The sequence below is a fragment of the Brassica napus genome, chromosome A7 (assembly GCF_020379485.1).
Source record: "Brassica napus cultivar Da-Ae chromosome A7, Da-Ae, whole genome shotgun sequence".
Classification (NCBI taxonomy): Eukaryota; Viridiplantae; Streptophyta; class Magnoliopsida; order Brassicales; family Brassicaceae; genus Brassica; species Brassica napus.
In genome coordinates, this window is record NC_063440.1 from 16,150,736 (window position 1) to 16,262,425 (window position 111,690).

At 33.7% G+C, this 111,690-nt stretch overlaps 22 protein-coding genes and 1 pseudogene across 28 annotated transcripts; 12 read left to right on the forward strand and 11 right to left on the reverse strand.

Annotated features, from left to right (window-relative positions):
- Positions 1-14,714: 14,714 nt before the first annotated feature.
- LOC106352701 (lysine histidine transporter 1-like) lies at positions 14,715-19,206 on the forward strand. The gene is made up of 8 exons (XM_013792338.3): positions 14,715-14,969; positions 16,840-16,997; positions 17,080-17,463; positions 17,833-18,226; positions 18,321-18,426; positions 18,539-18,630; positions 18,723-18,791; positions 18,905-19,206. Exons 1-8 carry the CDS (start codon positions 14,940-14,942, stop codon positions 19,001-19,003), a joined length of 1,332 nt encoding a protein of 443 aa, XP_013647792.2. The 5' UTR covers positions 14,715-14,939; the 3' UTR covers positions 19,004-19,206.
- Positions 19,207-20,078: 872 nt separating this feature from the next.
- LOC106355465 (GLABROUS1 enhancer-binding protein-like 3) lies at positions 20,079-20,925 on the reverse strand. Its single transcript, XM_013795409.2, has 3 exons — positions 20,854-20,925; positions 20,461-20,751; positions 20,079-20,387 (listed from the first exon to the last, which is right to left on the reverse strand). Exons 1-3 carry the CDS (start codon positions 20,923-20,925, stop codon positions 20,079-20,081), a joined length of 672 nt encoding a protein of 223 aa, XP_013650863.2.
- A 567-nt stretch (positions 20,926-21,492) lies between these two features.
- LOC106356673 (GLABROUS1 enhancer-binding protein-like) lies at positions 21,493-22,615 on the reverse strand. Its single transcript, XM_013796410.3, has 3 exons — positions 22,558-22,615; positions 21,983-22,463; positions 21,493-21,910 (listed from the first exon to the last, which is right to left on the reverse strand). Exons 2-3 carry the CDS (start codon positions 22,442-22,444, stop codon positions 21,629-21,631), a joined length of 744 nt encoding a protein of 247 aa, XP_013651864.1. The 5' UTR covers positions 22,445-22,463; positions 22,558-22,615; the 3' UTR covers positions 21,493-21,628.
- A 734-nt stretch (positions 22,616-23,349) lies between these two features.
- On the forward strand, positions 23,350-24,586 carry LOC106356674. Its single transcript, XM_013796411.3, has 3 exons — positions 23,350-23,583; positions 23,684-23,903; positions 24,227-24,586. The coding sequence occupies exons 1-3, from the start codon at positions 23,498-23,500 to the stop codon at positions 24,257-24,259; spliced, it is 339 nt and encodes a 112-aa protein (XP_013651865.1). The 5' UTR covers positions 23,350-23,497; the 3' UTR covers positions 24,260-24,586.
- A 2,891-nt stretch (positions 24,587-27,477) lies between these two features.
- LOC106352702 (chloride channel protein CLC-a) lies at positions 27,478-31,192 on the reverse strand. Its single transcript, XM_013792339.3, has 6 exons — positions 30,642-31,192; positions 30,021-30,221; positions 29,746-29,923; positions 29,123-29,655; positions 27,927-29,046; positions 27,478-27,840 (listed from the first exon to the last, which is right to left on the reverse strand). Exons 1-6 carry the CDS (start codon positions 30,815-30,817, stop codon positions 27,736-27,738), a joined length of 2,313 nt encoding a protein of 770 aa, XP_013647793.2. The 5' UTR covers positions 30,818-31,192; the 3' UTR covers positions 27,478-27,735.
- Positions 31,193-37,626: 6,434 nt separating this feature from the next.
- LOC106356675 (uncharacterized protein At4g15970-like) lies at positions 37,627-43,236 on the forward strand. Its single transcript, XM_013796412.3, has 3 exons — positions 37,627-38,255; positions 38,333-38,680; positions 39,025-43,236. The coding sequence occupies exons 1-3, from the start codon at positions 38,112-38,114 to the stop codon at positions 39,439-39,441; spliced, it is 909 nt and encodes a 302-aa protein (XP_013651866.2). The 5' UTR covers positions 37,627-38,111; the 3' UTR covers positions 39,442-43,236.
- Positions 43,237-45,933: 2,697 nt separating this feature from the next.
- On the forward strand, positions 45,934-46,191 carry LOC106352706 (the record flags this gene model as incomplete). The annotated part of the gene is made up of 1 exon (XM_013792343.3): positions 45,934-46,191. A coding segment is annotated over one exon (258 nt), but the record flags the coding sequence as incomplete, so codon positions are not given.
- A 249-nt stretch (positions 46,192-46,440) lies between these two features.
- On the reverse strand, positions 46,441-48,920 carry LOC106352705. The gene has a single exon (XM_048736949.1). It carries the CDS (start codon positions 46,869-46,871, stop codon positions 46,662-46,664), a length of 210 nt encoding a protein of 69 aa, XP_048592906.1. The 5' UTR covers positions 46,872-48,920; the 3' UTR covers positions 46,441-46,661.
- A 799-nt stretch (positions 48,921-49,719) lies between these two features.
- On the forward strand, positions 49,720-51,736 carry LOC106352703 (omega-hydroxypalmitate O-feruloyl transferase-like). Its single transcript, XM_013792340.3, has 4 exons — positions 49,720-49,850; positions 49,978-50,296; positions 50,397-50,572; positions 50,655-51,736. The coding sequence occupies exons 1-4, from the start codon at positions 49,848-49,850 to the stop codon at positions 51,516-51,518; spliced, it is 1,362 nt and encodes a 453-aa protein (XP_013647794.2). The 5' UTR covers positions 49,720-49,847; the 3' UTR covers positions 51,519-51,736.
- Position 51,737: 1 nt separating this feature from the next.
- LOC106352704 lies at positions 51,738-52,901 on the reverse strand. The gene is made up of 2 exons (XM_013792341.3): positions 52,310-52,901; positions 51,738-52,218 (listed from the first exon to the last, which is right to left on the reverse strand). The coding sequence occupies exons 1-2, from the start codon at positions 52,491-52,493 to the stop codon at positions 51,875-51,877; spliced, it is 528 nt and encodes a 175-aa protein (XP_013647795.1). The 5' UTR covers positions 52,494-52,901; the 3' UTR covers positions 51,738-51,874.
- Positions 52,902-55,379: 2,478 nt separating this feature from the next.
- On the forward strand, positions 55,380-57,212 carry LOC106352708 (annotated as a pseudogene).
- A 2,819-nt stretch (positions 57,213-60,031) lies between these two features.
- Positions 60,032-62,250, forward strand: LOC106352709 (glycerophosphodiester phosphodiesterase GDPD2-like). Its single transcript, XM_013792344.3, has 7 exons — positions 60,032-60,195; positions 60,372-60,571; positions 60,812-60,871; positions 60,967-61,248; positions 61,370-61,465; positions 61,552-61,748; positions 61,842-62,250. Exons 1-7 carry the CDS (start codon positions 60,126-60,128, stop codon positions 62,077-62,079), a joined length of 1,143 nt encoding a protein of 380 aa, XP_013647798.2. The 5' UTR covers positions 60,032-60,125; the 3' UTR covers positions 62,080-62,250.
- A 3,402-nt stretch (positions 62,251-65,652) lies between these two features.
- LOC106356676 (NAC domain-containing protein 104-like) lies at positions 65,653-66,766 on the forward strand. Its single transcript, XM_013796413.3, has 2 exons — positions 65,653-66,039; positions 66,141-66,766. The coding sequence occupies exons 1-2, from the start codon at positions 65,871-65,873 to the stop codon at positions 66,563-66,565; spliced, it is 594 nt and encodes a 197-aa protein (XP_013651867.2). The 5' UTR covers positions 65,653-65,870; the 3' UTR covers positions 66,566-66,766.
- Positions 66,767-67,960: 1,194 nt separating this feature from the next.
- LOC106352710 (uncharacterized protein At2g33490-like) lies at positions 67,961-71,219 on the forward strand. Of its 3 annotated transcripts, XM_013792348.3 has the most exons (9): positions 68,000-68,401; positions 68,704-68,776; positions 68,900-68,971; positions 69,074-69,135; positions 69,234-69,302; positions 69,423-69,451; positions 69,541-69,751; positions 69,832-70,816; positions 70,913-71,219. In XM_013792348.3, the coding sequence occupies exons 1-9, from the start codon at positions 68,282-68,284 to the stop codon at positions 70,933-70,935; spliced, it is 1,644 nt and encodes a 547-aa protein (XP_013647802.2). In that variant the 5' UTR covers positions 68,000-68,281; the 3' UTR covers positions 70,936-71,219. The 3 variants fall into 3 exon arrangements, with proteins under 3 accessions (XP_013647801.2, XP_013647802.2, XP_048592907.1); XM_013792347.3 differs by having other exon boundaries at positions 67,961-68,401; positions 69,832-71,219; XM_048736950.1 differs by lacking the exon at positions 68,000-68,401 and having other exon boundaries at positions 69,078-69,135; positions 69,832-71,219.
- Positions 71,220-71,623: 404 nt separating this feature from the next.
- Positions 71,624-74,912, reverse strand: LOC106356678 (phytyl ester synthase 2, chloroplastic). Its single transcript, XM_013796414.3, has 13 exons — positions 74,534-74,912; positions 74,420-74,471; positions 74,291-74,346; positions 74,054-74,212; positions 73,878-73,982; positions 73,698-73,804; positions 73,497-73,618; positions 73,313-73,421; positions 72,900-73,030; positions 72,457-72,826; positions 72,287-72,400; positions 72,131-72,216; positions 71,624-72,058 (listed from the first exon to the last, which is right to left on the reverse strand). Exons 1-13 carry the CDS (start codon positions 74,859-74,861, stop codon positions 71,749-71,751), a joined length of 2,049 nt encoding a protein of 682 aa, XP_013651868.2. The 5' UTR covers positions 74,862-74,912; the 3' UTR covers positions 71,624-71,748.
- Positions 74,913-77,092: 2,180 nt separating this feature from the next.
- LOC125576153 lies at positions 77,093-79,486 on the forward strand. The gene has a single exon (XM_048735545.1). It carries the CDS (start codon positions 77,093-77,095, stop codon positions 79,484-79,486), a length of 2,394 nt encoding a protein of 797 aa, XP_048591502.1.
- Positions 79,487-79,898: 412 nt separating this feature from the next.
- Positions 79,899-83,275, forward strand: LOC106352711 (probable LRR receptor-like serine/threonine-protein kinase At1g63430). The gene is made up of 12 exons (XM_013792350.3): positions 79,899-80,264; positions 80,404-80,542; positions 80,650-80,721; positions 80,852-80,995; positions 81,077-81,208; positions 81,292-81,405; positions 81,481-81,545; positions 81,652-82,043; positions 82,115-82,247; positions 82,326-82,483; positions 82,560-82,760; positions 82,857-83,275. The coding sequence occupies exons 1-12, from the start codon at positions 80,189-80,191 to the stop codon at positions 83,160-83,162; spliced, it is 1,932 nt and encodes a 643-aa protein (XP_013647804.2). The 5' UTR covers positions 79,899-80,188; the 3' UTR covers positions 83,163-83,275.
- Positions 83,276-84,306: 1,031 nt separating this feature from the next.
- LOC106352712 (RNA-binding NOB1-like protein) lies at positions 84,307-86,694 on the reverse strand. Its single transcript, XM_013792351.3, has 5 exons — positions 86,288-86,694; positions 85,192-86,158; positions 84,950-85,118; positions 84,724-84,843; positions 84,307-84,642 (listed from the first exon to the last, which is right to left on the reverse strand). The coding sequence occupies exons 1-5, from the start codon at positions 86,604-86,606 to the stop codon at positions 84,490-84,492; spliced, it is 1,728 nt and encodes a 575-aa protein (XP_013647805.2). The 5' UTR covers positions 86,607-86,694; the 3' UTR covers positions 84,307-84,489.
- A 688-nt stretch (positions 86,695-87,382) lies between these two features.
- On the reverse strand, positions 87,383-89,066 carry LOC106352713 (glutathione S-transferase T1-like). Its single transcript, XM_013792352.3, has 7 exons — positions 88,875-89,066; positions 88,694-88,767; positions 88,474-88,534; positions 88,335-88,388; positions 88,170-88,249; positions 87,843-88,048; positions 87,383-87,744 (listed from the first exon to the last, which is right to left on the reverse strand). Exons 1-7 carry the CDS (start codon positions 88,937-88,939, stop codon positions 87,559-87,561), a joined length of 726 nt encoding a protein of 241 aa, XP_013647806.2. The 5' UTR covers positions 88,940-89,066; the 3' UTR covers positions 87,383-87,558.
- A 203-nt stretch (positions 89,067-89,269) lies between these two features.
- On the reverse strand, positions 89,270-93,994 carry LOC106356679 (probable xyloglucan galactosyltransferase GT20). The gene has a single exon (XM_013796415.3). It carries the CDS (start codon positions 92,189-92,191, stop codon positions 90,494-90,496), a length of 1,698 nt encoding a protein of 565 aa, XP_013651869.2. The 5' UTR covers positions 92,192-93,994; the 3' UTR covers positions 89,270-90,493.
- Positions 93,995-96,409: 2,415 nt separating this feature from the next.
- On the reverse strand, positions 96,410-99,284 carry LOC106352714 (ubiquitin-conjugating enzyme E2 4). 2 transcript variants are annotated; one of them, XR_007315005.1, is made up of 7 exons: positions 98,982-99,284; positions 98,818-98,897; positions 98,567-98,681; positions 98,420-98,472; positions 98,191-98,319; positions 97,526-97,729; positions 96,410-96,573 (listed from the first exon to the last, which is right to left on the reverse strand). XR_007315005.1 is itself a non-coding variant. In XM_013792353.3 (6 exons), the coding sequence occupies exons 1-6, from the start codon at positions 99,023-99,025 to the stop codon at positions 97,596-97,598; spliced, it is 555 nt and encodes a 184-aa protein (XP_013647807.1). In that variant the 5' UTR covers positions 99,026-99,277; the 3' UTR covers positions 97,522-97,595. The 2 variants fall into 2 exon arrangements, 1 of the variants encoding a protein (XP_013647807.1); XM_013792353.3 differs by lacking the exon at positions 96,410-96,573 and having other exon boundaries at positions 97,522-97,729; positions 98,982-99,277.
- A 396-nt stretch (positions 99,285-99,680) lies between these two features.
- LOC106352716 (probable E3 ubiquitin-protein ligase RHB1A) lies at positions 99,681-103,926 on the reverse strand. 4 transcript variants are annotated; one of them, XM_048736955.1, is made up of 8 exons: positions 103,733-103,926; positions 103,560-103,645; positions 103,362-103,455; positions 101,466-101,552; positions 100,825-100,964; positions 100,319-100,730; positions 100,108-100,217; positions 99,681-100,024 (listed from the first exon to the last, which is right to left on the reverse strand). In XM_048736955.1, exons 5-8 carry the CDS (start codon positions 100,888-100,890, stop codon positions 99,995-99,997), a joined length of 618 nt encoding a protein of 205 aa, XP_048592912.1. In that variant the 5' UTR covers positions 100,891-100,964; positions 101,466-101,552; positions 103,362-103,455; positions 103,560-103,645; positions 103,733-103,926; the 3' UTR covers positions 99,681-99,994. The 4 variants fall into 4 exon arrangements, with proteins under 4 accessions (XP_048592912.1, XP_048592909.1, XP_048592911.1 ...); XM_048736952.1 differs by having other exon boundaries at positions 100,825-100,962; positions 101,463-101,552; XM_048736954.1 differs by lacking the exon at positions 101,466-101,552 and having other exon boundaries at positions 100,825-100,962.
- Positions 103,927-104,633: 707 nt separating this feature from the next.
- Positions 104,634-105,550, forward strand: LOC125576154 (general transcription and DNA repair factor IIH helicase subunit XPB1-like). Its single transcript, XM_048735546.1, has 4 exons — positions 104,634-104,670; positions 104,963-105,131; positions 105,207-105,484; positions 105,528-105,550. The coding sequence occupies exons 1-4, from the start codon at positions 104,634-104,636 to the stop codon at positions 105,548-105,550; spliced, it is 507 nt and encodes a 168-aa protein (XP_048591503.1).
- Positions 105,551-111,690: the final 6,140 nt, after the last annotated feature.

Consider the following 111,690-nt stretch of genomic DNA (forward strand, 5'->3'; position numbering starts at 1 on the left):
TAATCTTTCTCATAAATGTAATGTCATAATAAATCAGCGTTAAAAAAACATGTATTATTTGACATTTTATTATCATTTTTTAAGCTGAATAACCAAGAAAATCAAATCAATAACAAAACATTTGATCATACTCTTTGAGGACTGTATACAAATGATTGATTGGACTTTAGCTTTATTTGTTTTAAAATCACTAAATTTACCAATCATGTTGTAGCTTTATTTTTAAAAGTTAAAAGTTACATCAAGTTTCTATTAATTTTTACAATAATGCTTTAACTTTATTTTTAAAGGTACATCAAAAAAATAAAGCAATTTTTTTTCTTATGTATTTTAGGCAAAAAACATACATCTCCTTTTTATATGATTAGAATCTGTAATTTATATGGTTTCAGTTTTGTATAATTGTCTAAGGTGACTTTGTTTGTTTTGCGTTGGATTGGGTGAGACAAATGAAAAGCTTGTAATTTATATGGTTTCAGTTTTGTATAATTGTCTAAGGTGACTTTGTTTGTTTTGCGTTGACTAAGATGCATGTCTTAGGAACGAAAAAAAAACTTGTAATGTATTTGTTTTATGAGTTATAGTAGCATGAATATTGACTGTTGTGATTGTATTTGTTTCATTGTTCAAAGGTATGGTGATGGATCAATTGCCTAAACACATAGTTCAAGAGGGAACTAAAACACAAATTGATAAAGCTCAACAACAGTTGCTGAATAATCATCCTTCAGAGCTTGAAGAATTTTATTCTGAGTAGAGTACATAGAAGTCTTGAGCAATAAAGAGTGATCCACAGCTTTGTTTGTAAGCAGCTGTTGACCGCAAAGATTCACGAGTTGTGGTTCGTGTTTGCTAGGAGGCCTATGAAATTTTCAGTGCAAGAATTCTTTGCACTCACTAGTCTGAAATATGAAGATGAACCCGACTTGGAGATTGATAACTGGATAGATGAAAATGGATTTTAAAGTAAGTTGATCAAGAGAAGATGAAATATATACCTATAAAGAAAATCAAGAAGAAGCATCTGAAAACTTGTAAAAATGTGGTCTCATGTTGATAGGCTGAAGTTGGTGTATTTTTCTGTGATTTCTGGTATAATTATGGCGAAGGACGGAAGGTGTGATTTCAACACAAATACATCAAGATCGTGATGGATTTCAATAAGATGAGAAAGTATCCATAGGGTCTTCACGCATTTGATGAGCTGGTGAGTTCCATTATCAAAGCTATGGAAAAAGGGATCATAGCAGCTATGTTATAGATAGACTCTCGTAAGCACTTCAGATTTGGTTGATGGAGGCTATCCCAGACATTACGACTCTGTTGGGTTGAAAACTAAAAGATGGTATCACAAGCATGAGATGCAGTAACTGGAAAGGATCTTATAAGGTTTCTTACGAGGATATTAATAGTCTGATTTTGGATCCAAAGTAATTTCTGATTCTTTATTAATGTAACTGATTTTCATTATGTTTTCATACATCTCTTTCATTGGGAATTGCAATGTTATAGTTCATGCTGACTTTATACAAGCTGAAAAATATCTTGCGTCCATTCTCCGTTCTCATAATATTTACGACATCATTTGATTTGGACCTTCTTTCACACATTAATACCGATGCATTAGTAGATTGCCAATAGATTTTGCAGAAGCTGTCCGAGCATCATTTTTTTCTAGTTGATGTAGCACAGGTATGATTCGCCACATATTTTTTTATGGTGAAATATGCGAATTCTAAATAACCCCTTTGCACGAACGCTTCAGTAGCAGTTGTTGTCTATGCACTGGAATATATCAAAATTTTGTATCTAACTTCACAACTTTGTAATTGAAGTATGCTTCATTGCTGAAATTTCGAATGATGCTTTCAATAACAATTTGTTTCAAAACGTTTCATCCTGCTTTACAACTTCCATCAACAAAAATTGAACACTATTTCCTTTGTTTTCTTATTTCTTACTCAAGTCAACATCATCATATTTATCGCAATCATTCAAGTTACAATTGTCGTTAAAAACTGATTTAAGTTTTGGTTTAGATTATAGATTTGAAACTGTTTTATTTTATTTTGGAAGAAAATACCTTTTTTGTGAAACAAAGGTTTATGTACAGATATATATATATATATATATATGTATATTTCTTGGTTGAAAAAAAAAGATATTTCCTTTTTGATTTAAGTTGTTTTATAAAAATATAAAGAAAAAAATTAAAATTCATTATATATGTAAAAACTATATATTTATGGATATTTTGTTTCTATTATTTAGGTAGGTTATGTAAGATTAAAAAAGGAAAATAAAATTTGTAAAATTTCCAAAAGTTAAAAAAAAAAGAAAAAAGAAATTAAAACCTAATTAAAAATTTACTATATAAAAAGGAAAGAAAAATAGTTTAAGTAATCAAAATTATGCATAACTTTTAACTCATTAAGGTTAACTTTGCAATCCGACATTATAAAAATTAACTTGAGAACAAACATATAAAGTTGACTTGTCAAATAATATTATAGAGATGGAAACATCGTATTTATTTTAAAATTTTAATGTGTTTTGTGTGAAAATTTCAAATATACATTTTTAAAATAAAGGTAGTATCTTCTTATCATGGTTAGTTCCTATAGTTTATTTTGTGGCTATTTTATATTTTATAAATATTAAGAAAAATTATCTTTACTATATTTTGTTTCATAAACTAACTCGTATCCAAAAGAAAACATATTCCAACTGTAAATTGGTCAGTTCAACGTTTTCAAACAATTTATGACTTGAGTTCTATAATTTCTTTCTCAACTGATAATTTTTTACATGTGATCTCCTAGAAACATAAAACTTTTCAAACTAAAGAAAGATCGTGAAAATGACAAACTTTTGACCCATTAATCTTCCATTAATCTTTTTTTTTATGTTAAATGGCTATTAGTTTCCATTAATCTTTAAAAAATCCAATTTATTAAATATTATTCTATACCAAAAATATTAATATGCTTATTAAAAGAAATTAATCCCTACATTACCTTTTTTTTTTTTACAGCAAACATTTACAGACTCATGTAGACTCTGTAAACCAAGGTGGTAAATCTGCATCCATGTGCACGACGAAAGACGATTGTTGCCGAGCATTACGTGCCAAGCTATCCGCCCTTTTGTTCTCCGTCCTAGGAACATGAACGATTTCTGAGCTGACAAAACTTTGTCGCAGAAGCTTGATATCTTCCAAGTAGCTTTCAAATGCTGGCCATTCCTCTAGTTCCGAAACCATCTTCACCAGTTGAGAACAATCTGTTGCAAACGTAACCTGAAACTGCCTTAAATTTCGCATACATTCCATTGCCCAAATTAATGCCTCCATCTCCGAATGAAGAGGTGAGAGGGATGCCCTTACATTCAGTGCCCCCAATAAGATATCAAACCCTGGTAGCGTACTAAGCCATCCTTGTCCTGAAAATAGATCTTTATCTTTCCAAGAACCGTCTGTGAAGCACCATCTTCCTAGGATCCCTAAATTAGGCCTTACCTATACTTCTTGTACCAACCTATGATTATTAATAACCTGTGCCTCAGCTCACAGTGTTGATTCAACTTCTGCCAGTCGCAGCGTGTCTCTTGGATCAGTGTCAAAGTTACTGAACACTTTGTGGTTCCGACCCTTCCAAATCTCTACATTACCATAAGACTACCGTTTGTTACTATGTTTAGTAACTTTTCAAATATCACGGTAGGAGGAACTGTTTTTTATATGTGTTATATCACTTATCAGTTACATTGATATTTTTTTCTGTTTGAAGAAATTTTAATTTTACCATAAATTGATATTATTTTTAAATATAAGTTTAAAGGATAGCTATTTCCATAAATAATTTAAATTTTTAATTAAAAACTAAATTAATTCTTATAATAATTTATAATTGTTTAATAATAATTTATAAAACATTTATAAGAGTTTATAAATCCAATCATCTATCAGATTGTTCACCAACTCAGAAATTGTTCATGTTTCGAGGACGGACAATAAAAATGGCGGATCGCTTGGCACGCAATGCTCGGATACAACCGCCGTTCGTCATACACATGGATGCAGAGTTACCACTATGGTTTACGTAGTCTATATGAATCTGTAAATGTTCTTGCTGTAAAAAAAAATCCAATCATCTATCTTATTAAAATCAAAGTCTAAAAAATAAAATAAACCTTTTTGAAGTTAAAAATTACAGATTCTGCCAGTGAAATTTTAGTTATTCCTAGAATTTAGCATTAATTACCTTTCCATCATCTAAAACAAGCATGTAACATACCTTAATCGTTTCTAACTAATTAATGATAAAACATATTGTTTCAAATATTAGGAAACAAAAAATAATAATATAAAGTATCTACAGAATTAATTATGTATTTCTAATAATTTTTAAATTAATTATACATGTAAGTACCAAATTTATTAATATATAAATTATTGATATAAATAGTCTTCAAAAATGTTATTTTACAATATATTCTTAAATTTAGAACTCGAGCTTAAAACTAATAAAATTAATCTTTTATAAAAAAATGTGATACAAATGATAATTTGAAATAAAAAATTTAAATTATCAAATTAACACTATATAATGTTTTTTTAAAATAAAAATATATAATTAGTAATACAACAAATTTTAAAATATATCACTTATCAAGAGAAACAATTATTTACTTATTAAATTGTAAAAATAAACATCTGCGTGTGGGATCAATTTCTAATACCTATTAAATATTAAATTTTAAACGGTAATCAATAAAATGAATATTCAAATGTTATGTACTCCCTCCGTTCCTTAATAATATAAATTCTAGAAAAAAACATTTATTTCAGAAAGATGTATTTTTGTGTTTTTTATGAAAAAATTGTAAACTTCAAAAAAATTAATTGATTTTATTGAATTACTATTTGTTAAAAGTTATTGAAAATTGAAAATTACAAAAAAAACGATATATCTATTATGGTAGTTTAATGTGTTTTCTTAATATGTGTGAAATACTAAAAAATCTATTTTTTTAGGACGGAAGGAGTATATTTTTGATTGAATGTACTCTTGAAAAGTGGGCCAATTTAGTTATTTTAAGCAAATTTAAAAATAATCAAATGAGAATACGGCTAGATTATGGTAGGAATGGAACCATAATTAAATCTGAAGCAAAGACTGATACACCACATGTCGGAAGAGTCACCGTGCGACTTTGAGCACGTTATCAAAAATGTCAAATGTTGCGGTGTCGAATCTTATGCCCGCTTGACTATAACTCTCCCAAAATTATATGTTGCTAATTTCATTTGTCCAGAACTATCATTTAATTAAGAAAGGGTAATTTCAACATTTTTGACTCAAACCGGATATGTGTTTGCTTATGAATATGAGATAATATTATCCAAATAGGTATAACAAATAACCCAAATAAACAAGAGACAAAATTTGACTGGCGCAAGTTCTTTTTCTCGAGAAGAAGTAAAACTAATCTACGTTATAAAGAGCCAGTTTCAACACTTCTCGGTGCGCCACATCAGAGCATTTTATGGACTCCATCTTTAAAAAAGTGAAAAAATGTTAAGCCCATGGCTCGAACCCGGATTATTGACATATAAACACCAATATTTATACCACTAAACTAAAGAATATTTTGTACATTGATGGCAGAAACTAATATATATTTATAAAGGTCAGAAGTCCTTGATTCTTCGACTTTCTCTGAAGATCGGGCCTACAAGTGTATTATGGATTTTATTTTTAAATGGGATTCATCATGTTATATGAAAAAAATCTCAACTTTGCAATAATTATAGTTTTCCCATATTGTAAATAGTCGTCGTTTAACATGAGTTAGGATTCTTTTCATCATTGTCTTAGACAAGTCTGAGTTACAGAGTTGTGTCGTGTGTCTGTTCGTAATCTATTTTTTCACTGGTGAACTCTTCATCTCCCCATATTAAATCTCTTGATTTTAAATATTCCTGATTTGTAGCCTATCTGTAAACCCTATATATATGATTCTCATCTTTGATGAATCCAACCTGCATCTTCACAAAACTTATTGATTCCTCTTATCTTTAACCATCTTCTTGAAAATGTCTCTCTCTGCTTCTACAGTTCCTCAAACCGGCATCCCCAGCGTCTATCACTCAACCCTTGAGTCTCTCCGTCTTAGTAGTAGTAGTCAGAACATAGTCTCTGGCCTCCCCCGTTTTTAGAATTCCCAAAACTTCAAGAAAGACATGGAGTTTATGGGAATCACAGTTCTCTTCCTTGATGAAAAGGTAAGTTAATCTTCGATCTATCACACTTATTTAACATAATTGTTTTTAATTGATTTCCTCATTCTTTGTTGAATAATATTATTTGTAGATTCCGTGATTTATGGGTTTATTCCCGCTAGACGTGCTAATCATTACATGCCATCTTTGAAAGCCTGTTCCATTGTGAAAATCGATCGTTTTCAGGTTGCTAGGTGCTCAAGCATGTACAAAATAACTGATCATCCATTCCTCATTCGTATCATCTCGCCAACCATTATCGATGAAGTCATCACGAGTGCTCCTCAGACAATCTTCAGTCATAATTAGATTGTTCGACAATCACCAAGTGATTGCAAACACAAACCTAGAACTCTCATGTATATTATATATTGCATATGAGTTTATATTATGTTTCAATATCATAACTGATATTTAAACTCGCATATATGGTTGGACAAATCCGTTCTGTCCAGTGCTCTGACCTCACCAAAGAAATAACTCGAGTGGTTATTTGGCTCCTCATTGACCTGTAAGAAACAATCAACACACAATTCTATTTATATTACTGTCTATATTGTGCTAACATCAATAATCAAAAATATTTTATACCCAAAATATGTGGTCGTCTATTTATCTCTCTTACTTGTCAAACTAATTTTACACAAACTTTTATTTTACAGATTAAAAGAAACCACAATAACCCAAACAATCAAAAAACCAAAAACTAGAATCCCAAAAAGACGAATCATTAATGATCACCTCTTTTTTTGTCTAAACTTACAAATAAACTTCAAAACAAATATACCAAACCAATCATCTTAACTAAAACTCAACAACACAATACATTGAGTCAGCTAAACAAATACAAACTACACGACTAGCTATTTAACAATTTACAAATTTACTTTCGTAGATGCTTACGAAGAAGATAAAGATGACAACCAAAATCGGTGAAATTACCTAAACAAAAAAAGCAGAGTAAGTTACAAACTCTGATAAATACAACTAACAACGATTAATTTTTGTTTACATATTACCCATCAAATAAAAGAGAAACAAACACAACCACACCAGGAGATACAAGAGACAATCCCGACAGTCACAAAGGCGGCAACAACATCTCAACTTGCTCACTCCTCTGGTCTTATGAAAATAGCTTACATGCCCAGTTTCAACAGGCTAATGATATTGTCTTCTTATGAGAAATACATATATTCGTTTAAAACCCATTAAAGCCCAAATACTCAAAATTGTCACTCATTTTATAGTTATTTCTACAAGTCTTCATGCATTTGTTTTAAAGGTCGGGTAAAAGCAACAAGTTTAAAAATAAAATAAAAATATATAACAAACACAATAAAGGTAATAAAAATTATCACTTAATACACACAACCTACACAACTAAACTAGAGAAAAAATATCCACAAACAATTGGTACTCTCAACAACTTTAATATAACTTATGTACTCTCAACAGTACAAAAAACAAATTAAAAAGACAAACAAACAATAAGTCTCAGTGACACAACAAGCAACACCACGAAATATATCAATAACATTACTAACACAGTTTAATCTTTCATAAGTGGAAAACAATGCATACACAGTTCATCATCACAACTCTAATTCAATAACAATAAAAAACTTGAAAAACAATGATCAATCCAAAATGCAAAATTCACAACTACAATAACCCTAACAAATACAAGAATTCTGTCAATAACTCGGCGCTTGCGTGGAGGCAATGTCCATAGTTTTAACAGTTAGCCAATTCTTTAAAAAAAAATCAACAGAACTTATTATGTAGTATATACTATGTTTTTAAAATTAATATGAAACATTCACTAGTTGACTCGAGTTTGTTTTTCTGTAATGAACCCGTGTATCGTTTCTCCTCCTACAATATTTTTTGTATACAAGTCAGATCTTAAAGCTATACTTAAATTTGAACAAAAAAACTATACTTAAAAAACATGTTAACTGTATAGATGCTTGACAATTGTCGTCAGATAATTTTCCACCACCAAGCTTGCTAATGGTCATTATTATACAAACTAGTATTATACAATATATGAAATTATCATCACATAGATGCTTACATTCAAAATATAACAGATTACAAAAATGTACCATGTAGCCATATTTATATCGAACTTTGGTTGGTACGATGAAATGATGTCAATATCAATTATAGAATCAATGATTCTTATCTAATAGTTTCGTTGACCATTCCCATTGGTGGCAGTGAATTACTTTTTCGCTTAATTAAGAAACTAGATTTAGATTTTGATCCGCGCTTAAAAGCACGGATTATTTTTCAGTTAATAAAAATATAGGATATGAATTAGTATTTTAGTCTTTTTATACATTATTATTTTATAAAATTGTATTATATCAAAAAACAATTATTTGTATTTAGCTAATTAATGTAATTATATTTTTAATCGTTTGATTATTTTTTTTAAACAAAATTATATGGTTTGATCAGACTCAGTGCGTTTATTATTTTAAAATAAATTATTTTAAATTAGATGAGAACAATACTTTTATATCAAATTTGGACCCGTGGTCGAACCAGTAAAAATGATGACTTGTACATAAGTTGGTTTATATTTAATGAAAACTCGTTAGTTTAAAGCATGCAAATTTTGAAAAAATCCGCAATCAAGTGTGACCCGACATTTGGTTGACCTGGTAGAAAAAAAATAATCTTCAATAATATTTTAACAGATGAATGAAACTTCTAATATATTTTTAAAATTATGATTTTTTATTTACTTAAAGTGTTTAAAATTTATATTTAATTATTTGTTTTATATGGAATATTTGGTTTGATATAAATATATGATATTTTACAATTCTAGTAAGATTACATATAAATTTATAGAAGTAAGTTAAGATTATATACATTGTATATACATTATTTAAATTTCATCTTCAATTTTCAATATTAATAATTGGGTTTACATGATATGAGTTTGTAGATGGTAAGTAAAATAGATTAGCAGTTATCAATAATGCATTCTTTTAGAATATTACTGAATCTATATGTAAAAAAGAATGACTATATATTGATGTAAGTTTGTATAAAAAGAATATTTCAGATGTTATAAATTGTGCTCAAACACTTGTTTACAAACTTTTATGAATATATATGTTATGATAAAGGTTGTCTTAGAAACCTATGTATTATACAACAACATAGAATTCAATAATGACATTTCTATTATTATGTAGTACTATATTAGAATGCAATATTGGTCTGTGAAATTTTCATATTCAAATAATACGATAAAAAATTCTATGAAAAGTTAATTTGATAAAATAAAAAAGATCCATTGCCGAATTTATAGAGTCTATTTTTATATTCATAAATATTATTTATATTCAGTTTCTTAAAACTGAGAAGCAATAAATGATTTCATTAAAAATATTGTATAGTTAGAGAAAAATAAGGGCATGACCAAAAATAATAAATAGGTAATGAATAGGTGCAATAATTTTGTTTAAGTAGATTTTTCCAGAATGATTCCATTTTAATAGTAGACTAGATTTTGACCCGTGCTTAAAAAGCGCGGGTTTATTTTTAAAATTAAATAAATTCTTCTTATAAAATTTTTATATAAGATATTGTATAGGTTTGGGTACATTTACCCGGGTGCACTGAATCATATCAAACTAAAAAAAAATTAAGTTGAATTTCATAAATAACCGAGCATATTATATATCTTTGGAACCGAAAAATAGAAACCGAACTAAGAACCAAATGAGTAATTAAATTTTTAAAATACAAATTTATTTTATTAGATTTATGGCATTTTTGGCAGATGATAGTCACATTTATTAACAAAACAAATCTAAGGATATATCCACTTAGCATATTCTCAATATATTCTTTAGGCGAGATGCGTTTGTTAAGAATTTTCTTTTAAAATTTTAAATTTTAAATTTGTGTTTAGCAACAAAGCTTATTGTAACCAGACTATTCGAAGTTAAGATTTTAAAAAATGTGATTACCAAGGTCGATAACAAAAAACATTGTAACAATGGTGTATGTGTATGAAGTTAATTGTACATCGTATAACAATATATGTGATGAATAATGTGGTATGGTCGTCTAAGTAAATGCTGTTTTAGGTTTTGAATAAGTGATTTAGGTACTGAGTTATAAGTTTTTTTTTGTTTCGGGAAGAGATTAGAGAAGACATGTCAAGCATCGTGTTTGTTTTATATAAGCTATTGTGTCTATGGTTGATTTTTTTCATTTACTTCAAATAGAAGTAATATAATGGTAGGTTTATAAGATCTAAAACAATGGCAGATTATGGTATCAAGCAAGCCGGTTTATATCGTATAAGTTGTGGTGTAGGTGACAGGTTTTGAAAGTCAAAAGTGGATCAAAAATTTATATAGTTTTGTAGTTGATGGTATATGAATATTTTTAAAAATGTTCAGTTATAAAATTGTGTAGCCGATTTGATGGTTACAGTGAAAGCCGGAGACATTAGTAGTGTTTAATGCTGGTCACATATTGTTATAAAATATAGGGGAAGACTAAAATATAATAAAAGAAAAAAGTGCAAACAACTTTTATAAGTAGATTTTTTAGGGCTCTTTCCCTTTTAATAGTATTGATTGTAGATTAAAATCCCTAAGTTTTTTTATTGAGTGTGATTATTGGCCAATCATAGTTAGATTTACAGTAATTAACACATACATATTTTAATCACCAGTCGGCTATAAATTTATTTTGATAAAGAAAAAAACTATATATACGTGTTAGTCATAAAAAAACGAAAAAAAAACTATATATGTACAATACGTTTGGATCAGTTTTGTGTTGTATAAGTGTGGTATATAACTCTAACAATTGATAATATCATTAAATCAACTGATTTATTTTTTATATAAAGAAAAGAACTTGTAGTTGACTTATCAAACCAAAAGACGAATCCGTCACTGCATACACGTAATACAGATAACTATCAAATTCTTGCGATAAATATTTTTTTCCACGATTGTCTTGATGATATTTTTTTTTAACTGATCAGCCTGTTGATGGTTGATGCTATCTTTTTCTACCAAGTTGACCAACATAGTGACGGAGGCAGCCACATCTTTCACCAGAGCTAGTTTAATTCCAACCATAAGAGTTATATAATTTAATTTGTAATATCTTACAAAATTCTCCTTTGAAATGCAAGTTAAAAAAAATGTTTATAGACATTCATAGGAGTCAAATAACCCCTTTCCATGGAGGTAGCTCCGCCATTGACCAACAAGATCATTGATAGAGTTTTACTTCACCCTGTTGTCTAGCTTTCACAAAAATGTAAATCTATATTAAAAAAGTTTTGGCCTTGTTTGTTTATTGGTCTGGTAAAAGAAATTCTTAGACTTTAGTAAAAACAGTTTGGTAGTAAACAAAAAAAAAGTTCAGGATGGAGCTACTTTCTCTGTTTCTCATATTCGATGTTACCAGTCAACTTTTCATTAAATTTCTCGGAAGAATGTTGTTGAAACAAGTCAGATACTATATGAAGGAAAAGATAAGTTATGTTGATGGCATTAATGCTTGAGGTTAGCTACTTTTCTGTGTTTAGGAAATCAAAAGAAATGTTGAGTTCTCGTGTTCAACGCAATATGAATTTTGAATGCAACGGATAAAATTCAATGGAGAAATACATGAACATGTTCATGGCATGTAATCCATTGACTAGTGATTGACCAGCGCGGATATTGTTTCTTAAATATTTATACATTGATACTTGTTTTTCATAATTAATGATATATATATATATTTTGGATGAGTCGTAATATAACTAATTGTATTTCAAAAAATCTGGACCAAATCACGTAATATAGTTATTTTTTGTACAAATATCTGAACTCGTTTTAAATATTTGTTATTTAGATATTTTTAGGTTTCTATACATCAAAACCGAACACAGAAAGACCCAGAATGATCCAACTCAAAACCCAAACATAAAGTTATAATATTCAAAGCGGATCTAAATTAAAAAAAAAAACGATATTCGAAAAGAACAACATGTACCTAAATAGATAGCTAATTTTCATGCCTAACTAATGTAATAAACTAATAAAAATGTCTCTTTCTATTTGTTTGGCTAAATTAAGTGAAATAGAAAGATTTTTCTACTTAGTAAAATAATTATATGGACCAAAAAATTAAGTGACAATAAATGTTATATATTTTATTATTTTGATTTAAGCTATTATTTTATTCACAAAAACATGTCTTTGAATTATGTTTTTGCTACTTAATTTTCCACCGACTGAAACTAAAATTAAACAAAAAAGATTTAGTAAAAAAACTAAACGGAACGTTTAATCGTATGCAAAATCCAGTTATTTTACATTTTTATTTTATAATTGGCAAAAAGTTAATGTTGATTAACTAATAAATAAAAATCTACACTATTATTATTATGGTAATAGTTATATTGATATTTGTTTTTTGGATTCGAATTTTTTGCCAATCCAATATTTTTATTGTGACAAAATTTTGAACGAAAATGATGATTGTTAATATTGATTTTGGGTATGCAGTAATTTTTAAACCAAAACACATTTCACTATGTACATGACTCATTTAATTAAGCATTAAAAATTGTTTTAGGTCCATTTAAGGAATACACTGAGCTGAACTTAAGAAAATTATCATTTCAGATTGTCAATCAACACTTCCAAATATTCAATAGCTTCTAAACAAATCTTAGTTGTATTGATCTCTTTTCAAACAATATTAATTAATAAAAATTTATACATCCAGAATTGTTTCTCAATCAATTAATATATAGGCGATTAGAGTAACCACATAAATCAACATGATATCTCTTGAGGTGAGAGAAAACTCCAAATTATTATTATAGCTATATTTATGGAAAATAAATCAAAATAATCATTTTATTTATTTTATATGGTACAATGACATAAATATATAGTATATTTAATGTAAATATTTTTTTATTGAGACTTCCTACTCATATGGTTTTATTAACATTTGTATATTTGATGCAACAAAAAGATTAAACCATTAATCCCAAATAATTTTGTTGTAATATTTTTTGATGAAAATTTCAAAATCATAATATTAAGGTCTCAACACTCTTTCAATGCAAATTTCAAAATTAATATATTTATGTATTTTTAAATGGTACATAGTTAAATTTAAACAATATATATTATTTAATATGAATATATATTAAATAAAAATTCATATTAATACGATTTTATGATCATTGTATCTTGTTATAACAAAAAATTAAACCATTGATCACAAATTTTTCAAAGAGATTTTTAAATTTTTTTGGTAATTTAAATTCATTTTAAAAAATTCAATATCTGACTTTAAATGTTTTTTAATATTCGTGGATTATTTGATTTGATTCGCCAGTTATATAAAAAATAATATATAATATTAAAATAAAAATTAAATAAAAAACTTTAATACCAATTTAAACTAAAAATAATAATATCATACTAACAAACTTACATTTTTAACCAAAATTTTAAAGCAAAACTTAATATTAAGAAGCCTAATAAAAAAAATCCATATGTTAACATTTGATTCAACATAAAAATTAAATTAGATATGCAATGATCCAAAATAAAAATTTGAAAAAAAAACAACTTAAAATAAATGAAAAGTAACCAAATTATATCATAAAATATGTATTGATATAATAGTTTGTATATACAATTATAGTACATATCTTTAAATATACGGATCGGCTTTCCAAAAATTGATATTTGTGATTTGCTTCGTTTTTTTTATTGCTTTGATTCGAAGTATTACGGTTATCCGGATTTTTATCGAAGCATTACGGGTATCCGGATTTTTTGGATCGAATTGAAATGAATAACAAATCGGTTCAAATTTAACGGATAATTTGCCAGCCCTAAATATTATATAGACAATAATTTTTTTTTATCAAAGACAATAGTTAAGACGACTTAATCGAGGTGTGAACAAAGTGAAAGGCATTCTTCGCCCATTTTATTCTCAGTCAATAAAAGATAACTTATAAAGGAAAAACATAAGTAGCTTATATACATAAAATTTCATCAAAATTCATGTATTACATATAAAATATTAACATTTGACATATATACTAAAACTGCACTAGATATATACCTATTATAGAACTTTACTGACTAAAGTATGACATCTAATTTCTATTTCTACACAACTGATTTATTCAAATTAACCAAAAGTTACAACTTATAGAAAAATCAAACTCCCTTCTCTTTTGAGCCAGCCCTATTTAAGTAAACGAAACTAGGAATCCGATGTGAAATTAAATGCAAATATTTCAGTTTAGTAGATGAATGAGTGATGAGAAATATTTAGTTGGTTAATTGGTACTGAATTTAAAGATTATATTTTAGTTGGTTTATATAAGAGCAGATTCCAGCTCACAAATCTTGTTCCCATCTCCACAGGTAGTTTGCGAAGTCAAACAAAAACTTCAACTTTTTTACTCTCTCATAATATTCAAACTTATTAAGTGCATATAATACATGTATCAGTGTATATAATGTTCATACGGAGCTTTATATATTTAGCATAATATCTCTGAGAAGTTAAGAACTTGTCAAGACTTCTTCTCTCCTCTTTATATCTTTCTCCCTCATTTTCTCTCGGTGTAACCATGGTAAATCAAGCTCCTCAAGATGATTATGTGAGTCACTATCTCTCTGTTTTATTGCGTTACTGTGATTAAGATTTTGAGTTTTCTTTTCTGTTTTGAACACTGATCTTGAGTTTGTTGAATTTTAGTTTAACCAAACTGGACTTTTCAAATATATATTCTCGGGAAAAACACTAAAGATGAAATGAAATCTACTTATTCAGACGACAAACAACAAACCCTTTATAGAGAATTAATGATAAACAACAAACCCTTACAAAATGATAAACAATTATCATTTTGTTGTTTTTAGCCTCGCTCGCTGATCTTTTTTGTATACTATTTTCTTTTCTTTCAGAGATTTTGGTCGTTTTTTTCTCAAAGATTTCCATTCGTTTGTCTTTTAATTTTTTTAACATTTTTTTAGATTTTTAAGAAAATATCGAAAAAATAAATTACTTGTGGTGCTTATAGATGGATGTAGAGGAAAATTAAAAACGAGATTTAAAGTCAGATATTGATGTAGGCTTATGGTTTTAGACTTCTGACTATTTAAAAGCTTAGATATTTTTTCGTCCCATAATTTCCGAGGTTTATATATACCATGTTATTTTTTTTCTTTCTTTTTTTGAGAAATGTTATTTCTTTTTCCTTCTGTATAATTGAGTGAGTTATCATAAGTTGCAGAAAAATAAATAATTATATAATCAACTATACCACACTTTTGTTTGTAAGTTAGATTTTTTTACCTTTACAGATCACGTAGACTCAGTTTTTGGCTTTTTCCAAGGTCTACGGAACTCGTACCAAACTAAACCGCCGTCAAAAGGACAAACAGATTTTCCAAAAATCCACCCTTAGACGCATGATTAATCCATGTTCTTAATTTTTTTTAACTTATGATTTAACACAATTTTTTATTTACATTTTTTGGTTAAAAGTCGGTTCTTATATCTTTTATTTAAGAGACAATTCTTAGCTTTTCTTTTCTTTTAACTAAAAAACAGTTCTTATCCGAACCTAAAAACCTCACCTTAAAAACCTTAAAAACATGGATTAATCATGGTCTAAACGTTCGAATTATCTCCCTTTGACCCTCAAAATTATTATATTAACAATTCAGCCAAAAAGAAATGAAATAGAAAACCGACATAAGATCCTTGACTTCTCTGATTTGATTTGATGTAATAAACATATCAAACGACTTCTCCTTTGCTTTTTCCGCGTAGTTTAGATCTTGCCTTTAAGTTTGGTGTACCAACCTAAATCAGCTTAGACCAATATATCCAAAAATCAGTGTACCTTTTTTATTTTTCTTTTATTCAACTTTGAGAAATTATACAAGATAACCATTTTTCAAGTTTTTATCACAGAAATAACTTCCAATGAGAAAAATGATCAAAATTTTTTATATTAAAAGGTTAACTAATCTAGACTTAGGTTTTAGAATTAATGGGTGAAATTTTGGTGATAGGGTTTCAAATTTTTAAAAATAAATATTAAAAAGACAATTTTCTCAAATAGTCATTTTTAAGTTTTTGTCACAAAATAACCTTCAAGAAAAAATGACCAAAATAACCCTTTTTATTTTATTTTTTAGTTTAAAACCCTATCCCAAATAACCAAAATACATTTTTACACTTAATAAAATTTATTTTGGTATTTTCTTCATTGAAAGCTATTTTTGTGACAAAAACTTAAAAATGATTATCATAAAAAAAATTTCATATTAAAATTTTTAAAATAAAAATGGACTATATTGTTTTTTTTCTTTTTCGAAAACTATTTTTGTGACAGAAAAGCTCTTCTTTTGCCCCATAATTGATCACATCTATCTTTTAAGCCGCAAATCATGATTTGAGTAAACCAACATTATTAAACTTATTGTTTCTTCCATTTGAATATTTTTGAACCAAAACAGGATGATGAGAAATTGGCAAGACAAAAGGAAATCGAAGATTGGTTACCAATTACTTCATCAAGAAATGCTAAGTGGTGGTACTCAGCTTTTCACAATGTCACCGCCATGGTCGGTGCAGGAGTTCTCGGCCTCCCTTACGCTATGTCTCAGCTTGGCTGGTAAAATTTCAATTATACTGGTTACTACTAATCTAAACCAGATCCATCAAAAAATTAAACCGGTTTTAATTGGGTTTTCCAGGGGACCGGGAGTTGCAGTATTGGTTCTCTCGTGGGTAATAACACTATACACATTATGGCAAATGGTTGAAATGCACGAAATGGTTCCGGGAAAGCGTTTTGATCGTTACCATGAACTCGGACAACACGCGTTTGGAGAAAAGCTTGGTCTTTACATAGTCGTACCGCAACAGCTGATCGTGGAAATAGGCGTTTGTATCGTTTATATGGTCACTGGAGGCAAATCTCTAAAGAAGTTTCATGAGCTTGTTTGTGAGGATTGCAAACCCATCAAGCTTACTTACTTCATCATGATCTATGCTTCTGTTCACTTCGTCCTCTCTCATCTCCCCAATTTCAATTCCATCTCTGGCGTTTCTCTCGCCGCGGCGGTTATGTCTCTAAGGTAATTACAATAACCGGTTTGCGTTGGTTATACATATGCCGGTATGGATAAGTATAACTTGAAAATTTGGTTTTAATGCAAACGAGGTACTTTAGTTTTCGATTTTTCGAAATTAAGGGTGGTAAATGAAAAGTAAATCTTTGTTTGGTTTAGATTTACCAAAATCTGACTGCAATTATTGTGGTTTAGACAATGGATTTGGGTTAATTTTGGCGTGCGTATTCAAACTGAAATATATTTTCGATTTATTCTGGTTTGATGTAGTCTCATCTAGGATTAAACACTGGAAATTAGGTTTGTACATTTTCTTTAAAACCGGATGTAGTATTACGTAGTAACCGGTTCTAAACGTTATTCCTTTGATTATAGCTACTCAACAATCGCATGGGCAGCTTCGACGAGTAAAGGCGTTCGAGAAGATGTTGAATATGGTTACAAAGCAAAATCAACAGCCGGTACGGTTTTCAACTTCTTTAGCGGTTTAGGTGATGTGGCATTCGCTTACGCAGGCCACAATGTGGTCCTTGAGATCCAAGCAACGATCCCTTCGACTCCTGAGAAACCATCAAAAGGCCCAATGTGGAAAGGAGTCATCGTTGCTTACATTGTTGTCGCACTTTGTTATTTTCCGGTGGCTCTCGTCGGATACTACATTTTCGGGAACAGTGTTGAAGATAATATCCTCATATCACTTAAAAAGCCAGTTTGGTTAATCGCGGCGGCTAACATCTTTGTTGTGATCCATGTTATCGGTAGTTACCAGGTCGGGTAATCTAAATCGGATTTCTTCTCAATTCTCTTCTTTTGGTTGAATAAACAAATTTGACGTAATCTAAACCAATTTTGTTTTGTTGCAGATATATGCAATGCCGGTTTTTGACATGATGGAAACTTTATTGGTTAAGAAGCTTAATTTTCGACCAACCACGATTCTCCGGTTCTGTGTTCGTAATTTCTATGTTGGTAAGAAAATCAACCGAAATTTACTATTATATACATAGCTGTAGGTATATATTGGTTTTTCTTAAGACTTTACATAATGGTGTTACCTTGATCCGTAAACCTATTTATGTAGCTGCAACCATGTTTCTTGGTATGACGTTCCCGTTCTTTGGTGGTCTTTTGGCGTTCTTTGGTGGATTCGCGTTTGCCCCTACGACATACTTCGTAAGATTGCGATCTCTAAACTTTTTCTCCATTTTGAATTAGTTACTAATAATAGAAACCTACTCTAATTTAAATACCACTATTGTTTTCAGCTACCTTGCATAATTTGGCTAGCCATCTACAAACCTAGGAAGTACGGCTTGTCTTGGTGGGCCAACTGGGTAAGTAACGTTGTCATCAGTTTTTTTTTGGCGTTTGCAATTAATGGTTGCATTTTATGAAACCATTTTCTGAAAGAACAAAATAATTAAATGTGGTGTGTTGTTTATTTCAGGTATGTATCGTGTTTGGTATTTTCTTAATGGTCTTGTCGCCTATTGGAGGGCTAAGGACGATCGTTATTCAAGCAAAGGAATACCAGTTTTACTCGTAAATGCTGTTTAATATGACTAATGTTTAGAGACATATTTATATATTAATGTGTGAAGATTTTAAAAGATCAACATGAGACATATAATAATCTCTGGTCTGAGGATTGAATTTATAATAGCATTTAGGGTTTGTGTCTTGGTGTGTTTATATCTGTCGACAATATATTTTGTTGTGCCAAAATAAAATATATTTTTTTCATCCTTATTTACAAATGTTTGATTATTTGTGTTCTCAAGAAAAACTAGATATACATTTCGTACACTCCTAAGTTTATCATATTATAATCGATTAATTAAATCCATGGTTAGCAAGTGAATTCATTAAAATATATGATGATTGACGATTCATATGTTGCATATAACAACCGAGACTAATAAGAGTAAATATCTGAGTTCAAAAAGAATAATTGATTAGGTACTTGATCCATTACAACACAAGATACATGAAGAAATACAAAGTATTAAATCCTCCTATGAGATACTGTAGATGGAAAGCACCTGTGAAGGATCATCGAGTCATCATCATTGAAAACCACACGAAGAAGAAGAAAACAAGTTACATAAGGTTTTGATCTCAAAACCCGTCTTGAAGCCAATAAGGTTCTATTCAAGAAGTAAGAACATAGCTTCATCGAAAATGAAGAATAAACATGAACAACATTCTTATTAGGCAATTAGTTTTTAGAACTTTAATATAATTTTGATTATATATGCTAAACCGTGAAAATAGTAAAAAGACTAAAAATATTAACCAACCATCAAACCAAATGGAACTTCGCAGTAAACCTACCAGTTGTGATGGGTTTCTCACCTGAATGCTTTACTGTTAAAATTAGTTACACAAAAAGCTATGCATTAGTTAAAACATAAAATAGAGATGAAAAAGACTCGATGAATACTTGAATAGTAGTAGAAGGCTGATTTTCGCGGAATAAATCACACCCTAAGACCACAAATCTTTTAACATACCCTAATTATAACCGTTCATAAGATGGCTTGAAAACCCACGAAACAAAAAGACATCAATAGGAATCAAAGATAATATATATTTTTTTAATTCTTGAACCAAGCAGAAACTCATGCACAAGGAAGCTTTGCCAAGAAAGTCAGTTTCTGCATATGCAATTCCATCTCCTCATTAAGCAATGCCTTCCATTCACCAGCTAGCTCCTTCCTTCGCTGAGCTCCAAGAGTTTTCAAATTCTGAAACAACATCTTCTGTTGAGTTTTCCCTACACTCTGAAAAGATGTTGATGCCTCAAGTGCGTCCTGAAGAGCATCAAATTCATCCATACCACCTAACTCCTCGCTCTTATCTTTATCAATTCTTGTGTCATTCACCTGCTTTTGCTCCACCAAAGGCACATCCTTGTTCAAAACAAGAACCTAAGATCAGAATCAGTAAAGCAGCTAGCATTCTCTAAAATAAACAGAATAGGAACAACAGATCAATATTTACCTTAGCTTGGTCCTGCCTATTCTCACTAGAAGCATCTTCTGTTTCATTTTTAGCCCAAATGATTGTTGACAATCTGAAGAGTTCTTTCTCATAAGAATTAGTAAAAGAGAGTTGTTTCCCATCCTTTGATCTCTGCGAATAGAAATTAAATCTCATCTTCAACTTGTTGACCTCTTCCATGAGTTGCTTTTTGGAGAAGCGTATGTTTATCAAGTCCTTGGTATAGCCATAAAAGATATCCCAATCAGAATTGTATCTGAATCCCCTCTCATTTTCATATTCCACAATTCCCTTTTCCACATAAAAAAAAAGAGTTCTAATAAAGATGTTAAGAAAAACAAAAATAAAAATAAAGATGTAAAAATAGACGGTAGGCAGAGAATATGTACAAACCTTGAGAATGAGAAGCACGTCCTTTATATTCCAAATCAGATATTTCTTCTGTTGCTTTCTCCTCCTGACCATAGCTTCCGTATAGGAGACGTTTTCATCGTCTGAAGAAGGCTGAGATTAGTTTTTTTGTTGGCTCTCCAAGCAATACGAGGGGGAGTCGCTGGAATTAACCATTGATCGTTGATCCTAATGAAGCAGTGATGTGTCTCTCTAGTCTCTACTATTTAAAAATTAACCAGAACGGGGTAGTGGAAGCGTTGGAGTGTTGTTGGTAAAGTAAAATATTAACTATTTTGGTTTGAACAGAGGAGGAGGAGTGGAACTGAAAGAGTAACACACAAGTCACGAGAAGCTACGGCTTGTGAAAAAAAAAGGACTCCTCCTCTATTTGTATAATCTGATTGAGGTCTCTCGAAAGAAGAAAGTCATGTTTTGCACAAGTAGTTGTGACTCTCTAATGACTGTTAGAATCTTCCTAAGATAAGCTCCCTGTCTCAAAACAGCCAATGGAACAACATCCTCAACGAAGAGACAACCGCTGTCTTAGTTAATAGTGATTCTTGTAATCAGATGTGTTTGTAGGACATGACCCTTGTGATTATATTTTCTTCTTGTTTCTTTTTCTTGGAAGAGTATAAGTTTGTAGAAACCGATATTTCATTACATTAAGATTACATAAAACCCCGAGAGAGACTTGATACTTTTAAACACCACATAAAACATACTGCTTCTATTAGACAAGCAGATTTTTTTCACAAACTACTCATAGACAAGTTTACCATTTAGCAGCCTCTGCAAGCATAGCAGAAAACTTAAACCTCTTGATATTGAGTTTAACTTCCTCAGCACATAACTCTTTCCACTCATCGCTCAACTCTCTTCTTTTACCAGGTCCAAGGTTCATCAGCTTCTCAAGCTGTAACTTCTTTTGATAATCACTTAAGCCTTTGGACACCATGGTCTCGAACGCATCTCGCACAGCCCATGACTCGTCGTTGCCTTCAAAGTCAGCTTTTGTTACCTCATTATTCGAAGGTTCATGATTAGCCATTTCCTCCTTTTGCATGTTGGCAAAACAGAGATTAGACAAATTTAGACATTAATTGATGATAAGATATATATAACTTACACCACTCTTGGTGTTATTAGCAGACTGATCAGATTCATCTTGGAGGCCCCATATACTTTTGGAAAGTAGAAAGGCTTCAGATTTGCTAGCGTTTCCTTTCTGCATGCTAACAATGAACTTAGCTTTCAGCTTGCGGATCTTAGTCAAAACCTGTTCCTTTGAGAATTTTCCCGTGATGGAGCCTCCGAGGAAACGATAGAAGTCAGCCCAGTTACTCTTGGGTTCGTTTCCTTTCTGAGCTTGATATTCCACTAACCCTTTTAACACAGTGAGCTCATCTTCCTCGTTCCAGATTCTGCTGCTGCTGCTCGCCAATGTCTTCTTTTTCTTCTTCTTCTTTGTCACGTGTTCTGTTGCTGGTTCTGGAGGAGAAGGCTTTGAAGCATATTTCCGTGGGGATTTTCTACTGCGGAGAATATGTGAAGGCGGTGAGGTACCGTCGGGGAAATCAAGATTCACCATCCTCACATGCAGAGAAGCCCTGAACCAGGAAATCAAAGTTCATCAGTACATCTTCTGACAAAAACAAACTCACATTCTAGTCTAGAGAGAGAGAAAAGAAGAAAGAAACAAACCTGATTTTTTTCTCTTCCAAATTTGAGTTTGGAGACTCTAGAGAGAGGAAAAGACTGATATATATAGATATTATTTTTATTTTTTTGAAAATTAACGTAAAAGTAACAAACTTTTCTTTTAAAATAAGATTTTCTTAAAAATCAAATAAATTTCAAATTCCGTATAAAGTAAACCAAGTTAACAAAAAAATATCATTTAAAATTAATCAAATTTATATATTTTTATTTTAGAAGTTTGAAAAAGTAAAAAGTATTTATTTAGAAAGAATAGGATTTTTGTGAAGTTAAATATAATTTTTAAAGTCTGAATAATATAAACTAAACTAACAAAAACAATCATTTAAAACTAGCCAACTTGATATATACTCTTTTAATAAAATTGACTTAAAATTAACAAATCATTTATAAACTGAATTCAATTTTTTAAACTGAAGGGCCATGGGTTTTCCTTGGCTTGCCAAATGCTGTAAAGGTTAGTTTGAGGCATCACTTAAACTAAACTATATTTGCAGCAATCCTAATGATATCCGTCTATACTCATGAATTGCCTTTATCTTGGTGGTTCTGGTCTCACAGTTTTTGTTTATTTACAACCTTGCAGGCTTTCAACGTCCAAACCAATAAAGCTTTGCATCTTAATGGAATGGTTGGTCAGGTGCATGCTATGACTGTTAGCAATGGGATGCTTTTTGCTGGGTCAAGTGTAATCAACACAATAATAACACAAGGTTCTTTCCAGAGAATGACACATCACACTTTAAAATGTCTGAGAAACTGACATGTCATTGACTGAAAAAAGTTGAATGATCAATGATAACATTTGGTTTCTCCACGTCACTTCCTTCGTGCTTAATTTTTTTTTCTTCGTTGATTTCACCTTGACGAACTGGAGATATAAACTAGAGATTTTGAGAGAGAAATATCAGTTTGTCGTTGAGGAATGGTGCCGAAGATGAAGCATCTTCTTCACAAACTCAACATGGGAAGAAATAGTGACGTCAACGGCAGATTAAGAGACCATCAAAGGTTAGATCCCACCCATATTCGTAGCATAAGAGAGACCAAACCCATGGCTTACGAAAGCAAAGCCCCGGCAAAGCTTATCTCTTTCATTTGGAGTTTCCAGAGCCTGTTGTCGCTGGCGGATCTGTGAAGAAAATGGCCGAGATAGACTGCGTCTCGGAGTAGTGAGTGCTTGTCCGATGGGTTCAGGAATCACACAATTCGCCTCCACCAACGGCCTTGACGTTTGGCTCATGGACGCTGATGGGAATGCGCTCTCTCGAGCCACCACAGCTATCTCCTCTTCCGTCAATCGTTTCGTCTCCAAAGGCCTAATGACCAAGGCAAGATTCAGTCGATAATCCTTAAAAGAATCTACTTTCCTTCTGGGAATTTAGATTTACAATTAGACATGATGTTTTTTTCTGCATCTAAGATTGTTGTCTGAGACTAAATAGATTAGCCTATCTTGTGTTCTCTTTATTTTTAAAGTTAGGTGCTTTCTTCATTTAGATCACTCATATAGTTTCTTAGACTACTTCATGATCTTGTAGAGAATCTGCAGTTGTCTTATGATAGTGTTTAGACAAAAGTGTATTTTATATTGAAAATGCATGGTCGGTGTTTATGATAATCCATTAACACCAGAGTGATTTGTACATTGCAGGAAGTAGGTGATGATGCTATGCGTCGTCTATGATTAACATCCAACCTCCAAGATTGTGTTATGCTGATATAATCCGGGAACGTATTGTGTTTTATGGTTCATTCTCAACGTCGAGTTATTTTACTTTGTTTACTTTATTGTTGGTTGTTGCTGAAAAAGTCTACCTAGAAAAGTTATTTGGAGCGTCCTTTGTTTAATGAGTTCTAATGAAGATTCAGCCTTGAACAAGAAAGTGTTTCCTAATATCTGAGCAAGTGTTACAAGACTTGTCTGAAATGTTTTTCTTCTTTCACTGTGATGCTTCTGTCATCTTACATGTATCACGTGTTTCTTATAGTCAAGTAAAGATATATTCTGACATGGGTAACTTTTTCCTAATCTGATGATTTCCTATGAAGATGACCCTGAAGTTCCTAATACTATCAACAATTGAGATAAATCGGGAATTGGAACAGAAGGCAATTAGCCCTCATGAACTTTTGGGATATCCAAAATTTTGGTTTTGATCATTAGAGCAGAGAGGATTTGGCAGCTAACAAAAGGGAGATGGAGAATAGAGCTGTTCCCTGTGCTTTTAGAGGAGACAACATGGTAAGTCTCAAATAACTTATGAGTGATTACTCTGTTGAATATGTATAAGATTTCAGAGACAGATATGGTTCCACAAACCATCAAACAGTCGCAGGAAAAAGGGAAAGCTCATGTAACTCTCTCTGACTAACTATTTATAAATAATTTTTCTAAATACCATGAGTAAAGAGATAAACATCATTTGAATTGTTGGCGATAATGCATGTAGTTGCTTCATATGGTCGAATAATGGACACAATGGACAAGGTTTCACGTGGCAACCAATGGTGGCTACCTTGATCTAATGAAACTTTTAGCTCGGCCTCTCCATCTTTGCTCTCCGTCAGTAACAATTCATGTGACGCCCTCCTTCATGAAAAAAAATCTCATGTGTTTTAGACTCCAGTGTTTGAGAGGCTTGAAAAGACACTGAGATCATGAACTTTTCTATCACATCCGCTGCCTCGAAGTCCTCCGGAGATGTTGTGAATTATAGTAAAAATGAACAGACGGGTTTTCAATTGGCAATCTTGGGAATTTACTTTGGAGTTTGTTTATATGCTCATGCCTGTGAAATTGACTAATATTAACATAAAAAATGCTTTTGGCATTACTCTGTTTGATATCATCAGGCACAAGCCACATTTTCTACAGTTAAATCTTTTGTTCGATGGTTGGTCTTACCCAGAGGGATGTTCAGTTGTCGTGTTCAGACCACCACACATGTGGTCGCGTTTCACTTGAAGTACATAGGAAAATGTTTGCAGCCTAAAAGCTTGACTTGGGATATTTGTTTAGATTAGTCAGCTAAACGTATTGAACAAGATCAATCATCATTTTGTATATGAAGCTTTTAGAATTTTTGTAGCATTTTAATTCTGAATTTTGGTTTACCATGTCAAAATCTCCGCATTCAAAACAATATGAAAATTCTCTACACAAACTGACAATAAATTATGCAATTAAATCAAGATAGAAGAAACCATTATCTTTCAAAACGAGTTTTGTGATATAGAGAAGAAAAGAATACGTGTAATTTTATCAACATTTGCCTTTTAAACTGTTATAAAATATTTATATATAAATTAAAGATAACAAATAAAGAAAAACTTAGATTGATTTTATATAACAAATATAAAACAACTTTACAGTTATAAATTATTTCAAGTTGGTCTATTCTATCTCAAATAGTTGTGTATGTATCAAGTTACAACTCTTAGAAGTAAAATTTTTATTATCTATTTAGATAATGATTTCTTTATATAAAAACTAATGATTATTTAAATTATACTATCGAAATTAAATATAATTTTAAATCGGTAAAATAAAAATATATACAAAACAATTCCCGCAACGAAGTGCGGGTACTTACCTAGTTATTTTAATTTCCTCTCAGCTTTCTACTTGTGTTAGTTCTCTGCTTCCTTGTTGGATCTAAATTAAGTTGCTTTTGTGCAGACTGATAGCATATCTGGCTGGAAAGCTACTGACGGCGAGTCTGATCCTTTCGCATACCGAGGGACACCATAGTGAAGTGAAGTCACATGTTTTATTGTTGGGGGTCAGCGACTATACTCTGGTTCTGTGGATAAAACAATAAAGGTGTGGGATTTCAACACCCTGGAGTGCACAATAACCCTGAGGCAACATACCGACACTGTCACGTCTCTCTAATGCTGGGATCAGTATTTCTTATCGTCTTCTTTGGATGGCACCATAAAATTTTGGGCTGCTTCTGAAAATGGCATCTTGAAAGTTACATGTTACATGACAAGAACAGGCAGTGCCGTGCCAACCCTCTCAGGGGCCCGAGGCAAATACGATGACTTAGCATTAAATTTTCACTATAAAAATTATTTATAATCAAAATATTAATTATATTGTAATATAATATAAAATACTAAAGAAAAATAAAATAAAATAACATTAAAAATATTATAGTATTTAAATTATTTCACTTTTCGTTTTTTATAAAGTATTTTCTTTTGCTTTTTTAAGATATGTAAAAATTATAAGGAAAAAAAAACAAAAGACATTCTAATTTATATATGTTCAACTAGGATAAAGTATGCTAACCATCAACATTCACACCACTAAATTTAACAAATAAATTATTTTAAATAGAAATACAATTTTTTTGGTAGAAACAAATTTGAAAAAACAAAATTAACTAAAAAACTTGAACTTGAACAAATAAAAGGTTATTTTCTTTTCTATAATCTTAACAAAAAAATTATTTTTTTTAATTTTTTGATTTTGAGTTCAAGTAAAAAACATAAGTTTAAATAATTTTCAAAGATTTTCTTAGAGATTAGGGGCTCTAATTTTGTAAATTATGTAGGGGCTTAAGGCTAATGCCTTTTTGCTAACACTATAGGCACGCCTCTGAGAACAGGTAAGTCTTGTATACACGTTAGCCCCCCGTTTTATTCATGACAACAACTACTCTTAGTTGTAACAAAAAAACGTTTCTGATTGCTTTGTTTGTTGTCTGAAAAAGAGTGTGTATGCTCTTTGTGGAATGAACGACGCAGAGGTAAACCGATCTTGTTCTAAACTTAGTTATTTGTTTTTTTTTTGGGTTATACCACATTTTTGAAAGGGGGGGGGGGGGGGAAGATGTTCTCTTCTTTTGCAAATGACCGGCAGATACTGACAAAAACTTTCAACAGAATTGTAAATGTACTCAAATTGATTATTTCTTGTAATATATGGTAAAAAAATATAGAGCTTTACAAGTAGAAAGTACAAATGTACGAAACAACAATTATATATGTGTTTTTGTGTGGGTCTTGAAGAAAGAATGCAAGCAAAACTGGACAGAATAAATATCACTAAGAATGGGAGAAAGAACACACATAATCCAAAGATGATGCAATCACTCACACATAAGCAAAAGGTAAAGAACCTTCTTTGCTTTTGCTTTTGCTTAGCTTCTTTTATCGTAGCTTTCCACTTTTGTGTTTATCCAAATGAGGAAACGCTTGGAGAATGTTATAAGCCCTTAGATCTTGCCTTGTTAAGATCCCTATCACAGGAGACATCTGCAAACACAAAAAAGAGACATGAAAACAAGTTTTAAGTAGTGTTCTTGAAAGACTGCTAGTTTCAAGAAAGAAGGGGGACTTACTCCTGAAGCTTGAATCTTGGGAACAATCAGCAGATGTCTGAGACCGACCGATCGGAAAAGCACCAAAGCCTTAGCCACCGACATACTCTGCACCACTGTGTAAGGTGTAGTGTTGGTCAAAGGATGAAGATCAACATACATTTGCATCTCTGAGCTTGTGATTCCAACATCATCAAAATTGTCTTCTCTCTCAGCCAACTCCACCGGTGTGAACTTTTCCCTGACTTCCCAGTCTTCTGTTCTTCTCTTCTCATTCAAGAACCATCTCTTTTTCAATACTTTAACAAGATGTGCTCTCAAAATCAACCCATGAAGCTCTGTAGCATCACCATCCAATACCGGGAAGGCATTATGCGTCGTGTTCCTCAGTGCATCCACTATGTTGGCAACTTTTTCAACTCCGCTAAGGGTAACCACCGGAGGCTTAGCATCACCAAGCTCACCTACAGTGAGATTCCTCATCCATGGCTCAGGGTTTGCTTCCAGGAATGGTAAACCCTTAAGATGGAGAATGATCTCGTAGATACTCAGATTGAAGCTGTCTCCAACTGTTTTAGCAATGAGAAGCACAAACATAGTAATGGGCAACAAAAGAAGGTTGTTGGTGAGCTCAAGGAATATAACACAGAGAGAAACAGTCATTCTCATGGAACCAGCCATGAGTGAAGCTGCACCAAGAACCGCGTAAAGCCCTTGATCGATCTTTGTGTAAGGTCCCATTACTGTGCCTAGCATCCGACCGTAAGCAGAACCCATGAGGATGATCGGTAAGAAGAGACCGGAAGGTGTGGCTATACCGAATGTGATAAGCCCCAAAATGCAGTAGAGACCAAAGTATATCCAAAGGGAAACCATACCAAACTCATTAGGAGTGTTTGAAGAGAACACGTTTCTGACAGCATCATCATTGGTTGTGAGAAACAGGGTCGCTAGATCGTTGTAGTAACCGTTGGGACAGTTGAACTGCTTGAAGTTCCCTGATCTTCCGTTTGTTGGACATGCCTCGTCTATCGAAGGATTACAAGGCTTGCATTCCGCTAAGAAAGGAAGCCCGTACAAGCAAAGTGATGTGAAGAGAGACACCGAAAGACTTAGAAGCACCTTGTGAATCTTACCCTTCCTGCACAAACCAATGATCATCAAACCAATGTTAAGTAAAGTGAAACTCTTTTCTTGACTCACAAGCTATCACTTACTGGTTGATGAGATTGTAAAGACGAAGGACTTTATGAAGAAGGTGATTGTACAAGCTTCCAAGAATGCCACCAATGACACCAATCAATGTGACAGGGATTATATCCACTGCATGGTACCTAACCTCTACATGACTCACATCAAACATAATGAGTCCTCCTTTACCGAAGAGCCCGCATTTACCGGAGTTGCAAATCTCTATGAACGCTCTCAGTACAACCACCACAACAGCTGTACTGAAGAAGGTTCTCCATAGCAGAGCGCTTCTCCACCACGTGGCAACTTCCTCAAGAGCGAAGAGAACTCCTCCTACCGGTGATCTGAAAGCTGCACATACTCCAGAGGCAGATCCACATGTAATAAGATCTCTTCGGTCTCTGTCGTTGTTGAAGTAACGAAGCCATCTCCATTTGATTCTGTGGTTGTCTGGACCACCTTGACCGAGTAAAGAAGCTATGCAGCTTCCAATGTGAACCAAAGGCCCTTCTTTGCCAAGATCAAGTCCAGCTGCAACTGCTCCAATACTTCCAACAATCTATATTCCAAAATACAGCAAAAAAATCTATGAGTCAAACAGTTAATAGATGGCGCTCATGAACGTTCTCACAAGGTTTAGGAAACAAACCTTAACGATCATGGTGGTGGCACCAAACATATTGGGAGTGTCGATGCCATTAAGATAAGCTTTGATTTCTGGAATCCCAGGACCAGCAGCCGTAGGAGCAAAGACAACAACAAGTACTGTCGCCACCAGAGTCAGACCCAAATTCGCACCCGTAAAGACCAACAGACCTGTCACATACCTATTTCAACAGAAACGTGTCATACAAGTTAACTCCATTTCTTAGTTATGAATGTTTTTTTATTTTTTGGTCAAGCTTTTTAATGATGAGTCAATACCTGTCTTGAGAAATATAGTGGCCGACGGCTAGGAGTTTGTAACCGGCGATGTTTTCGACGGCGAGGTTGATGAGAGTAGCTATGAGACCAGTTAAGAGACCAACAAGAAAAGCTAATGTCCATTTTGCAAATATGTATTGCAACACTTGTGCCTTTGATCTGCTTCTCCAGTCATGCTTGAACAGATCATTCTCGTTTATTCTGCAGTAATCACAAATTTTAATTTTAATTTTTCTTACAAAATTATTACAATAGTTCATGTATCCATCACTGAATACTTTCCTTCGAGTTATTTATGAAATTAAATATTATCTGAAAACAAAGTAAAGATAAAAGCTTTATGAGACCAAGACTAATCAGACAACTTAACAAAAGGTGACACAAGTTCTTGACATCGATTCTTTTTTAAGATTTGGCTATTGATTGTTTGCGGAAAATTGAAGAAGTGAGAGAAACTTGAAGTATTACAACAGTTCATATGTCTGCATCACTGCTATATTCATCCAATTTTTATTTATTTTGTATAAATGACGATAATCTGAAAACAAGAGAGTAAGACTTGTAAGATCTATAGAGAGACTGAGATCAAGAATCTAAATCTGTTAGGTAAAGAAGACATACTCATAGTCTAAGCTCTCGATGTGTGAAACCTTGGTACCGACCAAAGCAAGAGGAGTTGAAGAAAGAGTTCTATGTCTCTTAAGGAGTGGCTGGTTCATAGTGTTATTCTCTGGATCTGCTTCTTCTTCTCCATTGTAGTTACTATTACTAATCTGTAAGTTTCCGTCTTCATCCATGGATAACTCTTCCTATCTCTCTTATGATAATATGACCACCCAAAGAAAGAAAGAGAAGAAAAAGAAGAAGGAAAATAAAAGGATTTTGGTTGGATCTTCAAGAGCTTTCTCTCTGTCACAAAACCACTTTTGGTTTGGATTTCTCTGCGTGTTTAATTTGTCGTTTTTACTAGAGGAAGCACTTTTGCTAAAGCTTTATAGATCTCTCTAACATATAGACGCATAAAAAAAAACATATAGACGCATACATGCATCATCTATATACACAATATATATGTAATGTTTATACATACAGTCTGATACAGAACATTTAATTTAAAATTTCATTTGTTGTGAGGAGTCACACAGTGGGTGGATGGGTGCCATATGCGTTTCTCACTAGAGATAAGACAATCATTATTGGCCTATATAATATAGCCAAAGAAGGAAGGCAGTTTACGGCATATGTTGGAATATTAAAAAAAAAAAATTGTGTGTGAATAATCGTCTACGTACTTTTAAACCATCTTTTAACTTGAATACATAAAAAAAAAATTGTTAGAAAGTAAAAAATTGTGATTATGGATACAAACCCTAGATTAGCTTATATGTTTCTTTATATGAAAATAAAGGCCAATGTTGTTTATAAATCACTTTGAATTTGACGTAAATTTGAAGGACAGTTCTTTTTCTTCAAATTTGTCAAATTGAAATAGTTTATTCTTATCCACAAGGAAAGATCATCCAGTTTTGTGTGTGACTAGAAATGGACTATTATCTATATATATATGCCCAAAAAATATTGTACTCCTCTTTTTATTCCAATAGTGAAAAGAAAAGAAAAGAAATTACAAATGTATATTTTTTTCAAAAAAAAAAAAAAATTGCAAATGTATATGTGATTTTGACGTAAGTTGAAGACGGAATGAATAAACATTGTTATATATACACTAAACTTAATAATCTTTATATACTCTTGAACTCGAACATTTAAGAGTTTTTTTTTTGGTGGCAAACAGAAAAGGTTTACGTTGATAGTTCCAAAATCCTCTGGTGACAACCCTTTATAAAAGGGTTTCTCATTTACATTTTTTTAACATTTCATCCTTTTTCTGTTGATTGGAAATAACTAACTTTATCATGATGTATCAATTTCTAAATATATAATTTCTATTTCTTAAGTAATACACTATAACTAGTTTTATTTGTTTCTTGAACAGACAGACCAACGCTCCATGCTTTTCCGTTTTGGATTGATAAAGACTGTTGCATGTGGATCTCCAAGGCATTGACAAATTTATTCTGTTTTACGTGTAAAATATTCTACAATTTAGACCAAAAAAAAAAAAAAATATTCTACAATTTGCACTAGAGGACTATTCTTTATACAATTTTAATTTAAAATATTTGTTTGGGTTGCTTTTGTACACATGGCAGATCACAAAAATAATTCGACAAAGTTCTTTTAATCTTTTCCATTTCTCATCAAAAATAATATGCATGTATTACGCAAATAATTTCCTCATAAAAAAAGCATTATCAACTTCAAAATAAAAGTTTTGTAAGATTTTTCCTAATAAATAAACATAATTTTGAATCAGTCATTTGGTTGCGTACTGCCCCAGTGACCATATCTAGGCTGGTGGCTAGTGTCAACCAGACAACTCAGCCAACTACACCAGACAGATCAGCAAAGCTTTTGTGACCAATAATATAAAATCGTGTAATATTACACACTACTTGATTATCTCAAGATCCAACGTTCAAAACAATTCCGACCCCTGAGGTGACGAAGAGCCACTTTAATATTAATTTTCATTGTACGAATATTATGTAATCATTTATTCACCATACACGTGATTATATATATGTAATATATGCCGGCCCCAAAACTTCACTTTAAAATAAATATTTGACGGAATATATAATTAAGCAACCCATAAGTTCTAAGGTTATAACCAAGTGGATGTAGTCGGATGGCGCATAGCGTCCCAAATGTTCTTAAAAGATTTGGGTTCAAATGCTGACTCAAATTTATTCATCTATCTATGTAGCCAGACAACAAAATCTAATTCTTTTCACGAGCAACCGGATTTGGCTGGTACCGGTGGTCAGGTCTTCAAAAAACCAGTCGGTTGTTTTTCAGTATGCCGGATACTCCCGGGTTATCAGTAAAAAGTCTTAGGGCTATACGATGCATCGCTATCAAATAATGTGTTTAACATATATTTTGGTCATGGGTGGGGCCATACATATGAACATACACGTGGCGACTGTGAAAACCATGTGATCCATTTGTAGAGTCCCTATTTGACGATGATCTTGTTTTTATTAGGGGACCACAAGTATTTGATCCAACTGGCTGGTCTCGTGTATGGTACACGTAACTAGTCGTGGTTCATGTGAGATTTTGATTTTTGCTTTTTATTTTCTTTCGCCCGTGATAGAGATGATGAAATAACATAAAGTCATACACCAACTATAACAAACAAAAGTTATATGTTCGAAGAAAACATAAGTTTTATATAGGAAAGTGGATAAAATAGACAATGTTTTGGTTTTAGTTTTATATATGATATGATGAGTTTGATTAAGTTTGTTTTTCACTTTCAGCAGAAAATAAGTTTTTTTTCTTCTCATCAGCTGATATTTCTTCAAAATAAAAATGTTAAATAATATTACAAATTTTGAAAAATTATTAAACGATTAAAAATATAAAGAAAAATCGATAAAAGACCATGGATAATACTTGAAATGAAACAATTTTGATCTCGTGATTTTAAAGTCTTTATTATGATAGTTTTGAAAATATGGGTGTTAAGAAAACTACAGACTGAGATTATCACATATCCGTTTGAGTATAAAGTTTGACGAACATATTGGCCATACAATTATTTTTTAATTTGGAGAAGAGATGATAAGATTGTAATGTTGAACACGGCGTCGACTCACCGCCTTTGGCCGACCAGCTACGTTACACTCTTGAGTCTTGCCATGTTTGTGTTATGCAATTCCTCGACCTTGGGGATGGGTTGATAGTGACCGAGTTTTTTAAATAAAAATTATATTATTCTTCCACAATTAAATGATTGAAAAATTACGGCATGAAATGTAGTTTAGGATTAGGTGGTTAGTCGATCATAAACTGCAAGAGAGTGCCCAGTTATTTTGTTCATCATTTCCTGTGTATTTTTTAAAATGTTTGGTTTCAACTACTTATAATAATAATAGTTACATACAATGATAGTAAACCAGATGGTATTGTTTTTTTTTCTGATCATATCCAAATGGCATCGCTATCAAGTCATTGCATTCTATCCCAAAATATTGCCATGTTGAATAATTCAACATGTTTTTCATTATCATGTTTTAGTAAAACAAACTAAACCGAACGTTTAACCATAGGGAAAATCCAGTTATTTTATATTTTTGATTTTATAATTGATACAAAAATTAATGTTGGTTAACTAATAAATAAAAATATGTGTTATTATTATTGTAATATAATTAATGATGTGATGTATTATTAGTGTAATATAATTAATAAAATTGTTAAACTAAGTGAAATATAGAAAGACAATTAATGTAACTATATTGATGAAATTACTAAAAGTACACTATATTTTTTTATACGGTCATCCATGTTTCCAAATAATTTTTATTTATAATGCTATCCATGTTTCCTAACAATACTAAAATGTACTTCACTTTTAATAATTTGGATGAAATGATTCAAAATAAAAACAAATGTTAAACAAAATACTTAATGAATCTCCTCTCGAGCGCTACTTTATCCGACTTACCAACTACGATTTGCAAAATACCAAAAATAGACACCTTCAAAAATTTAGTTATCCTAGAAAAATTCACCTACTGGATTCAAAATAATCACAAAACAAACACATGCATTTACATGTTTCCTTTTGGAACATGAACTCTACTTTATGTTTTAAGTTCAACTATATTTACTTTGGTGTAACTATTAGTTATTTATTATATTTTTGTTGAATCGATCAGTGAAAACTGCTCATGCTATTTTTCTTTAACCTTAGCAACTTCAAAACAAAGCAATATACTAATGTTATTAACCACTATCAAATGGATCAAAAGAATAATATTAAACTCATTAGAGAATAAAACATACGAACCCTGCCCGTAGCGTCGAAGACAGTATAAATGTCATGGCTTTTCACGACTTGTTCTTCTATATAGTTTGAAATAGGCATGACTTAAGGATTGAGGTGGACCCTACTATAATTTATTTTGCTAAATAATATACAGTGTAAAATAGTTATATTAACAAAAATATATGAGTGCCGTGACATTATAAATATGATAGAAAAGCAAAGAAATAATACTTTTATGGGATTATACTTTACTAGTATAGATTCAGTTTGAATGGGTACTCAATCGGTTCTGGGTCGAACCGATGCCCATCAGATAGATAGACTATGGCTGAAATCAAACTGAACATATCTATTTCGGATCTGATTCGGTTTTGGTTAAATGTCGCAAGCCTAATCAGAACCTCATCCTGGGATATCCTAGGTCCATCAAAAGAAAAATATCAATGGAACATTCACACATTTTATATTAGAGTTATGTTTACTAAAACAAATGTCGTCAACCTAATAAACCCAAAATTCGCCATTTTAATTTATCTAACCAATTTACTTAATGCATCTGCATAGGTAAAATCTATAAACCCATTGAACACGGATTAGTGTTGGACTAGTCAACACCTTTTAAGTTTTAACTTTTAACCCAGCAAGTAATTCAATACTTCTGAAAAAAAAATTATGAAATATGGAGCAAACAATAGTAGGGGTGGGCACTTCAGATATTTTATTGGTTCGATTTGGGTTCGGTTTGGTTTGGTTAATTCGGTTATAGAATTTTTTCAACTAAAATAAACCATAATTAGTTTTGTTTGGATCAGTTTTGACTCGGTTTGTATACGGTTTGGTTGTGGTTCGGTTTGGTTTAATCGGATTCCCTTAGTTTAGTTATTTTAAGAGAAATCATGTTTTAAAACATAAACGCATGGTCATGAAATCATCATATTGGTGCCTATGAAAACATAAACTAGGTAAACTAAATCCAATATAAAACTGAAATAAAAACAAAAAAAACAAAATTTTTTTTTATAAAAACACAATCAAATCAATGTTAATTAAAGTAAATAGAAAATTTTTTAAAAAATTCGTTAATAATGCCTCTTAAAAATAAACTTATGTAAAATAAAAGTAATATAAAACTGAAACGATTTTTTTTTAAAAACCTCGATAAAGTTTATAAGAACACGGTTTGATTCGGGTTCGATTAGGTTGGCGACATTTGTTCGGTTGACATTCACGCATTAAACCGAACTATTTGATAATAAAAATTTACCAAAGCCTTTTTATTCCAACCGACAATAAGACCATCTATCTTATTAAAGTAGAACTATTTTAAGCTTTTGTTTGGCAACATAGATATCTATCATCTTATTAAAGTAGAAGTACTTTAAGCTTTTGTTTGGGAAGTAGATAGCAGTTAAAAAAAATATAGTGTTGTTTGGAAACATGAGTAACAATATATAAAAAATAATAATAAGTTTATGTTATCAAGAAAAATTAGAAATTCATTATATTAAGAAAACTATATATATGGGCCAGCTTTAAAATATGCGAAAAAATGGATGGCCCAATCTAATTACCTTAAAACATCTTTGTCTAAAATAATCATAAAACAAAATTTAAATTTTATATACATATTTCAAATCAAAATATTAATTTAAAATTTATTTATATCAAAAAATGATTCAAAAATATACATATATTCAAACATTGATTTTACTAAAATGTTTTTTTATAACCATTGTAAAAATGTTTTAAATATATTTAAGAAAAATACAATACAAAGCAATTTCAAACACCAACGTAAATTATGATTTTTATATTTCATATTAAGTGTTAAAAATATAATATATATGATTATTTATATGATGGTTCATATAAAATACTATTACTTATATGATGGTAGGTAAAAAAACACGATCAATTATATGATGACACATATATGATATTTAATAGTGACATGAAAAAATAAATAGCAACATATTTTTGCAATATTATATCTTCTATCTTATTAAAGTAGAAGTATCTTTGGGAATGTTTGAAAACAAAAATAACATAATTAAAAAGAAATATAATGTTGTTTTGAAAATATGGATAGCATTATATTAAAAAAAGAGCTTATATTATTAAAACAAATTGAAGTCCATTATATTTTTATAAATTATCTGTTTGGACAAAATTTAAGATATACGAAAATGACTCAATCTAATTACTTTTTTTGTGCAACCGGTCCAATCTAATTAACTAAAAACATATTTTGTCTAAATTAATCATTAAACAAAATTCAAAACAAAAAAAATTGATTCAAAAATATACATGTATTTAAAAATTGAATTTTACTAATGTATTTTCCAATAACCATTATAAAATGGTTTTCAATATTGTATATAAAAAATACAATACAAAGGAACTAATAGATTGAGTAAACCTTCTTTTTAATTTTTTTTATGGACCACCGAAATAGAATTAGATTTACAATACTATAAATAGCTATAATATTTGGGTTACAATATCAAATAAACAATGAAAAAAAATATATGAATGTATTAGTATTTCTTTATTTGTATTACAAATACAATAATAGTCAAACAATAATATATAACGGGACCATAATTTTAAAATTCCAACAATTACCAATTAGTTATGAATTAATGTTCTTACAAATTAAAGCAAACACCCGTGTCAAGATCTAGTCTGGGTTTATAGAAAAGAATCTTTAATATTAATTGGGTCAAAAGCAAAAGTTATCTTGGTAATACATTCTCAAAAGAGCAAAATGCATTAAATTACAATAAATAAGAGAATCCACATAATATCATTTTCTTCATATGTTTAGCAAAAAATGTTAATTAAAAGATTTATTTTTTTGGCAAAATATATTTTATTGTTTCATGAAACTGTCATTCTGTAATTTCATTGACAAGTTGTAAACAAAGTTCAGTTTTAGTTAACATTCGCTTAACTTTATTGCTTTAGTGTATTGATTTCAGACGACGTAACAATTATTTACTTTACAATATCGGATTTGGGAAGCAAGATGATATGATTTTTTACTAGATTCTGCATGAACCTTATATGTATTCAATGTATTTAAAATAGTCACCAAACTGGGAATATAACAAAAGAAAATATATGTTGGACTTTTAAGGTTTTAATATTTTAAGATTTTTCAGATTTTGAAAACTCAGAAGAACAAAATGGAGACTCTAAGGATGGTGAAGTTACCATACTTTTTCATATTTTGTCTTCTCTTAATCATCATTTGGTTATTGTCTCATCATCCCTCATGTTCCCCATATATGAGTACCATTCGAGGAACAGAATTCTCGCACATTCCACCTGTAAGATGGATATTATGATTTATGAACACCTTATGATGTTCACGACAGATTTGATATTTTGATGTTTTTTGTCACAGGAATCTTCAGGCTTATCTAGTTTACTAAAAGAAGCAGCTTCAGAAGATAATACTGTGATTATTAGCATGGTGGATCGAGAATGGGCAAAACCAGCATCTCTTCTTGATTTGTTCCTTGAGAGTTTTCGGATTGGAGAAAGAACCAAACACTTGCTGAATCATTTGATTGTTGTGGCTCTAGATAATCAAGCTCTTCGATATTGTCGTCGTGCCCATCCTCGTTGTTATCTTCATACAGGTTCTGGAAAGAAAATTGGATCTGTAAACCCAGATGGTCTTATTGCCGGTTGGAATAAAAAGGCTTTGGTGAAAGAGATTCTAGAACTCGGTTACAACATGATATTTACTGTGAGTTCTCTGAATGCCAATTTTTTTTTCGTTAATCATGTTGTGGAAACTAGAAACGTGGATTTATTCAAGAAATCATGCCACGAAGCCGTTTAGATGTTGTTTAGCAATAGATGTACTCCCAATGTCACATAACTTTTCAAATGTAGTTTATCAAATTTTCTATTTTTCCAATTTTTACACAATGCAATCTTTGCTTATACAAAATGTTATTTTCGTCATTAATTCTATTATATCATAAACTGTCTTAATACATCAATGTTCCAATTAAACATTCTATACACTAGCATAGAGTCACCTAACCTAAAAACTAATTTACATGAATTTATCTGAACTGGTTGCAGGAAGCTGATGTGATATGGCTAAGGAACCCTCTAATGCACTGTCATCCACATAATTCAGTCTCAGTGGCTTGCGGGTTCTCATCAAGTGATCAACATGTAACAGCAGAAAATACAGGAGGTTTCTTCTATGCCAAGTCTAATGAAATAACCATAGACATGTTCAAGATCTTGAACGTAGAGAGAGTTTTGTATCCTTCAACTGGAAACCAATCCTTCTGCGACATTGTCAAGCGGGAAGATGTAATTCGTGGGCTTAACATGAAAGTAACGTACTTGGATGACGATAATTTTGTGAGGTTTTGTCAACAAAATAGGCAAAACCAAAGCAAGATAACTACAGTTCATGCAAGTTGTTATGATGATACAAAGAGTAAGGTGCAGTACCTTAAGTTGCTTCTCCAAGACCGGAAAATATGACTCCGCGATGGAGAATTCAGAGGCAACGAAGATTATTTTCTTTATACTTAATATATCGAACAATTTTTCTGTGTGATAAGTATGTGAATTCATTACTGGGTAATGGACAAGGAAATACAATAATTTGGATCTTTTTTTTTGATCAACAATAATTTGGATCTAAATCTTGATAAAAAGCAAAAATTGTACCCCCAAACCCAAACGCATAAAAAGTTCTATAGGTACCCAACTTAAGTCTATGCTTTGTAAACATAGAGTCAAGACATTATACGGTTATAAATGAGGCAATTAGGAAACTCCTGTTAGCTAAAATACATCAGCCATTGGATAAGAATGTGCAATACCAAAGCTTAAAGCGAATTCAGCAAGGAAGTACGATAAAGCATCCAAAGACTGCTTCCTTCAGGATACATGCAGCACTGGAGGAGAAAAAAGCTTCTCAAATTAGGCGAAAACAAAGGAAGGACACTAAAATTAAAAGGCTCGACTTTGGACCAGCTCGGGCATGTACTCTGTAACCCAGAATCGACAACAAGAATCGCCAGTGAAGAGAAATCAGACCATCAGATCAACCCCATGGCTTTCCTCTAGGCCTGGGCATTTTACCCGATTTCGAAAAACCTGAACCGAAATATGAACCAAAATAGCAAAACACCCATACCCAAACGGGTAATAGTTTAGGATATATTAGATATCCAAACCCGAACGGATATCCGAACATATGTCTGATGACGTTCATCCTCCTTATATACTTGTGTATATTATCATGTCTCCTATATATCCTCCACTACTGCTCATTCAATCACGAATATCTCGATATTCTCTTTACTTGCTTCCACGAATGTCGCAACTGTCTGAAATATACATTCGATTGTGAAACAACTTTATGAGAAATCAAGTTCAGAAAGTTTCTACGGAAAACACTTGAAGAATAAGTTTCAAAACTACGGAAATGTACATGAAGGCTAACAAGATAGGAAAGGACAAGGGAAAAGATACCGTGAGGCTCCCATCGCCCTCATAAACACCTCAAATCGCCCACATAGCCTCTATCTCATCACTCCAATCGCCCACCTAGCTTCCATTAGCTCCAATCACCCACATAGCCACATAGCCTCTCTCTCTCTCTCATCACTCCAATCGCCCACATAGCTTCCATGAGCTCCAATCACCCACATAGCCTCTCTCTCATCGCTCCAATTTCCCACATAGACTACTCTCATCACACAACCTCTTCCAATCGCTCACATAGACTTTCTCTCATCACTCCAATTGCCCACATAGCTTTCATGAGCTCCGATCTCCCACATAGACTCTCTTTCATCACACGAGCTCTTACAATCGCCCACATAGACTCTCTCTCATCACACAAGCTCTTCCAATTCCAATCGCCCACATAGACTATCTCTCATCACACAAGCTCTTCCAATCTCCCAAATAGAGTCTCTATCATGATACAAGCTCTTCCAATCGCCCACATAAAGTCTCGCTCATCACACAAACTCTTCCAATCACCCACATAGACTCTCTCTCTCTCTATCACTCTTGAGTTCTCAAATTGCCCACATAGCTCACATGGGCTATTATCGTTCTCAAATGTCTTTCGTATCGTCTCAGTCGGAGTCTCCGTTGAGATTTTACGATAAAAACTTTGTTTTCTCGTGAAAAACTCAACTTAAACGACAAAGACGATACTGGCTAGCTTAACACCATTATATCCTCAAATAAATGAATTGACTCCGGCCAATTCATAAGAACATCGACATAGAAAATGTGCATCAAACTAATCAACGTTTCTCTCCAAGAAAGTCGTAAAAACGCTCAAGTCATAAAACGATCTGAAATAGCCTAACACGGTGAAAGCCCACTTATGGTTTGAGATTACAATAGGCCCATGTCGCAATGACGATCTACTCGATTTCGTAGAGAAAAATAGAACAAAAGGATAAATGTAAGCTTTCCCGAAGATAAATATGGAAATGAAGGGGATAAGGAAGGAGACGAAGGGATGATATACTCGTATCTTGAGAGGATAAGGGAAGAGGGCCGACTTTGAGAGACTATATATGCGAGACCACGAGTTCTAGAGGCGGGATCCGAAAATTAGACCTTAGAAAATTTATGTTAGCTTTAGGAGAACTTAAGGCTTAGGCGGCTAGACTAGCGAGTTCTGTACTTAGAACGTTTACTGCTTTGTTCTTTTGTTCTCCATTCTTAACGAATTCATGTTCATCCTGTTTTCAGTGAAACTCTGTAAACTATTCTTCTTATTAATCAATAATATGCCTTTGTGCAATTTCTTACGATATTTTGTTATCTCAATTTTTCGTATTCATGTGTTAGTGCACGAAATCCGGATCCTTAAGGCGAATTTCAGTTTCTACAGTGTCCTTTGTGAAATAGATCCGAAAAAATTCAAATGTCATTCTTAGATCCAGTCAGATTCATGTTTAGCTTATCCAATCACACATAACTTTTTAACAAAGGTTACCCACTTATTATTGACGAAGAATCATGAATTTGAGTAACTCCAATAAGCTTTTAAATATTGAAATAGAAAAAATTGGAAGTTTGGGATGAAATGAGAGAGAAAGTGGAAGAGAACTGATTTGTGTGTATGTAAGTGTCAATTCTAGGGGCATTTAGAACTTGGTTTGATTGTTAATGGTGATTGATGTATTGATGGCAGTAGCAGTTTGGTATATAAGTGATGAAGATGAGGATATATGAGTAAAACAAGTAATTTAAAAAAAAAATAAAACAAAATAATAGTAATTGTATTTCGTTAATAATTAGAATTTCTATGGTGAATAGGAAAACGTTTTTAAAAAAGAGCTTACTTATGTGTTTGACTTTAAATTTTGAGTCTTATTTGAAAGAAATCATTTATATATTTTATATTTATAATTTGAGGTTTTAAATTTGAAAATATTAAAATTAGGATATAGTTTTAAAGTTTAAGGATATTATATACATATATATAATATATTAAAAATGATATCTAGCATTTATTAATGCTATGTTAAGTTAATAAAATTTCAACTATATATTTATATATATATATATAAACTTATTAAACATGTCATTTTAGTACTCAATGGGATCACATTTTCCAATAATAATAATAATAATATAACAAATATATTTATTTAATATTCAATGTTAGATCTCATTTTGCAATATATATGAAACATATCATTTTAGTATTAAATATTAGATCTCATTTTGCATATATATATACATATATATCAAACATGTCATTTAGGTATTTAATGTAATATCACATTTAACAGTATATATATATAGGTAGATATACAAAGTATTAAACTACAATCATAAAATGTCTGGCCAAGAAATTCCAGAACGTTCAAAGCAACAAAGTTCCATGACTAGATCGCCGAGAGAACCTCCATGTGATCTCAATGAAAATGGTTTACCATTAAGACCTCATCAAACCATTTGCCCACATTACAGTAGGTTCGGCCTCTGTAAACTTGGACCAACTTGTAGATTCGATCATTCTACCAAACCACCCTCCTCAGACAGCAAACAATAAAATTGAAAGTGATGTACAAAATCAGTGTTTCAATATTGTTATATGCAAATTCAGTTTCTTTTGTTTTGATGCAAAGTTTATTTGACTAGTATACCTGAATAATATTAAAGTATGTTATACATTTTAGGATCAACTTGATCACCATGGAACCGAATCTTCGTATCATGTAAACAACTATCTTAAGATCCGCGCAATTACGCGGGATGAATGTTATATATAAAACTAATTTTTATCTATTATTATTTATTTGTATCATTTACATATTATATGTATAATTAAATTAGAGTAAAGACATAAATCAAAACAATACATCTTGTTTATTTACAATATTTTTTTGGTAAATAAATCAAACAATCATTTTATTTATTTCATATGATATATAACTAAATTTCAAAGACATGGACATATATATGCAGTATATTTTAATATAAATATTTATTATTGATAATTCATACTCATATGATAAACACAAAATTTCTAATGTACAATTTTTAATGCAAAATTCAAAATTAAAATATTAAGGTTTCAAAACTTTTTCAATACAAATTTAGAAATTATCATATTTAAGTATTATTCTATGTTATATAGTTTAATTTTAAACTATATTATTATATAATATCAATGTCTAGTAAATGAGATTTCATATTCATACGATTTATGATCATTTGTTTCTTATTATTACCAAAAAAGTTTAACCATTGATCACAAAATTTTAATGTGAGACATTTAACGTTTTTAATAATTTATAGTCGTTTTAAAAATTCAAAATATAGCATATAAAAAAATTAATGTTTTATTATATGGTTAATGCAGTTGTTTAATATCTTTTAATAATATAAAATTAAAAAAAAAAAGCTAAGACACAAAAATTATTATCAAATATTTGTTATTCATAATTATTAATTGTCATATATACGTTAATCATATTAGGCAATTCCGTACCTTTTACTTAAGGAAAATGCGAGAATATTTTGTGTACATTATTTATCAATTTAATAGTTAGTTTAATAAAAAGTATAATATAAATTAAGATAAACCAAAATCTTTCTTTAAAAATTCTGAATTTTATTCTCATTGTGACATGTGAATACAAAATATTGTTGTAGTGTTTCTCAACTAATATATTAAAAATGATATCTAGCATTTATTAATAGCTATGTTAAGTAAATAAAATTTCAACTATATATTTATATATATATATATATATATAAACTTATTAAACATGTCATTTTAGTACTCAATGGGATCACATTTTCCAATAATAATAATAATAATATAACAAATATATTTATTTAATATTCAATGTTAGATCTCATTTTGCAATATATATGAAACATATCATTTTAGTATTAAATATTAGATCTCATTTTGCATATATATATACATATATATCAAACATGTCATTTAGGTATTTAATGTAATATCACATTTAACAGTATATATATATAGGTAGATATACAAAGTATTAAACTACAATCATAAAATGTCTGGCCAAGAAATTCCAGAACGTTCAAAGCAACAAAGTTCCATGACTAGATCGCCGAGAGAACCTCCATGTGATCTCAATGAAAATGGTTTACCATTAAGACCTCATCAAACCATTTGCCCACATTACAGTAGGTTCGGCCTCTGTAAACTTGGACCAACTTGTAGATTCGATCATTCTACCAAACCACCCTCCTCAGACAGCAAACAATAAAATTGAAAGTGATGTACAAAATCAGTGTTTCAATATTGTTATATGCAAATTCAGTTTCTTTTGTTTTGATGCAAAGTTTATTTGACTAGTATACCTGAATAATATTAAAGTATGTTATACATTTTAGGATCAACTTGATCACCATGGAACCGAATCTTCATATCATGTAAACAACTATCTTAAGATCCGCGCAATTACGCGGGATGAATGTTATATATAAAACTAATTTTTATCTATTATTATTTATTTGTATCATTTACATATTATATGTATAATTAAATTAGAGTAAAGACATAAATCAAAACAATACATCTTGTTTATTTACGATACTTTTTGGTAAATAAATCAAAACAATCATTTTATTTATTTTATATGATATATAACTAAATTTCAATGACATGGACATAGATATACAGTATTTTAATATAAATATTTATTATTGAGAATTCATATTCATATGATAAACACAAAATTTCTAATGTACGATTTTTAATGCAAAATTCAAAATTAAAATATTAAGGTTTCAAAACTTTTTCAATACAAATTTAGAAATTATCATATTTAAGTATTATTCTATGTTATATAGTTTAATTTTAAACTATATTATTATATAATATCAATGTCTAGTAAATGAGATTTCATATTCATACGATTTATGATCATTTGTATCTTATTATTACCAAAAAAAGCTAAACCATTGATCACAAAATTTTAATGTGAGACATTTAACGTTTTTAATAATTTATAGTCATTTTAAAAATTCAAAATATAGCATGTAAAAAATTAAATTTTTTATTATATGGTTAAAGTAGCTGTTTAATATCTTTTAATAATATAAAATAAAACAAAAAAAAGCTAAGATATAAAAATTATTATCAAATATTTTTTATTCATAATTATTAATTGTCATATATACGTTAATCATATTAGGCAATTCCGTAGCTTTTATTGAAGGAAAATGCGACAATATTTTTTTGTACATTATTTATCAATTTAATAGTTAGTTTAATAAAAAGTATAATATAAATTAAGATGAACCAACATATTTTTTAAAAAATTCTGAATTTCATTCTCATTGTGACATGTGACTACAAAATAATATTGTAGTGTTTCTCAACTAATATAAAAGAGATATTGGGTTTTTTTCTATTTAATCTATACTATTAAAGTATCATGCCCTTATTTTTTTAATTTATTTACATTTCAATGCCTTTGTCATTTTTTATTATTTTAAATAAATTTCGGCCACAATAAATTTGCTTTTTCTACTTTCATCGGAAATGGCGGATTGGGCTCCGGTTCTCGTCGGAGTCGTGTTGTTCGTGATGCTCTCTCCAGGACTCCTCTTCTCATTGCCGGGACATCACCGGACGCTAGATCTCGGCGGCATGAAGACCAACGGCAAAGCAATCGCCGTTCACACACTCATCTTCTTCGCTGCTTACACGATCTTGATCCTCGCCGTCAATCTCCACATCACCACCGGCTGATTTAGAGCTTTTATTGAATCTGGGGGGTTACAGGAATCTTCTTAGATTTGGATATCTGTTTAGTTTCACTTTTACGTAATCTGTTTTATAGTCTGATACTTGTTCCGGACCGAACATTAACTTGTTGTCTTGTTCATGTTCATTGTGTTTTACTGAAAGTGTATTAAAGAATCAGACATTAATGAAAAAAATTGTGGAAACAATCGAGATGAAGATGCTTTATGTTGGTTATTACATGCCATGGTCACAACAGCTCACAAATGTCTTATACTAATTGTTATGTGATGGGAAGTACATCAAGGTTAGAAATTAAATGTAGGAAAATACAAAATTACATATTATTTATTTGTATACAACCATTTGTTGTCACTCTGCTTGAAACACTATTACCCAAGAATCAGAGATTATCAAAATAAAATAGCGGAAAAAGGCAAACTTTGAATCCAAAGAAGCTTATCTGTGTTACACTACAAGATCAGAAATGGATGTGAATTTGTATGGCAATGATCAAGATAGTGAGTATACAGAAATATATAATGGCGTGGACCAAAATCGAAATGCCGCTTGTGCTCATGTTACCAAACTCCATCACTCTTGTCCTTGCCGGTAGCTGAAAGAGCAATCCTGGCGAGAGTAGAATGAAGAGAGCTACTGCTACAATCACAGGTCCCCAGTCTGCACTCATATCTTCACAAACTCTGAAACCTAGATACAAAGGTCCAGTTGGTCGTGAAAGGTTTTGACCAGAAAAAGGGCATAGACTTTGAAAATATATTCTGGTGGTGAAGATGTCTTTTATCCAAGTTTTCTTTGGTATAACAGCCGTTCTAGACTTGGATATTGACTTACATTTGGCTTACAATAGAAACTGGACTATGCAACGTTTTTAGGGTGGGGAAATGACAAGCTTTCTTCCATGAGAACAACGAAACAGCGGGATGTTACAGGCCATAAACAATGAATGGGCCTCAGTGCCAAAGAAAAAAGATGCGATCAAGGACTAATCTGCTGTAAAATATTTTCGAAAACGATTCATTTAGGGCGGGGCACAATCCGATTTGTTCCATTGGTTCTATGTGGATAAAGAACCTGTTTGCAGTTTTATATGGGTTAAATATATGGTAGATTTGAAGTTAGGGCTTATTTGTGATATACCAAAAAAAATGTAAAATTAGTTTTGTAAAAGAAAGGATAAAGAGAGATAGGAAGAGAAAAGAGGAGAGAAGGTGTGATTTTGGTTATATAATGATGAATTATAGATTTTTTTTTGGTTATATCACCTAATTTCCCTTGAAGTTAATCACCAGATAGAAGACACAAAAAAAACTTCGAAGAAAACTGGTCAACACTCAACAGTTAATATGTTGGCTTCGGTTAATATGAACGAGAGAGATGCGTTTTCATTTGGAGGTGGGAGTAATGTGATTCTCTGATCTGCATCTGGTCCCTACTTCTTGATTGATTCGGTAACCTAAACCGATCCAGCTAAGAAGATACAAATAAGGAAGATAACTACATAAACTTGAACAACTAAACTCATATATTACAAAGAAAAAAATTAATTTATTCTTCTCTCGTCTTTTAACTGAAACAAGTCGTGGAATTAATCAAGTATAATATACATTTGGAAACTTCTATATTTTACATGCTTTCTAGAATCTTATGACATTTTAAATTCAAATAATGGCATAGTACTACTAACTGAGGCGTAAACAAATCATTTGTATAATAGTAGCTGCTTTTTTTTTTTTTTTTTTTTTTTAAACACCTAGTAGCTGCTTTTAATTTTTAGGTTTCGGTAATAAACCATCATGCTTCCCTTTTTCTATGGAATATTCTTACATTTTAACCAGCTTTAAAAAAAAAACATTCTTTCATTTCTCATGAAAACAAACCTTTTTTCTGAGTAATATCAAGATTGCATTCGTCGAGCGAACAAATTAGATAAATGTAATAAGAACCGTTGGAATTATAGCAAATCCCGGCTACAATCCAACTGAGACCTTTCTCTTTAGGTATAGCTTGCAAGCAACTGTGCATACGATTTGGAGGGAGAGAAACTCGCGTAGGCATGGTGAGGAGTCACATGATGTGGCAGTTTTGGTCAAGTTCATTGACAAGGCAATCAGGCTGAAGCTACTTGCAGTTAAAGGCAAAGGGCATAAATATCTTGAAGAGGGTCTCATGGCTTGGTTTGGATCACGAGAAGGCTGAGAGGAGGTTTAAAAAATAGAGTCTCTGATTTTTTGATTCTTTGTACAAAAATAAAACAGTAGCATCAGATGTAATACAGTTTTGGCTGAATAAATTTTACATTCATTCAAAAAAAAAAAAAAATAAGAACCGTTGATATATTCAAATTTAATAAACTTTCTCTTTTTTTCTTAACCAAACATAATCTATTCTTGAAAGACGTGAAACTTTGTGTTGTGGGTTGAAGTTTTCTTAGAGACAGAGAATATGCATGATATCATCTTAGCTAAATATTTTGAAGTAAAAGAAAGAAATATAAGGAAACATAGTAAAGAGAGAAAGATAAATTCAAGTCATCCAAAAATTGGGAGGCCTACTCTCAACTACCAAAAAGAACACATTAGTGTTTGTTGTGTTAGGTCATTTATTCAGTCACCTAACCCTAACTATATGAAATACGTTAAAACTCAAATATATAGAAAAATAAGGAAATACGATTTGTTAATATAACTCTTTGTTTGTTTTAATAAATAAAAACGCAATCTTGGAATTAGGGGTGGGCGTTCGGGTACCCGTTCGGGTTCGGGTCGGGTATTTCGGATTTTCGGGTATTTCGGTATAGAGGTCTAGAACCCGTTCGGATATTTCTGTACTTCGGGTCGGGCTCGGGTATTTTTAGTTCGGATTCGGTTATTTCGGATCGGGTTCGGATATTTAGATTTTGAAAAAAAATATTAAAATTTTCATTTCTCAAGTTTATTGTATTTAAAAATATAACTTTTAGTTAACTAATTTTTTATTTTTAATAGATTGAATGGTTAATAGATTTGGACATAACATTTTAAAACTAAAAAGACACTAATTTAGTTATTTTTTTTTAATTTTGGATATAACTTTTTGTTAATTTTTGAAATAAAAAACTTGACATGCATTTTAAGTGAGTAGCAAATCATTTTTCCCGGAATTGTATGTATATCATATGAACTTAAATTATGTGTAGTATCAATATAAATATTTTATATAAAATGAGAGATATAAACTAGAAATATAAGGTTAATTATACATATGTTCGGTTATCTTCGGATATCCATTCGGGTTCGGGTATTATCCGTTCGGGTTCGGGTATCCAATCTCTCCTTATTCAATACCCGTTCGGGTATTTTGCTACTTCGGTTCGGATTTCGGTTCGGTTTTTTCGGATCGGGTTCGGGTGCCACTTCGGATATCGGGTAAAGTGCCCACCCCTACTTGGAATCAAGACCGTCCATGTATTCTCTCTTTCACATTATTCTCACGCTATGAGCTTGCGGGTCCCATGACAATCCTCATTAAGATTTTCCCATATATATCTCATGAGAATCCAACTCGACTTCATAACATTCATCACTTGTTAAACCCCCAAAACAAAGTTTCATTTTTTTTTCCACAAACCCCATTAGTTTGCTGCTTCCTCTATTTGGATAGAAATATGGTTTGTGTTATTTGCTTTTCATATCATGTTCTTGTTTGGTTTCATAAAGTCTTTAAAGATCTTTTCATATTCACTCCTATTAAGGGACATATCCCTTAATAACTCCTCTTTAATTTATGTACTTCAGGGTGCGGAAAACACCAACAAGGAAATGAAACTTTCTGATTCAATGGACAACAACAACAACATGAAAGGAGCAAACATTCATCTCGAGGTTCTTCAAAAGGAAACAGCCGCTTTGGTCAAACCCGAATCCGAGACACCAAAGGGTCTTTACTTCTTGTCAAATCTTGATCAGAACATCGCCGTGATCGTCCGGACAATATACTGTTTCAAATCTGAGGAGAGAGGAAACGAGGATGCAGTACAAGTGATTAAGAAAGCTCTGAGTCAAGTACTTGTTCATTACTATCCTCTTGCTGGACGTCTCACCATAAGCCCTGAAGGTACTTTATTGAAAACAATTAATGACCGCTCTAGTTTCGGTCTCAATAATCAGACAGAAAAACATTTGTTAATATGTCCTTTTGGTGTGAACCACCTCAGGTAAACTCACTGTGGACTGTACTGAAGAAGGAGTTGTGTTTGTGGAAGCTGAAGCAAACTGTGAAATGGATGAGATTGGTGACATCACGAAACCAGACCCCGAAACATTAGGGAAACTTGTCTATGACGTCGTAGACGCCAAGAATATTCTTGAAGTCCCTCCTGTTACTGCTCAGGTTTAACTACTTTTCTTCCTCCTCAAGCAATCTTTTTTTTTTGTTGTTTAGGGTTTTAAGATGAGATCTAATTCGTTTATAGGTGACTAAATTCAAGTGCGGAGGGTTTGTTCTTGGACTCTGTATGAACCATTGTATGTTCGATGGTATTGGAGCTATGGAGTTTGTGAACTCATGGGGTCAAGTCGCTAGAGGCTTACCATTAACAACTCCTCCTTTCTCGGACAGAACCATTCTCAGTGCTAGAAACCCTCCAAAGATTGAGAATCTCCACCAAGAATTCGAAGAGATCGAAGATAAATCCAACATCAACTCTCTTTACAGCAAAGAGCCAACTCTGCATAGATCCTTCTGCTTTGACCCAGAGAAAATCAAGAAACTTAAGCTCCAAGCAACAGAGAACAGTGAATCTCTCTCCTGCACAACTTTTGAAGCTTTGTCTGCTTTTGTGTGGAGAGCAAGAACCAAGTCACTGAAGATGTTGAGTGATCAGAAAACAAAGCTTCTCTTCGCCGTTGATGGTAGAGCCAAGTTTGAGCCTCCACTTCCCAAAGGGTATTTCGGGAATGGAATAGTTCTCACAAACTCAATATGTGAAGCTGGAGAGCTAACCGAGAAACCTTTGGGCTACGCTGTTGGATTAGTAAGAGAAGCCATTAAGATGGTAACTGATGGATACATGAGATCTGCCATTGATTACTTTGAGGTAACAAGAGCAAGACCTTCTCTTTCTTCCACTCTTCTGATCACTACATGGTCGAGATTGGGTTTTCATACCACAGATTTCGGTTGGGGAGAACCGGTTTTGTCCGGTCCAGTAGCTTTGCCTGAGAAAGAAGTGACTTTGTTTTTGTCTCATGGAGAACAGAGGAGGAGCATCAATGTGCTTCTTGGACTTCCTGCTTCAGCCATGGATGTTTTTCAAGAACAGTTTTTACAGATATAATATTGAACACAAAAGACCAAAGCAAAAAATAATATCTGGCAATTATTGTTGTAAACTCTTCGTTTTACTCTGCTTTTTTTTTTGAATTTCTGCTGAATTATTGTTATTACATCTTAAATTGTCTGTATCTGGCATAAAATTTCAATCATAAATTTATAGTAGTCCAGCTATAATGTAATATTTTTATATTATTACTTGATTTATTTCTGCAGTGTTGAGTTTTTAGTACAAACAAAAATTATATTTATATAAATGAAGTTGTATAAACAAAGTCCAAATATAAAGAACAGAGGACAAGAAGGCAACAGAGTTCTTGTAGAAGCAAAAACAGTGATAGAAATTTGCAGTTTATTTATTTATTGCTTGCCACACAAGTCAATATTCTTCTTAAACGGTCTGAAATTCAAGGCGGTGAATCGGTAGACACAGAGATTAGACCTCTTGGACTTAACCTGATCGGTTGTAGTTTTGTGGCCAGGAACGTTGCAGGAGTCCGAGGAGCTACCGATCAAGCTTGCCTGACAAGAAGCCACCAGAGAATCTTTGTTCGCTTCTGTGGCGCAAGAAGCACCTTCTACAGAAGTTATATCTAGCTTGTAGAGTCCAAGCTCGTTCGTGGTTCTATTTGCAGAGAACGTGATCATCTCCCTTGTTTTCGAGGAAGCTGCCTTAAATCTGCAGATTATCCTCACTTCCACACCTGCTTTTTTTTGTTCAGTTACAAACAAAAGTAAAAGACATTTCAACTTGGATTTAACAATTATGAGGATTATTTTTATTGGATTCTTTACCAGGCATGAAGTAGCTGTGTTTGGAGAAATTGTTGTTGGAGCAGACGTCGCAATAAACAAGACCCATTACAGTGATATTTGCAGTTGGTTTGGATGAGGACTGTCCCAGTGACAGAAGTTGCAGAAGCAACATTAGCATTATCAGTTTCTTTTCCATGTCCACAAGCATCAGCATTTTTTTCATCTTTAGATAAACACTTGTTTACAGATGAGGTTCTTTTTGTTTGTGTGGTTGATGGAAGAAACAGACAAAGACTGGATAAGAGGTAAAAGACAAAAGATCAGACAAGAAAAGACAGGAACTCCATTGAAACAAAGCTTCAATTCTGTATTCTTCTGTATATAGAGAACTCAAGACTCCTGTGGACAGATAGATGGTTAAAGAGAGAAGCTTCTGGAGTGAAGGTTATAAATGAATGATAGAGAGACAAACTGAGAGGTTGGTTGTGTGTTTATACATTTATTGAGCTCTCAAGCTTTCTGTTTTAAGGGTTTTTGTCTACAAGAAATTGGCTAATTCTGGAAAAGAGATTGGAGAAGGTAAGCCATGGATGGACCACTTATCAATTTAACATCATTTACACCAAGAAAGTGGTCAGAATAAATGGCTACTTAGATATCAATACAAGAAGCCAAAACTGTGATATATTCCCGGTTAACCCTTGGTTTTGGCTGCAATCTGGTAGAGGATTTCATGTTTTAGTTACTTTTCAAAAATGAACAAAACCATCTAGATCATCTCTATTTATCAGGAAAAAAAAAGAAGAAGAAGAATTTATTCCTGATCTGTTCTTTAAGTGGCTTCAAGCCAAGTCTCATTTAAGTCTTTAGATTTATTGGAGTTGGAGACTTTTGTTATTCACATTAAAGAACAGTTGTATAAGATTCACATAAGGAGTGTGGTTTAGACTCTCAGATAACCTTAATAACAAGTAAAATCAATTCAATTCAAGAGAAGTAAAAAATAAAAAGCAGGAATGTTTTGAACAAGACAAGTAAAACACCCACGACAGGGATATAAATAATTCAAATCAAATACGTATAAAACAAGGAAAACACTAGACTCATTATGTGCCATCAAAGTAGGAGGACTTATTCAAACTTTACACAGACTCCTAACATTACTATTTGACCGTTAACACTTCAGTGATGTAGCTTTGGCTTTCGAGACATGATGCAACATCTCACTCGAATTTTTCTAAGAATTGGTTCCTGAATTGTTGTGCTCTGTAGAACAATATGCCCCCAAATAGGTAGGATAAGCATAAACCTAGCTTGTCAATGGAGAGAGCTAATGTGATGTATGGTGGGGAGTGTGAATGTTGGAAGTGGGGGCAGGGGTTCGTGGGGAGGATAAACGAGCCAGAAACCGGACATCAATACACTGTGGAAAAGAACCACAGTGATCCACAGTGATCCACAATAGAGTGAAGCTCCAAGAGAGGGTAGGCGTTGGTGATTTTACCTTATGTTCGTTGTTGACGTTCATCAGGTTCCATATTAAGCATCATGTAATTGAAGAAGGAATAGAGGAATGTCATTTCAGCGAACATGAAGTACACAAAATAAGCTGGCCGGCGTTTGAAACGGATGTACCCTGAGCTATCGAGGCCTCCGGAAGGAGACATAAGCGACGCAAAAGTCGTGAGACCTGCCATGACAATTTTATATACTAAGACTTACACGTTAAGCAATTTCATATATGATAATTTTCTCATATAATATGGATAATTAGTTCATGAATTTTATTATTATTTCTTTAAGTATTCTGGAAGTAACCAGCAAACTCGCCATTAACTTGGACAGAGAATGATGCCGTTGATATGCATAGAGATATCCAGTGTATGAACATCGGCGGGAAATCCATAGCTTCCAAAGTTCTAAAAAGAAAACTCCATTGAACTGAGTCAAAAGCTTTTGAGATATCAATCTTTAGGGCACATCTAGAGGAGATAGTATCCTTGTGGTAGTCTTTCACCAGCTCCGTAGCAAGCAACATATTCTCAACAAGAAGTCTACCCTTCACAAAGGCGGACTGATTTAAAGCGATGAAGTCTGGTAGGGTTACCTTGAGCCTGTTAGCTAAGATTTTGGAGATAACTTTGTAGATGACATTGCAGCAAGATATGGGCCTATAATCCTTCATCTCCCTAGCCACTGATGTTTTCGGTATCAAGGCCAGAATCGTTGTATTTACCCCTTTTGGTAAGAACCCTTTCGCAAAAAAAGATTGAACCGAGATAATGAACTCTGGCCCTATAATAGGCCATGCTGATTTGAAAAACTCAACCGTGAACCCATCTGGCCCTGGTGACTTATCACTTGGCATACTGAACAATACTTTTGTGATCTCCTCCGCTGTTACCACCTGTGTGAGGTTCTGCTGATCAGTAACTGAACATCTGTATGGCAAAATATCACTGAGCGTGCTCACATCTATCTCCTCTAGGTCTGGTGGGACGTACTGAAGAAAATCCTTGAAAAACCCCTCAGCTTCTTCCTTTATTTCTTCGGGTAGCTTTACTATTCGACCATCTCTGCATTTTATTTCCTTGATCGAGTTGTTGGTATCTCTAGTAGTTGCTGCCCGATGAAACACTTTATTATTTTTGTCCCCCACCTTCAACCAGTGCAACTTGGATTTTTGCTTTAGAAATCCCTCCTCTAAACTAGCGACATGCTCCCAACGTTTGTATGCACTATTCTCCCTGTCCAAGTTTCCCTGTGTTGGATTTCTTATATTCTCCTCCTGACACCGACATAGATTTTCATAAGCTTCTTTTGCTTTCACCGAGAGATTTCCCATTTGTTCCTTTGCCAGTACTCTGATTTTCGGTTTCAGAGCTTTCAACTTCTTTGAGAAGCGATACAGAGAAGATGTTGACAAGAAAATAGGCTCTGTATTTTGCCAATGATCCTCTATGAGCGGCTTAAACCCCTCAAGTTCTGCAACTGCGTTAACAAACTTGAATGGTCTTTTTGGACGACTCATTTCATGTCGGAGACTTCAAAGAATCTCTTCAACAGAGACTAAATCTTTCTCCTTTTGTAGAGAGAGAGAGAGAGAGAGATGTATGTAGTGACGCCTCCTCAAAGATCCGATTTGGGATCCAACTGCAATTTGCGGGTCTATCAAACATGGAAAGGAAGCAATGTAAGCTTCCATCTTTTTTCCAAGTTCTTCATTGTACTTGACCTAGTTAGTTTCTCTTTTTTTCTGTAGAAATTTCTCAGTCACTGTCCTCAGATTAGTCAAAAGATTGGAACTTGGTGTTTGTGTTATTATAATTAAGGTTTTAATATTGTTGTTGAGGTTGTCTTGTGGCACTCCATTGAACTCTTGTTAATGTTTCTTCTAACAATACTCTTTTTTGTTTTGTTTCATTTCTGCAGATATTTTGTCTTCAGGGAAGGTTTATATTCGGGCTTAAGATCACTTGGTCTCACCATAACTCTCATCGTGGTCCCCGTTATAGTCTTCTGCATCTTTGTTGCGAGCAAGCTAATGGTTGACTTCTCTGATACTTTGGGACTCTCAATAGTCTCTGTCGCTGTTATCTTCACCATTTATGTGAGTAACGTACCACCAAACCTTTCCTTTTTCATTTCAAAATGCTTTGTAACAGTTCTATGTTTCACTCTCAGGACTTAATTCTTCTGATGCTTACATCCGGAAGAGATCCAGGGATTGTCCCAAGAAACTCTCATCCTCCTGAGCCCGAAGTTCTTGATGGGACAAGCCAAACGCCAAGATTGCCTCGCGTGAAGGAAGTTGAAGTTAATGGAAACATATTTAAGGTCAAGTACTGTGACACTTGCATGCTCTATAGGCCGCCTCGATGCTCTCATTGCTCTATCTGCAACAACTGTGTAGAAAGATTTGACCATCACTGTCCTTGGGTTGGTCAATGCATTGCTCAAGTAAGTTTCTCTCACTTTGGTCTCTATCATCGGTGCATCATTCATCTAATGTTTCTTGTGGGGGGAATTTTCGCAGAGGAATTATCGGTTCTTCTTCATGTTTGTCTTCTCCACGACACTTCTCTGTGTATACGTGTTGGCCTTTTGCTGTGTCTATATAAGGAAGATCAAAGAATCTGAAGATATTACCATTTGGAAAGCAATGCTCAAAACCCCTGCTTCCATTGCTCTGATCATCTACACATTCATATGTATGTGGTTCGTTGGAGGCTTAACAGGTTTTCATCTCTATCTCATCAGCACAAATCAGGTACCCACCCTAAAGTCCTTTTCCCTCTTGTCTGAGAAAAAGAAACTCATGTCGTTCTATTGCACGTTTTTTTATCTTTGTTTTTTTTTTCTGTAGACAACATATGAGAACTTCAGATACAGTTATGACCGGCGTAGCAATCCTCATAACAAAGGAATTGTTGATAACTTTAAAGAAATCTTTTGTTCTGCAATACCTCCTTCGAAGAATGATTTCAGAGCTATGGTGACTAGGGAAGCTCCAACGCCATCAAGATCAGCTGTTGGCGGTTTTGTGAGTCCAAACATGGGAAGAGGTAACGATGAGATTGAAATGAGGAGGAAAGGTGTGTGGGCAATGGCTGAACATGGTGATGACAAGAACGGTGGTAACGATGAACGGTTTCATGTCAACGACGATGAGTTAGGTGACATTAGGACCACAACGGATGATGATGAACGAAGTGGTAGGCCAAACATTCACCCTAGGCACTCAAGCTGGGAGATGTCACCAGAAGTTGTGGCCTTAGCAGCAAGAAGAACTTAGAAACATATCCCAATAGCAAAAAAAAAAAAAAAAAAGAATTGAGAGGATATGATTTTCAGCTTTATTTATTTGATGTATTTTATGTAGTTCAGAGAAATCAATTGTGAATTAATTTGATTTTTTCAGAGGTTGTGAATGTTTTTATTAGTGGTGTTCAGACAGTTAAATATCAAATCATTGTGTGTCTTTTTGTAATCTATGATTTTAACCGTACTTACTTCTCCGCAGGATGAGAAAACAAAATGAATACAGCGGATTTTGCACTCTGTATACTTATAACTGTGTCAAATAATTATAAAGCTGAAACTGAATTCTTTAGGCATGTGGATTGTGGACAAGAAGACCAGACCAATCTGTTCAAAGAAGCACGGCTCTGTAATAAATGCAAAAGAATCCTTTAGAACTCGGGGGTGTTAGTGGGGATGAGATTTATAATGAGTCTAAGTCTAGTGTTATTGGTTTATAGATTCTCATATTCTCATTAAAATCTATTGTTATTGGTTTGATGATTCTATAATTCTATACAAAATCATTTGTTATTCAAAAAGTTTAGATTTTAATGATTCTACAAATCTATTAAAGTAAGTGTTATTGGGAGTTGAATTCTTATCATTTTAACTCACAAATTAAGATTTTTAGAATACTACATGTTTACCTTGAATTCTTAGAATCATTACATTATTTTATTTTCATAGATTTTCACAATATACAAAATTTTCTACAACTCTTTTCAAATTTAACAAATCTCTCAACTTTTAAAATCAACAAACTCTATATAAATCTTATTCCCACTAACACCCCCTTAAGTTTGTTGATTTTAAAAGTTGAGAGATTTGTTAAATTTGAAAAGAGTTGTAGAAAATTTTGTATATTGTGAAATTCTATGAAAGTACATTGATATAATGATTCTAAGAATCTAAGGTATATAAGTAGTATTCTCAAAATCTTGTGTTATGAGTTAAATGGTGAAGAATACAACTTCCAATAATACCAACTTTAATAGATTTAAAGAATCATTAAAATCTATACTTTTTGAATAACAAAAGATTGAGTATAGAATTACTAAATCATGAAACCAATAACACTAGATTTTAATGAGAATGTGAGAATGTGTAAACTAATAACACTAGATTCTATAAATTCTAACAATCATCATAAATCTAACTCCCGCTAACACCCCCTTAAGTTGTAAAACTAATTTAGAGAGAATTGACTCTCATAGCCCTAGGTTCTGACCATAATTAGAGAACTACTCCTCATAAATAAGTAAAAAATAATCTCGATTCCAGTTTTATCCCTACAACCGATAATCTATTGATAATCTATCACTTGCAGAAAAATATCATGGTGTTGGATCTGACACACGAGCCAACGATAATCCAACTGATGTCAGCGAAAAATAAAAATAAATTTATAATCCATTTTGAGTTTCTCATTATCTTGACAGATAGATAAAATACACGTCAGATTTTCATGGAGGAAATATTTTAAAACTGTAATCCAGAAGAAAACTATTATTATGCTGATTCAAAATTAATGACGTCGTCGATTTTTGACCAATCTTACCTTTACAAATTGTGTGTATCACGTTTTTCATCAAGTCTCCATTACCTAAATTACAAGATTTAAACAATATTAACTGTGGATTAGGATGGTAATTATATCTCTAACTGTAACTGCATTTATAATGTTAAAACCCAAATTCGAGAAATTGACTATTTTAGGAAACTTTTTATTTCTTTTATTTATTAATAGAAACTAGATATATTATTTTTGCTTGACCATTAAGGCGTCAGACAGAAAATCTTCTGTTGGTTTTCTATTTTATCCTGTCTATATTTTATTTTCTTATTTAGGCAGGGATATTTTTTTTTTATAACATCTTTATTTTATTAATATCAAATCAATGTAACAGATTACATGAAACATAAGTTACCATTACCATGTTGTTAATTAGAACTTTAAACAGAGATAACAGTAACACGATGCTTCCTAACGCATTCGTAGGATAGGCTGATTCGCTAGCTTTTCTCCACTTCGCTCGTGGTCTTATATGATCATACTTGTGGCGGCTTTCAACTGTTGTGAGTAAACGCCTTTTTTCTGTAAGTAGATCATTGGATGCGATCCATCTGTTACATCGCATTCCGTCCCAAACACTCCCGCTGCAGGAGATAACATGTTTTCCTGTAAATATCCATGGCATTGAAATACTTTTGCTTTGACACTGATAAAGCAATATCTTCATGACCTTCCATTCCAAAATCCTCCACTTGGTACCAACCAAGAGAAAATGCCTCTCATTGGTATTCAAAACAACACCATCGCAATTAAAGAGCGTTGCAAAATTCTGTCCATTTGCTTTAAGACACCAAATCTCGAATTCCTTCTCGAGATTGTGTTCGAATATCTCCTTAGCAAAATAATACCAAGTTGACCCCATATCCACATAAGCAATATGAATATCTTCGTTATGCTTTGACAAAACAACAAAGCTCTCTGCTTTAGGTTCCTGCTTTGCTTTTTGTGAACACCAGACCATACTATTCATGACTGTAAACATTATAGCCTCAGAGTCATAGCCTTCATCCAGCGAAATCAGCCAAATTGCGGTGTTGAATGAAAATATGACATTGCCAATCCTCCATTCATGATGATTTTGAGTAGCCAACAAGAAGCCGCTTACATAAACAAGAAAATTACTTCTCGAAAACAAACAAGTTCTCTTAAAATAAATAATTTTTTGTTTTACAAAAAGACAGTGAGTGAGGCGTGGAAGATAGACTTATCTCCAATGACGCGATGCCACGTATAAGATGTGAACGTTACTCTTTGTCTTTGTCGTAACCAGATCCCATAATCGGCGGGGCGAAACCATCAGGGAAAGGCGCAATACTGACGTGGAATGGAATATTCGAAACGCGGAGAAGATCCAGCTCCTTTTAGCTTCCTTCATTTTTTATATATAAATATATACTCCAATTAACAAACAAGAAATCGTCACATGCATTTCGAAACCTCTCTTTCTTCTCTCTCTATAGTCGTGAGAAAATCTGAAAAATGGCTCTTCGTACTGTTCTTGTCGCCGACGTCCCTAGCCTCCCGGACTCCGTTTACGGATTATCCGACGGTAACATATCAAACCCTGCCTTATGTATCACGGCAACTCCATATTATCTTCTTTTAATATTTGTAGTTATTACAGGATTTTACTAGTTTTGGCAAGTAGATATATTATATATATATGTATGTGTATAAAGCTGTAAAGCTATCATCGTTTACTAATACACGCTTCTTCTTATTCAGGTATGAGTCCCTCCGGTTTAGAATTGAGCGAACCGAAACCGTTTAAGATGCCTGGATTCTCTGTGATTGGACACAGAGGAAATGGTATGAATGTGTTGCAGTCTTCTGATCGGAGAACCAGAGGTTTTAAAGAAAACTCTATCCTCTCTTTCAATTCTGCAGCCAAGTTTCCCATCGATTTCATTGAGTTCGATGTTCAGGTTGGTTTCTTCGAGTCCTCTCTCAAGTTATAGTCGGTTAGGTTAATCTTGGGGGTTATATTTTGAAATTAAGATTAAAATTTTGTGTAGAAGAATATTCTGATGTGGATCTCCTTTTTTTTCTTGGGGATGCTATTTATAGTTTCTTAGAATTGATATGAACAAGAAGATTGGAGAAAGAGAGATCATGGCCACGAAAGTGAATCCACGAGCTTTGTGTGGTTTTTTTTTTTTTTTTAGGTGACAAAAGATTATTGTCCAGTCATTTTTCATGATGATTTCATCTACTCTCAAGAGAATGTGAGTCTTCTCTTAGATCTTGATTCTTTTTTATCCTAATGCAAGATTATGATCTCAAATAGATGGATATTGTGTTTTGTATTTATTGTGTTCAGGGTATTGTTAATGAGAGTAGAGTGACTGACTTGAGCCTCTCTGAGTTTCTCCTCTATGGACCTCAGAAAGAAGCTGAGAAAACAGGCAAGACCCTTATGAGGAAATCCAAAGAAGGTCAGGTTTTGAAATGGGAAGTTGACTCTGATGACTCCCTTTGCACGCTACAAGAAGCTTTCGAACGAGTTGACCAATCTCTAGGGTTCAATATCGAGTTGAAATTCGATAATCAGGTTGTCTATGAACGAGAGTTTCTCGTCCATGTCTTGAGAACAGTTCTGCAGGTATGATCATATATAATACTAGTCAGTCCAACCAATTCTAAGAGTATTATTATTAGTAAAAAAAAAAGGTATTAACCTTTTTTTTTCTGTTTCCATTTGTTGCGTGTGGCACAAACTACAGGTGGTGTTTGATTATGCTAAAGACAGACCAGTGATCTTCTCAAGTTTCCAACCAGATGCAGCACAGCTTGTTAGAGAACTGCAGAACACTTACCCTGTATGTTCCTGTCTCAAAAAAAAAATTAATCCTAATTTTCAGCAAATGCATCCATTTTGATCCAATTATGTGGTTTGTTTTCGTAGGTTTTCTTTCTGACTGATGCGGGGAATCAAATGTTCAAAGACGAGAGAAGAAACTCACTGGAAGAAGCCATTAAAGTTTGCTTGGAAGGAAAGCTACAAGGTATTGTTTCAGAGGTTAAAGGAGTTTTCAGAAACCCATCAGCCATTGCCAAGATCAAAGAATCTAACCTTTCTCTTCTCACATACGGCAAACTCAAGTAAAGCTTCTTCATTCTCTCTTATTATGCACAGCCAAACTCTGACTCTAAGCTCTGAGTTGATGATGTATTGATTCAAAATGGGTGTTGCAGCAATGTGGGAGAGGCAGTGTACATGCAATATGTGATGGGGATTGAAGGAGTGATTGTAGACTTTGTTGAGGAGATTTCTGAGTCAGTGACGCTCATGATGATAAGACCACCATCACCATCATCACCATTACCATCATCACAGTCAAAGGATGATGTTGCTGCCATTACAAGACCTGAGTTTTCACAGAAGGAGATTGATTTTCTTCTCAAGCTTCTTTCACAGTTGATACAGTATTAATTGATTTCATTATTACCTATGTTTTTTCTGATCGAATATCTTTGTATCTTTTACTTCTTTTATCATGTGATATTTTTTTTCTTCTTTCTTCTTCTTTTTTCTTCCGATCTGAGTGTCTTGCTCCAATAGCTAAACTGTATATAAATCTGCAATCTATCTGCAATTTTCTTACTCTTTGGTCTTCACATGGATCAGTTTATAAACTAATTTACATGGATTGATTTTTAAAATACCATATAGTAAATTATATAATTCAAAAATCAAATTACTGTATTATTTTTTGCTAATTTTTATATTTATAATCAATATATTTTCCGATTCTTAATTTAAGGTTTCAATTTACTTAATCTTTCAATTAAAATAATACTTTACTAAATTAATAAAATTATATTCCTGACATTATTAATTTATAAGCTTTTATCGTAGGTGAGAAATATCAAAATCTAATTCTTATTGAAAATATGGTAATAAAAATTTTCTAGGTTATGTATTTTAGGAAAAAGAAATTTTCATATAATTTTGGTAATAATGGGTTGAGTCTTTCAAATTCACTATTTTAAGATAAAACTATCTATCTATCTAATATTGTTTACGAAATAATTTTTCACATTCGAGAACTCTCATGTTAAAAGTTATTGTGGTTAATAAAATACATAAATTAGCCAAAAAATGAAAAAAAATATTTTTATTAGATAAGTGCTAAACTTAATAGTAAAAATAATTATCCAAAATCTAAAATATGTTATAAAACAAAAAGATAATTCCTATATAATTTTTTTTTTAAAAACATATAACTAAATATTAATCAAGTAAAAATTTTAATTTAATATAAAAAGAGAATATTGAATAATGTTTAAGATTTATTTCTATATAATGAATATAGTATACAAAGAAACTTTTAAAAGTAAAATATGTAAGAATTTCAAATGAAAACATAAATAATAATTTATCAATATAGTCTTTTAATTAAAATATATATTTTAAAATAAAAATATAATTCATATATGTATATATATGTATATATATATTGTGTTCTTATCTAAAAAAAGTATAATAAAAAGTATAATAAAAAGTTCAAAATTTAAAAATAGAAAACACATAACTAAACATTAAGCATGTAAAATTTTTAATTTTATATAATCGAAAAGAGAATATTAAGTCATTTTAAGATTTATTTTTATATGATGAATATAGTGTACAAAGTGGTTTTAAAAAAAATTATAATACGTAAGAATTTTTAAACGAAAACAAAAATAATAATTTATCATTATAAGTTTTTTATTAGTAATATATAGATATATATATATATATATATATATATATATTAATAAGTAATTATAAAATTTTATGTTCTCATGGGGGGGAAGAAATACATGGTTCTTAATTATATCCCAATGACAGTATGTGTCTTTCATCCAAACCTTTCGAAAGGATGCTTGAAGTTCCAATCAAACTACAACTCGTTGTTCTCCCTCGTCTCTGCCTTAACTATGAAGAAAACAAAAGACATTCTCTTTTCCTCTTCATCAGTATCAAATTCAAGAATCCAATTCCAATAGCCACAACAGAAAGTCTCTTTGATATAAACAAAACAAAAATACAATTAATTCACCTCGCCAAATAAAACTTTGAAGTCTAATTCATCAGGCGGATTAATTCAACTTATCATTCGGGAAACAAGAGGAACAAATAAAAAAGAAATGTTCGGGAATAAAATAGCAGGAATGAAAATGAATGGTTGTTCCTTATCAATTTTAACAAGGAATAATTTTCTTTTTTAATTCTCTACAAAAAAAGGAATGAAAGGGAATGAGATGGAATTATTATTCTTTGTGAATGGTAATTTTTTTAGGAACGTTAGGGAATGTATTATTCTTCGCCGTTCCCTGGTCACCATAGTGTTCTTTAATATATTTGTGATTAAATAGTTTCATACAATAACTATGTTTACCAGTCAAAATTAGAATCATTTTTCTTTTCATTTTAATAATTCTTTGAGCTTGCTCATTTCTATAAATTTATTAATATATGAATTATTTTTGTAGTTTTTCTAATGCAATAATAATAATCTAATTGTCTTGTGTTAGATTATAATACTATAAACTAGGTTACGTCCGCTCCTTGTGCGGAATGAACATTATATATAAAAATTATATTATGAATTGTATTTTTTTACATATTGTGAAATAATAAATATATAATGAATAATTAAAAAGTCAGTAACTATTACATATATAATTAAACTGGTGCGAACATATAAATAAAAACTATTTATCCAAACAATAATTTTTTTCTCTATGATAGGATATATAATTAAATTTAATGATATATATATATATATTATTTTTATATTAGTTTTTAATATTAATTTCTATTAAATGATGCTTTTTACTTATATGGTTTTTTTAATCATTTGTATATTTTATAGAAAAAAACTTTAAATTAATGATAACAAAATTTTCATTGTGGGATTAACAGTTGAGAAATACCCTAGGATATCAATAAAAAAGTTTTTGTCACAAATATAGTCTCTAAGGATCAAAATGACCAAAATGTTTTATTAAAAAGGTAAATATACACTTATACTCGTAGGGTTAACTAATTCAAATCTTAGGGTTTAATGTTAAATGGTGAAGATTTGGAATTAAGTTTTAAAATTTTATAAAATAAAAATAACTATCAAAAATTTGAATATAAAAATTTGAAAAATAGTTTCAAAAAGTATTTCGAATTGCAAAAAGAAATTTTGAAAAAAGAATTAAAAAAGTTTGAATTTGAAAACATATAATATGAAACTCTAAAAAATTTATTTTATTTATTTATTTGTATTTATATATCTAGGGTATTAAGGTATTTTTTACCTATTAAGTGAAACTTTTTGGTCATTTTCCTCCTTAGTGTCTATTTTGTGATAAAAACTTGAAAATTGTCTATTTGAGAGAATTGTCTTTAATAGTTTTAGTAATTTGTATTTTCTTATAAAATTAAGTTGTCAATTTTGTTCAAAGCTTTTATCAAAAAAAGTTTGTTCAAAGTAAATTTCAAAATTAAACTATTTATATGTTTTATATGGTATATAGTATAATTTAAAACGATATATATATATATATATATATATAATCTTAATAATTATTAGATGAGACTTTCTACTTATATGATTTTGTAATAATTTGTATCTTGTCATAAAAAAAATTTAAACAGTGGATCATAAAATTGAATGTGAGATTTTTAACAGTTTTATTAATTTATAGTTTTTTTTTAAATTTCAAATATAACATATACAGAAAAATCTAAATTTTTATTATATGGTTAATGTGGTTGTTTAATTTATTTTAATAGTTTAAAATTAAACAAATATGATAGAAGATACAATAACTTTTATCAAATCTTTATTATTCAAAATCATTAATTATCATATATATTTTAGTCACATTAGGTAATTTTGTAAGTTTTATTTAAGGAAATAATAAAGAACATTAATAATAAATTTAAGGTTAGTTTAATAAAAAGTTTATTATATATTTAAATAGATCAATCTATTTCTGTAAAGATTCTAATAATCATTCTAACGATGACTAGTGGTTATAAAAAATATGTTATAATGTTTCTCAATTAATATATAAGAGATACGACCGACACATGCATTATCATATGTACTCATTTTTGTTTTTAATTTTTAGTTGTCCTTATTTACCAAAGAACTCCGACACTATATATTGTCATCCAATTAGGATTCACGATATTACTCTCATCACAAAACTTTTGGCCATTGATAAATACTCTTTCAAATAATGGAACCAAAACACAAAGCTTTGCCTGTAGGATTCAGGTTTCGTCCAACAGATTGTGAGATTTCAAAATATTTCTTGACGAGAAAAGCTCTGGAACAACGAATGAGAGCTCCCAATGTACCTGAAGAGTGTCATGATATCTTCTCAAGACGTCCTCGTGACCTGCCTGGTAAGATTAACCAGATTTTCTATCTAGGTTTCGTGTTCCATTGTCCGGGTTTTGCTTATGGGTAACTAACGTTCGGTCTCTATCTCTATTTGTTCTTTCAGGCTATCCAAGAGAAACGCATTGGTACTTTTATTGCAGAAAACTTAACGGCCAAGTTACTTTCAACCCTCATAGTATTTGGAAACAAATCGGAGAAGAAACTGGTGTGTTAGATCCAAAGAATAATGATACATTAGTCGGTATCAAACGTCCATTCACTTTCGTTGATCATGAAGAGCCCGACGATATTCTTTTGTCAGATAAAGACGAATCTCCACAATACAATTGGTTCATGGATGTATTTAGCCTCCCGTTGACAATTTCAGAGACTGATTGGGTTTTGTGCCATGTTTTTCGCAAGAATAACGAACCTGAATCCGAAGAAGAAGGAGAAAATGAAGAAAAAGAAACGGTTGATGCAGAGAGTTTGGATCTTCTTATAGAGAAAGATGGAAATATTCTTCCTCCATCTCCTTCTCCACCTTAGCTTCTTCTGATGGCTTGCTTTATGAAGATGTTCTTAAAAACGGGTGGGTTAGTTTTTTTAAGAATTATTATTATACTTATTATGTAGTTTTGTCACGAATAAAAAAAAATAAAGAACAAATTGTAAAGATCAGTTTATAAGAATCGGAATGAAAGCACAACAGAATCTCATCAGTAATAATAATAATAGTTCTTTGAATCAGAGCATTAGATTCTCAATACATTATCATAGTCCAAAACTTTATCACCTAGTTGCTGCAGACCTAAATTGCCTTTTAGTCCTTTTTCAGATTTGAGAAAGAAATTTTGAAGAAGAAAAGAGTGGCTTTCAAAAACACGTTTATACGTAATAATTTATTATTTTTACCAAAAGATGGTAATTTATTACATGCACGTAAGAAAACTCTAAAACTAATTAAAAAAAAACTACAATAGTTATCATACTTATTAGATAGTACATAGTTAAAAAAATCATATAATGTTATGATTTTGGGTTTAGCTTCCAGAGCATTTGAATTCATGTAGTAATATATTGCTCTGGACGGTTGGCCCAAAACCATAACATTATATGATTTTTTTAACGGTTATATGATTTTGATAAGTAGAAATTGTAATGCTGCTCGTTATCCAGTGGACGGTTGTGCCGCTCTCTCCAAATATTATACAAAGTACTTTAAGCTGATGATTGTTTTTCTAATTTTTAGATTTTATCTTCTCGTTTTTGATTTTTAGTTTTTAAATTTTGGTTTTTGGTTTTTGATATTGCAATAGATTTTAGTTTTTTGAAAAAATATAAATGATTGTTTTAAATTTTGGTTTTTAGTTTTTGGTTTTCACTTTTAAAATTAATAAAATGAAATATTATTAATAATAATAAAAATCCTGAAAAAATAAATAAATAATTAAAATACTATTATCAAAACACACATAAACTTATTTAATAAAATTATTTTAAAACAAAAACTGCAAATACAAAATAAAATTATTGTGACTCCAATATAGATACAGAAATTTGATCTTAAATGTCTTCCTTATATTTCATTTGAGTGTTATTATGTTCTCTGGTGTACTTGTAATTTTTTTATCCAATGCCTGATCAGAATGATTAATATAATTAATATTATTAAAAAAACATTGCCCTATTGCCCGTCGTAATCATAATGCTCCGATGATATCGATATGATTACAAGCGAGTCTTGTTCTCATGATGATCAAGCGAGTCATATTCAAAGTCACATAATTTATATGATCCAATTGAAATCAACATAAGAATTCAAATGTTCAAATCTAAACTCCTTGACGAAAACAACAGGGCAGATATGTTTGACCATCATCCGGTCAAATCCAAAAGGATGACGTGTCGGCTGTCATAAAACTTTTTGACTTTTTGACCTTTAATATCAGTTGAGATCAGGCCACGTGTAAATGATCAAATCTGAGCCGTTGGTCATTACTTACACGCGTGAGATTTCTTCCCCAATATTGGTCTCGTCTCCGTCTTTCCGGCTGTTCGATCTGTTTCTTTCTTTGACCAACCAAAAAAAAAGACAACTTTTTAGAGCTTTTCTTTCTTTCTTTCTTACATTGAACACATTATTACCACAATACTTGAATCTCACTTCTCTCTCTCTGTATCCTCTCGCGAAATCTCATATTGTTAGGAACTCTCTGAATTTGTAGAGGAGTTTGTTCTGATTGATTAGGGTTATCGGGAGATATGATGAAAGCATCGTTAGGGAGGTTAAGGAGATTCGCATTGCCCACCAAGGTCGATGCGGTTAATATTGAAGAGCTTTTTCCTACTACACAGATTGATGGCCTTGCTCGAGCCTCCAAGGTACACATTTTGTAGATGAGGTTTTAAGCTAGTTTTTTTTTTTAATTCTCTGGGTTGTTTGCTTTTGATTGTTCGAGTTTCTGTGGTAAATTTTTCTAATAAAAAGAAGTGATTAACCCATTAGTTCAAATAGACATGTAGTTAGTTAGTTACGGTAACTGGTGTTAGTTAGTTACTTGGTTGTTTTGTTTCCGGAATTAGACTGGATGATTCATTAAATTTGGTTTTAATGGTAAATGAGGTTAAAAAATGTTTGTTTATAATTTGGATATATGTGGTGTATAATTAATTGTTGATTCCAGGATATGCAAGAAATGAGGGAGGGTTATGATAGATTACTCTCTGTGGCTGCTGCCACTGCCAATAGCGCTTATGGTAAAATACATATTCTCTCTACTTTTTGTTGATGTTTTTACAACTTTTTATCATCCACTCTGGTTCATAGTTGAAGATTAATATATGTATTAGACTCTAAATCATTTTTGTTTTATTTGTCAGAGTTTTCTGAATCATTGGGGGAGATGGGTTCATGCTTGGAGCAAATCTCTCCTCATAACGATGAAGAAAGTGGTAAGTCTGTTTTCTTTTTTTTTTGGAAGATTCATCTCTCATGGATGGATGTTTTGTTTTGTCTTGTTTTACATGCTGTAACATTGTTTCTTTCTTCTGAAGGTAGAATTTTGCTCAAGTTGGGTCAAGTTCAGTTTGAGCTTCAGAAACTCGTCGACACTTATGTAAGTTGTATGTTGCACCCTTGTACTTTCCCTGAAGCCGTATATGTATAAATTGTGATCAAACTGAGACAAGTTCTTGTTTTGCTTTTTTCCTTTAGCGTTCTCAAATATTCAAGACCATTACACGACCGTCAGAGTCACTTCTCAGTGACCTTAGAACCGTCGAGGTATGCTCTAGCTTTAGTCTAGTTAATATAGTTTGAGCAAGGGTTAAAAAAGGACCAAATTGACGAAACAAAACCTTGATAAAGATCCGCTAATCTTTTTTTATTATCTTTCCCTCTCAGGATATGAAGCAACAATGTGAAGAAAAGAGGTCAGTTATCTCCTGCAATGTAGTCTTTTCCTTTCTCAGTATTTGTTTGATTAATTTTTTGCCTAAACGTCTTGAGTCTTAACTTACAGAGACGTTGTTAAGAACATGGTGATGGAGCATGTGAAAGACAAGGTACACCTTAAAGGCAGTAAAGGGGAGAAACTTATACGCCGACAGTTGGAGACTGCTCGTGATGAGCTACAAGACGAGGCCACCTTGTGCATTTTCCGATTAAAATCTCTAAAGGAAGGACAAGCTCGAAGTCTCCTCACACAAGCAGCCCGCCACCACACTGCTCAGGTACCTTCCCCCCCAAAATAAGGCAACTGAACTGCTCAATTACTGTCTCTTATACTTTCTTTTTCTTTACATTTTCATAGAAGCATCTGTTCTTGGCTGGTCTAAAATCACTTGAGGCAGTAGAGAAACAAGTCAGAATTGCTGCGGAGAGACAACACATCGACTGTGAGCTCTCTGATAACGAGAACGAAATGGAATCTAGTGAGGATGATGATGATGATGACCGACATTTTAACAGAGATGGAGAACTCAGCTTTGACTACATAACAAGTGAGCAGAGAGTAGAAGCTCTACCTACACCACAAGGATCGATGAAGGTAAATGCAGATCATAGAGAAGAGAACCCAATGTCATACCAAGATCGCAGAAAGAGCAGCCATTCAGCACCGTTGTTCCCTCATGAGAAGTCTGCAAACGCTTACGTATTACCAACTCCTGTCGATTCAAAGTCCTCATCAATCTTCACGCAAGCAAACCACAGTGCACACTTATGGCATTCGTCTCCGCTTGAACCCATAAAAACCGTTCATAAAGAAGCGGAAACCAACATCTATTCCCGTCTCCCTCGTCCTTCAGAAACTACTCAGCACGCCTTTTCTGGACCGGTCAAACCATCCTCAACCCGTCTTCCAGTTCCGGGTCAGGCTCACTCATCTTCTCCAAGGATGTCTCCTGCGGCTTCACCTCCCCTCGCTTCTTCTCCGCGGATCAACGAACTCCATGAGCTTCCTAGACCACCGGGTCAATCTGCTCCTCCACGACGCTCTAAATCTCCTGGTCTGACTGGTCACTCAGCTCCTGTAACCACGTGGAGTCAAGAAAGAAGCAATGTAGCTGTGTCCAAGAACATTGTAGCATCACCACTTCCGGTTCCACCTTTGGTTGTACCAAGAAGCTACTCCATACCTTCAGTAAACCAGAGAGAACAACCCTTTCCTGACACTGACAGAGTAGTCTCTCCACCGCCTCTGCCTCTAACTCCAGCGTCTCTGATGAATCTCAGATCGCTCTCTCGGTCTCGGTCTCGGGTCGGGGAAGCTGCTTCTCAGAGCGGTCAAATAAGAGGTAACGAACACTGTGTTTTTTGTAACCTTGGAACTGCGAAATCTTCATCATCACCCATGATTTTAAGACAGGAGTTGTTGTTCATGTCAAACGCAGGAGTAAAATTGATTGGACGATGAAGATGTGTAGTAGTAGCTAGCGTGGCGTGGCGTTTGATCAAAACGTTGGTTGTAGAAAGTAAATATACAAGTCTGATTTATTTTGTAGTTCTTTGGTTTTTTGAATCTCCTAATTTGTAACACTATACTGTTTTTTGTTTCCCTTACATATCTTTGTAACTTTGAAAAAAATTTAGTTGTTGTTTTCTGAAAATTAGGAGAAGGAAATTGAGAAATTAGAGGGAATGTTTCCTTACAAAATCCATAATTATTATTTTGGTAGTTTAATGGTTCCTCATCTATCATTTTACTCCAGTGATCTGCATCCCATTAATGGTTCCTCAATATATGTAAAAGGTTCGGTAGAAGCTTGAGTGGACGTCCCATTCAAAGATCATTGATTGGTTCTTTTGAAGAGTCTCTCTTCTCAGGAAGATATACATATGGGCAAACTAATCAGGTCTCATATACTACTCACAACGCTCAAGCCAAAGAAATTAACACATTTTACATTTGACTCACACCTGCTCTCTTTGCCATTCTTAGTATTGCTGGTGGAAACATCTCTTCAAAATCACAGAGCTTCCATAGTGTTGGTGATGATTACTTCTTATTGTACTATGCATCCATAGATATCTCTGGAGTACAATTACCCAGAAAATTCAAGATATTTTGACATAACCATTTGAAACTTTGATTCCGAAGTTGTATTACATTTTTTTCTTTATTTTGTAAGTTATCAAAGATTTAATGATATTCATTGTCAGGTATATCAAATAAAAGGTTTTGTTTGAAACAACACTTATCTCATGTTGGAGGTTTAGTAGCAAAAGTTCAATGATTTGGGAGATCAAAGGTTGGGATTTGAGAAGAGAGACCATGTGAGAGGTAATAAAGCAGCCTTGGGAATATGTTTCTGTAAGGATCACTTTCTCTTTTGGTCTTCAAATAGGTCATACACCTTTCTACTTCAGACTTGACCTCCAAGTAAACCTCATGAGCTTTCTCTTTATCATTTAGCTCTTTCTCTCTACCTTTTGTTTCTATCGGTTTCCCAAAGTATATGTAATACCGTCCAGGAATCTTTGGAATTAGTCCAGGCATATGCAAATCTTGGTTCCTCACTTCGCCTTCTTCATCATTCCTGATCATATTTTATCACCACCACATTTTCATTACTATATATATAATCTTGAAAAGAGATTGAATATAATACCTCAGCTTAATAGTGTCCTGTGTTATCTCTTCTATGATGTTCTTCAAGAAAGGGATCTTCATTTGATCATTGTAATCCAAAACCATCTGTGATATTACTCCAAGAAAGTTACTGATTGAAACAAAAACTAGAAGAAAGAAGAGATTTGTGCTTTACTTGACAGAGATCATCTTCTCCAACAGCGCCGAAAGGAATGATTTTTGTTCCAAACTTAGATGCAATCCTTACAAACTCTGAATGTTCAGGCCAGAACAGCTTGTATTCTTCACCCTGCAGAAAATGTGTCAGAGCAAAAAACATGAAGGAAACACAAACAATTAAGTTACCTTTCTGTGCAAGGCTTCACGGACACCTCCAGGATACAAGACCACATGAGCCTTTGAACGAAGCAGCTTGTAGAAATTTGTATTCGAGACGGGAACTGCGCCTATAATCCTAACTGAGTCGAACATCTGCATATCAGGGAGCTTTGAGCCTATCTTTTTGGCAAACATCAGTGGATGTGCAAGGCCACGCAAGATAATGTTCCTCTCTTTCAAGAAATGAATAGCTGCTGGACGCAGTTCGAGACCAAGCAACATGTGGTTGCCAACATACAGAACAGGTCCCTCTGAAGGTATTCCTGCAAGTGATCTTACTACTGTACCGTTGTCTAGAGTTGAGAGGAATACTGGAGAAACAGCATCTGTTAGCAATCTGAGGCACAGAAAAATAATAATACTACTTCAGTATTTACTTATAGGATACTTTGTTGATTGATGTCACTTACCTTTGTGATTGTTCAAACTCTTTGAGCTCAAAGGGAGTAGGCAGAGTGTAATCAGAAATGTAATCAAGTTTCTTCCCACGGCGATAATAATAGGCAATCTTAAGGATGGTCGCCAGGTCTACTCCATCCTCCTAACATATATAAAGAAACAATCGAGCTGTTCATTAGTAAACCAAACACAATCTTGATGATGCAACAAGTCTCTATATTGGTTAAAGACTGCTAGAGACTAGATTTGATTCATCACCTCACTGAAATAGGACTCAAAACGTAGAAGAAGTTGTGAATCTATAAATTAAATGTTCTAAAAACGGCGTCTAGGTGCCCGCCTAGTAACACATATCCCACCTATAAAGCGTCTAATTACCGTCTAACAATTTATTGGAAATTGTATAACATAAAGAGCACCTTACCAAGAAGAGGAACTGTCCATTATTCGCAAACTCACGGACTTCACATTTCGGCAATGCACAACAGAGTCTTTCAATGTCTTCTTTGTTCAGTAGCCATTGATCACGTCCACTGCAATATCCATAGAGGACGTATTATAGCTACAGCTCAGCTTCTTTAATAATGAAAACAGAGAAGTTTATGAACCTCAGAAGTATCAGTGTTTGGGCTTTGACTGTGTACATGTGGGACTTCGCAGATGCTGAAGCAGACTTAAGCAGTTGAAGTTTCCATAGAAGTGTGTCCTTGGGAAAGATCCTAGCCAGAGTCTGGTAATAGTTACTAGTTAAACGCTATGATAAATAAAACACATGCAATAAATGATTTGTTCTCCTAAAATAGTCTTACAGGCAGATTAGCCGAGGCTGCAAAGATGTCTCCTAAGAGTCCTCCACCCATCTGCTTGACAGTTTCATTCAGCATACTCTCGAACATTGCTGCATACTGATGATAACCTATAATAACAAAATACCGTTAGCCCTGACTTTCAAGCAAAACCTGGCATTGAAACCTAGTCTGTTGCTTCACCTTCACGAAACACAAAGTTATCTTCTATCAAGCTGGGAACTTGGTCGGGCAATATTTCCAGTAGACTCGATAACGGTTGCAACATGAAGTTGTTTACGCGTGTGACTGCATCAAAGAGTGTCTTAAAATGAGCACAAGACAAGAGAATCAAGAGAAAGCGAGTGGTATCATTTTACCTGGATTAGCAAGAATCAAGACAATATCAATATCAGGGTTACTCGCTGCAACATCTAGAGCAAAACAAGCTCCAACAGATTCACCAACTATATAGATGGGTCTGTTTGGGACACGGTAGGATTCCGACCTAACTGTCCTCTCAATGAGTCTCACAATGTCTGCAAATTTACATAAAAACAAAGATTAATAATCCAGTTTATAAAAAACGGTTATGAAACAACAGATAAGAAAAGAACCTCGAGCAGGTGTACGATCCGTGGCTGGAAAGTGAAGGCACCATACGTCGAATATCCTAAATATGATCAAAAAAGTCAATGAGAGATTAGAAAGAAGATTGAGTAAAGTTAGTATCAAACATTACTTACTCTCCAAGTCTCCTATGCTGGCGAATGAGCCCTAATCCAGTACCATCGATCCCTGTAGTTTCTTTAACTTGAGACACACGTTTCTATAAGAAGCAATATTAAAAAAGGACGAACCAGGTATATAGAGGAGAAGAGGAGATCCTGGAGCGCGTGAGCTGCATTCTAATGGAGAGAACCACCGAGGTGGACCTCCATCTCCGCCCTCTGATATATAGAAATTTTCAGCTTCAGCCAAAAAGTCCATCAAACTCTTCCTCTCCTCCGGCCTCGCCGCCTCCGTGTCTGAATAGGGATTCACCGTGGCCGTCGCTTTTGATCCATCCCGGAGACGTCCAAGCGCGACGGAGGTCAGCCGTTGGTTTGACTTCAAGTAGGAAAAATCAGCTCTTCTTGAACCTGAGGAGAAGATGGGACAGATACCATCGGTGATGGTAATCGCCATTGACGAGAGAACTCGAGTATCAATGGTAGATGAACATTCTCGTTGTTTAACTTCATCTTCAAGCAAATGGAACATGAGAAGCTCGTGCTCACGAGAAAACAGCCAGCGATGCGTGCTCCGCCATTCTTTCCACTCTTTTCTTCTTTTTTTTCTCGAGGTCGGTTTGGAATTTTACATTTTCTGTTTGAATTTGGTTTAGACTTGGTTTTATGAAATTCAATTCACCAACCATATTATAGTTTATTTAGGGTTTTTTTTTTTTTGGCATCGAAAGCTCCATATATTATTAAGAAAACTCCCTGAGGTTGGCCGACTAGGCCATCCAACTAGGAAGCTGAGAGTTTACATGGGAGAAAGTGAAACCGCGAGCTCGAGCTCCCTTTGCAAGGAGAACGGCTCGGATGTTCAGTGAACGAGGGATAAAAGATATGGAGCAAAACGTAAACATAGAACGAATAAGATGGAACTCATCAAATTCAGCCAACAATGATGGCCATTTGTCTTCGTCGTCTTCTTCTATGAGATTGACAAGCTGTAGGCAGTCAGTCTCAAAAGTCATGGAACTATGGTCCAGTTGTAGAGAGGATTTCATAGCCCACAGCAGAGTTTGAAACTCTGCATGCAGGAGGGTTAAGACTCGGTTACTAGCGAATGAACCAAAAGTCAGACAGACTCGGTTATAATTCTTCTATGAGAACGACTTTTAGTTTATTTAGGGTTTAGATTAAGATAAAACTAGTTTGTCCGGGTAAACTTACAATGTTTAATCCAAACGCTATTAAAAATGATGATCAAGTAAAAGATTAATATGATACTGAGATTAACGTAAATACAGTTGATTAGTTCCTTTTTAGAAAAATGAACGTTACCTATTTTATTGTACCATCATCCAGAACAACGACCCATTGCATATATTCTTGTAACTGGCAGTATTACCCCTAGCACAAATGACGAAACAGATATTCTGCTTGTCACTGGATGGTATAAACTTCACTAAAGCCATGATTAACTCTGGTCTATTGACTAGGTTCTTAGTTTCTGCTAAAGACGGTTCATAGCTTTTAACTAAAAAAAATTAAGAATCGTTATTTAGGTTTAGTTACAAATCTATTTAATTTATTTATTTTGATTTTGAAATTAATATAAATATTTCTTAAATCCACTTGTTCGATTTAAAAAATTAGTAGATTTATAAAATATTTCTAAATCTTAAAAAGGATTTATAAATCCACTAAAATACTAGAATCTTTACTTGATGTCTAAAGCCTAATAAAGGCCCATTATGTTTTTATATTAAATAAAGAAATCTCATTCATTGAAGGTATCAATGTTTATAGTTTTTTTTTTGAGCAACAATGTTTATAGTTTTAATTTCTTTTTATAAATAAAAGTTATCATTTATACTTTATTTAGTTTTTAAACCCCAAAAAAATGATCGTAATAAGAAATTTACGGACTAAATTTTACCGTAAAATTTATATAATTACTGGACAATCAACCATAACCATTATCTACCGTCACTTAAGATGTGTACACATTATTCAATTTCAAACGATGAAAAAGGTGCAGATAGCTTTCCAAAAAGTGACGATTTTTATATTCTATTTTGTGTGCAATCATACATTACTTCCACTAGAACTTACCTTAAGAATATTGTTTAATAATTGGCTAGAGATCTACCAAATTTAAAAGCATAATTAGAATAACCATAAGAGAAATTTATTACAAGGAAATATATTTTTAGTAATGAAAATGATTAGAAAATGACAAAGAAATGCAGATTAGTTAGAGTAGGACCCCCTTTTAGATGTGAATCCTAATTTACCTTATTATATTGAATGAATAAAAAAGAAAATAAAGAAGAGCACCAGAAAAATGTAATTTCATGTAAAGTGTGTATACGTAGATTTATTTGCTAATCTTTTACAGATTACATTTTGTAGTACGTACATTCCAATATATGATAAATGCTAAACCAAAATATGATAATAACATTAATACAAATCATAAAAATGTAAATTCCATTTATGAAAGGAAGAAATTATAATATATATATTCGTAAATTTGATTGGTAGCAGGTCTGAGTCATCATATAATAAACCATTTTGTCCCTCTCTATCAGGTAATATGATGCATGTTCATACATTGGTCTTCTGAAATTCAATACCTTCATCATTTTTGGCTTCCAATTTAATATACTAAATAAGAAAGAAATGATCTCAAAATCCTACATGGCTGCAAAAACGGATATGTCAAAAGCTTTTGACAGAGTGGAATGGCATTACCTTCAAGCATTACTTCTTTCTCTTGGTTTTGACAATATATGGGTGAAATGGATCATGTCCTGTGTTACTACAGTCACCTATTCAGTCCTTTTGAATGGTCAATCTTACGGTTACATTTCTCCACAGAGAGGACTCAGGCAAGGTGATCCTATCTCACCCTTCCTCTTTGTTCTCTGTACCGAAGGTCTTACTCACATGATGAATCAAGCTTCACTTAGAGGAGATCTGAAAGGAATTCAATTCAACTTGGCTGGCCCGGAAGTTCACCATTTTTTTTTTGCAGATGATAGTCTGTTCCTATTCAAAGCTGAACTTTCTCAGTGCCAAGTCTTTCAAGACATCCTTCTCAAGTACGGGGAAGCTACAGGTCAGGTCATAAATCTCTCCAAATCATCACTAACCTTTGGCAAAAACACCTGTCCTTCTCTTAAAGCACAAATTAAATCAAAGCTTGGTATTTATTCGGAAGGAGGAGCTGGTTCTTATTTGGGTTTACCTGAGTGTTTCAGTGGCTCCAAAGTTGAAATGCTTGCATATATACAAGACAAAATGAAAGGCAGAATGTCTGGTTGGTATTCTAGATTTCTTTCTCAAGCTGGAAAGGATGTTATTTTAAAATCTGTGGCTATGGCTATGCCTATATACGCCATGACTTGTTTTAAACTTCCTAAAACCACTTGTAACAACCTTAAATCAGCAATGGCAGCTTTCTGGTGGCAAGCTTCAGAGGATAAAAGTAAAATACATTGGCTTAGTTGGGATAAGCTTTGTATTTCAAAGGAAATGGGAGGAATGGGTTTCAAGGATATTGAATTATTTAATCAAGCTCTTCTTGCTAAACAAGCTTGGAGGATCCTCACAAATCAAGATTCTCTCTTGACTCGGTTTTTGCAAAGTAGATACTTTTCTAATGGTTCCTTCTTATCAGCAACTCTTGGGTCCAGACCTTCCTACGCATGGCGCAGTATTTTGCATGGTAGAGAACTTTTGGAAAAAGGCTTAAGGAATTCGGTTGGTAATGGTCTCTCTATATCGGTTTGGTCCACGCCTTGGCTGATTGATGGTGAACGTCTTCGCATTCCTCTCATGAAGAATATCTTGGTGGACCTTAATCTTAAAGTCTCTGACCTTATGATTCCCAACTCTGATCTCTGGGACCATCAAAAGTTGGAAAACCTGTTTTATGATCAAGATATTGAAATCATTCTTAAGATTAAACCAGCAGTGTCTTCTCCTGATTTTCTTTGCTGGAACCACACCCGTTCAGGTGAATACTCTGTGAAATCAGGCTATTGGTTTGCAGAAAAGGAGGCAAAAAAGGAAGCTTATGTCTCAAGTCAAGCTCTACCCTCCTTAAATGGCATCAAAAGTCATATATGGTCACTGAACACAGCACCAAAAATAAAAGTTTTCCTCTGGAAAGTTATTGGAGGCGCTATTTCTGTTGCTGACCATCTAATAGAAAGAGGAATGAAGGTAGATTCTCGCTGTCAAATTTGTGGTTTGGAGGGAGAGTCAATGAATCATGTACTTTTCAACTGTACTATTGCAAGACAATCCTGGGCTATTTGTCACTTCCCTGCCCCGGTAAATGGTTTCGACCCCTCCTCCATCTACTCCAACATCTTCTATGTTTTAAAGATGGGGAACAATCAAAACTGGCCTGTCCATATCAGGAGAAGTGGTCCTTGGATTCTATGGCAAATCTGGAAAAATAGGAATAGTTTTCTATTCAAAGGAAGCCTCATTGTGGGATCAAAATTCGCAACATCGTTATTACAGGAGGCTGATCATTGGTTCCTAATCAAAGAAATGGAAAAACAAGAACAAGCCATTGATCTTGAGAAGAAAAAAAGGATCATCTTTGGATGGAAACCCCCTCCTTCATCATGGTTCAAATGTGACATTGGCTTCGATTGGGACAAAAATAGGAAGGAAAGTGGTGCGGCATGGATACTTAGGAATGCTGAAGGGAAAGTTTTACTGCACGGTAGAAGATCCTTCTCAAACATTCGCAGTAAATCAGAATCCTCTTTTCAAAGCTGGCTTTGGGCTTTAGAAAGTATGAAGTCTCTCCACTTTGATCACGTTATCTTCTCGGCTGAAGACAGAGACATTGTTAATGCTATTTCAAAACCTGCTACATGGCCATCTCTAAAAGCTTTTTCCTTTAAGCTTATCGAAATGCTCCATGAATTTTTGTTTTGGCAGGTGGAATCACAATCTCGTCAAGCCCTCAAACCAGTCTTTCTTATAGCAAATAGTGTCATAAAGGAGGATCTGTTCCAATCCTACATTGCATCAGGGTTCCCTGGCTGGCTTAAGAAGTTTTTTTCGTAAAATTTCCTTAGTCTAGCTTGTCAATTTGGTTTGCTTAGATGCTCCTTTAATTACTCCTTTTGTATATGGGTCCATCCCTGATTATGAATGAAAGTGTTTAAAAAAATAAAAAAAAATAAGAAAGAAATATAAAATAAATCTACAAATGTACATAGATTTGCAATAATTTAATGTAATAAAGTAATTTTAGTTAAAGATAAAGAGGCTTATAATTCTCTTACAAAAAAGGAGCCTTATAATTAAATGAAAATTGTATTCCATCTTTCTTTAAAGAAAAAAAAGAAAGATTAAAGCACAATTTCTTACCCCTTCCAGAATAAAACAAAAATACAAAACTGTCATTTGATTCCACGGGTCTCTCTTTCTCTCTCTGTCTTCTTCGTCAGTCTCTGTTACTTAGAAACTTCATTTTTTCTTTGATAGGTTTTTGCTAACTGTTAGATACAAAGTATTATTATTTAAAGTTTTTTTCCTTGTTGTCAAATCTCGTTCTCTTCAGTTACAAATCATTCTCCAATAAATCTCTTTGTCTTTTTTTTACCCAAAAAAAAAAATATTTGTCTTTGTTGTTAAATTTTCATGGGGTCCTTGTGGTGATTACTCAGTGAGAAGTTCTGGGTTTTGCTTGCTTCAAATGAACTAAGGAATCTTTGAAAAGGTGGATAACAAAAAGAAGAGATTTCTTACTTATTTACTGCAAGTATGGAGCTTTCTCTTGTGAGTATTGTTCTAGTAGGGTTCCTCTTTGTTTCCTGTGACGCATTGGCCTCTAAAGAAGGTACATGATTTCTACAACCTGGAACCTGAGAAAGTCTCATAAGTTTTAGTCTCTGTGAACAATGCATGTTAACACTTTCCTCATTAGTATCTGAGTCTACGAAGTTTAAACTCTAGTGTTGTTGTTGTGCTTGTATCAGTGGAAGCTCTTAGGAGATTAAAAGCGGCTATGTATAAGGACCCTTTGTTAGTCATGTCTAATTGGAATTTTCCCGATTCTGACCCTTGTGATTGGAAGGGCATCAAATGTTCTCCATCTAAGGATCACATTATCAAAATGTAAGAAGCCTTGATCCCTTTCTGCCTCCCACCTTTATCTGTAAAGTTATTTTTTTTATCAGAAGACATTTGATATATATGTTTCATGCGGTGGATTGATAATGCAGAAATATATCGGATACGTCGATGAGAGGGTTTCTTGTGCCAGAACTTGGTCATATAACGTACTTGCAAGAACTGTACGGTTCTGATTCCTATTGACACCAAAAATAACCTGAAAATATGCAAGTTTTATGATGGATAGAGAGTTTTGAATTTTTTCAGATGTTTTTTTTTTTTTTTTTTTCTGTGTGTGGAATGCGTCATTAGGATCCTGCGTGGGAACATTCTAATGGGGAAAATACCAAAAGAGATAGGAAAGTTGAAGAAACTCAAGATCTTAGACTTGGGAAACAATCATCTAACAGGACCCATTCCAGCAGAGATTGGGGGTTTGTCTAACATCAGGAAAATGTAAAATTAAAAAGCTTTAAACTTTTGGGAAAGTCATTTAATCTGATAACGTGCTGAGATAACCATTAATTACATTTATAGAAAACTTCAGTGCAATGGTTTAACTGGAGAGTTACCTCCAGAGATTGGAAACTTGAAGTACCTTAGAGAGCTTCTTATTGAAAGGAACAGGCTTCAAGGAAGTATACCTGTCGCTACAACAACCTCAGAAAAGTGAGTTTAGCCAAATAACCTTCAAGGTATTAATTGTGTATGATGAAAATGTTAAATATATATGTTTTGTCTGAAATCATCAGGTATCCAAGTGGAAACATCTCTGGTTTGTGCAAGTCTCCTCATTTGAAAGTGGCAGATTTCTCCTACAACTTCTTCAATGGAAAGATCCCGAGATGTTTGGATTACCTTCCAAGGTAAAAAGATAATCCATTTTAGATGTACTTTTTTTTTACATCTGATAAAAATATATCTCCTTTGTTTAATGGTAGAGAGAGGTTTCAAGGAAACTGCATGAAAACAAAAGACGTTAAGCAGAGGCCTTCTTCAGAATGTGGTTTGTATAAAATATGAGTTTTTACTTTATTGACATCTATAAGATAAACCAGAGACCTTTTTATTTTCATTTTTTTACCTATCTTTTTATTTTCATTTTTGTATAGCGAAGAAGAAGAAGAAACATATGTGGCTTCTGGATTTTGAGATAGTCACAGGATCATCGGTTGGTTTGCTCTTTCTAGTTGTGACATTCTCTGCGTTACGCTTCTGCAACATAAAGCGCACTCTCATCGTTCCTTGGAAGAAATCTGCAAGTGAAAAAGAAGAGCACTTCACTGTCTACGTTGATTCTGAAATGCTCAAGGACGTTTCAAGATTCACAAGACAAGAGCTAGAAGTGGCGTGTGAAGACTTCAGCAATATCATCGACTCTTGTGCAAGTAGTCAGGTGTACAAAGGAACGATCGAAGAAGGCGGGACTGAGATTGCTGTGATCTCTCTCTGCTTTAAAGAAGAAGATTGGACTGCTTACCTTGAGCTTTATTTCCAGAGAGAGGTTCTTCTCCTTCTTCTTCTTCTTCTTGCAAGAAAACATGAGTCATATCCTCTGACCATTCATTGTTTCAGGTTGCGGATTTGGCGAGATTAGAGCATGAGAACGTGGGGAAGTTACTTGGATACTGCAAAGAGAACAAACCGTTTACAAGAATGCTTGTTTTTGAGTATGCATCAAACGGGACACTATACGAGCACCTCCACTGTAATCATAATGATCTTAGAGCTATGTTTCCTCAAGAGTAGGAGTTTGCTGATGATGATATCTTCTTTTATTGTGCAGATGGGGAAGGCAGTTTAGTCTCGTGGGCGAAACGGATGAAGATTGTTATAGGCGTCGCACGTGGTCTTAAGTACCTTCATACTGAACTCGATCCTCCATTTACAGTCTCTGAGGTTAGCTCAAATGCTGTGTATCTCACTGAAGATTTTACTCCCAAGGTAACATTGAAACCTGCAACAGTTAGCCTAAAGCTTTACTTCTATATACTCTTAAATCATTTCTTCTTCTTTATAGCTGGTTGATTTTGAATGCTGGAAGACGGTTCTGGTGAGGTCAGAGAAGAACTTGAGTAGTGATCATGGAGCTATATGTGTACTTCCCAACGCAATGGAGCATCGAGATCAGAATTTGAAAGGGAATATCTTCTCATTTGGCTTACTCTTGCTGGAAATTGTGAGTGGAAGGCGCCAAGAAAGAGGCTGCTTGGTTAAATGGGTAAGTAATGTTAGCTTTTCTCTATACGTCTAACTTTATGCTAATGTGTAAACCAAACGGGTCCGATGGAACATAATAGTGGGTTTTGTGGTGTAGGCAAAGGAGTATATTGGTGGTGCACCAGAAGTGTTGGTGGATCCAGAGCTGGAGCATTTCAACCAAAAGGAACTGGAGGCGGTATGCGAAGTGGCGAGCCAATGCTTGAACATGGACCTGAATGATGAAGAGACTTGTTGTTTGGTTAAAGAGCTTTGTGAGACATTAGAGAGTAGAATCAGTGTGTCCATTTCAGCGGGGCTCAGGTCGTCTTCTTTGGCTTGGGCCGAACTCGCTCTAGCTTCGCCTTCTAATGAAGATAAAGATGAATATCAAAGGAGTAAATGGGCAAGCACTCCATGTTAGGAATCAAACCAACCACCCCTTTGATACTTTAGAACACCAGTTAAGGCTACTCCTCCAAGCTAAGATAGTTTGTGAAAAAACAGACTAATAAAACAAAACACAAGTTACTTCAATTTTCTCTCTGCCTCTCTCTTTTACTTTTCTCATTTAAATAAAGAAACTAAAAGCATATACGTTCAAACAATTACGGAAGCAAATTACACTAAGGGAAACGTGGGATCGTGACTTACTCTCTCCTTGAAAGGAGGACATGAGCACGAGACCATAACAAATACATGCATCCATAATAAAATAAAGATGGTTTGGTTGTTGATTCAGCACTTGATTAATTATCAACCCATCACTCCAACTTTTTAAAAATAAACCATGTTAAAATTTGCTCCAAATGAACATCATATATATAAATTATTTTACCAAAAAAAAGAGAAAGAAGCCTAGTCCTAGTAGCTCAAGGCTTACAAATACAGGGGCTTAGTGAGATAATAAACCACAAAGTTAATTTGTTTCTGTCAGGTGTTCCTTATGGTTAGTTTGCTTTCAGATACATATTGCAAATTAAACTCTTTTTTTCTTGCAAAATTTTCCTAATTGCGACTCTAGTATTCTCTAAACCAATTTTCAGTTTGGAACAAGAAATTAAATTAAGAGAAAAAGACTAGGATAGCACCAAACCAAGTTTTTGTTTCCAAAGTAGCACTCAAAACTCAAAGTCATAAAAATAGGTTTTATTAAAGAAGTAAATATACACTTACACCCTTTGGGTTAATTAATCCAAACCTTAGGGTTTAGAATTAAGGGGTGGGGTTTGGAATTAAAGTTTAAAATTTTATAAAAAAATAAATACTAAAATAAAAAATAAAAATTTTAAAAACAGTTTCAAAAAGTATTTTTAAATTATAAAAAGAAAATTTGAAAAAAAAAATTAAAAAAAATTCGAAAAAAGAATTTCTAAAAAAAAATTATAAAAATTTTGAATCTGAAAAACATATAATCTGAAACTATACAAAAAAAATTTCATTTTTTTATTTATTTTTATTTATTTTTGTTTGTTTATTTAATTTTAAACCAAAAGTATTTGGAATATTTTCACCTTTAGTAAATGTCGTTTTTATGACTTTCTTATTCTAGTGCTATTTTTGAAACATAAACTTAAAAGATGCTATTATTGACAATTGCCCATAAATTAAACTGACCTCAAATTCGCAGGTGATGATGTGACAAAATTCGCATCTTTAATTAAACATTTTCAAACCTAGTTTTGAAACTATTAAAAAGAAGAAAAATGTGAAGAGAAAAAAAACATTGGCACAAATAAAAGTAGAAGAGATCAACAGTGCATAGAACGAGAGTAATGGTTGTCATTAGGGTTCCGTTTCTGACTGAAAACGGCCATAGCTTTCCTCACAGGAGGCTGCAATGGTGCTTTTCTATCACTGTGATGGTTCATGAACACATCGTCCGATACAAAATACTCATCTCCCTGAAAAAAAACCCACACAACAAAATAATCAAATCAAAATGTTTTCTTCATCTATCGATTAGCGTTTCTATAATTACTAACCGGTTTGCTTGCTTTCTTCTTGGTCTTGGGATGGAGATACTTTTGAGGAAGTTGATCTTCCCTTAAAACTAGATTCTTGGTGATTGCGTCTCTTCCGCTTTTAGGCATTGGTATCGAAAACTGCACAACAAAAGAAGAAGAAGACCAAGGGTTTCTTGTTTAAATACAGACTCAAACCGCAAAACATGGTGGTTTTGTTAAGCTTCTGCTTATAACGACTACATACTTTGGTCCCCCGAAGTGTAACACGAGGTTTACGTGCAGCTACGATGGTGCCATTCTCGCCTATTGTAACCGCTACCTTTCGCAGAGTGCCCCCATTACCGCACTTGGGACAGAAGATTCTTCCAATTTCAGGAGTTACTGTGTAGCAAGCATGGCATTTCAACACCCACCTGAACATCCATACGCAATAGAGTATAAGACATCAATCTCAGCTAAAGGAAGATCTGTTTCGTAAAGGCGTACCTGTTGAGTTGGCGAATTTGCATACCACCGGGTGCAAGCAAACGCAAACCCATTTGAATAATAACATTTTGCATTGCATAGTCACCCGTTATACAAGCTACACTGGACTCAGATAAGGCTCTCAACGACCAACTCTGCTCGCTGCTACCATCATCTGCCATCGATGATGCCTCAAAGGTATCACCAGCCTCACTAACAGCATCGATCCCCTCAGCTTCCACTTCATCATCATCCTCGCCATTTCTCAAATTCGTCTCTTCAGTCCCTTCCTCCAACCTCATATCTTTTAGAATGGACGAAAGCTCCTCATCATTCTTTCCGCTATCTTTTCCACGCTTGTCCTCAGCGTTATTAGACATCTGATCATTGGTAAAGTTAGCAGCTTTGTCAGCTTCTTGTTCTTTCTGAATTTCTTTCTCAGCCAAGGCATTGTAATGTTCCCACTTGGCCTTTCTCCTAAGAAACTTTCTATGAGTACTGCTACTAACCGCAGGCCTCCACTCACCACCACCACCATCATCATCATTTTCACCCTGTGATGCATCTATTCCTTCAACTACCATCTTGCCCTCAACCTTCACATCTGTTTTCTTCTGCCTCCTCTCACCTTCTTCCTCCTCATCCCCAGTATGAGACACAACAGAACCAACCTCGGAACAGCTGTCGGAAGGAAGGATGTTCATGTTAAGGTCTTTAAGCGGAAGAATCTTGGAAGCAGTGTTTGAGTTCTCCTCAGTCTCATTCTCAAGTGCCTCCCACTCCTCCAAGTTAGCCACATTGGATCCCCAGCCAGGTAACTCCTTCTCAGGTAATCTCTTCACCCTAACAGTTTGAATCGGCGGAGGAACATCTCTAAGATTCTTGGTCCCATGAACCTCAGCCTCAAGCGTGTAAGTCAAAGCAATCAACTTGAGATCAACATCAGAGAGTGTATGCAAATCACCAGTAGCTTTAGCAAATTTAATAACTGCACAAAACAAGAACTGCATTCACCATCGAATATGTAAACCGGAAATGACAAACCAATTACATCATTAAACCAGATCACTAAACCACTAATCATTTAACGAAGGAGCTCAAAAACTTCGTTGTGTACCTTTACTGAGAGATTCGGGAGATGGTTCCATGGTTTCGATCGCGAAAGGGATGAACTCGAGACGACGGCGAGAATCAGAGTCACGAATCTCCGAGAGCACTTCAGGGACCGTTACGAATTTGTCGGCGAAGTCGGTTAAGCTCTGGCGTCCGTCGATGACGGCGTTCGCGTCAACAACCGCCACTGATATCCCTTTTGTTGATTTGCAGTTTCCGACCATGCCGAGAATCGCGGCCGGAGCTACGTCGGTGGTCTGAGGATTTGCCGGAGGATCTTTCTTCACTATTGAGCTCCACATCGACGCTGGACTCGACTCCATGATTTGCTTGAGTTAGAGTTACGTTACTTGCCACTGCAACGAAGAAGACTCAGAGATAGAGAGACGAAGAAGAAGAAGAAATGTAAAACCCTAGTGCTGTATACGTTGCCGTTTTATTCACTTATTTTAATGGGCCTTGATTGGGCCAAATAAATGGGTATTGGACGATGGAAAAATGGGTATTTAATTCTTGAACTATTTAAATTCGACAATTTAAATACCAAATTATCGCTCACACACTATTTAAATTCGGCAATTTAAATACCGAACTATTGTTCATACACTTTTATTCTCCAACTATTTGTTGATTCGGCAAATTGATACCCAAAAAATTAGTCATTAAGTCAATAACGTTTGTCGTTAGTGTTTACCAATCTTCTTCTCTATTGTACCTCAGATATTCAAAATCCTCAAATTGAAACCTTAATCTGAGAGAAAAAGCGAGTCCGACAACTACAGAGAAGATTTCCGGTAACATAATAAAGAACTTTAAGAAGAACAAAACTCTCGAAATTCTTCGTCACGTCACCGGAAATCTCGTATGTACTTACCGGAATCGCTTTCTCTCTCAGATTAGGATTCTAATTTGGGGATTTCGAGTATCTGAGGTATAATAGAGAAGAAGATTGGTAAAACACTAACGATAGACATTATTAACTTAGTGGTTGACTTTTCTGGATATCAATTTGCCGAGTCAACAAATAACAAATAGTTAGGGAATAAAAGCGTGCAAACAATAGTTCAATATTTAAATTGCCAATTTCAAATAGTTCAAGAATTAAATGCTTATTTTCCCATTGATTGATATCCTATTTTATAAAAGCAGAGTGATAAAGTGAGTACATTATGACATTATTTTGTTTCGGTTACAAATGTGAATGTTGAACCGAGTTATTACAGTGATCCGCTAAACCGGTTTTGGCCAAACCGTCACCAATACAAGTTTGGTTTCTTACATCTTAGATTGAAGACCCGGTTTGGACATCTTCCGCTGCTTGTCAAATTTGTCTTTGGCTCCGTAAAGGGTTTTATGTACCACATCAAAGTGAGGCTGTGTCGCCTTTCTCGTATTCTCAATCCATTCTTCAACTTTCTTGTAAGGACTAAACAACCTAAGACGATCTTTCTCATCCAAAACCTGCAAAACATCGCATAAAGTGTTGGTTTACAATCAAATGCCAAAACATAGCAAAGGAAGGAAGAATGATTAATTTGGATTGGTAGTATGTTGTGTACCTGGAGTTGCATAAGCTCGCAGACAAGGCTGAGATCAGCTATGGATGGTTGGTTGCTTCCGAGCAAGAATTTAGCATTGCCCTTAAGCCAAAAAGTCTCCAGAGTGGACAGAGACTTGGTTAGTATCTTCTCAGCTTCCGCAGCTGCTTTCGAATCCAGAGAACGGCCAAGAAATGGAGCTAGAACAGTATTCATTACATATCCAGCTGAAATAGTCAAAAAAAAAAAACCTTGAATCAGAAACATGAAACTGATCATTCTATTTGACTCTCTGTTAACTTCTTAACATCAACATCGAATGTGAATATATCAAAGTCTATAATATACCTGCGCCAGGGCGTAAATTGGTGTGATGCCAATCCAAGACAGAGTGAATCTTGGCTCTCTTGGAAAGATCATTTGGGTACCTAACCAACGAACATAGAAAAGCATTAAAATGAACACACTTTGGTATTCAAGAACATGTGTCAAAACAAAAGCAAAAACATTTACCAATGATCAGCTACACTTGGGAATGCTGAGGCAAGATAAATCAAGATGGTGTGACTGCGAGATGAATTACACACTTATTCATTAAAAATAAAAGAAGCAAGAATGCAAAAGAGAAGTAAGTTTTTTTTCTATGTGTAACCTCTCGAAGAGTTTAAATCTGCCGTCAACAATACTTGGAACCTTCCCCAATGGGTTAATCTCTGAGAAACAAAGCACCATTTAGATTCATGTAGTCAGTCACTCACTTGGATAAATAAAATCAACATTGGTTATACCCACACAGAACATGATCTATTGAAAATATATGTCACCAAAACTCGAAACTACAGATATACTCATGTCCGATTAGTTCTACCAACCTTTGAATTCAGGGGAAAACTGTTGACGCTTCGCCAAGATAATCAAAACCTCATCGAATTCAATTCCGTTAACCCTTTGTATCAAAGTATAATCCAAATAAAAAAAAAGTGAGCAAGTAAAGATTATTAAAAATGAAAATGAATCTCCATAATAATGAACAAGGAAGGATGAAGAAAGTACTTGCAAAATATTATTACAGCACGAGATGGCTGTGACATACGATCCGCATACACTTTCAGCTTCATCTTCGTCTTCTTCTTGTGATCTGTGGATGAGAATGTTTCACAACACAGACTGAAAGGTGATAGATAAGCTGGGAAGAAGTGTACACACGCAGAAAATTCGCTTGCTGTTTCTGCTTTACATTTGAAGTCATCGTGCCGTTTGATTGTTAGAAAACGGCAAAGAGTATCTTACGGATAACACACAAACGAGCATATCTTTCATATGAAACCAAAATAAGTAAAATTGTATTTCATATGAAAACTCGCTATATATAATCAAATACTATCTGTAAATAATCCATTAGTTTGCTTATTCTAAGAAGTTACAAAACAGCTATTCATTTCAGTAGATAAACTGACGTTAATGTGTTAGTAATATACTGATAATTTATTAACAAATTTCTGTGATTAACTTTTATACATGGAGGATTTGTTTTGGGTTTTAGTCTTTTGTTTGTTTTATATTGGGGTCCCTTTATATTTTTATCTAAATGCTAACTTATACAAGTTTAATTAATCAAGGTACTAACATGGTTTTAGTCGAAGCGAGCGGGACTGGCATGGATCTTCTCTGATGCGAATGGGGTTTGGATTAATCAAGGTACAAGAACCATGAAACTGATCAACTCGCCTCTGATTGCGGAAGCTTTAGCTCTCCGATCGGCTCTTCTCTCTGCAGAAGCATTAGGGATCTCAAAGCTTCGATGTTACTCTGACAATGCAACGCTCATCAGAGCTATCAACAGCGACACGCAGATCAAGGAAATCTATGGTATCATCCAAGATATCAAGCTCATCTTCTCTGCTTTCGTCGCTATTTCCTTTAATCACTTTGCTCGATCTTTGAATGTGGAAGCCGACTGTTTGGCAAAACAATCTCTTTCTTCATCTCTGTATTTGGACCCCTTTATGGGCTGAACCTGGATCTGAGGCCTTCTTTTAATTAATGAATGCATGTGTCACAAAAAAAAATTGTATACGAGTCTGTTTAATTGTCTTCATTTTCCTTGATACATACTGTCCATGATAAAATTGTTGACAGAAAACTATAAACTAAGTTTTTTTTTTTTTGAGAAAACTATAAGAGGCCCAACTATAAACTAAGTTGACGAAGGGGGTATTTATTTTATAATGTTGTGAAACTAAAGCATTTTATCAGAAACTTAAAAGTTAATTGGAGTCTTTTTTTTTTAACACAGTTAATTGGAGTCTATAATTTTAAAAATACATATAAACACATCACAAACACCTTTAGTACAAATTTAAACAGAACTTCTAAATTGTTTGAGAAAACCCTGAGGTTGGTACAAGACGATCTACAAAACATTACACACATTAACGGGTTAGAAACTTAATACGTGAGGATAAAACTGTATCGAGTCAGTGAAATCTGTTAACAAAACATATATGATATTCAACCAATTGTAGTAAAACAACACATACTAATTGCAACAATATTTTTTCTTTTTTCAAAAAAAATAAAAAAAACTAATCGCAATGTATCATTATCAAATATCAATAAACATGTGACAATGGTAATCACATGGTGTTGCTGGGAGCACATATTACAAAAATCTATACCAACTTGTTGATTTTCTCAATTAAATTATCAAAAGTAATATCAAAAGCATCTCGAAACCTATCAAATTTAGCATTTGAGTCTCCATAGACCAAACCAGGCAAAAGATGATGAACAATGTAACTTCTCATATCCTCTCTTTGCCTAGGAGTCTTTGTCATCAGTTTCTCAACTACATTTACTCTCTTTTCCTTCACATCTTCTTGGTTTATGTACACAGAGTATCTCTTATGATCTTCCGGAAGATGCCACGCATACTGATAATATGCAGTGTACGGATCAAAGATCACTGGGATGCAACCGGAGATTAGTGAATCGAAAACGGATTTCCTCGTTGGACTATCTCCTCGCGGTTGTAGACAGAACTCAGAGTCTTGAAAAAGATTAATGACATTCTCAGGCTTATCACAACTTCCATCAGAACAGTTTAATAACCGGCATTGGTCGGAAAACAATGTGCATTGATCGATTAACGTTGAGCGGATGCTACTGGGGTCGCCGGGTCTTGCACCTCCGGCGAAGCTAATTAGATTACGGCGAGGTTTGCTAGTCATTTTGTCCTGCCAGCTGGTGATATCATAGTCCGTTTTAGGGTGGAAATAGGTCGGATGTGGGATTGCGATGTCGTTGACTTCCCATGGATGTCTCTCAATGAGAAGCCTTGTAGGGTTTTGCATATCTTGTAAGTCAAGGAAACTTGAGCCCCAAGAGTCCTTATTTCTTCTAAAATCCCAAGAAATCTTTCCGAGGACGAAGACATGATCTTTGCCGGCGTTTCTCTTCCAAGATTCCTTCGATCCAAGCCATTTCAAAACTTCAATCCCCAACCGGTCTTTCACATCATTAGAAACATTCTTGAAATGCCATCTCAACACATCAAAACCGCCATAAAAAGGGACATAAAAAAGCTTAGCTTGGCTTTCTTTGTAAACCCTACAAGGATGCTTTAAAACCCTAGAGTGTAGTATCGGTTCAAGAGCATATTGATGTGTCCTAAACCAACCTTGACCAAGATTCTCTATTGCTTCTCCAAAACCATCATTCTTGAAAAACTTACACATGTTAGTCCAAGGGACCATATCGATGCAATCTACCAACAAATCTCTGTTGAATTTAGATGGTATTTCATAAACATAAACTCCTTTTCCTTCACATGATCTTGATTTTTCGATTTTATTTCTAGTCGATATCCATGATCTTTGTACCTTGAGATACTTTGTCACTGCCCTTAACGCGTATCCCTCTTCTTCATTCTTAGGTTTGATGTAATTATTATCTTGTTCTTCCACTGATTCCTTCTTGGTTTTATGATCTTCACCGGAAATAACATTCACACCATAACGCTTGGTATCATCACCGGAAACTTCATAGCCAATTTCCTCATCTTTACTGAGAACATCACTTTTAGTAGTAAGATTGGTCGACATCTGAAAAACGGGTTTAGAACCAGGCGCCGTGAGACAGTAAGGATCGTTGAGTTTCCGAGACAACACACAGATATGGAGGACGTTGTCGGAGATTAAGGTGGTAAAAGATAACCACAGATATATAAGAAAGAAGAAGAAAATTGTGAGAAATGTTAGATAGAAAAGGGATCTGAAAAAGATAGAACAAAGATTGTTACAGAAGAAGATACGAGGTTCTTCTGTCTTCTTTGAGGATTTTGACTTTCTCTTTGAGAATGATACTACCATTTTTCTGACTCTAGTTTCTTTCTGTTTGGATTTGTTATTAATTTCTGTGTTTTCTAATCGAGTTTGGTTTATGCACGCTATCTTTATATAACGTGTAATCTACACAATACATATTACACAAACGAGGTGTGGGGTACTTAATCTTTTTTTTTTTGTAAGCTGAAAGTGGGGTACTTAATCTTGCATAATCCCTTACTTTTAAATATATCACCCAAACTTAGCATATAAAAATATGTAGATAAACAATAGTTGATTTAACTTTAATTAATTAGATTTTGAAAGACGCAAGATTTAAACTATCCAATCTTTATTACTTTAAAGTTATTTTGTATATCCTTTTCACTTCTTTTTTTGCTAAGTCTTTTTACATTTCCAACTTAAAAATTATTATTGATGAGTGGATCTCTTATATATTAAAGTTGGTTAATTTTCGATGTTGAACATCAACGCACTCATTTGAAAAATGGTTTTATCGGCCTATCTCGAACCAAATCTCACTTGATGATCTTAAAGACTTTTTAAGTTTTTTTTTGGACTTCTAATCTAAATCAGTTGACAATCAATGAATGGGAAAAAGTAAGTTTAACGCTAATTCATCAGTCTATTACTATGGTTTTGATTGGTAACATGATTTATACTTGATTTAGTTTGAGTTAGAGGTATAAATCAAAAATGTTACCAATCATGATTTAATTATAACTTTTTGATTTTGTGTTTGAGTTATAATGTGGTAAAGTTGAGTTATATTTTTGAGTTGTCTTCTTTGTAAAATCACTAAATCAAATTCTAAACCAACATCAAGGAAAAGTGGGTGTATTAGAACTTGAGTTAGTGTTTTAGTTGTTTGTTATTTCCACGTTTGTTTTTTTTTTTAACTTTAAACAATTTATCATCTTTTGAAACATGGTTTTTGTGTTTACTATTGGTGACTTAATAACTATTTGTTTCTTAGTCTTTTTATAAGCATTCTTATTTCCATTTAAATGATTCAACAGAATAATTTTATAATAAAAATTATTAACTATGTTTGTATATAAAGTTGTATGTTTATATGAGATTTTTTGCTATTACATATATAATACAAATGTTTATGTATCTTTCATTAGTTTAGTTAATAGAAATTAATTTTCTGTAATATATTTCTCATTAAAATTGTATAAGGATAATCATTTTATACTTATAATTTTTATTTATTTGAAATAATATTTTGTACATATTAAAATAAAATAGTTTTTATTATTATTTATTTGTCTTAAATGGTTTAACGTTTAATTTATTTTAATAAATAATTAATTATTTATAAATTTAATTATTTATAAAAATTGTACTGCAACTTGTACATCAAAAAAGTTATCAGTCATTACTTTAAAAAAAATCGTAACTCATACTTTTCCTGCAAACCTACCACATAAATTTACAGTTTTTACCACATAAATTTTACTGCAAATCACATCAAATTACAATACATACTGCAAATCAACCTTAATACTGTATGTCACCAGTCGGAGCCTATAATAACTTTAATTTTATTTTAGTTACTAGTTTAACTTTCATTTTTTATCCCTAAGTCTTTTGTTATCAAAAATAATAATCACGCAAATGTTATTATTCACATACTTATTTTGTCCACCTTTTATATATGCACAAATATTTTTCTTTGACTACAAACTTATCTTAAATTCCATATATTTAATATGATTTCTACAGATTTGTTTTAATAAATTTCTCATGTTTGGTCACATATTTATAAAATTTTATAGACTTAATTAGATTTAGTTTCTCTGGCTACAGATTTACTTACTTTTTGACAGATTTATATAAGACTAGAGATTTTTTCCGCGCTTCGCGCGGATTGTGTCTTATAAATTTATTTTATTTATAATATTATTTGTCGGTTTGTTTCTTTTACATTAATTTTTTGTTTTTCCAATGTTAGTTTTTCTTAATTTAAATTTATATGTTTATAGTTTTTCTTTTTTCTGGTTGTAGATGGAGAATTATATTTTTTATTGATGGTTTTTGTATGTGACATAAACTTTTTGAAATTTTAAAATAATGTTATATATAGTACAATTAACACATTAAAGAAGAGAAACATATTTAAGCACATTTTATACAGGTTTTATATACATAATTTTAAACATTATATATGTATATATTATAAGTTTGAAACATGTAAATGTTTTCTAAAGTTAAATACTTGTTCTGAGTTTACATAACTTATCAAAAGTTTTATCTTTTTTAAATTTAAATCACAGAAAAAATCAAAAAGTCAGTATAGATGGGTTTTCTTGGGCTTTTAAATCAACACTGAAAATTTACATGAATCATATAACAACAGTTTTATAAACAACTCGATAAAATTTGACCGAGCCAAAGATTTTCACACAATATGTTCTTTCTTCTTCAAATTGCGAAGAGCCTATACGCACAAGAAAAAAATCATAATTTTTGTTTTCACTTATATAACATTTTTTTTCCTTTACACACGAAATTTATTACACTGCTATAAGCAATTGAGAACTCTATTCATATAAGATTCACGTCTATGTATTTTGACAAAGAAGAATTTTAGCCATCTTTAGTTTCGGAATGAATCAACTTCAGTCATATACACTATATTTTCTCTATGATTCAAATCTTACAATTTTAATATATGTGCAGATTTCCATGTGAAAAAACACGCACGCCATCTATCGTTCAACCTATTACTTTTTCCAAAGTAAACACTATAATCCTCGTTTGGTTAGCTCCACAAACTAATCTCTTTGGATCAGTGTAACCTTTCAGAAAATGATAATCTTAACATCTTACAAAAAAAACAACAAATATTGACTTATTTATATGAATATATATATTATTTTAAATCATTATAGTGGACGAAGAAATCACCATAATTTGTACAACAAATTTTCTTAGATTCACTTCATCATATTCACCATTTTACCATTTTAATTACATAATTTTATATGAGCTTCTTCACCTTTCCCGGTTATTTTCTCTTTATTTATAACTACAATATAAAGTTATAAACTATATATATATATTATAAATTAATAATTTATTTACTCTTAAAGTAACGATTAAAAATAGAACATAATTCAATATAGATATATGATTCTATTAATAAATTAGCAGTTACAAATTTGAAATTTTTAGAAATATCAAAAGTTTTATATTAGTTAATTATCTTCTAAATGACATTTATTTTTAATTCTTTTTGGATGACAATATTTTGGCTGAGGTGGATAGTCTCAAAAGCCTTGAATTTAGTCCCTTTTATATAGTAGGATTTAGTAGATTTGTTTTTTTGACTACCAATTTACGTATTTTGACAGAGTTATTTGGACTTTGACTGACTTATTATCCATTGACCACAAATTTACTTAATTTGACATATTTATTATGGATTTTATAGATTTGTTTATCGTTTGACCGCAAATTTATTTAATTTTAACAAATTTAATATGAAACTAATCCTGTTGAGCTAGGTTGTTATACATATGAAATTCTGTTTAGATAACTTAGTGAATAAATCGATATGAATGTTAATACTTGTTTAAAAGTAGTATAGATCGATACTCAAAGAGTACGATTGAGACACTTCTTAATTCACATATGAGAGTTGGAATTATAGGATTAGACATCTGATTAGACTCGCAACGAGAGCTGGATATCTTACTAATTAAATCTGAGTTCTAGCATAATTTTTATCACATCGTTAACATCTATAAATTATAGTTATGATTGCCTGCATAAAACTTTTGATTTTTTTTTAGGGTAAAATATCACCAAAAGAAAGTAAAAGTGTTGAAACTCATTATTATGATACCCAGATCAATCTTTTAAAATATGGCTTATACGACATAAATGTTCTAAATTAATTAACAGTTTGAAAAACTTAATGTAAATTAGCCTAATCAGTTAAATTAAGTAACACTGTTAGCATAAATTCACAAATTTGTCTATTTTGTTTTGTGTATCCAATTTTGATAATACATAAAAAATATAATTAAAATCCAAAAATTAAAATATTTCATATGAATATAAAATATATATAAAATCTATTAATAAAAAATTAAGTCTTAACTTAGATTTCAAATAATCCGCTTAGTTGCTAACTTTCCAAAGCAAATAATTACCATGATTTCTTGAATGTAAGCTCAAATCTTTGAAAAGGTCAACGGTGAGAATAAGATTATTGAATAATAAACGTTCTAAACCGGTATGAGTGAGCTGTTTATTAGATATCGGAAAGATTGACAATTCGGTTCGGTCTAATAATGTACACACAAACGTCCGGAACCGGTACATTTAAACAGGGCAGGTGGAACAAACATAAAGGAAGAAACTAGAAAGAGCAGATTTCACGGTTCGGTTAACTTATAAGGATATAAGTCATCGAGCCAACACTGTCGATAACTTAGACCAGATTTCACGGTTCGCTTTGATAATGTCGTGTTTGCATCAGTCATCGAGCCAACACTGCGTCAATGCCAAGGACTCTATGGAGATAAGCTATTCCGAGTAGACCTACTGTCATCTCCGTCAACTGCAAGAACCTGTCCACCCCGTCTCAACCTCCTTCCTCACCTAGGAAGTGAAACCGAAAATTATCAGCTCGCTCCTCCACAGCCATGTGCTCTCACTCCAACAAGTCGGAGGAAAACTCCGAAGTATTGTGCAAGGAGACTCAACAGTTCCGAAACATTCAGCCTCTTACCCGACGTTTGCTCAAACACGCTCAATCAGAACGAGTGCGATGACAATATGCTCATGTCTATTCCGGTTATAAACTATTGGCTTCGACACGGTAATGTTGAGGTCCAAGGTTTTGACCCGATTGAACCGTTCACTCCGTCATCCAACTCCACTGTCCTAAGCGTCACTATGAAGGCTAAGTTAGCTTTTGAGATTCACCTAGTCTCGTTGAGAAGCTTTGTTGAGTTTAAAACTGATCGTGTCAACTTCAGTGCCAAATCCAGTCATATAGGACTTCTTCTTCTTGGTGTTGCCCAAGGTCCTAGAGCTTCTCACCAAAAACTCTTGGCAGGTAACAATCCAGTCGCTTCTCATTGGTGTATCAACGTCGTTTTCGACTATCAATTGTTCTTGCGAACAATCGCCTTAGGGATTAGGGTGAAACTTCTCCACGGGGTTCTTCATCTTGCTGAGCTTGACTCACCTCTTATAGGCTTTATCTCTCTATGTTTCATAATGCTTTCTACTTTCGTTGTACCGTCGAGCATGACTCCGGAATCTTATGTTTCAGTTGTAAACTCTTATGCTTCTTGATCTTTAATTTAAATTTGGTGTTAAAAAAAAAAAAGTTAACTTATAAGGATAAATAAGATTGACGATAGAACATCATATACATAAAACAAGTGATCTGCCAAATCTAGGTCTAAGGATCTGGTTGGCCTGCAATTGCATCATCATCTTCATTGTCATCAGAACAATATTCCTCTTCACTTAGTTCTTCATCGCTAGACTTATCTTCTGAACCTTCCCCTGGTTTTGCATACTTGTCACAGTATTCTGAAACCGAACAAAAGCCAAACATCACAAGCAAAATGAACTTTCAAAGCTTCCTTAAAATATTGTAACCATGCAAATGCCTAAACGTATGGTTAAGTCTCTGAACAACCATATTGTTATTCACCTCTTTAGTTAAGTAGACCAAAATGATTCTGAACTTTAGTATGATCAGAAACTATATCCTCATCATAGGCGGATTGCATAGTGTATAATCAACTTGCAAATCGTTATATAAGCTACGAGACTTGCTAAAATTCAGTTATCAGGTAAACAAAGCAAAAGTTGTAATCGATTGGAATAAAGAAACACAAATGATTCAACAGGTTTAAAGAATGGTTTTCTCAAACAAGTTCAAGATAATAAATATTTGATGTCACATCAAAGAAAATAAAAAACCTTCAAGAAACTAACAGTTTTTTTTTTAGAATTTAAACTTATCGCCTAGAACAGATTGGAGTTACCTTTAACTCGTAGTTCATAAGTAGGGCGGTCACGCATCATCAAAGCAGCAGCTTCTCCATTCAAAGGATCAGATGGGTTTGGATACAAAAGAAGCTGAGGAAGAAATGTCTCAAACACATTCACAAGGTCTGAAGATTAAAAAAAGAAAGAAAACAAATCCAAAGCATACAAAGTTAAAACCAAATCTTCAAAACAACAACAATTGGATCATTTAAATTTGGCACTGACCAAACATAGGACTCCAAGTCTGGTTGATCACATCTAAACAAACAGAACCGGACCTGCACCAGCAAAAAAAAAAAACATGTAGAAGATTCTCTCAAGATGAGGCAGTGTCCAATAGTAATAAAAGATAATTATAAAAATGAAACTGACAGTTCATCAACGTTAGGATGATAAATCTTGGTGATGAAACCAACAGAAGGGGATTTGTAAGGATAAGCATCTGGAAGCTCAACCCTTATCTTCCACACTCCTCCTTCATACAGACCTATCAACACACACCAACAGATCAGAACAGTGACACTAGTTTGGCAAAAATTTCCAGCAGAAGCACCAGTGATTGATTAAAAGAGGAATCAAAGATACAGAAAATAAATAATTATAAAAGAGGATGAAAATATTACTGTCTTTGGGACCGTTGAATTCAACAAAGAACTCCTGCATGCCATCGTTGATCGTCTCTACTTTATAATCGCTCATCATCCTTCAAACAATATCAAAATCAAAATCAACTCTTTTTTTTTTCTGAAGAAACTCACAATCAAAATAAAAAAGGAGTGAAAGTTACAGCTTCATCATATCCATTTCTCTGCGTTTGCTTGGCGAAGACATCTCTTTTCTCTTCTTCTGGGTGTCTTTCTTCTTCCGGATTCGAGTTGAGATGATGGAAATGATTTTTTTAATTTTTTAGTATATTTTTCTTTCACGAACGCCCGATGATGAAGTGAAACGAAGACCCTATCCTTCCTTTATATAGATCGGTCGATCGAACCCTTCTTCTCTTCAGTGAAATGTTGTGATTCAGTTTCAGTTTTTTTTTTTTTTTTGCTTTTCAAAATTTACTCTGCTAAAGTAAAAGTACAATATTTCATTAATGTTTCAGCTCAAGTTTACATATTCAATAAATAGTATTCATTACAGAATCGAACCACGCCATTAAGACATGTACGTACGTGTCAACAAAATATGTTAGCTACTGTCTATTGAGTAATTTAATTGAATTTTGTTTTATCTCGTTAACTTAACTTCGCATCACACTAAACAAATTCAGACATGTTTTCGGGATGTTAAATAAGATAATATTAAAAATACATACCCACTTTTAAACATTTTATCCTATTATTACATCCTCACGTAACAATTAAAAAAAAGAAAAAGCAAATAAACACTAAAATAAACCCTAATCCATAATAAAACTCAATATCAGAGCTCGATTTTTTTTTTTTTTAACCCAAGAAAAAAAAAAATCAAACCCAAATTGGAACCATAGCGCCTAAAAGAACCTCTAAGAAAAACAAGGATGAACAAAATCACAATACAAGAGCTTCGTTTTTTTGTTGTTATTCACAGAAGCGGATCTTAAGGCATAATCAAACCCCTAAATTCTTATCTTAATATTCTTTTTCTGTAGAAGACTTAAAATGTCTGTACAAAGCATCTATGTATATGGCCACTGATGTGAATATGCGACTTGTGAATCAAGAACGTTACTCTAGTGTATTCTCTTACCATCTATCTTTTTCTTTGTTCGGATTAAGAGCCGAAACGAGTCTTGTAAGCTATGATGGTACTTGCAGGTTGCTAGTCGAGGGGAGAGTCGAACACCATTTCCTGCAAAACAAACGGATCCTCACTAAGACACATCCCGGGAAGTAAAACGAGTATGTCGGGGGTAAAGACAGCAGCAAACATACCTTGTTGCAGACGGGGCAAGTTTCACTTCTCTCCATCCATTCTAGAATGCAAGCCAGGTGAAAATGGTGCTCACATTTGGCTACAAGTTTCGGGTTATCCATATCATATTCTGAATCAACAACAAAACACAAGAAAGATATAAACCATTGAATGAAGTTATGTTTATGTCTTCCAGATATAGAGACGACAAGGCACAAAAATAAAAATTACCTTCCAAACATATGGGACAATCCTCCTCTTCCTCTATTGGTACAAAGACGTCTTTTGATAGCTTCTTGGGGTCTAAATCTTCAGTAGATTCAAGATCAATCTCTGTTTGGAATTTGCTTTCACACGGGCATGTAGTTGGAACCCCGAGAATGATACCGTCGACTGTTTCTTGAGAAGGCTCAGTATTAGCGGTTTCCACTGAAACTTCTCTAATATCAACAACACAAGCAGACTCTTCAGCGTTTCCTGGTGGCTGAGGAACACCAATGGCCACATGGAAAGGAGTAGGCAGTGGTGGTGGTATATAAGCATCGGGAGATGAAGTCTCTAAGTTTGTGTCTACCACGACAACACCAGAGGAGAGTGTTTGAGCGGAAGATAAAGGAACACGCTCTTCTGTTGCTCTCGGATACTGCAGAGACAAAGACAAAAAATAAAAACTTATTATTTAGCAAAGCAATTATATCTTGTGATAAGGAAATCATTTCGCATATGATGAGACTAACGTAATAGTAGGGAGGTCCATTATCAAGAACAGCTCTTCGTGAAGAACAACAACAGCAACCTCCCATGTCTCTTCTTCTTCTTTTTTTGTTGTCTTTATCACAATTCAGAAAACCGAACAGTCTTCATCATATGCTAACCTACAAAGGAGTGTCAATAAATAAAAGAAAAAATTACATTCTGATTTCCATTAGCATCTGCAACAAAAAAGTAACAAGCTTTGTCGTTTTCAATATCAGTTTCAGCCAGCAAGTAGCAAAAAAACATTTTCAATTAGAGTGAGTGAGTTTTATACTAAAACGCAAAGCCAGTAGCAATTCAGCTCAACCAGAAACACAGACAGAAAGAAAGCAAAGAGCTTCACTGAGAGCTTCAAAGGTACAACGAACGTTTCACAATCCCTAAGATCCGTAAAACCCCTAAAAACCAAAACCTTATCAAAACCATCAGAATCTAAGCATCAGTAGACAAGACGGAAACGGATCTAAACAGTCGAAACCTATAAGAGAATTTCACATGAAATCAAGGCCAGAGAGGGAGATAAACCTCAAACAAACAAACGATCACTACAAAGGAAGATCAAAAGGAACCGATCGTCTTCGGAATCGAGAATCTCGAAATCAAATGAGAGAATTTTCACCTTTTTTCGCACGATAGAAACCTTTTTCGTCCTCCTCTGCTTCTACGCTACACTTGTTTATCGTGTGCTCTTTCGAAATGGGTCTCTTCTCTAATTTACATAATATTAATTGCCCACTTAATAAATTAACTAGAGTTTCTGCGCGGATGATTGTTTAATTTTTATTGTTTAAATTTAATATCAATTATATACTCCCTCTGGAAAGTAGATTTTCTATATTTTTAAGGTATTTTGTATATTTTTAAAAACATTAATTACAAATATTTGGATTGATTAGATTTAATTGGTGGAAAGTAATTAGAAAGGGTATAGAAAAATTAATAATAAATTAAACTGTAAACATTTTTTATATTATTAATAAGCATGAAATCTCTAGAAAATTTTACTTTCGGAAAAAGAAGTAGTATTATATATCTTTATATAGTGTTGGTTTTGATCCGCATTTTCGAAAATTATTAGTATCATAAAAGTACATGGTTTAGAAAAAAAATATTTCAAAATGATTCACTTTTTGTATTTCCAATACACGTTTTAGCCAAATATTGCTTTTTTAAAGAGTTTTTATATCATACCAAAAATTAGAAACATAATTAGATTGCAAAAAAAAAAATCAGAAATGAGAAAAGTTTTAAAAGAAAATAAAATTTGTGAATTCGATTGAAAAAAAAGAATTCATATGCAGAGTGAAGAGATCACATTATTTTTCACGTAACTCTAACAGTTTCACTCAATTGTACGTGTTTTTATTATATTTATCAATATATTTTATAAGAAAACACATGTTATTGGTCATAGACTACATCAATTTTACAACGTGCCCAACAATATTGATACGACGCCCAATAATTTTATTTACATTCTTATAGTATGGTCCAACAATTATGTATGTTAATAAGCCCATAATATTTGGTCTAACATAATTCAAAATTTAATGTTTTATATTATTTTATTTGGAGGAAAGACTTTGGAAGAAAATGTTTTCTTATAGTTTTATGTGGATGATATGCTATTAGCTACTAAAAATATGAGGAAAATCTAGAAATTGAAAGAAATCTTGAAATCAGAATTCGAGATGAAAGATTTAGGAAAGACTACTCGCATCTTAGGAATTGATATCATCCATGACAGAAAGAAAGGAGTTCTAAAGCTTTCACAAGAAAAATACTAGAGACAAGTATTGAAGAACTTTAATATGGAATGAGCTAAACCGGTTGTTACCCTCGATTAGCTTTCAGCACAAATTGAAAAGATTAACTGAAGCAGAGATCAAGGAGGAAGGTAACTACATGGACAAAATCCCCTATGCTAATGCAGTTGGAAGCCTAATGTATGCTATGATTGGATCATGACCTGATTTAAGATTTGCTATCTGTCTGATTAGCATATACATGTCTCAACCAGGAAGAGCGTACTGGGATGTTGCCAGATGAGGTTTCAAGTATCTAACAGAAGCATTGGATGTTTTTTAACGTTTAATAAGCAGGATGAGTTCGAAATAGTTGGTTATAGTGATTTAGATTATAATTCTGATTTGGATCGCAGTTTCAGCTTATATTTTTCAAGCTGGGAGAATATTGTCAGTTGGCGAGCCACAATGCAGTCTGTAGTTGCATTATCAACCACATAAGCTAAGTATATGGCTCTCACTAGGACAGCTAAAGAAGGTAAATGGTTAGTGATGATTTGCGGTGAATTGGGTTTCGATTTCAAGAGCTACAAGTTGTACTATAATGCACAAAGTGCAATATGCCTAGCTAATAATGCATTTTTATCATGACAGAACAAAGCATATGGATTCTAAATACCATTTCATCTGGGATAAAGTTCATGAGGGTTCTGTTAATCTAATCAAGGTGCATACTACTCTAAATGCAGCTGATTTCTTGACGAAGTGTTTACCTGGTCCAACGTTTCAAAGATGTCTGGAGCTGGCCAAGATCCTCGCCTGATAAGGTGCGGTGGAGCTTGAGGTGTCTTTGTCGGTTTTGGTTACCTTGCAAAGAAAGAAAAATCAAAGGGTCAGTACATGAGAAGGAACCCGATTAATTTAAATCGTGTGGTTGAATACGATGAAAAGAAAAGTAGAAGTTTACTTACTCTGAGTATGTGGAGGATCGGGTAAATCGATTGGACGCATCCAGAAGATTGTTGAAGATCTTCGGTCATTTGGGTTTTGTCAGCATCTTGAGAGGATAAGACGAATGGTTACTCATGGATCTAAGTGAGAAAGAGAAAGGAGGGAGTAGATCGGGAGCAAGATCTACGGTTACCTTAACTCGGTGGTGGAGCTGAGTGGTTCGACTGGTAAAGGTCAAGGAGATGGAACTGAAGCTTAATCATCGGAGAGCTGTCAGAGCTGAATGGGTTAGGTGGAGCTCATGGCGGAGATGGTTTCTTTAGAGAGCTAGGGTTTCGCATCATGAAGAAGAAAAAGAATGGTTTTCGGACAAATGAACTGACAAAGGTGGAGATTGTGAGTGTTTATCGTGTTTCATCGGATCTGGACTGATTCAGTTAAGCCCATTAGATGAAAGCGTCGTTTAGTCGAGCAGAAGCGAACTGGATTTGAACTGGACCGTCTTTGGCATCTGAAAAGAAGACAGAGCACATAAGTGATACGACGAAGTAACGGATCAAACTGGTTAAAATAATAAAAGTTGGTATCGTTATAGAAAATGGTAGGTGGCCCATTATGGGATATATAAAGGCCCATATTTGATATTCTAACTTGTTATAAATTCTCGGAGCTTGTCTCGCCCGCGCTTAACTACCCGAATCCAAATCAGAATCTCCACCAGCGTTTCAGCTCGCTTCGCCGTATAACTTACTCGGCCGCGGTTTTCCTTTTGTAATTTTGAGCCTTGACGGATTGATAAAAAAAAAGAACAAAGCGAGAGGGTTATCTGAGAATCGAATCGATCAATATGGGAAACGGTAATCTTCTGATTTTTTTTAGTGAGTTATCATCCGGCAGAAAATAAATAAATACGCGAACAACACTTGTTTTTAATTGTTCAGGTGAAAGAGGACGATCTAGCAAGAAGATGAAATACGGTGGCAAGGTTCGTTCGAATCAATTTTAAAAAATCCTCTTCTTCATTGTTAAATTGGTTCACTGTATTTTTTTTTTAATTGTTAAAAGATAAGAACATCCAAAACGAAGAATACTACATGGGTGATGATGATGCAGATGAGGATTCTCGTGATGGTAAAATTTTACTACTTCTATTTTTTTTTTAATTAGATAGGAGTATCCTGGCTCTACAGAAGTGATCCACACTACTCATGTGTTGCCACGTATCGTCTCCTGTCCCTGAGAATGCAGCCAAAATGTTAATTCCTCGTTGGCCTGGACTTGAACCCTGGTGGCTTCACCGTATTGAACTTTTTATTCTCAAATTAATCATCACCAGACCACGAGTCCTGTTTTACTTCTATTTATTAATGTGTATGTTGCATAGTTACATTTGGAACAGAGTGAAGAGAGAGTGATTTTGCAGGTGAAGGAGAGAAGATGAATACGGATTTTAGCAAATTGGAGTTGAAGCCAGATCATGTGAACAGACCTTTGTGGGCTTGTGCTGACGGCAGGATTTTTCTGGAAACTTACTCTCCTCTCTACAAACAAGCTTATGACTTTCTTATCGCCATTGCTGAACCCGTTTGCAGGTCCTCCATTTCTCTTCGTTTATGAGTTGCGGTTATATGGTTTTGGAGTTATGTTCTTTTGGTTTATTTTTACAGGCCAGAGTCAATGCACGAGTATAATTTAACACCTCACTCTCTGTACGCTGCTGTTTCCGTTGGTCTTGAGACAGAGACTATCATCTCTGTTTTGAATAAGCTGTCTAAGACTAAGCTACCCAATGATATGATTGATTTCATCAATGCTTCTACTGCCAACTACGGCAAAGTCAAGCTGGTTTTGAAAAAGAATCGCTATTTTATTGAATCCCCATTCCCTGAGGTAAGTGAGTTCACAAGTCTTGTCCCTCTCTTTTCTCTGGTCTTTGTGTATTTGGGTATTGGTTTCATTTTATTTTATTTATTTGTAATCGAGTGCAGGTGCTGAAAAAGCTTGGCGATGATGGTGTTATAAGCAAAGCTAGATTATATTCTGATGTACGTTACGTTGAACTACTCTTCCATTTAGTGCATCTTTGTGTGGCAGAGATATACATATACTTTTAACTTCTTTGGAACTTAGATTAACCTTTTGCTAGCCATATGGTGGTGATGGATTCACGATCGGCAAAACAAGCGGTGAACTTGAGGCAGGACCTGGGGAGCTGTTGAATGCAGCAGAACTGGCAGCAGCTACACAAGAGAAAGAAACTCACTCATTTGAGATAGACCCTGCCCAGGTAAATTTCCTCTAATCGTGAGTTTTTTTTCTTTTTTGTAATGTTCGATGATCTTTACTTAAGTTACTCTTCATGTGTAGGTGGAGATTGTGAAGCAGCGTTGCTTGCCAAGCGAACTGAATTACCCTATGCTAGAAGAGACAACGTTAGTTAAAAATACACTTTAAGCCTTACAATATATGATGTGCACTTACATGTTCATGACTGTTAAATAACTAGATGGTGTCTATCAGGTGAATCCTGATCTTGACATGGAACTGAAGCCCCATGCACAACCGAGGCCATACCAGGAAAAAAGTTTGAGCAAAATGTTTGGGAACGGTATTAACTAACTGCCTACGTCCTTTTTTTGTTGCCTTCTTAGTAAAATTCCTTCATGCCACATTGACTGATCTAGAATCTTTGATATTGCAGGAAGGGCAAGATCTGGGATTATAGTGTTGCCTTGTGGTGCTGGTAAATCTCTAGTTGGTGTTTCTGCAGCGGCTCGTATAAAAAAGAGTTGTCTCTGTTTGGCGACGAATGCTGTCTCGGTGGATCAGTGGGCCTTCCAGTTCAAGTTGTGGTCTACTCTAAGAGATGACCAAATATGCCGTTTCACTTCCGATAGTAAAGAACGGTTCCGTGGAAATGCTGGTGTTGTTGTGACAACCTATGATATGGTTGCTGATAAGTATAAGCGAGGTTACTTCCGTCAGAAGAAAAGGAATTTGAATGAGGAGCGAGGTGACGCGGAGGAACGAGCGGGGGAGATTCAAAATGAAGAAATTGATGACGTGGCAGGGAAAGGTGAAGATCGAGAGACTGAGAATGAATTAGAGTCTTTGCAGTTGGAGTTCAAGGACGCAGAGATGACTGTTAAATACGAATAGAGTCGTTGCTTTATGTTTTATGCTTTGTATGTGGATTATAGACGCCATGAGTCTAGAGACGATCGTTATGAGGTCGTAGATGAAGATCAATATCGTTATGAGATATTGATCGGAATCTGAACTACAAAGCTTCTTTTCTCAGTTTATAAACGAGTACTTCTCTTTACAAATCTTTCTACCTACAAAACTCTATCATTGGTGCGGTGAAACGGTTCGATCTACAAAGCGACGATGTCTTCGGCGAAATCTGGTTACTCTGAGTCATCTACGGAACCGACGAAGCAGATCCAAGGTCAGGTGACGTTTTTGATGGGAGCTTATGAGAGATTGTGTAGCGATGCGAAGCTGAAGGATGAGCGCTTCGATTCGCTGGAATCGAGAGTCGGTTCGTTGGATACTAAGCTTTCATCAATGGATTCCAAGCTCGATTCAGTGCTCAAAGCGTTGGGAAAGCAGCCAGTGGTTGATCGATCTCCGATCGACACACCGCGGCGGGATCCAGCGTTTGCGTCATCTCAATCGCAGGTTCGAAATTCTTCTTTCGATCGGGTTCGAGATCATTCTCCGTTCGACTATAGAGGTGAACACTTGAATCTGGATAATCGTGAGAATATGTTGAAGAAAATTGAGATGCCGTTTTGTGATGGTACTAGAGTCTCGGAATGGATGGTGGATGTTGAGTATTTTTATGAGTTAGGGAGGTATGATGAAGAGGCGAGATTAGATCTGGTTCCATTGTGTTTGCGTGGGGCACTGAAGAAGTGGTTTGCGTGGGTGCAACGTCGTGGTGGTTTTCGAAGTTGGAAGGATTTTAAGCAGCGTATGTTTGTGCGTTTCTCAGAATCTATTGAAGATGAGCCAAGTACTCGCTTGTTCTCCATCAAACAAACTGGTACGGTGGCTGAGTATGTTTCAGAATTTGAGGACTTATCAGCTCAAGTTCCTGGGTTGGATGATCATCATTTGGAGAGGATTTTTTATATTGGATTGAGCAGAGAGATGAAGGAAGTGATACGGATGAAGGAACCTCAGGGACTTTGTAATTACATTGCGGCGGTGCTGAAAATGGAGTCAAGTGCATTCTGTAGAGTGGTGGGTGATGTGTCTAAGGGAGCTGTGAAACAACAAAATACTGGGAGTAACAATACAACTCGCACGGGTGGATATTACAATAATAACCAGAAGGTTTTGGCGTTGGATGCGAAACCTTTGAAGGAGAACAATCCACCTGTGAAGACATTTCAGCGCCCAAGACAACGCCATTCTGATGCGGAGCTTGATGCGATGAGAAGACAAGGACTTTGTTTCAAATGTGGCGACAAATGGTCTAAGACGCATGAAGCAATTTGTCCTAAGAAGGAGTTTAGGGTGCTGACTGTGATCAATGGTTTTGAAGTGGAATTAGTTGGACGTGAGGAAGAGGAAGAGTTGTGTGAAGAGGAGGTTGTGACTGAGTTCAAAACTTTATCGATGAATGCGTATCTAGGCATTGATGCTCCTAAAACAATGAAGTTGTTGGGAAGAATTAACAACTCTGAGGTGCTTGTTATGATGGATAGCGGGGCTTCACATAATTTCATTTCCCCTCAGGTTGTGAAGAAGTTGAGGTTGTTAGTAGGTGCGGACAACAGTTTGGATGTTTTACTTGGCAACGGCGTGATTGTCAAGGCGGTGGGGGTTTGTAAGGGTGTGCAGTTCCAGTTGAACAACTCGAGTTTCTCGTCTGATTTTATTACCCTGGAGTTGGGATCAGTCGACGTTATTCTTGGAGTTCAATGGTTGGAGACACTTGGGAAGTGTGAGATGGATTGGAAGAAACAGGAGCTCTCTTTTATTCATAATGAGGAACGAGTAACAGTATGGGGTGACCGCAGCTTACATTCTCCTCGTTCTTCTTTGGATTCGCTTCAGGCAACTTTTGCTTCCTTACAGGAGAAACAGGGTGTTTCTCTGCGAAATTCAGAAGCTAGAGCTCTTGTTAGTCAGAAAATGTCTGCATTGGATGAGTTGTTGGAAACTTGGGAATCAGTTTTTGCGTTACCTCAAGGGTTACCACCTATACGGGGTAATGAGCATTCGATTCAATTGCTTCCAGGGGTCACAACCGTGTCGGTACGTCCTTACCGTTATCCTCATGCGACGAAGATGGTCATGGAGAAAATGGTCTCGGAGATGTTGGACGCTGGTATCATCAGACCAAGTACAAGCCCTTTCTCTAGTCCTGTCTTGTTGGTGAAGAAGAAGGACAATACTCATCGTTTCTGTGTCGACTACAGAGCTTTGAACAGAGTCACTGTCTCTGATAAATTCCCTATTCCGGTGATCGACCAGCTGTTGGATGAGTTACATGGCGCTAAGGTTTTTTCGAAACTGGATTTACACTCCGGTTATCATCAGATTCGCATGGTTGAAAAGGATGTTGTTAAGACTGCTTTTCGAACTGTGGAAGGACATTATGAATTCTTGGTCATGCCATTCGGTTTGACAAATGCTCCTGCTACTTTTCAAGCATTGATGAATAAGCTGTTTAAACCTTTTCTGCGTGACTTCGTTCTTGTGTTTTTTGATGACGTATTGGTGTATAGTTCATCAATGGAGTTTCACCTGCAACATTTGGAGGCTGTTTTGCGCGTGTTTCAGGACAATCAACTTTTTGCTAACCGGAAGAAGTGTGTTTTTGGTATGGATCAGGTAGAGTACCTTGGCCATATCATCTCGGGGGATGGAGTGGCGACGGATAGTACAAAGACAGAAGCAATGAGACAATGGCCTATTCCTAAAACCGTGAAACAGCTGCGTGGATTTCTCGGTTTAACAGGCTATTATAGGAAGTTTGTGCGCAGTTATGGGATTATTGCTAAACCCCTGACGTGTCTCTTGAAGAAGGAACAATTTGTTTGGGTACAGGAGGCTCGTTTGGCATTTGAAAGATTGAAGGAAGCAATGTGTTCTGCTCCAGTGTTGGCTTTACCGGATTTTGAGAAACAGTTTGTGGTGGAGACAGATGCGTCGGGTGTAGGTTTGGGCGCTGTCTTGATGCAAGATAAGAAGCCGATAGCTTTCTTCAGTCATGCCCTCACTTCTCGTGAGCAACTGAAGCCGGCATATGAGAGAGAGTTAATGGCGGTGGTAATGGCAATTAGGAAATGGAAGCATTATTTGATTGGGAGAAAGTTTGTAGTACATACGGATCAACGAAGTTTGAAGTTTCTTTTGGAGCAGAAGGAGGTTAATATGGAGTATCAGAGGTGGTTGGTACAGTTGTTGGGCTATGAGTTTGATATCCTTTACAAACCGGGTTGTGAAAATAAAGCAGCTGATGGGTTATCTAGAAGTATGTATGGATTGGAGGTTTCTCTGAATACAATGTTGCTGGCGCTGACTTCTCCGTCTATCTTACAACTTCAAGACATTTATCATGAAATTGAGAAAGATAAATCCATTCAGATATTATTGGAGAAGGTGAAGGCCAAATCTATGGTATCGGAGCATTATCAAGTGGTGGAGGGGCGTCTCTGGTATAAGAGGCGGTTGATGATACCTAAGACGTCGAGATTCATTGGAGTATTGCTACACGATGCTCATGACAGTGTGACGGGAGGACATTCTGGAGTTTTTAAAACGTTGAAGCGCATTCAACGGTCTTTTTATTGGGAGGGGATGTTAAAGGATGTTCAGAAGTATGTAGCAGAGTGTGTGGTTTGTCAAACACACAAGACGTCGACACTTTCACCAGCGGGATTGCTTCAACCTCTCCAGTTGCCTACACGAGTGTGGGAAGATTTGGCAATGGACTTTATAGAAGCTTTACCAACGTCCCAAGGGTATAACGTGATCTTGGTGGTGGTGGATAGGTTGAGCAAATACGCTCATTTCTTGAGTTTGAGGCATCCGTTCTCTACGGTTGATGTTGCTAATTGTTTCATAGACGGTGTGGTGCGTTTACATGGCTTTCCGGCAAGCATTGTCTCCGATCGTGACCGTATTTTTTTGAGTACATTTTGGAAGGAAGTTTTTCGTTTGGCAGGAACTCAGCTTAAGTACAGCACCGCGTTTCACCCGCAGACTGACGGGCAATCTGAGGTGATTAACCGGTGCCTTGAGACTTATCTTCGATGTTTCGCTTCATCGCATCCACGTACTTGGCATAAGTTCCTTCCATGGGCGGAGTATTGGTATAACACGTCGTTTCACACGGCTTTGAAGACTACTCCGTTCCAGGTGGTGTATGGCAGGGAGCCTCCGGCAATTGTGAGGTTTGAGGAAGGCTCTACGGTGAATTTCGATTTGGAGGAGGCTTTACGAGATCGTGATAGGGTGTTGGGTGTTATTAAACAGAACCTGAGTCGTGCTCAAGAGATTATGAAGAAGAACGCTGACAAACACCGTCGGGATGTGTCGTTTGAAGTGGGGGCGTGGGTGTATTTGAAACTTCGTCCTTACCGTCAACAGTCGGTGGCAAGGCGAGTTTGTCCTAAGTTGGCTGCAAAATATTTTGGACCATATCAGGTTATTGCTCGAGTGGGCCAACTGGCTTACAAGTTGGAGTTACCGGTTAATAGTCGTATTCATCCGGTCTTTCACTGCTCTCAACTTAAGGCGGCGATTGGAGTTGATAAGGTGGTGTGTCCGTTACCGGTGGAGGGTGTTGCTGAGTTGGAGGTGGCTCCGGAGCCACAGGAGGTGTTAGCTACTCGCTATGATGCACAGGGACATTTGGAGTTGTTGGTTCAGTGGTTGGGGCGTCCTACGCATGAGAATTCTTGGATGTTGTTGCAGGTGTTTGAGGAGTTGTATCCTTTCTTCAAGCTTGAGGACAAGCTTGGTTTCAAAGGGAGGAGTATTGATAAGTATAAGCGAGGTTACTTCCGTCATAAGAAAAGGAATTTGAATGAGGAGCGAGGTGACGCGGAGGAACGAGCGGGGGAGATTCAAAATGAAGAAATTGATGACGTGGCAGGGAAAGGTGAAGATCGAGAGACTGAGAATGAA

Excerpts from the sequence above, each read along its gene's own strand:
- LOC106355465 (XM_013795409.2), bottom strand. The coding sequence starts at position 20,925 with ATGGTCAGGAGGAGAAAGCAACAGAAGAAATATCTGATTTGGAATATA. Across the intron at positions 20,752-20,853 it reads ACGTGCTTCTCATTCTCAAG|GGAATTGTGGAATATGAAAA; the intron begins GTTTGTACATAT and ends TATGTGGAAAAG. Across the intron at positions 20,388-20,460 it reads ATAGGCAGGACCAAGCTAAG|GTTCTTGTTTTGAACAAGGA; the intron begins GTAAATATTGAT and ends TTCTGATCTTAG.
- LOC106352710 (XM_013792347.3), top strand. The coding sequence starts at position 68,282 with ATGATGAAAGCATCGTTAGGGAGGTTAAGGAGATTCGCATTGCCCACC. Across the intron at positions 69,136-69,233 it reads AGAAACTCGTCGACACTTAT|CGTTCTCAAATATTCAAGAC; the intron begins GTAAGTTGTATG and ends TTTTTCCTTTAG. Across the intron at positions 69,452-69,540 it reads CAACAATGTGAAGAAAAGAG|AGACGTTGTTAAGAACATGG; the intron begins GTCAGTTATCTC and ends CTTAACTTACAG.
- LOC106352712 (XM_013792351.3), bottom strand. The coding sequence starts at position 86,606 with ATGGAGTCGAGTCCAGCGTCGATGTGGAGCTCAATAGTGAAGAAAGAT. Across the intron at positions 86,159-86,287 it reads TCCCGAATCTCTCAGTAAAG|TTATTAAATTTGCTAAAGCT; the intron begins GTACACAACGAA and ends TGTTTTGTGCAG. Across the intron at positions 84,844-84,949 it reads TTACACTTCGGGGGACCAAA|TTTTCGATACCAATGCCTAA; the intron begins GTATGTAGTCGT and ends TTTGTTGTGCAG.
- LOC106352713 (XM_013792352.3), bottom strand. The coding sequence starts at position 88,939 with ATGAAGCTGAAAGTGTATGCGGATCGTATGTCACAGCCATCTCGTGCT. Across the intron at positions 88,768-88,874 it reads GCTGTAATAATATTTTGCAA|GGTTAACGGAATTGAATTCG; the intron begins GTACTTTCTTCA and ends TTTGATACAAAG. Across the intron at positions 88,250-88,334 it reads CCAAGTGTAGCTGATCATTG|GTACCCAAATGATCTTTCCA; the intron begins GTAAATGTTTTT and ends TTCGTTGGTTAG.
- LOC106356678 (XM_013796414.3), bottom strand. The coding sequence starts at position 74,861 with ATGGCGATTACCATCACCGATGGTATCTGTCCCATCTTCTCCTCAGGT. Across the intron at positions 74,213-74,290 it reads GGATCGTACACCTGCTCGAG|ACATTGTGAGACTCATTGAG; the intron begins GTTCTTTTCTTA and ends GTAAATTTGCAG. Across the intron at positions 72,059-72,130 it reads CAGGACACTATTAAGCTGAG|GAATGATGAAGAAGGCGAAG; the intron begins GTATTATATTCA and ends AAATATGATCAG.
- LOC106352702 (XM_013792339.3), bottom strand. The coding sequence starts at position 30,817 with ATGGATGAAGACGGAAACTTACAGATTAGTAATAGTAACTACAATGGA. Across the intron at positions 29,656-29,745 it reads CCACCACCATGATCGTTAAG|ATTGTTGGAAGTATTGGAGC; the intron begins GTTTGTTTCCTA and ends TTTGGAATATAG. Across the intron at positions 27,841-27,926 it reads CCAAGATTCAAGCTTCAGGA|ATGTCTCCTGTGATAGGGAT; the intron begins GTAAGTCCCCCT and ends TTGTGTTTGCAG.
- LOC106356674 (XM_013796411.3), top strand. The coding sequence starts at position 23,498 with ATGGTGCCGAAGATGAAGCATCTTCTTCACAAACTCAACATGGGAAGA. Across the intron at positions 23,584-23,683 it reads AGATTAAGAGACCATCAAAG|AGCCTGTTGTCGCTGGCGGA; the intron begins GTTAGATCCCAC and ends TGGAGTTTCCAG. Across the intron at positions 23,904-24,226 it reads CCAAAGGCCTAATGACCAAG|GAAGTAGGTGATGATGCTAT; the intron begins GCAAGATTCAGT and ends TGTACATTGCAG.
- LOC106356675 (XM_013796412.3), top strand. The coding sequence starts at position 38,112 with ATGGAGACTCTAAGGATGGTGAAGTTACCATACTTTTTCATATTTTGT. Across the intron at positions 38,256-38,332 it reads AATTCTCGCACATTCCACCT|GAATCTTCAGGCTTATCTAG; the intron begins GTAAGATGGATA and ends TTTTTGTCACAG. Across the intron at positions 38,681-39,024 it reads GTTACAACATGATATTTACT|GAAGCTGATGTGATATGGCT; the intron begins GTGAGTTCTCTG and ends AACTGGTTGCAG.
- LOC106352705 (XM_048736949.1), bottom strand. The coding sequence starts at position 46,871 with ATGAGTGCAGACTGGGGACCTGTGATTGTAGCAGTAGCTCTCTTCATT.
- LOC106352711 (XM_013792350.3), top strand. The coding sequence starts at position 80,189 with ATGGAGCTTTCTCTTGTGAGTATTGTTCTAGTAGGGTTCCTCTTTGTT. Across the intron at positions 81,546-81,651 it reads GAGGCCTTCTTCAGAATGTG|CGAAGAAGAAGAAGAAACAT; the intron begins GTTTGTATAAAA and ends ATTTTTGTATAG. Across the intron at positions 82,761-82,856 it reads GAGGCTGCTTGGTTAAATGG|GCAAAGGAGTATATTGGTGG; the intron begins GTAAGTAATGTT and ends TTTGTGGTGTAG.
- LOC106356679 (XM_013796415.3), bottom strand. The coding sequence starts at position 92,191 with ATGGTAGTATCATTCTCAAAGAGAAAGTCAAAATCCTCAAAGAAGACA.
- LOC106352714 (XM_013792353.3), bottom strand. The coding sequence starts at position 99,025 with ATGTCTTCGCCAAGCAAACGCAGAGAAATGGATATGATGAAGCT. Across the intron at positions 98,473-98,566 it reads CATCCTAACGTTGATGAACT|GTCCGGTTCTGTTTGTTTAG; the intron begins GTCAGTTTCATT and ends TTGCTGGTGCAG. Across the intron at positions 97,730-98,190 it reads TTATGAACTACGAGTTAAAG|AATACTGTGACAAGTATGCA; the intron begins GTAACTCCAATC and ends GTTCGGTTTCAG.
- LOC106352704 (XM_013792341.3), bottom strand. The coding sequence starts at position 52,493 with ATGAAAAAAATGCTGATGCTTGTGGACATGGAAAAGAAACTGATAATG. Across the intron at positions 52,219-52,309 it reads ACACAGCTACTTCATGCCTG|GTGTGGAAGTGAGGATAATC; the intron begins GTAAAGAATCCA and ends AAAAAAAAGCAG.
- LOC106356673 (XM_013796410.3), bottom strand. The coding sequence starts at position 22,444 with ATGGTGAATCTTGATTTCCCCGACGGTACCTCACCGCCTTCACATATT. Across the intron at positions 21,911-21,982 it reads CTAATAACACCAAGAGTGGT|GAGGAAATGGCTAATCATGA; the intron begins GTAAGTTATATA and ends AACATGCAAAAG.
- LOC106352716 (XM_048736954.1), bottom strand. The coding sequence starts at position 100,890 with ATGGGAGGTTGCTGTTGTTGTTCTTCACGAAGAGCTGTTCTTGATAAT. Across the intron at positions 100,731-100,824 it reads ATGGACCTCCCTACTATTAC|TATCCGAGAGCAACAGAAGA; the intron begins GTTAGTCTCATC and ends TTGTCTCTGCAG. Across the intron at positions 100,025-100,107 it reads CTTGCCCCGTCTGCAACAAG|GAAATGGTGTTCGACTCTCC; the intron begins GTATGTTTGCTG and ends TTTGTTTTGCAG.
- LOC106352703 (XM_013792340.3), top strand. Across the intron at positions 50,297-50,396 it reads TCTCACCATAAGCCCTGAAG|GTAAACTCACTGTGGACTGT; the intron begins GTACTTTATTGA and ends GAACCACCTCAG. Across the intron at positions 50,573-50,654 it reads TCCCTCCTGTTACTGCTCAG|GTGACTAAATTCAAGTGCGG; the intron begins GTTTAACTACTT and ends ATTCGTTTATAG.
- LOC106352701 (XM_013792338.3), top strand. The coding sequence starts at position 14,940 with ATGGTAAATCAAGCTCCTCAAGATGATTAT. Across the intron at positions 18,427-18,538 it reads TGTTCGTAATTTCTATGTTG|CTGCAACCATGTTTCTTGGT; the intron begins GTAAGAAAATCA and ends CTATTTATGTAG. Across the intron at positions 18,631-18,722 it reads TTGCCCCTACGACATACTTC|CTACCTTGCATAATTTGGCT; the intron begins GTAAGATTGCGA and ends TATTGTTTTCAG.
- LOC106352709 (XM_013792344.3), top strand. The coding sequence starts at position 60,126 with ATGGCTCTTCGTACTGTTCTTGTCGCCGACGTCCCTAGCCTCCCGGAC. Across the intron at positions 61,466-61,551 it reads AACTGCAGAACACTTACCCT|GTTTTCTTTCTGACTGATGC; the intron begins GTATGTTCCTGT and ends TTGTTTTCGTAG. Across the intron at positions 61,749-61,841 it reads CTCACATACGGCAAACTCAA|CAATGTGGGAGAGGCAGTGT; the intron begins GTAAAGCTTCTT and ends TGGGTGTTGCAG.
- LOC125576154 (XM_048735546.1), top strand. The coding sequence starts at position 104,634 with ATGGGTGATGATGATGCAGATGAGGATTCTCGTGATG. Across the intron at positions 105,132-105,206 it reads ATTGCTGAACCCGTTTGCAG|GCCAGAGTCAATGCACGAGT; the intron begins GTCCTCCATTTC and ends TTATTTTTACAG. Across the intron at positions 105,485-105,527 it reads TCTGGTCTTTGTGTATTTGG|GTGCTGAAAAAGCTTGGCGA; the intron begins GTATTGGTTTCA and ends AATCGAGTGCAG.
- LOC106356676 (XM_013796413.3), top strand. The coding sequence starts at position 65,871 with ATGGAACCAAAACACAAAGCTTTGCCTGTAGGATTCAGGTTTCGTCCA. Across the intron at positions 66,040-66,140 it reads ACGTCCTCGTGACCTGCCTG|GCTATCCAAGAGAAACGCAT; the intron begins GTAAGATTAACC and ends TTGTTCTTTCAG.
- LOC125576153 (XM_048735545.1), top strand. The coding sequence starts at position 77,093 with ATGGCTGCAAAAACGGATATGTCAAAAGCTTTTGACAGAGTGGAATGG.